At 42.3% G+C, this 144179-nt stretch overlaps 1 protein-coding gene and 1 long non-coding RNA gene across 2 annotated transcripts; both read right to left on the bottom strand.

Annotated features, from left to right (window-relative positions):
* Nucleotides 1–10469: 10469 nt before the first annotated feature.
* On the bottom strand, nt 10470–12022 carry LOC130362492 (uncharacterized). The gene is made up of 4 exons (XM_056567063.1): nt 11727–12022; nt 11025–11436; nt 10569–10672; nt 10470–10480 (listed from the first exon to the last, which is right to left on the bottom strand). The coding sequence occupies exons 1-3, from the start codon at nt 11820–11822 to the stop codon at nt 10575–10577; spliced, it is 606 nt and encodes a 201-aa protein (XP_056423038.1). The 5' UTR covers nt 11823–12022; the 3' UTR covers nt 10470–10480; nt 10569–10574.
* A 73877-nt stretch (nt 12023–85899) lies between these two features.
* LOC130362494 (uncharacterized) lies at nt 85900–135339 on the bottom strand. Its single transcript, XR_008891446.1, has 3 exons — nt 135218–135339; nt 90451–90608; nt 85900–86058 (listed from the first exon to the last, which is right to left on the bottom strand). It is a non-coding gene; the product is annotated as an uncharacterized LOC130362494 (long non-coding RNA).
* Nucleotides 135340–144179: the final 8840 nt, after the last annotated feature.

Genomic DNA, 144179 nt, shown 5'->3' with positions numbered 1-144179 from the left:
CTGCAAAAAAAAAAGTGACCAAAACATCACATATACGCAAAAGTTCTACCGCTAAAAACTAGAGATCATGGCACAAACAAAATGAGCACTCATACAGCCCAATGTATGGAAAAATAAGAAAGTTATAGGGGTCAGCAGAGGGTCAACAATACAATACAGCAACATTCTGACAGACATTTTCGCAATTGACTGTGCTCAGGTAACTTCTCCTAGCGGTGTATTGCACAGACAAATTTATCATATGCTCTGTGCTATGTCATAAATATGACATATGTCGGCACTTTCACAGCTAAAAATGATTGGCTGTAAAACATGTCTACCACAGACAACAATGGTAAATTCCCCCCTAAATCTTCTTTTTCCAATAGGGATGTGTAAAGAAAAAAAAAGATAGGGCCCAAGACTGATTCCTGAGAATCTTGACAGCAAAAAAAAGAGGAGAAGAAGGAGGAATCCGCAAAAGGAGACACTAAAGGAGCGGTCAGAGAGGTAGGAGAAAACCTGGAGACAGTTACTTGATACACCTTTCCTTTCCTAAGATTTGTGAGTTTATAGTTTTCTTTACAATACAGGGAATTAGTCAGATAGGCATGAACTTAATTATAGTAATGGGAGTGAAAATAAGTGATAGGTGAGATTATACCATCAGGGCTTATATATTAGGCAGATATGCTCCTCAATGTACACCATACACACCCTTACTGTATAATCCTGCCCATTCAATGTTGTACATCTTGGCAAAACATTAACCTTTCTAATATACTTCATAAGAAAATGTTATTTCCTTTTTATAGAAATCATGGAGAGCACAGACGATTACTATCAGACAGGAGGGAGCACAGAGGAGCACTATCAAACAGGGGAGAGCACAGAGGAGTACTATCAGACAGGAGGGAGCACAGAGGAGTACTATCAGACATCAGGGAGCACAGAGGAGTACTATCAGACAGGAGAGAGCCCAGAGGAGTGCTACCAGACAGGAGAGAGCACAGAGGAGTCCTATCAGACAGGAGAGAGCACAGAGGAGTCCTATCAGACAAGAGAGAGCACAGAGGAGAACTATCAGACAGGAGAGAGCACAGAGGAGTCCTATCAGACAGGAGAGAGCACAGTGGAGTACTATTAGACAGGAGCGAGCACAGAGGAGTCCTATCAGACAGGAGAGAGCACAGAGGAGTCCTATCAGACAGGAGAGAGCACAGTGGAGTACTATCAGACAGGAGAGAGCACAGAGGAGACCTATCAGACAGGAGAGAGCACAGAGTACTATCAGACAGTAGAGAGCACAGAGGAGTACTATCTGACAGAAGAGAGCACAGAGGAGTCCTATCAGACAGAAGAGAGCACAGAGGAGTCCTATCTGACAGAAGAGAGCACAGTGGAGTCCTATCAGACCGGAGAGAGCATAGAGGAGTCCTATAAGACAGCAGAGAGCACAAAGGAGTCTTGTCAGACAGGAGAGAGCACAGAGGAGTCTTGTCAGACAGGAGAGAGCACAGAGGAGTCTTGTCAGACAGGAGATAGCACAGAGGAGTCCTATCAAACAGAAGAGAGCACAGTGGAGTCCTATCAGACAGAAGAGATCCCAGATGAGTCCTACCAGACAGGAGAGAGCACAGAGGAGTCCTATCAAACAGAAGAGAGCACAGTGGAGTCTTATTAGACAGAAGAGAGCACAGGGAGTCCTATCAAACAGAAGAGAGCCCAGATAAGTCCTATCAGACAGAAGAGAGCCCAGATGAGTCCTATCAGACCGGAGAGAGCACAGAGGAGTACAATCAGACAGGAGAGAGCAAAGAGGAGTGCTATCAGACAGGAGAGCGCACAGAGGATAGCTATCAGCCAGAAGAGAGCAAAGAGGAGTGCTACTAGACAGGAGAGAGCACAGAGGAGTCCTATCAGACAGGAGAGAGCACAGAGGAGTACTATCAGACAGGAGGTAGCACAGAGGAGTACTATCAAACAGGATAGAGCACAGACTAGTACTATCAGACAGGAGGGAGCACAGAGGAGTACTATCAGACAGGAGAGAGCACAGAGGAGTACTACCAGACAGGAGAGAGCAAAGATGAGTCCTATCAGACAGGAGAGAGCACAGAGGAGTGATATCAGACAGAAGAGAGTACAGAGGAGTCCTATCAGGCATGAGAGATCACAGAGTCGTATTATCTGACAGGAGAGAGCACAGAGGAGTGCTAGCCCACCCTCACTTACTGGACTTTGTCCATGTCTGTGCTTCAGCTTGGAAAAAGCCATGATTTCATAAGTCATGATGTCTATAAAAGGAAAAAAAATTCTTGTGAAGGATATTAAGAAGGTTAATGTTTTTCCAAGATGTACAATCCTCCATGTCTCGGAAAAGAAAGGGCATATCAAGAATCTGTGAAAGAGTAGGTCATCAGAGCACCCTAAACTATTTACTGATAATACAATATTATTTTGGGAGGGGGTTGGCCACAGGTCCTCTTTCAGCACAGATTCATGCAGCATCAGATATATGTTGAATTCAATGTTAAATAGTTCTGTTTGCTTTTATGCTACATTTAACCAGTATGTCAACATGAAAATACAAAAAAAATTTAGGAAAACAGTATATATTACCTGACAAGAATTGAGCTGAAACAATTCAAGTAAGAACTATAATTTATGAATTAATATATTATTATATATTATATGATAGCCATATACTGTATATCTTATTTGATTGCCTTAAAGAGGTACTCCACTGAAAAACATTTTTTTGAATTGAATCAACTGGTGCCAGAAAGTTAAACAGATTTGTAAATTACTTCTATTTAAAAACCTTAATCCTTCCAGGATTTTCTCAGCTGCTGTATGCTCCAGAGGAAGATATGTCTCTCTCTCTCTCTGTCTCTCTCTCTCTCTCTCTCTCTCTCTCTCTCTCTCTCTCTCTCTCTCTCTCTCTCTCCCTCTCTCCCTCTCTCTCTCCCTCTCTCCCTCTCTCCCTCTCTCTCTCTCTCTCTCTCTGCTGACACCTGCTGGCTCCATTTTAGGAGCTGTCCATAGTAGGAGCAAATCCCCATAGCAAACCCCTCCTGCTCTGGACAGTTCCTGACATGGACAGAGGTGTCAGCAGAGAGTACTGTGGTCAAACTAGAAATGAAATTCAAAAAGAAAAGAACTTCCTGTGGTGCATACAGCAGCTGAGAAGTACTGGAAGGATTGAGATTTTTAAATAGAAGTAATTTACAAACCTAAAAGAAAAAGGAAGGTTATGTGCAGCTCACAATTAAATATTCCCCAAGGTCAAAGGGACAAGCAGCTATACCCAAGCTGCAATATACAAATGTAGAAAAAGGAAGGTTTTTTTGTCCAGACCTCCAGGAGAATAAATGCTATAATTAATGCAGTAATAAAATATCGTACTTCAATTATAATTAACTAAAATGTATTTTATTAAAAATTCTGATATATATATATATATATATATATATATACATATATATATATATGTATAGATAATTGTATTTTCCCCCACAGAGGGCCCTTGTGGAGGAGATAAACAGTATATATCATGCATAAACTGTTTTGAATGGGTTAAGTCCTTTTGTGCAATCCTGCTATTTAATATTATCTGCTGCTATGAACTGCCTAGAACTTTTGTTTTAAGCAGGATGCACAAAAGGACTTAACCCATTCAATACAGTTTATGCATCAGTGATGAATTTCATTCATTTTTTAACTCTTAATACTCATTATTTTCTTATTTTATTGTAAGATATATACTGTTTATCTCCTCCACAAGGGCCCTCTGTGGGGGAAAATACAATTATCTATACATATATATGTCAGAATTTTTTATAAAATACATTTTAGTTAATTATAATTGAAGCACAATCTTTTATTACTGCATTAATTATAGCATTTATTCTCCTGGAGGTCTGGACAAAAAAAACCTTCCTTTTTCTAATTTACAAACCTGTTTAACTTTCTGGAACCGTTGATTTAGAAGAAAATGTTTTTTTAGTGGAGTACCCCTTTAACCACTTAAGGTTTACCCATATGTCCTGAGTCCTGCTAACAGGGTTTAAACCGTTCTCATGAGCGGAGAACAGGTTAAACCCCATGGATCCCGGTTGCTATGGGCAGCCAGGACCCACGGCTAATGCTGGGCACTGCCAATCGGGCCGATGCCCGGCATTAACCCTTTAGACACAGCAATCAAGCGGTGTCTAAAGTCAAAGTAAAACTATCCTGGCAGTTCAGCGGAGCTGAACGGGACTATCGCGACAGAATCGCGATAACCCGATCAGCTTACTGGACGACGGGAGGGTCCTCACCTGCCTCCTCATTGGCGATCTACTGCTCCATGCCTGCTCAGCATGATGGAGCAGCAGAGCGTTGATAACACTGATCAATGCTATGCTATGGCAGAGCATTGATCAGTGTATGCAATCAAAAGATGGCATGGTATAGCCCTCTAAGGTTGTAAAAAAAAAAAAAGTAAAAAGTAGTAAAAAGATAAGAGAATAAATGTGAATAAGCCCCCCCTAATAAAAGTTTGAATCACCCCCCTTTTCCTATTTTTTTAAATAAAATAATGTAATAAAAAAAAAATCATATGTGGTACTGCCGAGTGGGTAAATGTCCGATCTATTAAAATATGCGGTTAGCTAAACCGCACTGTCGATGGTGTACACATAAAAAAATACCAAAGTCCAAAATTGTGACAAAGTCCCATCAAAACAAATGGTACCGATAAAAACTACAGACCACAGCACAAAAAATTAAGCCTCATACTGCCCCTTATATAAAAAAATTTAAAAGTTATTGGGGTTAGAAGATGACAATTTTAAACATACTAATTTTGGTGCATGCAGTTATAATTTTTTTAAAGTAGTAAAATAAATAAAACCTACATAAATTGAGTATCCCTGTAACCGTATGGACCTACAGAATAAAGATAATGGCCCAGATTGATCAAACTGTGTTAGAGAAAAAGGGGAGAGTTTTTCCCACAGCAACCAACCACAGCCTAGCTAATGAGCTCTGGTAAAGTGAAAGCTGAGCTGTAATTGGTTGTGTGGGAAAATCACTCCACTTTTTCTCTCACACAGATTGATAAATCTGGGCTAATAAGTCATTTTTATAAAAAATTGCACATCATCGAAACAGAAGCCCTAAAAAGTAGCAAAATTGTGGTATTTTTTTGTTTTTGTTTTTTTCCATTTCACCCCACAAATATTTTTTTGTTTTTGTTTCGGCGCAGATTATGTTATAAAATAAGTAATAAAAGAAGAAAGAGATGAGGGGGGGATCAACCTAATAATATAGGGTGCTACTCAGTGATAACAAAAGACACTCCAAGTAGTAGACAAAGACCTCACTGAATTACAGTAGCACACCAAAGAATGATCAATTATCAATTTTATTAGCACAAATGAAGTAGCAAAAACACAGACAAATTGCATACACAATAATTCATCAGTAAATGACAAACCACATTAAAACCATTTAAAATCTGGTTAACTAAAACCAGTGCACAACCTGGGGGAGGGGGCATGAACCCCCTCACCTAACCTGATACCCGTCCTCAATTATTGTAAATGCTACCAGCATAGACCCCGTCTGAGTGTGCAGTAAATAGGTCCTATAGTGATACATAAAGCAAAAGACCCATCACAATAAACATTATAATTAGTGTTGCTCGCGAATATTCGCAATTCGAATATTATTCGCGAATATCGCATATTCGTGAATTCGCGAATTTCGCGAATATAGCGCTATATATTCGTAATTACGAATATTCGTTTTTTTTTGTTTTTTTTTCTTCACAGTACACATCACAGTGATCACCCCTCTCTGCTTCCAGCTTGTGTGGTGTAAAGAAGGCTCTAATACTACTGTGTGAGACTGGCGTGCGGAAATTCGCATATGCGAAAATTAGCATATGCGAATTTTCGCGTATGCTAATTTTGTGTATGCTAATATTGACATATGTTAATTTTCGCATACGCGAATTTCGCATATGCGAAAATAAAACGGGAATATAACGAATATGCGAATATTCGCGAATATATGACGAATATTCGTCCATATATTCGCGAATATTCGTGAATTCGAATATGGCCTATGCCGCTCAACACTAATTATAATACTGAACGTCTATGTAAAAGACAATCTATAAAGTGCAGGAGCTTACACAATATTAAGATGCCTACCAATAAAATGATAAGATATGTGGTGAATCACAACCAAAGAATAAATTATTCTAGAGGCAAAGGACTAATACTTGCACATCCTAAAATACCATAATACTTGCTGCGGGGATCCGATCATTCATAACATCGCACGGAGGTCCCCTCTCCTTCCTCCGTGCGGCTCCCGGCGTCTCCTGCTCTGGTCTGTGATCGAGCAGACCAGAGCAGGAGATGACCGATAATACTGATCTGTTCTATGTCCTATACATAGAACAGATCAGTATTAGCAATCATGGTATTGCTATGAATAGTCCCCTATGGGGACTATTCAAGTGTAAAAAAAAATGTAAAAAAATGTAAAAGTAAAAGTAAAAAAAAAGTGAAAAATCCCCTCCCCCAATAAAAAAGTAAAACGTCCGTTTTTTCCTATTTTACCCCCAAAAAGCGTAAAAAACATTTTCTATAGACATATTTGGTATCGCCGCATGCGTAAATGTCCGAACTATTAAAATAAAATGTTAATGATCCCGTACGGTGAACGGCGTGAACGAAAAAAAATTTAAAAAGTCCAAAATTCCTACTTTTTTAATACATTTTATTAAAAAAAAAATTATAAAAAATGTATTAAAAGTTTTTTTTATGCAAATGTGGTATCAAAAAAAAGTACAGATCATGGCGCAAAAAATGAGCCCCCATACCGCCGCTTATACGGAAAAATAAAAAAGTTATAGGTCATCAAAATAAAGGGATTATAAACGTACTAATTTGGTTAAAAAGTTTGTGATTTTTTTTAAGCGCAACAATAATATAAAAGTATATAATAATGGGTATCATTTTAATCGTATTGACCCTCAGAATAAAGAACACACGTCATTTTTACCAGAAATTGTACGGCGTGAAAACAAAACCTTCCAAAATTAGCAAAATTGCGTTTTTCGTTTTAATTTCCCCACAAAAATAGTGTTTTTTGGTTGCGCCATACATTTTATGATATAATGAGTGATGTCATTACAAAGGACAACTGGTCGCGCAAAAAACAAGCCCTCATACTAGTCTGTGGATGAAAATATAAAAGAGTTATGATTTTTAGAAGGCGAGGAGGAAAAAATGAAAACGTAAAAATTAAATTGTCTGAGTCCTTAAGGCCAAAATGGGCTGAGTCCTTAAGGGGTTAAGAGGTTAAAGGGGATTTCTCATAATCAAAAACTTATCACCAATCCACAGAACAGACATGTGTCTGGTTAATGGAAGGGGCAAACACTGGGTATCTTTGGCATTGTCCCAGAGTTTCAATAGACTGGCAGTTCATAAGCTTCACCACTACTCCATTCGAATGAGGGACATGGGAGCCTTATTTTTGCGATAGATGGGGATCCATTGATCAAATGCCCACCAAACAGACTCTTACCAACTTCTCCGTGGTGATTTTTGAGGAAACTTAATTTAATATGTATGTGTTCTTCCTTAATTATGGGTTTCCAGATTTATTTTTTCTGACATTCTTTTATCTTCTTACCATTTCTTCTGCCAATCTTCTTATGTTATCTGCCCTAAAATTCATAATTTCCTTGAATGTCAAAAAATTTGTTATTTATTCTTTAGAAAAGAAGAAGATACCAGTATACTGATTTAGATACAAAAATAGTGGATAAACTTTATTCAAGTGCATTATAAAATCATACATAAAATACAAGGTACTATACAGATGAAAGCTACAGAAAAAGGTAGTGATACTAAATCCACAATGGTAGACAATACAGACGGCAGGGATACAGTCCAGAGATGTCAAATTGCAACATGCCCATAAATAGTAGAAATAAATAATACGACATACATATAATGAGTGTATAAAGCTGGTATATGTCCTCAAAGGGGCTATGGGTAAAGTGCAAGTATCCAATTGTATGGCACCTAGCCCTGTTCAGAGGTCAGTCAGCAGCATTAGATAACAACGAAGATAAGAGCATGAAAGACAGCATAAAGTAACAAATACCTGCCATACACCAAAAGGGGAGATCACTACCTGTACCCCAACGCGCGTTTCGCGTATGGGCTTCGTCAGGGGGCGTGTCTAGTGCTAAAGAGCATCCCTATTTATAGTGGTCCTCCAAACATAATTGGTTAGGGTAAGGTTGAGGGGCAGCTATTACAGCCAATGGCGGTGGGTGTATTACAAAATCACCTACTTGTAGATGCGCATCAGTTCCAACAGCCTAAGTAATAGGACAGAGACCGCATGTGGCGCTGGTGCCCGCTATCTCGGCGGGTGACGTCACTTCCTCCAGCGCCACATCCGGTCTGGCTCCCGATCACCTGACCCACACGTCATCGAGCCGAGATCACATGACCGATGCACCACAGCGTCCCATGGCGCATCATACCCATGAGATCCCGCTACAGCTCGACGACAAATGAGTCCGCCGATCACGTGATGTGCACAACTCACGCGATCGTTGTCGGCGCCAGCCATACTACCAGGGAAGAGATAGCTAATACGGTCACATGATAATAGTCACATGACTAATGTAGCCAAACGATGTAAATAAAAGTAGTAATAACAAGTAAATAGATAGTAAATTAATAGTAATAAGAAAAAGGAGAGAGAAAGCATCACCAGTAAGTGAAAAAATCAGTGAAAGGTGCTCAAGGTGCAAAAAACCAAACGTGATGGTAGTGCTAAATCGATGAAAGTATATACTTACCAAATAGGATAATAGTAGTAAATATAAAATTAGTCCCATGAAAAATAAATAAATAAAAACACAGCTCATAGAAACATATATGAACCCACAAATACAAACCACAAAGTGATTAGAATAAAGATCAAAATACATCATTACAGTGGAGAGATTATATATAAACAAAGAATAAATAAATAAAATAAGAATATATCTATATGTATATACACATATACATATATATATAAATATACATATACATATATATATGTATAACTCCTGTGAGGGTGTATATAAGACAGTAGATAATGTGTAGTGGTGAACTTATGCAAAAATTCATATTATGGTGCGTCAAAAGAAACATCATATATTAAAAATTAAAAATTAAATTAAAACCCATGATAAGAGTACATCAAACTCGATAAAGTGAAACAACTACTAAATCAGAATAATCCATAAAAGAAATTCAATAATTATATGATAGTACAATCACTACATAATTGTGAATAAATAAAGTAACCAGTTTTAAGTTAATAATAATCATGATCTATTAATACAAAAAACTCCCCGGTGTATGGCAGGAATTAAAAATTGCTTATTCATTCAAGTCTCAGTCACAGATGAGCAACGAGAGGTGACGATATGGCCATCCACACAGAAGTATTCAGCCCCTCAAACCACAAGACAAAACATCCTAAAAGTAAAGAGAATAGAAAAGAAAAGAAGGGAGAAAGGGATGAATAAGATTAAAATAATATTAAAATCCAAAGACAATAAAAAACTCCAATCAAGGAGTAGACTAGACACAAAATGAAACGGAGTCAACTTATAAATATAACTAGCTACAGAAATGGCACAAAGCTAGCATGATCATTAAGACCATCGGGGCGCAAAGTTTTCAACTTATATATCCATCTAGTCTCCATGCGGGCAAGCTGTATTTTCCAATCACCACCTCTAGTACCAATAAAGATACGATCAATCCCTCTTACCGAGAATCCGTGTGGGTCACTATCATGATATTGTTTAAAATGCCGTGGGATTGTTGTTAATTTTGTGGTATCCATTTCTTCTTTGGCTGCCAAGATACCAAGTACGTGTTCTCGTGTACGTCTTCGAAGCTCTCTAGTCGTCATCCCGATGTATATGAGGCCGCAGGGGCATGTTGCATGATATATCACCCCTATGGTATCGCATGAAATCCTGTGGGTAATGGTAAAAATGCGTGAGCCATTTGAATTAGAAAATACAGTATCAGTGCAAATATTGACACAGGCCTTGCATTTTCCACAGGGGGCAGATCCCCATCTGGGTTTAGGTCTCTCAAAAGCAGGTTTCTGAGCTGTGGCTCGGTGATGACTTTGGACCAACATGTCCTGTAAGTTCGGTGACCGTCGGAAGGTGATCGATGGTCTTGGAGGTAAGTATAACTTGAGAATTGGATCTACCAGGAGGACCTCCCAGTATTTAGATAGAATATTCCGAAACTCAGGGACTTGTGCATGGTACCTGGAAATAAGTCTCACCTGGTTATCCCGTTTCTCATGAGGCTTCGGTTGCAAAAGGGCATCTCTCTTGGTGTGTTTCGCTCTCAAATATGCTCTCCTGAGCCATTGTTCCTTATATCCTCGTTCTCTGAATCTGTTAAACAGATCAAGGGCACATTTCTCAAAATCAGCTTCAGTGGAACATACTCTTCTCAACCTCAGGAATTGACCAATAGGTATACCTTTAATTAGGCTCGGTGGATGTGCTGATTGTGCATGCAGCAGAGAATTGGTTGCGGTTGGTTTTCGAAACAGATTGGATTGGACATATCCCTGATCGTCCACACTGAAAGAGACATCAAGGAAATCCATATTACTACGGCCTGCCTTATAGGTCAGTTTTATGTTAAGACTATTATTATTCAAGATCTGGATGAACGTTTCCAATTCTGCCACACTTCCTTTCCAGATAAAAATTATATCATCGATATAACGTGCCCACAATTGTACTCGATCGATGAATTCAGGGGATTCGGTGAGGAAAATAGACCGCTCCCAAAATCCCAAGAAGAGATTGGCATAAGCTGGGGCGCAAGCCGCGCCCATAGCGGTCCCCCGCAATTGAAGATAAAAAACTTCTTTAAAAATAAAGAAGTTATGTGTCAGGGTAAAACTAAGAAGATCTGTGATGAACCTACTCAGATTATCATCCACTTCAGACATCATCAGGAAAGCTTGGACTGCTCTTAGACCATCAACGTGATGAATAGAAGTATAGAGTGACTCTACATCGCATGTTACAATAAGCATATCGCTGTCCATATGGATGTGTTCCATTCGTCTCAAAACATCCGTCGTATCCCTAAGATAGGACGGTAGTGTTTCAACAATTTTTCTTAATACATGGTCTATTAATTTGCAGATTCTATCACAAAAATTGTTACATCCTGACACGATGGGCCTACCTGGTGGTGTAGTGGCATGCTTATGGATCTTTGGCAGTAAATAGAAGGTGGCAATCATCGGGTTGTCAATCCACAGAGAATCGTATTGTTTAGAGGTGATGATGTCCTCATCTTTCGCTTGATTCAAAATTTGTCGTAACTCAGCCTGAAATTTGGAAAGAGGATTATATGTCAGTCGTTTATAGCATGATGTGTCTTTCAGTTGTTTAAACACTTCTTTTTCATATAGTTTGACAGGCCACAGTACAATGTTACCCCCCTTATCGGATGGTTTGATTGTGATATCCTTCATATCTTTTAACTCTTGAATGGCCTGTCTCTCATCATGAGAACAATTATTGAAAGGAGCTATAAATGATAGCTTTTCAATTTCCTTTGAAACCAATTGTACAAAAGTATCTACATTAGGGTAAGTAGCCAACAGAGGGAACTTACTTGATCTAGGATACAGTTGCGTGGGGAACCAGTCATCATTCTGTATTTCATTTTCACCCGATAAGTCCTCAAGAGCTTGAAGTGCAAGTAATTCATCACGCGTGTCACAAATAGAGGCAGAGGTGGAGTTATGGAACATCTTTTTAAAAATCAGTTTTCGTGCAAAGAGCTGTACATCTTTAAGAGCCTCAAACCTATCAACGCTGGTAGTAGGGGAAAAGGATAAACCATGATTTAGGACCACCATTTGAGCCTCCGACAGCACCTGATCAGATAAATTTATTACCTTCATGGAATGTCGCTGATTATCATGGTGAGTATTTCGTTCGTATCGTCTGCGAGAGGATGACCCAGAGGAGGTGTTCTTTTTACTTCTATGTGGTTGGACCCGTGATGATGTGGATGCAATAGATGAAATGTCTGAGACTGTATCCCGGGAGGCCCGTGAGGAGACAGATTCACTCCTGGTTCTAGTATGAAATTTCCACTTATACACCTTTTGGTTCTGGTAATCATTCACATCTCGTTGGAACTTACTCGACTTTTGGGATTGGATCTGTTTTTCCCAGAGCACAAAGGATTCCTCCATTTCTTTCACGAATGTATCATATTCCTGCGATGATGTTATCTCCTGTATCTGCTTCATGGCTGAATCAATTTCACCCGACAGGGCATCCAAGGTCCTTGTGTTAAGATCAACAATCAGCTGGATAAAAGTCATTGCACTCTTATGACATACCTCCTCCCAAGCTTTCGAAAAGACCTCATCCTCTTTACCATATGCGGGGAAGGTTTGGATACGCAGCCCCCGGGGAATAAGACCCCTGGATTTATACTGCTCAAGCGAAGTCCTATTCCACCATATCTTTGTGCGCCGATGTATTAAATTACGTAAGGAATTCTTTAAAACACGAGTGGACTCCGAATCAGATCCACCTGTAGCCATCATAGTACCAAAAAAGATTCTCTGCCTGGGAGCGCCATGCGGTTTCCCTTGCCGTAAAATCCATTTAAAATCTGCTTCATAACCAGATTTTAAATGGTTTTAATGTGGTTTGTCATTTACTGATGAATTATTGTGTGTACAATTTGTCTGTGTTTTTGCTACTTCATTTGTGCTAATAAAATTGATAATTGATCATTCTTTGGTGTGCTACTGTAATTCAGTGAGGTCTTTGTCTACTACTTGGAATAAAATAAGTAATTTCATTACAAAGTACAATTGGTGACACAAAAAACAAACCCTTATATGGGTCTGTAGGTGCAAAATTGAACTTGTTATGAGTTTTAGAAGGTGGAAAAAACTAAAGTGCAAAAATGAAGATTGTTTTGAGTCCTTAAGGTGAAAATGGGCTGAGTCCTTAACCCCTTAAGGACGCAGGACGTAAATGTACGTCCTGGTGAGGTGGTACTTAACGCACCAGGACGTACATTTACGTCCTAAGCATAACCGCAGGCATCGGAGCGATGCCCGTGTCATGCGCGGCTGATCCCGGCTGCTAATCGCAGCCAGGGACCCGCCGGCAATGGCCGACGCCCGCGATCTTGCGGGCGTCCGCCATTAACCCCTCAGGTGCCGGGATCAATACAGATCCCGGCATCTGCGGCAGTTCGCGATTAAAATGAACGATCGGATCGCCCGCAGCGCTGCTGCGGGGATCCGATCATTCATAACGCCGCGCGGAGGTCCCCTCTCCTTCCTCCGTGCGGCTCCCGGCGTCTCCTGCTCTGGTCTGTGATCGAGCAGACCAGAGCAGGAGATGACCGATAATACTGATCTGTTCTATGTCCTATACATAGAACAGATCAGTATTAGCAATCATGGTATTGCTATGAATAGTCCCCTATGGGGACTATTCAAGTGTAAAAAAAAATGTAAAAAAATGTAAAAGTAAAAGTAAAAAAAAAGTGAAAAATCCCCTCCCCCAATAAAAAAGTAAAACGTCCGTTTTTTCCTATTTTACCCCCAAAAAGCGTAAAAAACATTTTCTATAGACATATTTGGTATCGCCGCATGCGTAAATGTCCGAACTATTAAAATAAAATGTTAATGATCCCGTACGGTGAACGGCGTGAACGAAAAAAAATTAAAAAAGTCCAAAATTCCTACTTTTTTAATACATTTTATTAAAAAAAAATTATAAAAAATGTATTAAAAGTTTTTTTTATGCAAATGTGGTATCAAAAAAAAGTACAGATCATGGCGCAAAAAATGAGCCCCCATACCGCCGCTTATACGAAAAAATAAAAAAGTTATAGGTCATCAAAATAAAGGGATTATAAACGTACTAATTTGGTTAAAAAGTTTGTGATTTTTTTTAAGCGCAACAATAATATAAAAGTATATAATAATGGGTATCATTTTAATCGTATTGACCCTCAGAATAAAGAACACATGTCATTTTTACCAGAAATTGTACGGCGTGAAAACAAAACCTTCCAAAATTAGCAAAATTGCGTTTTTCGTTTTAATTTCCCCACAAAAATAGTGTTTTTTGGTTGCGCCATACATTTTATGATATAATGAGTGATGTCATTACAAAGGACAACTGGTCGCGCAAAAAACAAGCCCTCATACTAGTCTGTGGATGAAAATATAAAAGAGTTATGATTTTTAGAAGGCGAGGAGGAAAAAATGAAAACGTAAAAATTAAATTGTCTGAGTCCTTAAGGCCAAAATGGGCTGAGTCCTTAAGGGGTTAAGAGGTTAAAGGGGATTTCTCATAATCAAAAACTTATCACCAATCCACAGAACAGACATGTGTCTGGTTAATGGAAGGGGCAAACACTGGGTATCTTTGGCATTGTCCCAGAGTTTCAATAGACTGGCAGTTCATAAGCTTCACCACTACTCCATTCGAATGAGGGACATGGGAGCCTTATTTTTGCGATAGATGGGGATCCATTGATCAAATGCCCACCAAACAGACTCTTACCAACTTCTCCGTGGTGATTTTTGAGGAAACTTAATTTAATATGTATGTGTTCTTCCTTAATTATGGGTTTCCAGATTTATTTTTTCTGCCATTCTTTTATCTTCTTACCATTTCTTCTGCCAATCTTCTTATGTTATCTGCCCTAAAATTCATAATTTCCTTGAATGTCAAAAAATTTGTTATTTATTCTTTAGACTTTAGATTATACAGTGTCCATCTTTCTATTCAACTCCTTTCCCTTCCTTTCATCTTTTACTGTTTTTGCAGACTCTCTGGCACAAGACATGCTTTACAGTGTCATGGTGCCCTGTTCTTTTCCTGATAAGACACAGTTCTTTCATGACTCCTTTACTTTTTCATATCCACTATAGCACTATGGCCTTTTGAATTTCTTCATCCTCTTACTATTTCTCTCGTGATGGCTAGCTACATACTACATATATAAAATAACCCGCAACCCATGACAACAATAGTCAACGATGCAAAGCCACACTATGATACAATTCCACCAAAAACCCAAATCCGTAAAAAGGCCAACCTACATTTTTAAAATGCAAACACTCATCCTTCGATATTAAACACTTTGAAATATATATTCCACGGGGGAGATTTATCAAAACCTGTCCAGAGGAAAAACTACTGAGTTGCCCATAGCAACCAATCAGATTGCTTCTTTCATTTTTCAGAGGCCTTTTCAAAAATGAAAGAAGCGATCTGATTGGTTGTTATGGGCAACTCAGCAACTTTTCCTCTGGACAGGTTTTGATAAATATGTTTCATATCTTTCAAACTAAATCAATTTTCACTTTGAACCCCACATTTTGATCTACAATAAACCCTTGCTGAAAGACTACCAGCAATAACAGCATTATTAGTACTAGAATAGATTAAACACTGTGTAAAAGACAGTCAAATAAATTATAGTTCAATGAGTGGAAGTGGAATTTTTAATAATTCTCAGTTATTGAGAGAATGACTAGAAACTGTGGCTGTAATAACCAAGCACTCCATCAACACAGGTCTCAGTGACACCTAGAAATATCAGATGCCGTTTTCAGTAGATTATTGTAGCAGTTAGAACATTCATCATTTGCCATATTATGCGTCTTTCAGGGCTGAAAGAAATTGCAAATGTTCTACTGCTACATAATGATAATGATGATGAACCCATTGGCGCTACTACATTCATTTTAAGAGCAAGAGACCTTGGGCTGACAAGTGATGTGCTGGTGTTAGCAAAGTTAAATGGAAGTAATATTTTGTAAAGGAAATCATACTTTTCACAAGTATGGGCAACACATAATTCTGCACATTCATAAATTAAACCTTCAACTTGTTTATATATTTGAGACACAAAGAAAGAATGGATTCAACGTTTGAATTAGAAATGTTTAAATATTTTTGGATTGTTAAAGCCATTATAATTTAGCCATTATAATGTGGGAGGGGATATAAGAATGAAATAAAGATGATAACATCAATATGTATCTAAGCTATGTAATGAGCACTAAATGAAGACACATTGGTTGTTTAATGATTTTTTTTTTATTACATACATTATAGAACACTGCCATTTCTTCTTTTATACTCATCATGATACCTCTGTGTTAAGAAGTATTCATTGTATTCCATTGTACATATCAGGGTTGATCAAAACAGTATGGGGGAGATTCATCAAAACCTGTCCAGAGCAAAATTTGTTGAGTTGCCCATGGCAACCAATCAGATCACGTATCCATTTGTGAAAAGACCTGTTTAAAACTATATAAGTCATCTGATTGGTTGGTATGGGCAACTTAGCAACTTTTCCTCTGGACAGGTTTTGATAAATTGCCTTAAAGGGGTACTCTGGTGGAAAACAAATGTTTTCAAATCAACTGGTGCCAAAAAAACAGATTTACATAAAAAAATTTAACCCTTCCAGTACTTATCAGCTGCTTTATACTACAGAAAAGGTTGTGTACTTTTTTCCAGTCTGACCACAGTGCTCTCTTTTGACAAGAACTGTCCAGAGTAGAAGAGATTTGCTATAAGGATTTGCACCTACTCTGGACACTTCCTGACACAGACAGAGGTGTCAGCAGAGAGCACTGTGGTCAGACTGGAAAGAACTACACAACTTCCTCTGTAGTATACAGAAGCTGGAAAGATTAAGCTGCTGTAATGGAAGGAAAAGTCCTGGAAGGATTAAGATTTTGAAATAGAAGTACTTCACAAATCTGTTTAACCTATTCATTTGAAAACATTTGTTTTCCACTGGAGTGCCCCTTTAATATTAAATAACAGAACAAATGAAAGACTTCAAACATATGTTGCTTCAGGGTGTGTTTACATGTGATAGCTTTGTTGTAAAAATTTCTCCAGCTCAAAATCTGTTTCATTCATTTAAATAGTGGTTAACCATTTCTGCGTGCCACAGAGATTTTCACTACAAGTCTGTCAAGTGTGAATATATCCTTAATATGTTTGTCTGATGTGAAATCCTTTTTACATTACAATAGCTACAGAAGCTATTCTACTGTGATCCATATGATTAATAATGTTTATTGGGACCATAAAAGGACCTTGCACTTAATTTTATGGTTGTAAAATTTAACTTAAAGGGGTTGTCCAGATATTTAAAATGTAATGGGGATTTGTCTGATTGCAGGGGATCCTCGAAATTTTACCTTACAATAGCTACAGCAGCTATTCTACTGTCACCCAAACGGTAGACATGGCAATGCATGTTGATGTGACTTGCAAATTATTAGTTCCCTCCAGTGGCAATATAGGGATAATATAAAGCTATAAAGACTTTTATGCAAAAAAAATGGCTGAATATTGAATATTTTTTTAATATTTATTTCTCAGCTATTGATAAAGGGTTCCCCCCGAAATGTGTCTAGCACTCTACCCTACCATATTGACCACCTATAGCATCCATCTCCAGCCATCCTTACTTACAGCAGCTGGAACCCCCTGTAATAGGGACCACTGTTTGAGACCAACTAGGATGTACACGCTCTGCCACGAGAACGCGGTCCACACACATCTTTTGGATCACCATTGCCTGCGCTCACTCACCGCAGTTACTTGCCGCAACATTCTCCATACAGCCGGACATTCCCTGTGTCCCTGTACTCCATCGAAAGGACCCTGAGGTCTTTCAGATGCACTGAGCCGGCCGCAGAGCCAGTCTGTGTCACGGAGCCCAGCACACCAGGGGCTGCCATCCCAGGATCCCCCTACTACAGGAGCAGTTAATGGTGCAGAAGCACCAACAAACTAATATCTACAACTACCTACTACTGTTGCAACTTATGAACAAAGACTCATTACCATTTGTTACTAGTATCGCTAACAGAGAACTTATGACTATTACTAGCTACTATCAAAAGCTATGGCCAAGGATTGCTGATATACGGGCAGCACTATACTAATACTCATATCATACTTATTAGGTGGCTGCTATATGGACTCATTTATTTTTATCTTTTTATCTATTTAATCTATTTTATCTATTTAATAATTATTATCATTATCTATGTTTTATTATTATCATTGCAATATACTGTTTGTCATCTAGTCCACAGCAAGGGCCCTGCTTGGACTATTCTGTGCAAATTAGTTTAATAAAGTTTTATATATACAACTAGTCCTAATTCATACTTTACATATATACATCCATTATACATCCTCACATCTATATACTTAGAGGTCTGTATCATTCTTTTTAATATTTACTACCACTTAGTTGTTTTTCGAGCCGTGTTGGCATTTTAAAAATATTTTTCAAAAGTAATTTTTCATCCATTCTTTGTGTTATTGTGACATTTTCAAAGCAGCCTTTCAAATGGCCCCCCAAAAAGTTTCAAACAAACAATCCAAAAAGTAATGTTTATCGGGGCCATAAAAGGACCTTGGACTTAAATTTATGGCTGTAAAATTTAACTGAAAGGGAAGTACCAGCCAATAGAACTTAAAAGGGTTGTTCGGGTATTAAAAACTTAATGGGGATTTGTCTGATTGCAGGGGACCATCTCCAGAACGGGGCCCATTTCTTACTTCTGAGCACTCTGGCAACCAACTGGTCTCAGGATACCATCAGCCACAGTGTTCATAGGTAAGAAAGGGGCCCCATTCTAGTGACAATTATCCCTTATCCTGTGGATAGGGAATGAGTTTTTAATATCCTGACAATCCCTTTTCCAATTAAAAAATTACAGTGTTTTGTTTTTTTAAATGTTTTAAGTTGTGAAAATAGCCTGAGATTGTGCTTATGCCAATAATAGATGCCAGCGGAGTCTATGTGAATACAACTGTTGACATTACTCTGTCTGTCCAGACGATCCATTCTAAAGTCAAAGGAGGCAGAGAAAAGAGGTCAGTATTTATATTTCCCAACCCTTACCAGTGCTATTATACCTTATGGATAGCTTTATAAGTGAGTATTCTGTCTAAAGACCTTTATATCTCAAGTCCAATGGCTTGAACATGTTTGATCTATTGTACTATCTTGTTTATTCTACATATTAAAAAAAAACATCATAGCATGTCAACATTATTTTCATTTCATATGAACTGTATATCATTTGTACGCAGTACAAAGTATAATGATAATATAATATATTTTACAAAACATAATTTGCATGCAAACACAAATCAAGAAAATAGAAGATTACATTTGTAAAGCTATACATGCTTTCTGTGTTCAGATTCAACAGAATGGTCCTGATTGCAAAAGGTATGGACTATTCACAGCAATGTGATATAATATTTGCAGACTAGTACTTTTCCTACCCTTGTTAAAAAAAAAAAATAATAACTATTCTATCTTGTTCTGAATGTTACACTGTAAAGAAAGCTATTACACCTACAGTACATCCATGCACTATATTAATGATGGTGATGGATGGAGATGCTAATTCCTTGTTAGCACGAAAAATGCTTTTTCATTTGTTACCTAGTCATGATATTTGTACTAAAACATACAGTAAGTTAATTTCCCATATATGCAAGCTAATTTTCTCACTTTAATAAGTAAGTGGTTCATTCACACATGGTGAATGGTTTTGCTATTTTTTTTCTCCTATTCTTCTGTTAAATGTATCTGCCTTCTTATTACCAGATGAATGTAAATAAATATTTATATGAAGTTAGGGTTAGACTAACAATTGTATACGACATGAGTATTAAAAGCAAAATTAACTGAATCACTTCTCCTCCTCTGTTCACATCACAAAATATGAATATGTCTGAAGTTTTCCTCATCGTAAACCCGACACATGCCATAGCCTCACAGTGGTATATGTTGGCCACAATCATGTGGTACTAATTTTTCTTTAGTGGTCCACTTCATAGGAAAGCAATTTTTTTGCTATAAAACAAAAATTTGATATGCCAGCACATACCACCCCAAAAAGGACATTAGTTTGGCCTCTGTCGCCTCAACTGGCTATGATTGGCCAAAGAAGCAAAGCAAATGCTTAGATTATTTTTAAATTTAGGTTTAGAAAGTTTAGTCTGTTACTGGATTGAAAATTGGCTTAAGGACTGGTGGTGATCAATGATTCCTATTTTGAATGGACCTCTGTTATAAGTGAACCCCATGGTTCAGTACTGGGTCTGCTTTTTTTTTTTAAGCAAAATGCTAATTAAAGCGTGCCTGCCAGATCCCACACAAAATAATAATAATAATAATAATGTTACCTAACCCTGACCATGTACATCTAATTTTTAAGCTGTTATCACCTATATGTATTACAAAAATAATGATTTTCATTAGCTCACACAGTGTTAGAAATCCTCTTAGGGAAAGGTGCTGTGTCCCTCCCTTGTGGTGAAGGGAGGTGATTGGTGAGTCTGCTCATGCAGTCTTGTCCTTAAGTTATCTCTTGTCCATGACTCATGGACAAGCGTGATGCTGCTGTAGGACTGGTTAGTGTCCAAGTAGGTATGGGGACCCCTAGTGGTGGGATTTTCCAGAGCCATTTTCTTTATTAAATATTCCCCCCAAAAAATGTAAACAACCATATTACAAAATGTCTTTACTTTTCATTAGTAACAACATATAAAAGTTTTGGATCTGACAGTGTCCATTTAACCCCTTCCTGCTACAGGACGTATGCATACGGGGTCATGCTCTGACCTCGCATCATATTGCATCATTCCTGGCGGCCATCAACGGCCGGGACGCGCGGCTAATATCGGACATCACCGAACGCGGTGATGCCTTGTATTAACCCTTCAGACACGACAATAAACTTTGATAAACAATAAAAAGTGAAAGTAAACATTGCCGGTTAGCTCAGTGGTGCTGTTCAGGACTACCATGGTAAAATCGCGGTGTCTCGAACAGCTTGCAGGACAGCAGGAGGATCCCTACCTGCCTCCTCACTGTCCGATTGCCGAATGACTGCTAAGTGCCTGAGATCCAGGCAGGAGCATTCGCATGGCGATAACACTGATCAATGCCAGGCTATTGCCTGGTAGTGATCAGTGTAGGAAATCAGTGTGTGCAATGTTATAAATAAAGTGTTAATAAATGTGATTTAACCCCTTCCCTAATAAAAGTCAGAATCCCCTCCCTTTTACCATAAAAAAACTATGTAAATAAAAATAAATATAAACATATGTGGTATCACCGCGTGCGTAAATGTCTGACACATAAATTATCGTACACATAAAAAATTCTAAATTCCAAAATAGTGTATTTTTGGTCACTTTTTATACCATAAAAAATGAATAAAAAGTGATCAAAAAGTCTAATGAAAACAAAAATGGTACCGATAAAAACTTTATGGCGCAAAAATGAGCCCTCATACATCCCCATATGCGGAAAAATAAAAAAGTTATAGGAGTCAGTAGAGGATATTTATAAACATATACATTTTCCTGCACATAGTTATAAAACCTATATAAGTAGGGTATCATTTTAACCATATGGACCTACAGAATAAAGATAAGTTTTCAATTTTGTTGCATAAGGATTTTTTTTTCTGTTTCGCAGTGGAATTTTCGGTAAAATGACTAATGTCACTGCAAAGTAGAATTGGTGGTGCAAAAAATAGGCCATTTTATGGATTTTTAGGTGGAAAATAGAAAAGATTAGGATTTTTAAAAAGTAAGGTGGAAAAAAATAAAGTGCAAAAACTGAAAAATGCTATGTCCTTAAGGGTTAAAGGGGTGATCCAGGAATAGAAAAAACACATGTAATTTCTTCCCAAAACTGCTCTCTGTCTGTCTCCAGGTTGGGTGTGGTATTACAACTTGGCTCCATTCACCTCAATGGAACTAAGCTCCAGAACCACACTCAACCTGGAGACAGACAGGGAGCGGTTAGAGATAGAAATTGCCTGTGTTTTTCCATTCCTGGATAACCTCTTTAAGTTAGTGTTTATGGAAGGGGTACTCAACCATGGTCCTGTCACTCACGGCGGTCGATGTTTTCCTGCTTGAGGTATCACCCTCTTTCAGTTGACAGTCTCAGCAGGTGCTTCAGCGATTCAGCAGCGTTACATGACACTACACTGTGATTCCAGTCTTTTGTTCGAATAAGCAGAGGCCCTGGGCAAGATAACACGCCTGGAATAATTGACTTGCTTGCTATTGAAAAGTTGGGGTATAAAGAAAAGGGTGGACCTCTGGCTGTTCTGGAAACCCGCGGTGGAGTGGTGCGGCCTCGACATCTCATGCAGTCTCACTGGTTACCTCATGGCGTGTTGTTTCAGCCTGTAACAGCACGTATGGGGCAGGACCCAGATCTCCTCAGCTGGGGTAAGCAGCATAGCTGTAGCAATACCACTGTGATTCCTGATGTCCGCGCAGACAGTGTGCAAGTGAGGATCAGGCTGGTCATTTGGGCATCATCTGTAGATAGATGTATCATGCTGGCATATCTTTGATATTTCCTGAGGACTGATATTACATATGTACAGCTGATATAAGTAATAGATCTTTCTGGTATTGTGATATGGACCATGCTGCTCCCTTTTGTGCTGTTTGCGATCCTTATGGAATAAAGTCCTGAAAAGTTTTTTAGCTGCAGTTACATGAGTACCATGTTTTTCTTGTCTGGACCATACTGATGTTTAGTTTTGGGGACCGGTACATAGAAAGGATGTCCTGGAGTTGGAAAAGGTACACAAGCATGTAACTAAACTAATAAGGGGCATGAAAAAATAATGACATTTGTTTAATCTTAAGAAGAGACGCATAAGGGGAAATATGATCAACCTATTTAAGTATTTTAGATGAATCATACAAAAATATGGGGAAAAACTTTTCCAGATAAGCCCTCAAAAAAAGATAAAAAACAACATTAAAGCATATGTAGACATTTGATATCACATATCCTCCCCTTCATCCTCTCATACCCCTTCTCCCCAACCATCTTCTCCTCTTCTTGGTAAAACTTTGATGGTCTTTTTTTTAACTGTACTAGCTTTGTGTAACTTTGTGACAGCTGCCAGTTTAGGTCATGAGATAGTCAAAGCCAGGACTTGGGGCCATAATACATATTGTGACATTCCATCTCAGGGATTATCTCTGGGACCGTCCTGGTCACTTGCCACGGGACACGTTTTCTCTCAATAAACCCGCAGACAAAGGTTATTCATGCAAGTCTGGCACCTTGCCAGCTTTATTTAGACAGGTTGCAGGGGAAAAACAAACATACCACAGGAACAAAATAAAATCCTAGACCGTCTGGTCCATCACCGCTATGCTCCATCTGCTTAGTGAGCAGAGCGATAGCGCAAGCCGTCAATCAAGCCTTCAGGGTGGGCCATGGCCGGAGCTGGTAAGTAAAAGTCCCTGTCCAGGGGACTACTTGCGGGGTGGCCAGGGGGCGGACTTTATAGCTCAATATCTCAGTAATGGTGATGATTTTAGCACATATAACGCATTGTCAAGCGTTTTATATGCTAAAATTTGCTGATTGGTTAAGTCTACACACACATTCTTTTCTGCCTTTATATGTCTAGCTATACTCACACATATTTAGTTATTCATACATATAACATGATAAACAATAGTTTAATATAAGATAAGACAGCCATTTCAATGAAAGCATTAGAGCAGTAATTAACTTCTATTGACATGTACATGTTATTGTTTGGCTTCTTTGATTTTCCTGATGATAATCTTGTAAGAAATCTCATAAAATCTCTCAATAATCGAGTTCTGTAACCTATATAAGAGGTATTTATAGAAAACTGTTAGTCTCATTTCTCATTCATTTTTAATTGACCCAATTATCCTACTTGTTTTAAATGTGCAAAAATGAAATCATGAAGCTGGGTATGCACTAATCAGCCGATAATGAGAACAGTGTAACCTTGGCATGCGTTACTGTATAGGCTCTGTGTGTCTAGAACACAGGAACATAAATAACATTGCTTAATACACAGTGACATGAGCAATTATTCCCATTTGACGGTAGATAATATCTTATTAGGTTAGAAAAAATATAACTTTACATTATTTTTACATTCTATTAAATTAGTAATCTATAAAAAAAAATAGAAGATATCTACATGGCATGACCTCCATCATAAATCTACACAAACCATAGGCAAAAACATACAATTCATTCCAACAGTGATTTTCTTGTAAACTTGGCTATTTATACTGAAGATCTAACGCGTTCAGTTTCTAAATCAAGGCAAAGCTACTTCCTCTCATCAAATTTGAAAGCCGCATCACAACTACAAGCAGGGGCGGATCCAGAGTCTAGTCTCGGGAGGGGCACTATTAGACTATTTGGCGTACAGAAAATAAGTTGTTGCTTAAGGTATTTACAATATTAAATGTATCAAACAGTCCTAACCTTGTTTAAGATCCATAGGCCATGTTCACACATCAGAATTTCCAATGCGGAATTCGGCACCGGCATTCTGCTGTAGCAGAGTCCCATTTAATTCAACAGGATTCTGCTGCGCTGTGCTCACTGCAGATTATCCATGCCATATGTTTCCAGCACGGAAATTCCATTTACTGTATCCGCAGAAAGAATGAACACGTTCATTCTTTCTGCAGACACCGCATGGAATGCTTAGACATCTAGGAGACGGCTGTCCGCACAGAGATTTTCCCTGCGGACAGATAGGATATGTGTAAACAGATACATCAATGTTACAAAGATCATAAGACATTTTAAGCAGTTTAGGTATATTAGAATTAGAGATGAGCGAACTTTTGAAAAATTCGATTCGGCCGATTCGCCGAATTTTCCGGAAAAGTTTGTTTTGATCCGAAATTTTTTGTGGCAAATCTATAATAAAAAAGGCTATTTCTAGCCTACATACAGCCTCTATAGGGATATAGAACACTTTGCTGTGTTCTAAAATGCATATGGAGTGTGCTGGGGTAGTGAAATAATACTGTTATTCAGAATAACATGCAGATTACCAGTATCACTTTTAGAATCACTGCCGCACAGCAGCCCAATGACAGAGCCTGGTGGTGGCATCAGTGTCAGGAGACCATATAGTGGCTAAATGGCACAGCGTGGAGGTGTTGGCAGCATGAGGAGACCATATAGTGGCTGAATGGCACAGCGTGGAGGTGTTGGCAGCATGAGTACACCATATAGTGGCTGAATGACACAGCTTGGATGAGGCTGAAGCATGAGAACACCATATAGTAGCTGAATGACACAGCTTGGATGAAGCTGCAGCATGAGGACATCATATAGAGGCTGAATGACACAGCGTGGAGGTGTTGGCAGCATGAGGAGACGATATAGTGGATGAATGGCACAGCCCGGAGTTGCCAGCAGCATGAGTAACTTTCTCAATTTAGACCAATATATGGAGGGTTAACTTCAATATATTAACCTATAGATTCCCCTAGGGGAATCCAAAAATTACCCTATTTTCCCATATATACATATACTTTATGGTGATCCCACAAGCTTTATTAAATAATAATTAAAGGTGTGCTAAATGAACAAAACTACACACAGTTAAAAAGTTAAGCAAAAGAGGCTCTGCAGGCACGTTCAGCTCAATTAATAGTAACCACTGATAGTAGCAGAGAATCTTCTGCCAATCCATATAATCAATATCAATATATATTATACATATCGAGCTGCCTCTTTTGCTTAACTTTTAACTGTGTGTAGTTTTGTTCATTTAGCACACCTTTAATTATTATTTAATAAAGCTTGTGGGATCACCATAAAGTATATGTATATATGGGAAAATAGGGTAATTTTTGGATTCCCCTAGGGGAATCTATAGGTCAGCAGCATGAGTAGGCACAATCCCAAAGATTAAAAGATGAATTTAGAAATTTAAACCAAAGATTTTGGATAGTGGGTGCTACCTATGAGAAAATTTGAATTTCCCAGACCCAGGCCCAGCAGCGGCATCAGTAAACCATATATTGCCTGAATAACACAGCCTGGAGTTGGCTGATGCATGAGTACACAACAGGGCTTCACAATCCCTCCCCCCCCCCCCCCCCCCAAAAAAAAAAAACACAACAATTTTAGAAACTTATGAAGAAGATTTTGGATAACGGGTGCTACCTATGAGAAAATTTGAAATTTCCAGACCCAGGCCGAACAGCGTCATCAGTAAACCATATATTGCCTGAATTACACAGCCTGGAGTTGGCTGATGCATGAGTACACAACAGGGCTTTACAATCCCCCCCAAAAAAAGACAACAATTTTAGAAATTTATGAAGAAGATTTTGGACAGCAGTTGCTATCTTAGAGAAAATTTGAAATTCCCAGACCCAGGCCCAGCAGCGCCATCAGTAAACCATATATTGCCTGAATTACACAGCCTGGAGTTGGCTGAAGCATGAGTACACCACAGGGCTTCACAATCCCCCCCCCCCCCCCCCCAAAAAAAAACACAACAATTTTAGAAATTTATGAAGAAGATTTTGGATAGCAGTTGCTATCTTAGAGAAAATTTGAAATTCCCAGACCCAGGCCCAGCAGCGCCATCAGTAAACCATATATTGCCTGAATTACACAGCCTGGAGTTGGCTGATGCAGGAGTACACAACAGGGCTTCACAATCCCCCCCCCCCCCAAAAAAAAAAAAAACACAACAATTTTAGAAATTTATGAAGAAGATTTTGGATAGCAGTTGCTATCTTAGAGAAAATTTTAAATTCCCAGACCCAGGCCCATCAGCGCCATCAGTAAACCATATATTGCCTGAATTACACAGCCTGGAGTTGGCTGTTGCATGAGTACACAGCAGGGATTCACAATCCCCCTAAAAAAAACACAACAATTGTAGAAATTTATCAAGAAGACTTTTGGATAGCGGGTGCTACCTATGAGAAAATTTGAAATTCCTAGACCCAGGCCCAGTAGCACCATCAATAAACCATATATTGAGTAAATGACACAGCCTGGAGTTGGCTGATGCATGAGGAGACCATTGAAATGTCTGACGGCTCATGAGTCCGTGAGATGTAGGCGCAACGTCTCCATTGCCCTGACTGGCCATTTTTTGTTTTTTCTGTACTATTGTTTAAGAAGAAGCGCATATCCAAGAGTCCAGAAGACTCTATAATGCAGGACGGTGGACCACAAAAAGACATTCTTCTCTAAAGTAATGTTTTCTGAAATAAAGAAACAGAGTTCATCCATCTCCGTATTATTTTTGACAATTTTAATTAAAGAATCACACACAACAAGCGTTCAGTGGTGTAATGGTTATTATTCTTGAAAATTCAAAGTTTATTACTGAGAAAATTATCATAAAATTTGAAAAAATATTTACCCAAGAGGGTTTAATAACCCCATACATTGCACCATATATGTTGAAATTTTAATTAAGCATGTATGTATCTATTTCACCAATAGTAAAATTAAAGGCCCAAGCCCAAAAGCATCATGAAGGCAAGTAGTTCCTGAAAGACACAGGAGCAGTCAGGAGTAGGCATTAGCAGTACCGAAGAGGTTTTAATAACCCCTTACATTGTACGTTCACTCACAAGATCGAGCAATAACAGGTGTGTGATGCCCTCAGATGTCCAGGGCTGCACGCGCGCTACACTGAACGGACCAGCGTGTGTCTATCCTTCACCGACAAGTGCGGGTAACCCGCTCAACCCCGTTCGTGATAGGGATTGCAATTATTTGCCATGAAAGAAGAATTCCAACTAAGTGCGGGTCATAAGCTCGGATTCATTAAGTCCCTGACCTTTGTACACACTGCCTGTCTCGGCTGGAAAACCTGGCTGATCCACCCCTGATTCATCTTGTTTATGTTTATGGATGGTTTAGTGAGGTGCTCGGATCAGCCCCGGCGGGGCAGAGCGCCGATAATTTAAAGATCATTGTTGAAATTAGCATTAAGCATGTATTAGCTACTGCTAAACTTCCAAAAAATAAAGGCCCAAGGCCTGAAGCATCAGTGAGGCAAGTAATTCCTGAAAGACCCAGGATGAGCCAGGAGCAGGCATTCGCAGTACCCAAGAGGGTTTCATAACCCCTTACATTTAAAGATCAATGTTGAAATTTGCATTAAGCATGTATTTAGCTACTACTAAACATCCAAAAATTAAAGGGCCAAGGCCCGAAGCATCTGTGAGGCAAGTAGTTCCTGAAAGACACAGGATGAGCCAGGAGCAGGCAATTGCAGTACCAAAGAGGGTTTCATAACCCTAATTGATAACCCAAGAGGGTTTCATAACCATAATTGGGAAGTGTTGGTGTAGCAGCATGGTCAATCTACTCTGAGGCATCTGGCATTGGTGGCTGGAAAACCTGGCTGATCCATCCCTGATTCATCTTGACAGACGTCAGTCTCTCCACATTTTTAGTGGACAGACAAGTTCGCCTTGGGTTGACTATGGCCCCGGCTGCACTAAACACCCACTCTGATGGCACACTACTGGCCGGGCAGGACAGCTTTTCCAGGGCAAACTCTGCTAGTTGCGGCCATAAATCAAGTTTGGCTGCCCAGAAGTCCAGCGGATCTTCAATGGTTGTTGGCATGGTCATGTCAAGGTATGCCACCACCTGCTGGTTCAGGTCCTGCTCCATGTCTACCTGCTGCTGATGAGTTGTTTCACTATTCGGGTGAAGAAAGCTACTCATCAGCGACTGTAGACTCAGGCTGCTGCTGATTGAGCTGGTACTGCTCCTGCCACCCCTCCCCTCCCCAGCAGCCATGGCAGTGGAAGGTGAGCACAGAGGGCCCGCTGAGTCAGACCTGCGAGTGGATGGACCATGTGGCCGATAGGCATCGGCCAACTGACTACATAGAATCTCTCTGTAGTAGGTCAGTTTGTCCTCCCTCTCAGTGGGTGTAAAAAAGGCCCCCATTCTGGGACGGTAGCGAGGGTCTAATAAGGTGGAGATCCAGAAGTCATCCTGCCGACGAATTTTGACAATTCGGGGGTCACTACGCAAGCAACTGAGTATGCATCGTGCCATTTGCGCCAGTGACTCGAAGGGACTACCTGCCTCCATCTCCACTGCATACTGCCACGGTGTGTCTGGGTCCTCTGTCTCGCCTTCCTCATAACCCTCAGCTCCTCTGGCTGCTCCTGCTCCTCCTCTCCTGTCCAATGACTAGAAACATCGGCCATCTCATCCAACCTAAACTGTGCTCCGCTCTGCCCCTCATCCTCCTCCTCCAGTTCAGCCCCCACAGGGCTTATGTAGTCTTGAGATGTAGGCGCAACGTCTCCATTGCCGTGACCAGCCATCGTTTCAATCATTCGTTGTTGGAAATGTAGGAGTGGAATTACGTCGTTCATGGTGTAATCCAGGCGATTTACAAATAATGTGGCTTCCTCAAAGGGCCTCAGCAAACGGCAGGTGTCACGTATGAGCTGCCACTGGTTCACATTGAAGTTACACAGTGGAGTAGTCCTATCTGCTTGGATCATCAAGAAATCAGTGATGGCTTTTCTTTGTTCGTATAGTCTGTCCAACATATGGAGAGTGGAATTCCAACGTGTGGCAACGTCACAAATAAGACTATGTTGTGGGATACCGTTCTGATGCTGCAGCTCAAGAAAGGTGTGCTTGGCAGTGTACGAGCGGCTGAAGTGCATGCACAGTTTCCTTGACATTTTCAGGATGTTTTGCAAATGGTGTGAATACTTGAGGACGTGCTTGACAACCAGATTCAACACGTGTGCCATGCAGAGCACATGTTTCACACTTCCTTGTCACAGCGCGGACACAATGTTCTTCCCGTTGTCAGTCACCATGGTTCCCATTTACAGATTTCGTGGAGTAAGCCATACTCGGATTTCTTTACGAATTAATTTTAGCAGTTCCTCCCCTGTGTGACTCCGTTTGCCAAGGCAAACCATGTGAAGAACAGCTTGACACCGCCCTACACACATGGTACGATGAAGGGCCTCCGAGATTTGGGCGTGCAGTGGAGGCCGAGGACATGGTGGAGGATGAGGAGGTGGTGTTGCACACTGTAACAGGACCAACTGCCTGAGAGTTAGAGCGTGGAGGAGGACAGGAACTGCTCCCGGGCCATGCCAACTGAGGGTTGTGTCTGGAGAACCCACCGACTGTTGACTGGGGGTGTCAGATGTCACTTGTGATGATGTGGATGAGCGTGTTAAGCAATCGACGACGGCAGATGGGTTGCTGGTGGAGACACGACCGCTGGCTGATAACGGGAGCTCTGGCCTCTCTCTGCGACTCCTGCTGCCACTCGCCCATAGTCTGCTGCCAACTCTGCCTGAAGTATTTAGGCCTCTGCCACTCCTCTGTGCATGTCCTGGCACTTCTCTGCCTGACAAACTTAGTGCGTATATGAGGGTATTACAATACGCTACACTACTCTTTAAACAGTATTTGTCTAGAACAGCAGCAGGTGATTACTTATGGCTGTCCTTTCACAGTATGTAGGCCTTTGAAAGATTAACAGGTACAAGATGGTACACTACCTGGATGTACGTATGCGGTATGCACTGATGAGTGCAGAAATATGCGCAACAATACACAGAAAAAAATCTGTATTTTTCTAAAGCACCAGCCAGTGAATACTATTGTTTGGACTTTGACAGTATGTAGCCCCTTGACAGATTAACAGGTACAAAATGGTAAAATACCTGGATGTACGTATGCGGTATGCACTGACCAGGGCAATAATATGCAGAAAGCAGAAAAAACTCAGTTTATTTTTTTTAAAACACCAGCTGGTGAATACTATTGTTTGGACTTTGACAAAATGGTACAATACTTGGATGTACCTATGCGGTATGCACTGATGAGGGCAGTAATATGTGCAATAATACGCAGAAAAAACTCTGCTTTAAAAAAAAAAAAAAAAAACACCAGCCGGTGAATACTATTGTTTGGACTTTGACAGTATGTAGCCCCTTGACAGATTAACAGGTACAAAATGGTACAATACTTGGATGTACCTATGCGGTATGCACTGATGAGGGCAATAATATGCGCTACTACACGCAGAAAAAATAAGTAATTTTTAAAAACACCAGCAGGTGATTACTTTTGCCAGAAGTCAGGACTTTCCCTGTATCTAGAATTGTTACAGATACAGAATAGTAGACTGCTTTGATGTAGGCATGTGTTATGCATGCATGAGGGTAGACAAATGCACTACAGTCCACCGAACAATCACGTATTTGTGACCAGCAGCAGGACCCAACAGTGCAGCACCACAAAAAATAAATAAATACAGGGATTAAACCCTAAATTGCACTCTGTCACACAATTCTGATCAGCAGATGATTTGTGGAGCAAAAAAAACACTGAATTGCGCTGAAAAATGAGGAGATAAGATGGTTGATAAAGTTCAGGCAGCTTGTTGATCTGTATGAGGCAGCTAACAGTTATCTGCCGCTTAATAACGTGAACGTTTAGCTATCAATGATCCTTCTCAGTGAGAACAGCAAAGCAATCTGCACTCCTGTCTTTCCCCAATGCTGATGTGACTAGCAGTTGCAGTGTAACTGTCACGATGCCGGCTGGCAGGTAGTGGATCCTCTGTGCCAGAGAGGGATTGGCGTGGACCGTGCTAGTGGACCGGTTCTAAGCCACTACTGGTATTCACCAGAGCCCGCCGCAAAGCGGGATGGTCTTGCTGCGGCGGTAGTGACCAGGTCGTATCCACTAGCAACGGCTCACCTCTCTGGCTGCTGAAGATAGGCGCGGTACAAGGGAGTAGGCAGAAGCAAGGTCGGACGTAGCAGAAGGTCGGGGCAGGCAGCAAGGATCGTAGTCAGGGGCAACGGCAGAAGGTCTGGAAACACAGGCAAGGAACACACAAGGAACGCTTTCACTGGCACTAAGGCAACAAGATCCGGCGAGGGAGTGAAGGGGAAGTGAGGTGATATAGGGAAGTGCACAGGTGTAAACACTAATTGGAACCACTGCGCCAATCAGCGGCGCAGTGGCCCCTTAAATCGCAAAGACCCGGCGCGCGCGCGCCCTAGGGAGCGGGGCCGCGCGCGCCGGGACAGGACTGACGGAGAGCGAGTCAGGTACGGGAGCCGGGGTGCGCATCGCGAGCGGGCGCTACCCGCATCGCGAATCGCATCCCGGCCAGAGGCGGTATCGCAGCGCCCCGGGTCCGTGGAACCGACCGGAGCGCTGCAGTGAGAGGAGTGTAGCGAGCGCTCCGGGGAGGAGCGGGGACCCGGAGCGCTCGGCGTAACAGTACCCCCCCCCTTGGGTCTCCCCCTCTTCTTGGAGCCTGAGAACCTGAGGACCAGACTTTTGTCCAGGATATTGTCCTCAGGTTCCCAGGACCTCTCTTCTGGACCACAACCCTCCCAATCCACTAAAAAGAAGGTTTTCCCTCTGACCTTTTTTGATGCTAAAATTTCTTTAACGGAGAAGATGTCCGAGGAGCCGGAGACAGGAGTGGGGGAAACAGATTTGGGAGAGAAACGGTTAATGATAAGTGGTTTAAGAAGAGAAACATGAAAGGCATTAGGAATACGAAGAGAAGGAGGAAGAAGAAGTTTGTAAGAGACAGGATTAATCTGGCGCAAAACCTTAAAAGGACCAAGATAGCGTGGTCCCAACTTATAGCTAGGGACACGGAAGCGGACATATTTGGCGGAGAGCCATACCTTGTCTCCAGGGGAAAAAATGGGAGGAGCTCTTCTTTTCTTATCCGCGAATCTCTTCATGCGTGAAGAAGCCTGTAAGAGAGAATCTTGGGTCTCTCTCCATATGATGGAGAGATCACGAGAAATTTCATCCACAGCGGGCAGACCAGAGGGCAAGGGGGTAGGGAGGGGGGGAAGAGGGTGACGGCCGTACACCACGAAAAACGGGGATTTGGAGGAAGATTCAGAGATTCTGAAATTATACGAGAATTCGGCCCAAGGTAGAAGATCTGCCCAGTCATCCTGGCGGGAGGAAACAAAATGTCGTAAATAGTCACCCAAGATCTGGTTAATTCTTTCTACTTGTCCATTGGATTGAGGATGGTATGCAGAAGAAAAATTTAATTTAATCTTGAGTTGTTTACAGAGAGCCCTCCAGAATTTAGACACAAATTGGACGCCTCTATCCGAGACGATCTGCGTAGGCAACCCGTGAAGACGAAAAATGTGTACAAAAAATTGTTTAGCCAACTGAGGCGCTGAAGGAAGACCAGGAAGAGGGATGAAATGTGCCATTTTGGAGAATCGATCAACGACCACCCAAATAACAGTGTTGCCATGGGATGGGGGTAAGTCAGTAATAAAATCCATACCAATCAGAGACCAAGGTTGTTCGGGAACAGGCAAAGGAAGAAGAAAACCAGCGGGCTTCTGGCGAGGAGTTTGCCTGATGGAGGCTGGAGAAGTGGAAATCAGGCAGTCAGGAGGAATGATGTGTTGAGGAGAGAGTTCAATTTCAGAAGCATCTGAGGAACGAGAGAGAGCATCGGCCCTAATGTTCTTATCAGCAGGTCGAAAGTGAATTTCAAAATTAAATCGGGCAAAGAACAGAGACCACCTGGCCTGACGAGGATTCAGCCGTTGGGCAGACTCGAGGTATGAGAGGTTCTTGTGATCGGTGTAAATAATAACTGGAAATCTCGATCCCTCCAGCAGATGCCTCCATTCCTCAAGTGCTAATTTAATGGCTAGAAGCTCTCGATCCCCGATGGAGTAGTTCCTCTCCGCCGGAGAGAAGGTCCTAGAAAAAAAACCACAAGTAACAGCATGCCCGGAAGAGTTTTTTTGTAGAAGGACAGCTCCAGCTCCCACTGAGGAGGCATCAACCTCCAATAGGAAGGGTTTAGATGGGTCAGGTCTGGAGAGCACGGGAGCCGAAGAGAAGGCAGACTTGAGTCGTTTAAAGGCGTCTTCCGCTTGAGGAGGCCAAGACTTGGGATCGGCATTTTTTTTGGTTAAAGCCACAATAGGAGCCACAATGGTAGAAAAATGTGGAATAAATTGCCTGTAATAATTGGCGAACCCCAAAAAACGTTGGATGGCACGGAGTCCGGAGGGGCGTGGCCAATCTAAGACGGCAGAGAGTTTATCTGGATCCATTTGTAGTCCCTGGCCAGAGACCAAGTATCCTAGAAAAGGAAGAGATTGGCATTCAAACAGACATTTCTCAATTTTAGCATAGAGTTGATTGTCACGAAGTCTCTGAAGAACCATACGGACATGCTGGCGGTGTTCTTCTAGATTGGCCGAAAAAATTAGGATATCATCAAGATATACAACAACACAGGAGTATAACAGATCACGAAAAATTTCATTAACAAAGTCTTGGAAGACAGCAGGGGCGTTGCACAGGCCAAAGGGCATGACCAAATACTCAAAGTGTCCATCTCTGGTGTTAAATGCTGTTTTCCACTCATCCCCCTCTCTGATGCGGATGAGGTTATAGGCGCCTCTTAAGTCCAATTTAGTAAAGATGTGGGCACCTTGGAGGCGATCAAAGAGTTCAGAGATGAGGGGTAAGGGGTAGCGGTTCTTAACCGTGATTTTATTAAGTCCGCGGTAGTCAATGCAAGGACGTAGAGAGCCATCTTTTTTGGATACAAAGAAAAATCCGGCTCCGGCAGGAGAGGAGGATTTACGGATAAAGCCCTTTTTTAGATTCTCCTGGACGTATTCAGACATGGCAAGAGTCTCTGGGGCAGAGAGAGGATAAATTCTGCCCCGGGGTGGAGTAGTGCCCGGGAGGAGGTCGATAGGACAATCATAAGGCCTGTGAGGAGGTAGAGTCTCCGCTTGTTTTTTGCAGAAAACATCCGCGAAGTCCATATAGGCCTTAGGGAGACCGGTTACTGGAGGAAGCACAGAGTTACGGCAAGGGTTACTGGGAACCGGTTTTAGACAGTTCTTGGAACAAGAGGGCCCCCAACTCTTGATCTCCCCAGTGGACCAATCCAGGGTTGGGGCATGAAGTTGAAGCCAGGGAAGTCCAAGGAGAATTTCCGAGGTGCAATTGGGGAGGACCAAAAGTTCAATCCTCTCGTGATGAGATCCGATGCTCATTAGAAGGGGCTCCGTGCGGAAACGTATGGAACAGTCCAATCTTTCATTGTTTATACAATTGATGTAAAGGGGTCTGGTGAGACTGGTCACTGGGATGTTGAACCTGTTGACGAGAGAGGCCAAAATAAAATTTCCTGCAGATCCAGAGTCCAAGAAGGCCACAGAAGAGAAGGAGAAGGCAGAGGCAGACATCCGCACAGGCACAGTAAGACGTGGAGAAGCAGAGTGGACATCAAGGATTGTCTCACCTTTGTGCGGAGTCAGGGTACGTCTTTCCAGGCGGGGAGGGCGGATAGGACAATCCCTCAGGAAGTGTTCGGTACTAGCACAGTACAGGCAGAGGTTCTCCATGCGGCGTCGTGTCCTCTCTTGAGATGTCAGGCGAGACCGGTCGACCTGCATAGCCTCCACGGCGGGAGGCACAGGAACAGATTGCAGGGAACCAGAGGAGAGAGGAGCCGAGGAGAAGAAACGCCTCGTGCGAACAGAGTCCATATCTTGGCGGAGCTCCTGACGCCTTTCGGAAAAACGCATGTCAATGCGAGTGGCTAGGTGAATAAGTTCATGAAGATTAGCAGGCATTTCTCGTGCGGCCAGAACATCTTTAATGTTGCTGGATAGGCCTTTTTTAAAGGTCGCGCAGAGGGCCTCATTGTTCCAGGATAATTCAGAAGCAAGAGTGCGGAATTGTACGGCATACTCGCCAACGGAAGAATTACCCTGGACCAGGTTCAACAGGGCAGTCTCAGCAGAAGAGGCTCGGGCAGGTTCCTCAAAGACACTTCGAATTTCCGAGAAGAAGGAGTGTACAGAGGCAGTGACGGGGTCATTGCGGTCCCAGAGCGGTGTGGCCCAAGCCAGGGCTTTTCCAGACAGCAGGCTGACTACGAAAGCCACCTTAGACCTTTCAGTGGGGAACTGGTCCGACATCATCTCCAAGTGTAATGAACATTGGGAAAGGAAGCCACGGCAAAGCTTAGAGTCCCCATCAAATTTATCCGGCAAGGATAGTCGTAGTCCAGAAGCGGCCACTCGCTGCGGAGGAGGTACAGGAGCTGGCGGAGGAGATGGTTGCTGGAGCTGTGGTAGTAACTGTTGTAGCATAACAGTCAGTTGAGACAGCTGTTGGCCTTGTTGCGCAATCTGTTGTGACTGCTGGGCGACCACCGTGGTGAGGTCAGCGACAACTGGCAGAGGAACTTCAGCGGGATCCATGGCCGGATCTACTGTCACGATGCCGGCTGGCAGGTAGTGGATCCTCTGTGCCAGAGAGGGATTGGCGTGGACCGTGCTAGTGGACCGGTTCTAAGCCACTACTGGTATTCACCAGAGCCCGCCGCAAAGCGGGATGGTCTTGCTGCGGCGGTAGTGACCAGGTCGTATCCACTAGCAACGGCTCACCTCTCTGGCTGCTGAAGATAGGCGCGGTACAAGGGAGTAGGCAGAAGCAAGGTCGGACGTAGCAGAAGGTCGGGGCAGGCAGCAAGGATCGTAGTCAGGGGCAACGGCAGAAGGTCTGGAAACACAGGCAAGGAACACACAAGGAACGCTTTCACTGGCACTAAGGCAACAAGATCCGGCGAGGGAGTGAAGGGGAAGTGAGGTGATATAGGGAAGTGCACAGGTGTAAACACTAATTGGAACCACTGCGCCAATCAGCGGCGCAGTGGCCCCTTAAATCGCAAAGACCCGGCGCGCGCGCGCCCTAGGGAGCGGGGCCGCGCGCGCCGGGACAGGACTGACGGAGAGCGAGTCAGGTACGGGAGCCGGGGTGCGCATCGCGAGCGGGCGCTACCCGCATCGCGAATCGCATCCCGGCCAGAGGCGGTATCGCAGCGCCCCGGGTCCGTGGAACCGACCGGAGCGCTGCAGTGAGAGGAGTGTAGCGAGCGCTCCGGGGAGGAGCGGGGACCCGGAGCGCTCGGCGTAACAGTAACGCTGTGGTATGAGCTATTCACACACACGCAGTCCCATTCTCTCTATCTCTGAGTGCATAGATGAAATGAAGAGAGGCAAGATGGCTGCCGATTATATAGGGCTGTGACATCACAGGGGTCAATGAATACTGATAGGCTGTATCTCACATGTGATTCAGGGTCATCCCGCCTACCTTCATTCCCGCCGCTGTTTCCCACCCTCCCATAATCCCCTGCCTCATGTACTCACATGTGGATCCGCCATTTTAGGTCTCCAAAGGCCTGGAACACTGTAAAATGAAGTTTAATGAGGCGATCCGCGCGATCGAATTGCGGCGATATTCGCATTCATTGCTAATCGAATATTTCATGAAATCCGTAACGAATTCGGGTTCGTCAGCTTCGATTCGCTCATCTCTAATAAAATGTTTACATAAACAGGACTACACATAGGACACGTGGTCACACATTAAGTGGGAGATTTGTCAAAACCTGTCCAGAGGAAAAGTTGACCAGTTGCCCATAGCAACCAAGTCCTTTTTACAAATGAAAGAAGTGATCTGATTGGTTGCTATGGGCAACTCAGCAACTTTTAGACTGGAAGAAAGGAGATTTTGTCTAAGGCAAAGGAAAGGGTTTTTTACACTAAAAACAATAAGGATGTGGAATCCTCTTCCTGCAGATGCGGTTTCATTAGTCTGTACAGACGTTTAAACAGCAACTGTGTGAATATTTGCAAAAACATAACATTAAGGGATATAGGCCCTGATTTGTTTAGCATGTTGTGATGCCCGCGGTGTAGCATGTTGCAGAAAATTATTTCCAGTATAATAATCAAATATACCAATTGCCACAGAATGAGAAAGTGCTAAAGAAGTTTTTACCATTTAAAACTACAGCTCCCAGTATGACCTTAAGCAGTGGTAAGGTTATGCTGGGAGTTGTTGTTTCCCCCATCATTACTGCATAACTTGCAAGTGACTCCAGCTCTGACAGGACATAATGAGGAGAATACACAATGATATCAGTGACTACAGGTGACGTCTTCTCTATAATGAGGAGAATACACAATTATATCAGTGACTACAGGTGACGTCTTCTCTATAATGAGGAGAATACACAATGATATCAGTGACTACAGGTGACGTCTTCTATAGTTAAGAGAATACACAATTATATCAGTGATTACAGGTGATGTCTTCTCTATAGTGAGGAGAATACCCAATGATATCAGTGACTACAGGTGACGTGTCTTCTCTATAGTGAGGAGAATACACAATGATATCAGTGACTACAGGTGACGTCTTCTCTGTAGTCTTTCCTTATCTAATTCAGCTGGTACATACCACTGGTTCCAGCTAAATGTGCACTAAGCAGAACTTGATACCCAGATGGTTCCTATGTCAGCGGATTCTGATCCTCTATATGAAAACAATAATTATTATAATACCACCAAATACTGTATCCTTTGAACATAATACCTCCACACACCGTACCCTCTGTATATAAAACCGCCACACACCGTAACCTCTGAATATATTACAACACACTGAACCCTCTGAATATAATACTACAACATACTGTGCTCTCTGAATATAACCTTGCCATGCACCCTCTGAATACCATACCGTAATGTATTGTGGCCCATAAAAACCATACTACCCCAAAAATTCCTTATAATATACACTATGGCCGACATGTATAATTGTCTTTAGACAGTTTTTTGTGGCTAAAAATGGTGCAAAAAAGGCGCAAGCAGGGTTTATTTGCGCCTTTTTTCCGCTTGAGTTGCAATCCACTGATTTTGGCAATACATATGATATGGACAGGTTTTAAGAACTGCACCTTTTTGTGAAAAGGTGCAAAAAAGGCGCAAAACCACTGAAAAGCCTCTAAAACTACTCCAGCCCAGACTTAGCTTTTTGGTGTATGTGAAGAGTGAAATTTTAAAAAATGTGACCTGCACAAAATTTATCAAATGCTCTGCTACCTTTTTATAAATGTGGCGCTCCTACACATTACAGCACACAAAAAAAGATGTAGAAAAATGTTTTACTTACACCTACAATGATAAATGCCGGCCTATACCTCTGATATGCAAAACACTCTGTGCCCCTAATATATAGTAATAATGCCCCGTCCTGTTCTCCCACATAATAATAATGCCCTCTGTCCTGTGCCCCTCACATATAATGCCCCTGTCATGTTCCCCTCACATGTAATGCCCCCTGTCCTGCCCCCTCAAGGGGCATTATATGTGAGGGGCACAGGACATTGGGCATTATATGTGGGGGCATAGGACAGCCCCCCCCCTGTCATGTGGCCATATAATGCACATATAATGCCCCCCTGACATATGTCCCTGACTTATAATGCCCCCTGTCATGTGCCCCTCACATATGATGCCCCATGTCTGGTGCCTCTCACATATAATGCCCCCTGAGGGGGCAGGATAGGGGGAATAATATGTGAGGGGCACAGGACATGGGGCATTATAAATGAGGTGCACATAACTGGGGGGCATTATATGTGAGGGAAACATGTCAGGGGGCATTATATGTGGGGGCACATGACAGGGGGGCATTATATGTGGGGGCACATGACAGGGCATTATATGTGGGGGCACATGACAGGGCATTATATATGAGGGGCACAGGACAGGGGGTATTATAAGTGATGGGCACATGACGGGGGGTATTATAAGTAAGCGGCAAATGTCAGGGGGCATTATATGTGCAGTATATGGGCACATAACAGGGGGGGCCCTGTCATGTGCCCCCACATATAATGCCCCCTGACATGTGCCCCTCACATATAATGCCCTCTGTCATGTGCCCCCAACATATAATGCCCCATTGACATGTGTCCCTGACTTATAATGCCCCCTGTCCTGTGCCCCTCATATATAATACCCCATGTCCTGTGCCCCTCACAAATAATGCCCCCCTGACATGTGCCCCTCACATATAATGCCCTCTGAGGGGGCAGGACAGGGGGCATTATATGTGAGGGGCACATGTCAGGGGGGCATTATTTGTGAGGGGCACAGAACATGGGGTATTATATATGAGGGGCACATGACAGGGTCCTGTCATTTGCCCCCACATATAATGTCCCCCTGAAATGTGCCCCTAACTCATCATTTGCCCCTCTCACTTATAATTTGCTTCCCCCCCCCCCTCCTCACACCCGTCACCTTTGTCAAACGCTGTCAAACGCTGCGGCTGCTCAGTTCTTGCAGCCAGTGAGAGCCGCATTAAGTCCCCTCTGTGGGTGTTTCAACAACAACAAAATTAAGCCCGCTGACACATGGGAAGGTTCTACAATATTACAACAGAAAACTACTTGAGGTTAGAGTGTACCTGTCATCAACAAAAACATTTTATATAATGTAGATAATACCATTTTATATATATATATATATATATATATATATATATATATATATATATTTGTAATATACATTGGTTAAAATTTTTTATTATTTTTATCCATGCAGCTATTGCCTGCGTGTCTCTATGAGGAGTCCAAATACAGGAAGTGAGGGTGGACAAGCAGGGCTCTGTGCACTATGAAAAAACAGGACAGTGTGCACTACGGCTCTATAAGATGCTCCTGGCTCATACATCAGGATGACTGACCATCCAGGGGTCTGCCTAGATCCCTGCTTGTCCCACCCTAACTTCCTTTTTTTGGACTCCTCATAGACACACACAGGCAATAGCTACAGGGACAGAATTTTTTCACCCAAAAATATACACTATTTTTAACCAATGTACAGTATATTACAAATATACATATACTGGTATTATCTACATTGTATTAAAAGGTTTTGTTGACGATAGGTACACTTTAATTATCCTTTCAATGTCATGTGTCATAAGATTAAATTTTATTGACAACTAAATAATAACATAGGAAGGTATAGAAAATGAAATGCACTCATCCCATTTCAATCTTCATGCTTTATTTCTTGCAAACCTGGACGTCCACCAAGCTCTTGGGGCAGAAATCCACAGATATGTAAGCGGTGTGGCTGGAGGAGTAGTGGTGTGCAGGGGGGGTAGTGGCATGCAAGGGGAGTGGAGACAATATGCTGTTTCACTGGCGCTTCTTCCGATCTCTGTTTAACACAGGTGCTCTGCATCTCTGATACATTATGTGCAAGAGGGGTGTGAACATATGCAAAATAGTAATAACAATTTAAATAATATAATATATTAAACCAAAAAAGAACAATCCTGGTCATGACCTGGATCTATAGGCAGGAAAAGAGATTGTTCAAGCCCAATGGCCCCAATGTGTTAAGTTGGTTAATCCAGACAACCTCTCTTCTCAGGAGGTTTGGGTCTCGATTAGAGAAGAGCTAATCGAAGCTGATGAACCCGAGTTCGTTACGAATTTCATGAAATATTCTATTTGCAACAAATGCGAATATTGCTGTGATTCTATCACGCGAATCGCTTCATTAAACTCCATTTACTACGGTCCAGGCTCCAAGGCCTCTAAAATGGCGGAACCACATGTCAATACATGGGGCAAGGAAAGCTGGGAAGGCGGGAAGGGAAGTAGGCGGGATGAACCTGAATCACATGCAGGATGCAGCCTATCAGCAGCCAGTCACCCCTGTGATGTCACAGCCCTATATATTCGGCAGCCATTTTGCGGCTCGTCATATCATTCATTTGACTGCATAGAGAAAGGACGGACATCGCTGTGTGTTACAGAATCAGCGTTCTGGTGGACAGAGAGCAGTGTTTTTTTTCCACTTAAAAGGATTTTTACTGCAGCCATTAACCTCCCAGTCACTTTCTTCAGCATTGTATTAAAGAGAGGGGCAGAGAGCTGTGTGTTGCCTCATACATTTCAACAAGCTGCCTCAACTTCATAAACCTTAGCAGCGGAGGCAAGAATAATTTTTTAGCGCAATTCAGTGTCTTTGTTCCACCACAAATCATCTGCTGGTTATACTAGTCTGTAGACGTTTTTTTAAGCATACTGTACCACATTTTTCTGCTCTCATGAGTGCATACCTCATACATACATCTAAGTAGTGTACTATTTTGTAAACTAAAAAAGGGTGATTAAGTACCGGAACCCACCGGCCAGAAAATATCAAAATAGAGTAAAGTATAATCACTCCTCAAAGATTTCACCTACAAAGGTGCATAATGATTCTTCAGAAATTCCAGATTATTAGTATATTTATTTTACATAAAATAACAGTAAAAAATAACAGTAAAAAAATATATCCTGGCACTAAATGTAGGAATGTACCACCACTGGGCCCTAGTGGGGGTATTCACACAATATCTACAAATTAAAACATCGATAGTGATTATAAAAAATACAAGAATAGCATCAATCCAATAATCCGGCAACCTAGTGGTTCAGCAACTGACAGTTCAGTATACCTGCAAACAATAGGTGGTATGTCCAGAAGAAATTTAATACAGATGTATAAATGGTCTGGTCTCAGCTGAAATCAAAAGACTGGTGTGATTCCAGTATGTGACAAAATATCAGTCTGTGTATCAAACTGTCGCTGATTTCAACAGATGTATCACTGACATTAATGTAGCGATCTCACCAAATCCTGGGACTGCCAGATGAATGCTGCTGTGATGGTTTGCTGTAATAGTGCCGGCAGCGATGTTAGGGCTGTCCCCCTTTCAGGGGTGCGCTTGGCATAGCGCTTTTGTGTACCAGCCGTACTCCCCTTCTGCTGTGAACAAGCAGATGCAGTGTTGATGTATCTTGGCGTGCCTCGTGGTGGATGAAATCCTGGCAGGGATAGTTCTCTCTCAGCAGGTCAGTAAAGCAGTTCAAAGACTCGGACCGGACCAATGGTACAAGAGGCAGGTGTCCAAGTTGATTTATCTGAACCAGCAAAAACTACTGTGCCGTATTCACATTAGGTGAAAGTCCAAATGATGCTATGGTGCCTTATAGGATTATAATCAATAGCCTAGACGCGTTTCAGGGTACTATAGCCAGTAATAGCTCGACCCTTTCTTCAGTAGGAATAAAAGATATATGATGTAAAACTTACTTTTCACTTTCTTAAATATGGTCATTCACATTTGTAGTTCATTAAGAGCAAAAAGAGAAAACAAAGACTTGGCATGGATCTTAGTCCTCAATAGATATTCAGTGCCCCTAGTCTAATATATCAACTTCTGGTTTCTATGGCCCTGTTCATACAGGGAGAGAGAGAACAGCCAAAAGATATGGATGAATGCAGAAGAAATGACTGGGTGTATTGAGAAATATAAACCCCTTTAGGACCAAGGACGTACCGGTACGTCCTTGGTCCTGCTCTCCCGATATAACGCGGGGTTACACGGTAACCCCGCGTCATATCACGGCGGGCCCAGCTTCATAGTGAAGCCGGGACCCACCTCTAATAGCGCGCATCGCTGATCGCGGCGCCGCGCGCTGTTAACCCTTTAGCCGCGCGCTCAGATCTGAGCCGCGTGGCTAAAAGTGAAAGTGAAAGTGGCCGGCTAGCTCAGTCGGGCTGTTTGGGATAGCCGCGGCTAATCGCGGCATCCCCAACAGCTGACAGGACAGCGGGAGGGCCCCTACCTGCCTCCTCGCTGTCCGATCGCCGAATGACTGCTCAGTGCCTGACATCCAGGCATGAGCAGTCATGCGGCAGAATCGTTGATCACTGGTTTCTTATGAGAAACCAGTGATCGGCATAGGAGATCAGTGTGTGCAGTGTTATAGGTCCCTATGGGACCTATAACACTGCAAAAAAAAAAGTAAAACTAAAAAGTGAATAAAGATCATTTAACTCCTCCCCTATTAAAAGTTTGAATCACCCCCCTTTTCCAATAAAAAAAAACACAGTATAAATAAAAATAAACATATATGGTATCACCGCATGTGGAAATGTCCGAATTATAAAAATATATCATTAATTAAACCGCTCAGTCAATGGCGTGCGCGCAAAAAAATTCCAAAGTCCAAAATAGTGCATTTTTGGTCACTTTTTATATAATTTAAAAATGAATAAAAAGCGATCAATAAGTCCTATCAATGCAAAAATGGTACCGTTAAAAACTTCAGATCACGGTGCAAAAAATGAGCCCTCATACCGCCCCATACACGTTATAGGGGTCAGAAGATGACAATTTTAAACATATTGTTACGCCGAGCGCTCCGGGTCCCTGCTCCTCCCCGGAGCGCTCACGGAGTCTCTCTCCCTGCAGCGTCCCGGTCAGACCCGCTGACCGGGAGCGCTGCACTGACATTGCCGGCGGGGATGCGATTCGCATAGCGGGACGCGCCCGCTCGCGAATCGCATCCCAAGTCACTTACCCGTCCCGGTCCCCGGCTGTCATGTGCTGGCGCACGCAGCTCCGCTCTCTAGGGCGCGCGCGCGCCAGCTCTCTGAGACTTAAAGGGCCAGTGCACCAATGATTGGTGCCTGGCCCAATTAGCTTAATTAGCTTCCACCTGCTCCCTGGCTATATCACGTCACTTCCCCTGCACTCCCTCGCCGGATCTTGTTGCCTTGTGCCAGTGAAAGCGTTTAGTGTTGTCCAAGCCTGTGTTACCTGATCTCCTGCTATCCATATTGACGACGAACCTTGCCGCCTGCCCCGACCTTCTGCTACGTCTGACCTTGCCTCTGCCTAGTCCTTCTGTCCCACGCCTTCTCAGCAGTCAGCGAGGTTGAGCCGTTGCTAGTGGATACGACCTGGTTGCTACCGCCGCAGCAAGACCATCCCGCTTTGCGGCGGGCTCTGGTGAACACCAGTAGCCACTTAGAACCGGTCCACCGGCATGGTCCACGCCAATCCCTCGCTGACACAGTGGATCCACAACCCGTAAGCCTAATCGTGACACATATTAATTTTCCTGCATGTAGTTATGATTTTTTCCAGAAGTCCGACAAAATCAAACCTATATAAGTAGGGTATCATTTTAATCGTATGGACCTACAGAATAAAGATAGGGTGTCATTTTTACCGAAAATCTACTACGTAGAAACGGAAGCCCCCAAAAGTTACAAAACAGTGTTTTTTTTTTTTCAATTTTGTCGCACAATGATTTTTTCTTCCGTTTCACCGTAGAATTTTGGGCAAAATGACTGACGTCATTACAAAGTAGAATTGGTGGCGCAAAAAATAAGCCATCACATGGATTTTTAGGTGCAAAATTGAAAGAGTTATGATTTTTTAAAGGCAAGGAGCAAAAAAACGAAAATGCAAAAACGGAAAAAAAACGTCCTTAAGGGGTTAAATATTTAAATATTAAATAACAAAGGCAGTTTGTGATTGCAGAAGTTGTATAATAGCAACTTATATCCCTAAATCCATCTATAGAGATGTTCACTATATTAACCCCTTAAGGACCAAGGACGTACCGGTACGTCCTTGGTCCTGCTCTTCTGATATAACGCGGGGTTACACAGTAATAGTGATGCCAGGACCCACCTCTAATAGCGCGCAGCGCCGATCGCGGCGCCGCGCGCTATTAACCCTTTAGCCGCGCGCTCAGAGCTGAGCCGCGCGGCTAAAAGTGAAAGTGAAAGTTCCCGACTAGCTCAGTCGGGCTATTCGGGATAGCCGCGGCTAATCGCGGCATCCCGAACAGCTGACAGGACAGCGGGAGGGCCCCTACCTGCCTCCTCGCTGTCCGATCGCCGAATGACTGCTCAGTGCCCGAGATCCAGGCATGAGCAGTCATGCGGCAGAATCGTTGATCACTGGTTTCTTATGAGAAACCAGTGATCAACATAGGAGATCAGTGTGTGCAGTGTTATAGGTCCCTATGGGACCTATAACACTGCAAAATAAAAGTGAAAAAAAAAAGTGAATAAAGATTTAACTCCTCCACTATTAAAAGTTTGAATCACCCCCCTTTTCCAATAAAAAAAAAAACACAGTGTAAATAAAAATAAAAATAAACATATATGGTATCACCGCGTGTGGAAATGTCCAAATTATAAAAATATATCATTAATTAAACCGCTCGGTCAATGGCGTGCGCGCAAAAAAATTCCAAAGTCCAAAATAGTGCATTTTTGGTCACTTTTTATATCATTTAAAAATGAATAAAAAGTGATCAATAAGTCCTATCAATGCAAAAATGGTACCGTTAAAAACTTCAGATCACGGCGCAAAAAATGAGCCCTCATACCGCCCCATACACGGAAAAATAAAAAAGTTATAGGGGTCGGAAGATGACAATTTTAAACGTATTAATTTTCCTGCATGTAGTTATGATTTTTACAGAAGTCCGACAAAATCAAACCTATATAAGTAGGGTATCATTTTAATTGTATGGACCTACAGAATACATATCAGGTGTCCTTTTTACCAAAAAATGTACTACGTAGAAACGGAAGCCCCCAAAAGTTACAAAACAGCGGGTTTTTTTCAATTTTGTCGCACAATGATTTTTTTTCCCGCTTCACCATAGATTTTTGGGCAAAATGACTGACGTCATTACAAAGTAGAATTGTTGGCGCAAAAAATAAGCCATCATATGGATTTTTAGGTGTAAATTTGAAAGAGTTATGATTTTTTAAAGGCAAGGAGCAAAAAACGAAAATGCAAAAACGGAAAAAACCCCGGTCCTTAAGGGGTTAAACCTGATCTGTGCGTGTGTTGTTAATTGTGTGTGAATAGGGACTACGAGTGTATAAAAATAATTCAAATGGTATGTGCAAAGACAAATGATTAAATCATAATGAAAATAGTAGTGATGATGTGTGTGAATGTAGGTTTGTATGAATATTGAAAAATCGCAAAAAATACAGCTAAAGATGAAATATTAATGAAAATAAAAATAATAATAATAAAGATGAATAATAGTAAAAATTTAAATAAAATATAAAAAATGTACCGTAGTAAAATAAAAAAACGGAAAAGAATAAATGCAGAAAATAATAAACTAAGAAAATAAATATATGTGGTGAATATTACTAGTAGTGAAAATAAATATAAAATGAAATGAAAAATGATAATACATGAGAAAAATTGGAAAAATAATGATAAGAAAATAAATATAAATAAAAATAATAATAATAGCTATAACAATAAAAATAATAAATGGAACAATAAATGGAATAAGAAGTACAAAATGAAATTAAAATGCAGGATAGCATAGAAAATGAGAATATGATTAGTCCAGAAAATATAATTGTGAATAAACGTGGTGTGTGAGAATGGAGGAATCTAGTACAGTATGTGCAAATTATAAATGGACCGAATATAATATCCTATACGAATAGGACTTGTACCATAAGTAGACAAATATAAACATAATGCATCTTCAAAACATGCATGTTTTGAAGATGCATTATGTTTATATTTGTCTACTTATTGTACAAGTCCTATTCATATAGGATATTATATTCGGTCTATTTATAATTTGCACATACTAGATTCCTCCATTCCCACACACCACGTTTATTCACAATTATATTTTCTGGACTAATCATATTCTCATTTTCTATGCTATTCTGCATTTTAATTTAATTTTGTACTTCTAATTCCATTTATTATTCCATTTATTATTTTTATTTTTATTATTGTTATTTTTATTGTTATATCTATTATTATTATTTTTTTTTTCTTATTATTATTTTTCCCATTTTTCTCAGAAGATAACCCTACTAAACGTGTACATTTTCCTGCATGTAGTTAAGATTTTTTACAGAAGTACGACAAACTCAAACCTATATATGTAGGGTGTCATTTTAATTGCATGGACCTACAGAATAATGATAAGGTGTCATTTTTACCGAAAAATGCACTGCTTAGAAATGGAAGCCCCCAAAATTTAGAAAATTGTGTTTTTTCTTCAAATTTGTCGCACAATAATTTTTTTCGGTTTCGTCATAGATTCTTGGGTAAAATGACTGATGTCTTTACAAAGTAGAAATGGTGTCGCAAAAAATAAGCCTTCATTTGGATTTTTAGGTGCAAAAGTTATGATTTTTTAAAGGTAAGGAGGAAAAAATGAAAGTGCAAAAGCGGAAAATCCCCTGGTCCTTAAGGGGTTAAGCATGGTGCATCTGACCAGTTCTTAGAAATCTTATCCTTTTAAAAATCAATCTTTTCGTTTTACCCACATAGAATCTTCCACACGGGCATGTCAAACAATATACCACGTGTAACAGTTAAAAGAAATAGGAGATGGGGAGCTGGGATCACACTGCTGGAGGAGGTCGGTACTTGGAACAAGCAAGGTATGAAACCAAAGGGTTTTCTTTTGTATATTTTATTCACACAACGCGTTTCTGGGTATAAATGACCCTTTGTCATGTGTGATATAAAAACAATGAGGTACAGAAGTTATATACATAGAAAAAAAGCCACCATGACATCATCACCGGAAGTGATGTATTGGAACAGGTAAAAAGCATCATATTACTTTATTAAAATATATAGTTAAATAACAAGAATAATTATAGTATATATCCAAAAATGAGGCCTTCTAAAAATAAACTATTTGTACCTGAAAGAATTATAAATATTATGAAAAATCTGTAAAAAAAAAAAAAAAAAAAAAAAAAAAAAAAAAACGAGAAATCAGTGCAAAAGGTTAGGAGTCAGTTCTTTCTATGCATTCATTAAGACCCTCCAGCTAGAGCGTGTTGAAGCGGAAAATCCAGAATGACTCTCTTTTAATAAGACGTTGGAATCGATTTGGTACATCTCTACCAATCGATTCCATAACACAGACACTAATGCAATCTGTTTGCAAGGTAATATGCCGGTAAACACTGTTGCATGAAACCAGTGTTAATGTTTTGGCAATGTTTGTTCATTCTTGCCCGCATACATTGTATAGTCCTACCTATATACTGAATTACGCATTTACATGACAGGACGTATATTACATAAGAAGAGTGTAAGGATTTCTCCCTGGGGATAGCTCTGGGATCGTCCTAGACACCACCACAGGACACGTTTCCACTTCAATCAGCAGGCAAACAACAGTACTTTATGCAAGTCCGGTCCCTCGCCAGCTTTATTAGATAAGTTGCAGGATAATTAAAAACATAACAGAGGAAACAACAAAATCCTAGACCATCTATTCACTAACTACACAATCCAGCATGCCCTGACTATCCGCTGGTGGGCTTTTTCCGGCCAGTTAAACTTATGCCTCCTGCAACCTTCTACTCACTGTTCACACACAGCGTTTGCAACCTCTTGCTGTGTGTCTTGTCCACACTTCACCATTGGTGCCACTCACAGCTCGGGCTGTGTGTTCCTCACCAGGACCCCTGCCTCCCCCGAAAGCCACCTTGCTGACTTCTGGGGAGAGCCCAGATTATTCTGTTTGACTTCCTTTTAAACACACTTCCCCTTTCTGCTACCTCATTAATTAGGCCACAGGTGGAGGTTTCTCCAGGGTTAGCTAAGATAATACACCCTTTCCTTGTCACACAGTCACAAGAGGAACAGTTGAAAAACTCTTTTGCTGTTATCTTTTCTCCAGTGGAATAAGAGGAGATACTGGAACTGCTACTTAATGGTATCCATTTACAGAACAAACACCTTTTGACTCCACAACGAAAAGTGCCAGTTCAGTAATTTGTTGAAGAGATGGTATTTTTTTGTTTGTTTGTTTTTTGTTTGCGAAGCCTGCTATGTGCCAAAAGAGTTTTGGCTCTCTGATACGTTATGGCTGGCTTCATTGGAAGCAATTTCTTTAAAATTGGATCAGCTAAAAGAGTGGACCAGTGTTTTTTTTTAAATTCCAATTATTTTATTAGGTGCGTTGTTAAAAGTGATAATAAAATTATATTTTCTTCTTATATTATTATCAGAATTAGTTTTCTTTTTTTGTTGTGTACCACTCTGTTCAACAAGATCCTTTTGTGATAATGTAATTACATTAACGTGAACTAAAGTGATAGAAGGTGCTCTACCCCGAGTGCAGTTGTGCACATATGTTGGAGGGGAGGACCTGCACTTATGGACCACAATATGGGTTCACTCCTGTGGTAAATGTAAACAATGACATTAGCTAACCCTCAAAACTGATATAAAATAGAGACATTAGCCAGTATATCCTTATATGAAAGACATACCTGAGCCCGCACACCACGCCAAGTTTTCTCAAGTGGTACGGGACTTAACACTAAACCTACCTGGTCACATAACTAAAACCAGGAACCAAAATTACAGCAGCCTTAGGTCTGACTTGCAGACTGCTCCCCAGTTACCTCCAGTGGGGACTAGGCGCACATACAATGGGAGGGGGGGAGACAGGCTACAAGCCTCACCCTGGTGGGTTCATTTATAGCCGGCCTCACAAGTGAAGCCTTAATGCTACCCAATAAGATAAAAGGGTGCATTAGTATAAGCCTTAAGCAAAGACATGTCGGCTTATAAATGCATGAACATGGTTATAGCAGGAAACTCTCAACTGCAAGTGCAGTTGTGCACCATCGCTGGGGTGGAGGTCCTGCACTTCTGATCTGTTGCTATGGGCAATCCCCAGCAAAAATTGCATACAATGGAGGATGCCTGTAGACAGATCACAAGTACCATAGTGGCATCCTACCACCAGATAAATGTGTATATGGATGCCTAGTAATGACTAACTTTAAACAATTACATTAACGTGATCTACCCCAGTTGTGCACATACGTTGGAGTGGAGGACCTGCACTTATGGACCACAATATGGGTTCACTCCTGTGGTAAATTTAAACAATGACATTAGCTAACCCTCAAAACTGATGTAAAATTGAGACATAAGCCAGTATATCCTTATATGAAAGACATACCTGAACCCGCACACCACACCAAGGTTTCTCAAGTGGTACAGGGACCACAGGGATTTTTTGAGGACAACCCTTTTCAGAAAATACTCCGTACAGTCAATACCAACGAATTAGAAAAAAATTGCAGCAAGAATGAGGACTTTATATTACAATCCAAGATATTACAAACGAGGTTTGCTGAAAAGGGCCTACAAAAATCCTAAGTACTGCTTTATAAAAAGTTAGCACATTATCACAAAAGGATCTTGTTGAACAGAGTGTTAAAAAAAAAAAAAAGATAACTAATTCCGATAATAATATAACAATAAAATATTATTTTATTACTACTTTTAACAACTCACCTAATAAAATACATCTTTTAGCTGATCCAATTCTATAGAAATTGCTTCCAATGAAGCCAGCCATAACGTATGGGAGAGCCAAAACTCTTTGAAACCATCTGGCACCTAGCAGGTATAGCAAACCAAACAAAATACGTACCACATCTCCAACAGATTCCTGCATTGGCACTTTTTGTTGTGGAGTCCAAAGGTGTCTGTGCTGTAAATGGATACCTGTAGGTGGCATTTCCAGTATCTCCTCTTATTCCACTGGAGAAAAGATAGCAGCAAAAGAGTTTTTCAACTGTTCCTCTTCTTATGTAATATACCTAATGTCATTTAAATGCAGAGCTCAGTATATAGGCAGGACTATGCATATGTATGCGAGCAAGAATGAACAAACACCGTCATAACATTAACACTGGTTTCATGCAACACAGTGTTTCCTGGCACATTGCCTTAAATCATACCATGTAAACAGATTGCATTAATGTCTGTTATGGAATCAATTGGTGCAGATGTGCCAAATCGATTCCAACGTCTTATGATAGACAGTCATTCTGAATTTTCTGCTTTAACATGCTCTAGCCGGAGGGTCTTAATGAATGCATAGAAAGAACTGACTCCTAACCTCTTGCACTGATTTCTTGTTTTTGTACAATTTTTTTAATTTTTTTTTATAATTCTTTAAGGTACAGCTAGTTTATTTTTATAACAAAAATAGAGAAACATAGCCGCACATCCACCATGGCATGGCATGGCAGGGAGCACATGGTAGGTTTCATACTGGTGTGGGGCTCTGTGGTGGCCATTGTTTCTGTAATGCTTTGTCTGTGGGGGGGGGGGGGGGGTCCCAGAGCCAGGGGCTTAGTCAGGAAGCAGTGGGGCTGCCTGGCCACTGGGTCATTCCCCCGGTGGGCTTGGTGTCTCGGAGGCAGTGATTGCCGCCCAGTGCTACGCCAATGTCAGGTTAGCGACCCACTCTGACTAGGTGGCCTTGACGTGGCAAGTGGGCTTGTACTTTTTGATCAAAATGTATACTAACAACATGTTAGTTTTTGAAATTATGTTGAGAAGCAAGTAGATCAAAATTAAAATGGTGGATGTGTGGCTATGTTTCTCTATTTTTGTTGTACATTTGTAGTCTCTGCTTTATTCCAGCACTCCACCCATTTAGCCCAGGCATTTTTAATTAGCAGGAAACTGCATAAAGGTTTCCTCCTAACATTCTCCCAGCTCTCTGGCAGGGAGCACTTGGTAGGTTAAACACTGGTGTAGGGCTTTGTGGCAGCCATTGTTTCTGTAATGCTTTGTCTGTGGGGTGGGGTGGCCCAGAGCCAGGGGCTTGGTCAGGCAGCAGTGGGGCTGCCAGGCCACTGGGTCATTCCCCCAGTGGGCTTGGTGTCTTGGAGGCAGTGGTCGCCGCCCGACACTACGCCAGTTTCAGGTTAGGTATCCACTCTGACTAGGTGGCCTTGACATGGTGAGTGGGCTTGTACTTTTTGGTCAAAATGTATACTAAAAACCTGTTATTTTTTTAAATTATGCTGAGAAGCAAGTAGATCAAAATACATATGGTGGACATGTGGCTGTTTCTCTATTTTTGTTGTACATTTTTGTAGTCTCTCCTTCCTTCCATGACCAGCACTCCACTCCACCCATACGGCCCAGGTATTTTTAATAAGCAGGAGACTGCATAAGGGTTTCCTCCTAACATTCTCCCAGCCCTCTGGCAGGGAGCACATGGTAGGTTTCACACTGGTGTGTGGCACTGTGGCAGCCATTGTTTCTGTAATGCTTTGCCTGTGGGGTGGTGTGGCCCAGTGCCAGGGGCTTGGTCGGGCAGCAGTGGTGCTGCCTGGCCACTTGGTCATTCCCCAGTGGGCTTGGAGTTTTGGAGGCAGTGCTCGCCGCCCAGCGCTACGCCAGTGTCAGGTTAGGGATCCACTCTGACTTGGTGGCCTTGACATGGCGAGTGGGCTTGTACTTTTTGATCAAAATGTATACTAACCACCTGTTAGTTTTTTCAATTATGCCGAGAAGCAAGTAGATCAAAATACAAATGGTGGATGTGCAGCTGTTTCTCTATTTTTGTTGTACATTTGTAGTCTCTCCTTCCTTCCATGGCCAGCACTCTACTCCACTCATTCAGCCCAGGAGTTTTTAATTAGCAGGAGACTGCATAAGGGTTTCCTCCTTACATTGTTCCAGCCATCTGGTAGGGAGCACATGGTTGGTTTCACACTGGTGTGGAGCTCTGTGGCGGCCATTGTTTCTGTAATGCTTTGTCTGTGGGGTGGTGTGGCCTAGAGCCAGGGGCTTGGTCGGGCCGCAGTGGGGCTGCCAGGCCACTGAGTCATTGCCCCGATGGGCTTGATGTCTCGGAGGCAGTGGTCGCTGCCCAGTGCTACACCAGTGTCAGGTTAGGGACCCACTCTGACTAGGTGGCCTTGACGTGGCAAGTGGGCTTGTACTTTTTGATCAAAATGTATACTAACAACCTGTTAGTTTTTGAAATTATGCTGAGAAGCAAGTAGATCAAAATTCAAATGGTGGATGTGCGGCTATGTTTCTCTATTTTTTTTTTTTTTAGTTTATTTTTATAAAGTCTCATTTTTGGCTATATACTATAATTATTCTTATTATTTAACAATATATTTTAATACAGTAATATGATGCTTTTTTACCTGTTCCGATACATGACTTCCGGAGGTTATGTCATGGTGTTTTTGTTTGCATGTATATAATCTCTGCACCTCATTGCTTTTATATCACGTTGGATGAAAGGGTCGTTTATACCCAGAAACGTGTTGTGTGAATAAAATATACAACAAAAAAAACCTTCGGTTTCCTACCTTGCTTGTTCCCAGCTTCCCATCTCCTGTTTCTTTTAACCGTTATGCAACACGTTGCTGATTTTCTTCAATGATATGCACTTGTAAGTGTTTTGCACCTCACCTATCTAGGTGAGCACCCTACCATTTCAAGTTTGACCACATCGCTTATTGGTGATCCCGCACAAGGAAGCGCTTTTTGTGTTTTTTCTTTATACCACGTGGGAAGTCCTACACGTAATCAACTGATGCATTTTAATTTTGTAGTCCGCTAATGTGAATTGTGCCTGAGCAAGTTATACTTGCAAAAAGAACAGTGTCTGCAAGGGTAATTACCTTTTGGAGCCACGCTTTCTAACCAGTTAGTGTGTTCTAGTTGTTTTCTTCATTTTTTGTTATTAACCCCTTAAGGACTCAGGGTTTTTCCGTTTTTGCACTTTCGTTTTTTCCTCCTTACCTTTTAAAAATCATAACCCTTTCAATTTTCCACCTAAAAATCCATATTATGGCTTATTTTTTGCGTCGCCAATTCTACTTTGCAGTGACATTAGTCATTTTACCCAAAAATGCACGGCGAAACGGAAAAAAAAATCATTGTGCGACAAAATCGAAAAAAAAACGCCATTTTGTAACTTTTGGGGGCTTTCGTTTCTACGCAGTGCATATTTCGGTAAAAATTACACCTTATCATTATTCTGTAGGTCCATACGGTTAAAATGATACCCTACTTATATAGGTTTGATTTTGTCGCACTTCTGGAAAAAATCATAACTACATGCAGGAAAATTTATACGTTTAAAAATGTCATCTTCTGACCCCTATAACTTTTTTATTTTTCCATGTATGGGGCGGTATGAGGACTCATTTTTTGCACCGTGATCTGAAGTTTTTATCGGTATGATTTTTGTTTTGATCGGACTTTTTGATCACTTTTTATTCATTTTTTAATGATGTAAAAAGTGACCAAAATACGCTTTTTTGGACTTTGGAATTTTTTTGCGCGTACGCCATTGACCGTACGGCTTAATTAATGATATATTTTTATAGTTCGGACATTTACGCACGCGGCGATACCACATATGTTTATTTTTTATTTTTTTTACACTGTTTTATTTTTTTTATGGGAAAAGGGGGGTGATTCAAGCTTTTATTAGGGAAGGGGTTAAATGACCTTTATTAACACTTTTTTTTTACATTTTTTTTGCAGTGTTATAGGTCCCATAGGGACCTATAACACTGCACACACTGATCTCTAATGCTGATCACTTGCGTGCATTAACACGCCTGTGATCAGCATTATCGGCGCTTGACTGCTCCTGCCTGGATCTCAGGCACGGAGCAGTCAATCGTCGATCGGACACCGGGGAGGCAGGTAAGAGCCCTCCCGGTGTCCGATCAGCTGTTCGGGACGCCGCGATTTCACCGCGGCGGTCCCGAACAGCCCGACTGAGCAGCCGGGTCACTTTCACTTTCACTTTAGAAGCGGCGGTCAGCTTTGACCGCCGCTTCTAAAGGGTTAATACCGCACATCGCCGCGATCGGCGATGTGTGGTATTAGCCGCGGGTCCCGGCCGTTGATTAGCGCCGGGACCCACGCGATATGATGCGGGATCGCGGCGCGATCCCGCTCCATATCGCGGGAGCCGGCGCAGGACGTAAATATACGTCCTGCGTCGTTAAGGGGTTAAAGGAGTACTCCGGTGAAAAACTTTTTTTTTTTTTAATCAACTGGTGCCAGAAAGTTAAACAGACTTGTAAATTACTTCTATTAAAACATCTTAATCCTTCCTGTACTTATTAGCTGCTGAATACTACAGTGGAAATTCTTTTCCGTTTGAAACACAGAGCTGTCTGCTGACATCATGAGCACAGTGCTCTCTGCTGACATCTCATTTTAGGAACTGTCCAGAGTAAAAGGAAATCCCCATAGCAAACATATGCTGTTCTGGACAGTTCCTAAAATGGACAGAGATGTCAGCAAAGAGCACTGTGCTCATGATGTCAGCAGACAGCTCTGTGTTTCAAAAAGAAAAGAATTTCCGCTGTAGTATTCAGCAGCTAATAAGTACAAGAAGGATTAAGATTTTTTAATAGAAGTAATTTACAAATCTGTTTAACTTTCTGGCACCAGTTGATTTAAAAAAAAAAAGTTTTTCACCGGAGTACCCCTTTAATGAACTTTCCATTTGTCATAGTTTTTTTTAATTGATGATGGGTCTTTTCATGGACACGTTACTAATATCTTTCTTGCTCTCCAGTAGAAACCAGTTTTTGTGAATGACTGACTTTATAATTTCATTCATAAGTGTGTTATCAAACGTAAAAACAAACCTCTTATTATCAGGATGTTCTAACTGTTTTCTCTTTTTATTTTTTAAACTGTTGCTGTTTTATATTTACTTTCTTGACTCTCTCTCTTGAGCAGTTTGTATAATTCTCTGAGAATAGCCTCGTTGTCTCAGCCTTACTGTTAATTTATCTGCCTGCTCTTCATAAATTGATTGTTCAGAATTTATTCTCTGAAGCCGTAAAAATCGGCTATATGGGATGCTGTCTTTTAGTTTTTTCAGGTGTGCACTTATTATATTATTATAATGTAATAATGAATTTCTCATTATGGGCTTTCTGTACCCTGACGTGCATATTTTTCCCTTCTTGTACAGTAATTTTTGCTTCTAGAAACTCTAAACTATTCCCTCCAAATTAATAAGTAAACATCAATCATATTTACCTGATTTTATTAATTGAGATACTGGACAAACTGTGCATAGGTTTTCTGTGTTCCTTCCCATATCATAAGCACGTTGTCCACCTATCTGATATAAAGCTGTATATGGCCAAAAAAGGGATTCTTGCTGGAAAAAAGTTTGCTGCTTTCATATTGAGCCAAAAATATATTAGCGTATGTGCCCATAGCAGTACCCCGGTTCTGCACATACCATTGTCTATCACAAGTGAAAGTATTATTAGTTAGTATAAATCTCAGTAAATCTGTCACAAAAGGTATTAACCCCTTAAGGACCAATCCCTTTATGGCCTTAAGGACCAGGCCAATTTTATTTTTGCGTTTTTGCTTTTTCCTCCTCGCATTCTAAAATCCATAACTCTTTTATATTTCCATCTACAGACCCATATAAGAGGTTTTTTTTTGCATAACCAATTGTACTGTAATGAAACCTCTCATTTCACCCCAAAAAATATGTATGGCGAACCCGAAGAATTATTTTTTTAGGGAGGAAATTTTTATGAAAAGCACAATTTTGCACATTTTAGAGGGTTTCATTTTCATACTGTACACTTTACGGTAAAAATGACATGTGTTCTTTATTCTGTGGGTCAATACAATTAAAATGATACCCATGACTAGATATTTTTCAATTTTTGTACTGCTTAAAAAAATCTTAAACTTTTTGTACAAAATCAGTAATCTAAAATCGCCCTATTTTGACCACCTATAACTTTTTAAATTTTCCGTATATGGGGTGGCATGAGGGCTCCTTTTTTGCACCATCATCTGTACTTTTTATTGATACCATATTTGCATATATAAAACTTTTAGATCACTTTTTATAACATTTTCTGGGAATCAAATGTGACAAGAAAGCATTTTTGGACTTTTTTATATATATATTTTTTTTACGTTTATGCCGTTCACCGTATGGAATCATTAACATTATATTTTGATAGTTTGGACATTTACACACCTGGTGATACCAAATATGTTTATTAAAAAAGTTACGCTTTTTGGGGGGTAAAATGGGAAAAAGGGACAATTTTTGTTTTTATTGGGGGAGGGGATTTTTAACTTTTTTTTACTTTTTATTTTTAAATTTTTCAACTTCTTTTTTACACTTTTTATGTCCCCATAGGGTCCTATCAATAGCAATCAGTTGATTGCTAATACTCTTCAGTGCTATGCATAAGGCATATGATGAGTATAATCAGCTATCTTCTGCTCTGGTCGGCTCGATCTCAGACCAGAGCAGAAGACTTGAAGAGACAGCCGGAGCCAGGTGAGGGGACCTCCGGCCGCCATTACAGATGAACGAATTCTTGCTGCAACACTGCGGGCAAACCGATCATCTATTTTTAACATGCAAATTGCCACTGATGTCGTGATCTGTATTAATCACGGCATCTGAGGGGTTAATGGCGGACATCCGTATGTATGATGCATACACTGCTCCGATGCTCGCAGTCATACACAGGACATAAATGTATGTCCTGGTGCGCTAAGTACCTCCACACCAGGACGTACATTTACGTCCGTGTTCGTTAAGAGTTTAAACAGGGGAGACTTGTCAGTGGTGGAGAGAAAACTCTCCATAGCCTGTATACCCCCATTGTGTATACAGGCTCTCGATATCCAAGGAAGAAGCGTCAATGAAATAGCCTGTTGTCTTCACTCCTCATGCACGCCACTACTCCCCCCGCTGCACTGCTTACATACCTGTGGATTTGTGCCCCAAGAGCTTGGTGGACATCCAGCTTTGCAAGAAATAGAGCATGAACATTAAAACTGGGTGAGTGCATTGCATTTTCTATACCTTCCTTCGTATCTACATATTGTGGACTGACATATACACAGTAGCACCCCAGTATAGGTATAGCGGTTGTACGGAATATTCACTTAAAGCATAATATCTTGCTGTGCCAAGTAGCTCACTATATTTTTTTAAATAATGATAACCAAGTGAGCATGAAATAAAGTGATTTGAAAACACAGCTCATACAATCTCAGATTTCATCTCGTGTGACACTATCCGCTACAAGGGTTCTATCGAACATCTAAGCACACACACACCTTGATGGTATCCACAGTGTATGCTGTCTACAGAAATCTGAGACTGTATGAGCTGTGTTTCTAATCCCTTTAATTCATACTCACTTGGTTATTATTATTTGGTTGTCAAAGGTTAAATTTCAATTTTATGACACAGGCCAATAGAAGGATTCACTACCCTCTGCGGGTGTTACATAGTTCTTAAGGTTGAAAAAAGGCAAAAACCCTTATGAGGCTGATACCAATCACCCCATACTAGAGGGGAAAAAAACTCCTTCCTGACTCCAAATATGACAATCAGAATAAATCCCTTGATCAACGTTCTGTCCCTATAAATCAATTATCCATAACCTGTAATGTTATTGCTCTCCAGAAACACATCCAGGTTTGACATAGGTTGGAATCAACATCATGAGAAATGTATCCCAAAACATCAGCAGTGCCGAAGATCACCTATGCCTGCACTATAGCATGACAAAGGGGACTAGATGCCGGGAATCCAGAAGCAGTCTTGGATTGTGCAGTACTTTCCACCTCAACAAAGACAGCAGAATCATATTTTTTAATAATTTTGTTGAAGTTCTGTGATTCTGAATGCTGTGGCACCTTCCATGGCTATACAGTTGGGGAAACTAGCCACAGACTAAAAGTCTACTTCCACCTACAAACAAATTGATTTCAATGGGATTCTGCTACGCTATTCCCATAGCAGAATTTACGCACTGGAAACATCTGGGCGGAAATTCTTATTTAGATGACGCCTTTCCGAGCGGTCCAAAGAAAAATAAAGAAAAAAAAGACTATAAAAGCAATGTTTAATGTTAAATTTACTCTTCCACATTTGCCTCAATAATGAATACATTAGTAAAGATAGTCAAGAAAGACAAACCTAAATGTAATAAGCTAAACTTTTTTTTGGATCAAAAGAAATTCCCTGAAACATGATAACCAGTCAAAGAAATTCTTTGGAAAGTATAATTATGATTGATCAACCACACATTATATTACATAGAGTTTTGGTAAAAAAAAAAAAAAAAAGCATGCTGATTATTGAAAGTCCTAATGCAGTCCTCTATAGTACAACCCATAAATACACAAGTTGTATAAAAACACAAGTTGAAATAATCCATTATATTATAGAAGTTTAAATGGAATAGTAAAAAAAAAACTGTTTTAGCTGTACATAACTGATGAATTCTACACCAATTAACAATGGTACCAATTTTTATGAGGAGGTCGCATCCTAATCTTCACTTGGCGCACAAATGTTTCTTGCACCTATGGCATACAGTCATTAATCTTTAAAATTGCATGTAACAAGGTGCTGAACTTTTCTCTATTAGGCTATGTTCACACCCAGTATTTTGGGCTGTCTTCTGAGGCATAAACCACCCATTTTATGGCTCAAAAAAAACAAAAATCTTCCCTTTTTGAATATTGAGTTAAAATAAACTCAATAGTGAAACAACATTCATGCACACATAAATTGTCCAATAATTTTGCAGTCATAATTTTTCACCTATAAAATGAAGTCCTTTTTTTTTTTAGCTGTTTAGCATTTGCAAAAAAAAAAAAGTTTCATGCAAAAATGACAAATAAAATGGGCAAAACAACATCTTTAGGCTATGTTTACACTTTTTTTTTATTTTTTGGCCATACTTTCAACCTTAACCCCTTGACGTATGCCTATGTCATGACACCCTGGTACTTAAGGACCCATGACATAGGCGTATGCCATGGAGAATTCCGGCACCCACCGCGTGCCTGGCGGGGATCGGACCGGGATGCCTGCTGACCTCATTCAGCAGGCATCCCATGCAAATGCATTAGACCCCCCATGTCGGCAATCGCGGCAAATCGCAAGTGAAATCACACTTGCGATTTGTGCGATTCCGGGTCATTACGGGTCTATGGTGACCCGGAATATAAGGGGGATCGCGGTTGTCTAAGACACCCACGAACCCCCTGAAGGGATAGGAGTGAGGTGGCAGGGGTGCCACCCCTCCTATCCCTGCTATTGGTGGTCTAGACACGACCACCAATAGCAGATCGGGGGCGGGGGGTTAACTTTCGTTTTCCCCGTGCTGCCCACCCACAATAGGCAGGGCAGAACGGGGAACGGATGGAGACCGGCGCCGAAGATCCACTTACCCATCCGGGCGGGCATCAGAGGCTGCGGGCGACAGATCGCCGGGCGGAGACGTCGTGTGGCTGGATCCTACGGAAGCCGGTGAGTTGCTTGGCAAAATCTGCAGGGTACAGTTTGAGACCTCTATACAGTGGTTTCTAACTGTAGCCCTCCAGATGTTGCAATACTACAACTCCCAGCATGCCCATACAGCTGTTTGGGCATGATGGAATATGTAGTTTTGCAACAGCTGGTGGGCTACAGTTAGAGACCACTATACATTGGTTTCTAACTGTATCCCTCCAGATCTTGCAAAACTACAACTCCTAGCATGCCCAAACAGCTGTTTTCTGTCTGGGCATGCTGGGATTTGTAGTTTTGAAACAGCTGGAGGACCACAGTTTGGATATCACTTTGCAGCGTTCTCTAAAACTGTAGCCCTCCAGATGTTGCAAAACTGCAAATCCCAGCATGCCCAAACAGCTGTCTCGGCATGCTGGGAGTTGTAGTTGTGTACCTCCAGCTATTGCATAACTACATCTCTCAGCATGCCCTTCGGTGATCAGTACATGCTGGGAGTTGTAGTTTTGCAACAGCTGGAGGCACACTGGTTGGAAATACTGAGTTAGGTAACAGAACCTAACTGAAGGTTTTCCAACCAGTGCGCATCCAGCTTTTGCAAAAGTACAACTCCCAGCATGCACGGTCTGTCAGTACATGTTGGGAGTTGTAGTTTTGAAACAGCTGGAAGTTTGCCCCCCCCCCCCCCATGTGAATGTACAAATTTTTCGCTGCAGCCCAAACTCCTAGCGGGAAACTCACAGTAACACGCCAGTGCGAATGTACCCTAAAAACACTACACTACACTAACACATAATAAAGGGTAAAACACTACATATATACCCCCTTACACTGTCGCCCCCCCCCCCCCCCAATAAAAATTAAAAACATATTGTATGGAAGTGTTTCCAAAACGGAGCCTCCAGCTGTTGAAAAACAACAACTCCCAGCATTTCCAGACAGCCACTGACTGTCCAGGCATGCTGGGAATTTAGCAACAGCTGGAGGCACCCTGTTTGGGAATCACTGGCGTAGAATACCCCTTAGTCCTAAAATGCACATGGCGCTCTCTCACTTCGGAGCCCTGTCGTATTTCAAAGAAACAGTTTAGGGCAACATATGGGGTATTTCTGTACTTGGGAAAAATTGCATTACAAATTTGGGGGGGCTTTTTCTCCTTTTACCCCTTATGCAAAGGAAAAGTTGGGGGCTACACCAGCTTGTTAGTGTAAAAAAATAAAAAAAAATTTACACTAACATGCTGGTGTTGCCCCATACTTTGTATTTTCACAAGCGTTAAAAGGAAAAAAAGACCTCCAAAATTTGTAACGCAATTTCTCCTGAATACGGAAATACCCCATATGTGGGCGTAAAATGCTCTGCGGACACACAACAAGGCTCAGGAGTGAGAGTGCACTATGTACATTTGAGGCCTAAATTGGTGATTTGCACAGGGGTGGCTGATTTTACAGCGGTTCTGCCATAAACGCAAAAAAAGAAATACCCACATGTGACCCCATTTTGTAAACTACACCCCTCACGTAATGTAATAAGGGGTACAGGGAGCATTTAGGCCCCACAGGTGTCTGACAGTTTTTTGGAACAGTGGTCCGTGAAAATGAAAAATGTTACTTTTCATTTGCACAGCCCAAAGATCTGTCAAACGCCAGTGGGGTGTAAATACTCACTGCACCCCTTATTAAATTCTGTGAGGGGTGTAGTTTCCAAAATGGGGTCACATGTGGGGGGGTCCACTGTTCTGGCACCACGGGGGGCTTTGTAAACGCACATGGCCCCTGACTTCCATTCAATTTTTTTCCCCCAAAAGCTCAATGGCGCTCCTTCTCTTCTGAGCATTGTAGTGCGCCAGCAGAGCACTTGATGTCCACACATGGGGGTATTTCCATACTCAAAGAAATGGGGTTACACATTTTGGGGGGCATTTTGTCCTATTATCCCTTGTAAAAAAATTTTTTATATGAGGGAAAACTAGCTTTTTAGTGAAAAAAATTAAAAATAATTTACACATCCAACTTTAACGAAAAGTTGTCAAACACCTGTGGGGTGTTAAGGCTCACTGGACACCTTGTTACGTGTCTTGAGGGGTGTATTCTCCAAAATAGTATGCCATGTGTTTTTTTTTGTTTTTTTTTTGCTGTTCTGGCACCATAGGGGCTTCCTAAATGTGACATGCCCCCCCAAAAACCATTTCAGAAAAACTCACTCTTCAAAATCCCACTGTTGCTCCTTCCCTTCTGAGCCCTCTACTGCGCCCGCCGAATACTTGACATACACATATGAGGTATTTTGTGTTACACATTTTAGGAAGATTTCTCTCCTTTTACCCTTTGTAAAAATTCAGTAACTGGGTCTACAAGAACATGCGAGTGTAAAAAATGAAGATTTTGAATTTTCTCCTTCAATTTGCTGCTATTCCTGTGAAACACCTAAAGGGTTAACAAACCTTTTGAATGTCATTTTGAATACTTTGAGGGGTGCAGTTTTTATAATGGGGTCATTTGTGGGGTATTTCTAATATGAAGGCCCTTCAAATCCACTTCAAAACAGAACTGGTCCCTGAAAAATTTCGATGTTGAAAATTTTGAGAAAAATTGAAAAATTGCTGCGATACTTTTAAGCCCTCTGGTATCTTCCAAAAGTAAAAACGTGTCAATTTTATGATGCAAACATAAAGTAGACATATTGTATATGTAAATCAATAAATAATTTATTTGGAATATTCATTTTCCTTATAAGCAGAGAGCTTCAAAGTTAAAAAAAAATGCAAAATTAAAAAAAATGTCATGTATGATGCAAGTATCGACAAAATTTTACCACTAACATAAAGTAGAATATGTCACAAAAAACAATCTCGGAATCAGAATGAAAGGTAACAGCATCCCAAGGTTATTAATGTTTAAAGTGACAGAGGTCAGATGTGCAAAATATGGCCGGGTCCTACAGTGAAAATTGGCTGGGTCCTTAAGGGGTTAAAGGAGTTATCCACCAGTATGTACCTGGGAGACAGTAAAGGACATGCTTAGGAAGAATCTGTGCTTTTCTTGGGCCTAAATGGTTGTGTTTTGAGATTACCATAACACTGTAGCTAGCTTTTTGGGAACTGGTATTTCCTGTTTGAGTTTTCTTCTCTGCCTACAGATCCCATCATTCCATTTTCCTCCGTCCCACACATCAGCCACCCCATCCATTGAAACATAAATGAGCTGCATCCACGCTCAATCACAGGGAAAGACACTATATTATGAACATGAACTACACTAACTTTATAGCCCATATAGCATAGTCAAATAAATAAAATAAAAAATCCTGGCATACCCCTTTAAAGTGGTTGTCCAGTAAAAAAAGTTATTTTATTTTTTTACCAAAGTTCCTAGGCTGTGAAATAAAAGAAAAAAAAGCTTTTACTCACCTCCCATGCTCCCTCATAGACTCCAGTATAGAAGCTGTAGATGTGATGTTGCATTGCCGATTCAGCAATTACTGACCGCAACAGTGTGCCACCTCACTGATTGGCCATGCAACAACAAGTCTGAAGCTTCGGGAAGGTGTCCCCAGGGTTCAGTGAAGATTGGGATGCTGACACCGATGGCTACAAGTGATCAAACCTGGGTACATTAAAAAAAATTACTGGACAACCCCTTTAAAGCTGAAATTTTGACAAAAAAAAAGTGTGAACATAGCCTAGGATTTCACACAGATGCTAGCTGGACATCAGCTATATGGTACTCCAACATTTCTGATGGCAGCCTTGCTTAGGGGAGCACTGCTTTCATCTGTGTGCATGTTTAAGATGCACACACATTTGAAGGATGACTCAACAAGCAACCGAGACCTATGGTGCAGGCAGCGTAGGACAGAGATGCTGCCTGCACTGGAGGTCCCAGCTGCCTCATCGCATTGTTCTTCAAAAGAAAATAGTCCGTGCTGGGAGAGGAGCTGCAGGGGAGCAGGGAGACAGATACTATATTGGGACATAATACTACAGGGTGGGCCATTTATATGGATACACCTTAATAAAATGGGAATGGTGGGTGATATTAACTTCCTGTTTGTGGCACATTAGTATATGTGAGGGGGGAAACTTTTCAAGATGGGTGGTGACCATGGCGGCCATTTTGAAGTCGGACATTTGAATCCAATTTTTGTTTTTTCAATAGGAAGCGGGTCATGTGACACATCAAACTTATTGGGAATTTCACAAGATAAACAATGATGGTTTTAATGTAACTTTATTCTTTCATGAGTTATTTACAAGTTTCTGACCACTTATAAAATGTGTTCAATGTGCTGCCCGTTGTGTTGGATTGTCAATGCAACCCTCTTCTCCCACTCTTCACACACTGATAACAACACCGCAGGAGAAATGCTAGCACAGGCTTCCAGTATCTGTAGTTTCAGGTGCTGCACATCTTGTATCTTCACAGCATAGACAATTGCCTTCAGATGACCCCAAAGATAAAAGTCTAAGGGGGTCAGATCGGGAGACCTTGGGGGACATTCAACTGGCACACGATGACCAATCCACTTTCCAGGAAACTGTTCATCTAGAAATGCTCGGACCTGACACCCATAATGTGGTGGTGCACCATCTTGCTGGAAAAACTCAGGGAACGTGCCAGCTTCAGTGCATAAAGAGGAAAACACATCATCATGTAGCCATTTTGCATATCCAGTGGCCTTGAGGTTTCCATTGATGAAGAATGGCTCCACTATCTTTGTACCCCATATACCACACCATACCATCAATTTTTGTGTTCCAACGGTCTTGGAGGGATCTATCCAATGTGGGTTAGTGTCAGACCAATAGTGGTGGTTTTGTTTGTTAACTTCACCATTCACATAAAAGTTTGCCTCATCACTGAACAAAATCTTCTGCGTAAACTGAAGGTCCTGTTCCAATTTTTGTTTTGCCCATTCTGCAGCACCTGAAACTACGGATACTGGAAGCCTATGCTAGCATTTCTCCTGCAGTGTTGCTATCAGTGTGTGAAGAGTGGGAGAAGAGGGTTGCATTGACAATCCAACACAATGGGCAGCACGTTGAACACATTTTATAAGTGGTCAGAAACTTGTAAATAACTAATGAAAGAATAAAGTTACGTTAAAACCAAGCACATCATTGTTTTTCTTGTGAAATTCCCAATAAATAACCTACTGAGAAAATTACACCCATAAGGCAAAAGATAAAACTTAACTTTTACTGAGATACTAATTAAACAACCAAAGATAGGGTACACATAATTAACATAACATGGAAGGGATGGGGATAAAGGGTACAGGTGATGCCCTAGCCAAAATCCCTAAACACATATAGTCTTCTAAATACTAAGTGTGGAATGGGGAAAAAGGTACAAAAGCAAAAAAAAAAATACAATACAGTGATTAGTGGCAAAACCTCTCTTGCCAACGAGATTAACCCCTCACGTTCTGGGGGCTCATCAGGGATAAGAGGAAACCACATTCATAAAGATAGAAATAAAGATAAATGAAGTGTACCGACAAATGCCATAAATTGATACCTTGTTTAAGATAAATAAGATGATATAAAAGAGTTTATATAGGCATCCACAGAGACAAATAGAGAGTCGGTGCCAGTCAGAGTCATCTGTATGTCAAAAAGATATCCCGATAATAGGATGGAAATATTAGATAGGAGTGTGAATATTAGTACAATGTTAATACCGTATATACTCGAGTATAAGCCGAGTTTTTCAGCACGATTTTTCGTGCTGAAAACACCCCCCTCGGCTTATACTCGAGTGAATTCTCCACCCGCAGTGGTCTTCAACCTGCGGACCTCCAGAGGTTTCAAAACTACAACTCCCAGCAAGCCTGGGCAGCCATCGGCTGTCCGGGCTTGCTGGGAGTTGTAGTTTTGAAACCTCCGGAGGTCCGCAGGTTGAAGACCACTGCGGCCTTCGACATCATCCAGCCCCCTCTCACCCCCTTTAGTTCTGTACAGTACTCGCCTCCGCTCGGCGCTGGTCCGGTGCTGCAGGACTGTCCGGAGAGGAGGTGGTCCGGTGGGATAGTGGTTCCGGGCTGCTATCTTCACCGGGGAGGCCTCTTCTAAGCGCTTCGGGCCCGGCCCCAGAATAGTCACGTTGCCTTGACAACGACGCAGAGGTACCTTCATTGCCAACGTACTTCTGCGTCATTGTCAAGGCAACGCCTCTATTCTGGGCCCGAAGCGCGGAGAAGAGGCGCCCCCGGTGAAGATAGCAGCCCGGAACCACTATCCCACCGGACGACCTCCCCACCGGACAGTCCTGCGGCACCGGACCAGCGCCGAGCGGAGGCGAGTACTGTACAGAACTAAAGGGGGGTAAGAGGGGGCTGTATGATGTCGAAGGCCGCAGTGGTCTTCAACCTGCGGACCTCCGGAGGTTTCAAAACTACAACTCCCAGCAAGCCAGGACAGCCGATGGCTGCCCGGGCTTGCTGGAAATTGTAGTTTTGAAACCTCTGGAGGTCCGCAGGTTGAAGACCACTGAGGGCGGATGATGACAAGAGGATGATGAAGGGGGGTGTGGGATGATGACAAGAGGATGATGAAGGGGGGGGTGGGGATGATGACAAGGGGATGATGAAGGGGGGGGTGTGGGATGATTACAAGGGGATGATGAAGGGGGGTGGGGATGATGACAAGGGGATGATGAAGGGGGGATGTGTGGGATGATGACAAGGGGATGATGACAGGTGATGATGATGAGGGTCTGGATGATGACAGGCGGTGATGATGATGAGGATGTTAATGACGGGTCTGGATGATGACAGGGGGGGATGATGTATTTCCCACCCTAGGCTTATACTCGAGTCAATAACTTTTCCTGGGATTTTGGGTTGAAATTAGGGGTCTCGGCTTATACTCGAGTCGGCTTATACTCGAGTATATACGGTATATGTTAGTAGAACATTAGTACAACTTTTGATGCAATAATATAATATCAGTGCCCAGTTTCATTTATAGATATAGGACCATAGGTGGGTAACCAAAAGAACATCAAACTGTAGATGTATCCAATCGATAAGGCCACACCCTATCCTATTCTGGTAATGAAGAGTGACTCAAGCATCAGATAATAGATGAAAGACACCAACTCCTAGTGAAATTGCACAAGGTAGATACACGGCGGATGACAAAATAAGGGTCTGTATAGATAGCTAGGCAGGGAGGCAAAACAAAAATTGAGCTAATAGGCCCTGTTCCAAAGTGATTCATAAATAAAAAGGACACATGTCAAATGTCCTAAAATCGAATTTATTAGCAATACAGCAACGCGTTTCTGGTCCGGACCGGACCCTTCGTCAGGATAGATGCATCTTATTGCTCAATTTTTGTTTTGCCTGCCTGCATTGTTTTCTGGACCAGCATTTCTCAAGTCCGACTGAGCTACGGCTGCGGATCCAAAACCAGCACGATCAATACCAGACGTCTACTGAGGTGTTGCGCGCTTAGCACAACCCCATAGGGTGAGTGCAATTCCACCTATTGTATGCTTGTGTGTATTTCACTAGGGGCGCATATCTCTCTTTTTTTCCTGTGTATAGATAGCTAAGCCTTGATAAGAAACAGACCCAATTACCTAGACAATCAGGCTGATATAGAGAGATAGGGTAAGGACCAGGTATGTCCTATATTAGAACCCTGTTAGGGAATCAATGTCCCCTCCAGGCACTCTGGTAGATGCCTTAAACCTGTGTAAGCCACTGCATCCTCGTCCTCGTGTCTTACACAGGTTCATCTTGACATCAAATAATGATATTGATATCTCATGTTAATCCCACATCTAGGATATCCTTTCTTATGATTCAATATGGTAATCAAATCACCCACTGTACTATATATCTGCTTCTGCTGTCAGCCCATAATGTCCACCATGGCAAACTCATTGATCACTTCCACCTCACCAGTCACCTCACTGGATAAATTGTACTAATTCTTGGATCAATTGGAAGATTTCACAGAAATGCAGCGTACGAAAAACCTTCATTTAGTCCACCAGGTGATAGACTCTTGAGTCTATATGTCCACCTGGCCTCCTCCTTCAGTAATGTCTTATCAATATCATCCTTTCTAGGGCCCAGTTTAAATTGGCATAGACCCCAAAATATTAGGTCACTCAGACATCCATCATGTTTGATGTTTATATTAGATTGCTGTGTCTGCTTTTGTCCTGATGTTACTTAGGTGTTGCGTTACCCGGCACCTGAATTCCTGAGTGGTTTAACCTACATAGATTTTGGGGCAATTGCAGCAGGAAATGTAAACTATATTCCTGGTAGTGCAATTAATTAAGTTTCTTATTTCACATGTTCTTGTATCCACTGGATTACTACATCTTTTTCTCCTTGGTAAATAAGGGCAAAAACTACAATGGCCACATGGGTATGACCCCACCAGTTTGTTCTGTAGCCATGTAGTATTTACTGGATCTTGTGATAAATGACTATGTACCAGTAAGCTTCTTCAATTAGGACCTTGGCGAAATATTTCCTGTGGTCTCTCTCCTACAACCGCTTGGAGGTCCGGGTTTCTTGATAGAATGTGCCAGTAGCAACACAATATGTTCATTATTTCATTTGTATATCCATCGTACGTTCCGAAACACCTTATGATTTTTGGTCACTTTTGATATCATGAAAAAATGAATAAAAAGTGATCAAAAAGTCTGATCAATACAAAAATGTTACCGATAAAAACTTCAAAACACTGAGCAAAAAATGAGTCCCATACCGGCACATACGTGGAAAAATAAAGTTATAGGGGTTAGAAGATGAGAATTTTTTACATATAAATTTTCCTGCGTGTAGTTATGATTTTTTTACAAAGTACAACAATATACAACCTATATAACTAGGGTATCATTTTAAAGGGGTACTCCGCCCCTAGACATCTTATCCCCTATCCAAAGGATAGGGGATAAGATGTCAGATTGCCGGGGTCCCGCTGCTGGGGACCCCGGGGATTGCTGCTGCAGCACCCCGCTATCATTACTGCGCAGAGCGAAATCGCTCTGCACGTAATGACGGGCTAATACAGGGGCTGGAGCATCGTTACGTCACCCATCACGGCCCACCCCTGTCAATACAAGTCTATGGGAGGGGGCGTGGCGGTCGTCACGCCCCCTGCCATAGACTTGCATTAAGGGGAAGGGCCGTGATGTCATGAGGGGCGGAGCCATGACGTCACGCTGCTCCGGCCCCTGTATCGCCCGTCATTATGCACAGAGCGAACTCGCTCTGTGCAGTAATGGCGGCGGGTTGCCGCAGCTGAGATCCCCGGGGTCCCAAACGCGGCGATCTAACATCTTATCCCCTATCCTTTGGATAGGGGATAAGATGCCAGGGGCGGAGTACCCCTTTAACTGTATGGATCTACAGAATAAAGATAAGGTGTTATTTTTACCGAAAAATGCACTGTGTAGAAACAGAAGCCCCCAAAAGTTACAAAATGAAATTTTTTCTTCAATTTTGTCACACAATTAATTTTTTTTCCATTTCGCCGTGGATTTTTTGGTAAAAGGACTAATATCACTGCAAAGTAGAATTGTTGGCGCAAAAAATAAGCCATCATGGAATTTTATGTGCAAAATTGAAAGCGTTATGATTTTTAGAAGGTGATGAGGAAAAAAATTAAAATGCAAAAACGGAAAAACCCTGTATCCTTAAGGGGGGTATGTGCCTATTTCTTTAAAAACGGATATGATACTGGGTTTATAGAGCACCCAGCATTGAAAGACAAATACTTATTTTACACCATAATTTGCAAATAAATTCTTTGAAAATCAGACAATGTGATTTTATGGATTTTTTTCTTATTATTATGTCTCTCATAGTTGAAGTATACCTATAATGAATATTACAGGCCTCTCTCATCTGTTTAAGTGGGAGAACTTGCACAATTGGTGGCTGACTAAAAACTTTTTTGCCCCACTGTATCTGTTGTATTGATGAAGCAAAGGATAACCTGTAAGGCTTAAATGTAAAGATGTCTGCAACAAAATGGCAAGGCATAAAATTCCATGCTGCTTGTATTGAGTTACAAGCTGAGTAGTATTTTTTTTTTTTTTTCAATAGTAAAGTTTATTAAAAATTTTAAACATACAAAGTAGTAAATGTGCAAGTGACCAAGGGGCCAAAATATGTGGTGCACATGCGCCTAAAAGAAATAGACAGGCAGTATGGCAAACAAGTCATATTAGGAGCAGTAACACTAGTCTTTTAGGACTCCAACATGACAACAATAAACACTTAGGCATACATGGCAGACAATAAAATATCAGCACCTAGTCTGGCACAAGTGTTCCTACAAGAAAAAGAGAAGAGAAATAATAAATGAGAAAGGGAGGAGGCTCCCAGGTAGACCAGAAGAAAGACAGGAGGAGTTGGAAGGAGCTGAGTAGTATTTTTTAACAAGGAAATATTTGGCTACATTTTGTACACTGTTCAGTGAATGCGTGCAGGGACACTTTCGAGTCAAATCTCCATTTGTATATTTCAAGATAACTTTTCTCTATGCCAAAGAAAGAAAATACTTAGAACCTTAATAATTTTCCTAAAAATGGCCAGAAAACAGTCCCCATTTAAATCTTATAGAAAACATTTGGAAGCAAATGGGCAGTCATTTGGCATATAAGAAGCCCCATACATGTAACCAGCTTATGGAAGAACACTCTTGTTCAAACTACCCTAGGGCAGTAAGAGGCCAATTGACCTGCAGTACCAAACCCCAGGGCCTTGGCCCAGGGTATAAACTGGTATTGTTAACTTAACTTTTACTGTTTTCAATTGAAATGGTAATCCCAACAAAATTAATGGTTAAAACTGATAACCAGGAGATCTTATGGTGAATGCAACATATTAGAGAGAATATGCTCTCCAAATATATGTTATGCAGCCCTGCAGAGGCCGCATAACATATGATCACTCTAGTATCACTTAAAATAGAACACTAATGCCGCATCTACATGTTTCGGAGTAAACCAACAGCTTTCTCAAGAAGCAATGATAGCTATGGCAATGGCTGCTCCAAAATGGCGATAAGGGTATTTATAAGCCATCCCTATGACATCATCATCCTTGGACCTTCATCTCTATCCAATCATAATATGCGTCACATACTTTGCTGACAGATCTGCCTAGCCTGTGTCATTCACAATCGTTCGCACACGCTGATACTTAGCCGAAAAGCCGCATCGGCAGAGAGACTGCGCATGTGTTGGTACTTAGAATAAAGCAGCATCAGCACCACTGTGTTTTCACTGTGTGTAGATCTTAGGGAGAGGTGTAACTATATAAACTAAAACTTGTCAACCACCAATGGTAGGAATGAAAGTTTCTAGGGCTCAGATGCTTAATGGAAGTGATATATAGTTATTATCTATGCTCAGGACTTATTATCCATTACATTGAAGTCATATGTTCAATCAGACATGATAAATATTTGTTAGGATTCGGCAGGCTGGATGTGGATCCTCTGTGTCAGCGAGGGATTGGCGTGGACCGTGTCGGTGGACCGGTTCTAGGTTGCTACTGGTCTTCACCAGAGCCCGCCGCAAAGCGGGATGGTCTTGCTGCGGCGGTAGCAACCAGGTCGTATCCACCGGCAACGGCTTAACCTCGCTGACTGCTGAGAAGGCGTGGGACAGAAGGACTAGACAGAGGTAAGGTCAGACGTAGCAGAAGGTCGTGGCAGGCGGCAAGGTTCGTAGTCAATGGAGATAGCAAGAGGTCAGGAACACAGTTATGGCAAACACAATAAACGCTTTCTCAAGGCACAATGGCAACAAGATCCGGCAAAGCAGTGAAGGGGAAGTGAGGTTATATGAGCAGGGAGCAGGTGGAGGCTAATTAGACTGAGTGGGCCAGGCACCAATCATTGGTGCACTGGCCCTTTAAATCTTAGAGAGCTGGCGCGCGTGCGCCCTAAGGAGCGGAGCCGCGCGCGCCAGGACGTGACAGCCGGGGACCGGGACAGGTGAGTGACTTGGGATGCGATTCGCGAGCGGGCGCGTCCCGCTATGCGAATCGCATCCCCGCCGGCAGTGTCAGTGCAGCGCTCCCGGTCAGCGGGTATGACCGGGGCGCTACAGAGAGAGGAACTTCACGAGTGCTCTGGGGAGGAGCAGGGACCCAGAGCGCTCGGCGTAACAATATTCTTACCCTCACACCCATGAGCAAAGACATTTCATGTCTATTAAATGGCATAACACAATTATTAATATCTGTATCTCAGATCCTCTCATATACTGTGTGAATAATAACTCAGACTATAGTCTTGTTAACTAACATGCAGGACCAGAGCAATAATTGTGTGCCTATAGCTGTCACTTGGAGGGTTACTATGATATTAAATACCCTCCACTGAATACTTCTCACTTGGCAGTAGTCATTCTCAATGATTTCATAAAGTTTCCATACCTCAATGAGCGCTTCGGTAACTAGCCATCTATAGGCGTGCGCACAGGGTGTGCCGGGTGTGCCCAGGCACACCCTAATCACCGCAGCTGTGGAGCAAAAGGGGCAGCTGCCCCAGGCCCTGTAATTCCTGGGGGCCCAAAAGCAGCTCGCCCCTTTTGCCCCATGGGCCCTGATAAAGGCTGGCGGGCCAGGCGTCAGGGGCCCGGCCAAAATGTTAGTGGGAGGGGGCCCAGGGGGGGGGGCGCGTCGTCGTCGTCGTCACTCATCCCCAGGCAGCCAGTACCGCAATGGCTGTCTGGGAGATGGTCACGTGACGTGACGTGCGACGTCACGGGCGGCATCATAGAGAGGAGCGGAGCAGAGAGAGTCTCCCGCTCCTCTCAGTCCCCACACGGCCGCTTCCAGGATCCAGGCCGCTGCAGGGGACCCATCGCCGGATATGTGAGTATGTATAATGTGTGTGTGGGGGGGGTATTTATTATATAGTGTGTGCGTGTGGGGGGAGGGTTTATTATATAATGTGAGGGGGGATTTATTATATAGTGTGGGGGGGATTTATTATATAGTGTGTGTGGGGGGGGGGGATTTATTATATAATGTGAGGGGGGATTTATTATATAATGTGAGGGGGGATTTATTATATAATGTGGGGGGGGGATTTATTATATAATGTGAGGGGGGATTTATTATATAATGTGAGGGGGGATTTATTATATAGTGTGGGGGGGATTTATTATATAATGTGAGGGGGGATTTATTATATAGTGTGGGGGTGGGGGGGATTTATTATATAATGTGAGGGGGGATTTATTATATAATGTGAGGGGGGATTTATTATATAATGTGAGGGGGGATTTATTATATAATGTGAGGGGAGATTTATTATATAGTGTGGGGGTGGGGGGGATTTATTATATAATGTGAGGGGGGATTTATTACATAGTGTGGGGGGGATTTATTATATAATGTGAGGGGGGATTTATTATATAGTGTGGGGGGGATTTATTATATAATGTGAGGGGGGATTTATTATATAGTGTGGGGGTGGGGGGGATGTATTATATAATGTGAGGGGGGATTTATTATATAGTGTGGGGGTGGGGGGGGATTTATTATATAGTGTGGGGGGGATTTATTATATAATGTGGGGGGGATTTATTATATAATGTGGGGGGGATTTATTATATAATGTGAGGGGGGATTTATTATATAATGTGAGGGGGGATTTATTATATAATGTGAGGGGGGATTTATTATATAATGTGGGGGGATTTATTATATAATGTGAGGGGGGATTTATTATATAATGTGAGGGGGGATTTATTATATAGTGTGGGGGTGGGGGGATTTATTATATAATGTGAGGGGGGATTTATTATATCATGTGAGGGGGGATTTATTATATAGTGTGGGGGGGATTTATTATATAATGTGAGGGGGGATTTATTATATAGTGTGGGGGGGATTTATTATATAGTGTGGGGGTGTGGGGGATTTATTATATAATGTGAGGGGGGATTTATTATATAGTGTGGGGGTGGGGGGGATTTATTATATAATGTGAGGGGGGATTTATTATATAGTGTGGGGGGGATTTATTATATAATGTGGGGGGGATTTATTATATAATGTGGGGGGGATTTATTATATAATGTGGGGGGGATTTATTATATAATGTGGGGGGATTTATTATATAATGTGAGTGGGGATTTATTATATAGTGTGGGGGTGGGGGGATTTATTATATAATGTGAGGGGGGATTTATTATATAGTGTGGGGGTGGGGGGGATTTATTATATAATGTGAGGGGGGATTTATTATATAGTGTGGGGGTGGGGGGATTTATTATATAATGTGAGGGGGGATTTATTATATAGTGTGGGGGGGATTTATTATATAATGTGAGGGGGGATTTATTATATAATGTGAGGGGGATTCATTATATAATGTGAGGGGGGATTCATTATATAATGTGAGGGGGGATTCATTATATAGTGTGGGGGGGATTTATTATATAATGTGAGGGGGGATTTATTATATAATGTGAGGGGGGATTTATTAAATAATGTGAGGGGGATTTATTATATAGTGTGGGGGGATTTATTATATAATGTGAGGGGGGATTTATTATATAATGTGAGGGGGGATTTATTATATAGTGTGAGGGGGGATTCATTATATAGTGTGGGGGGGGATTTATTATATCATGTGAGGGGGGATTTATTATATAATGTGAGGGGGGATTTATTATATAATGTGAGGGGGGATTTATTATATAATGTGAGGGGGGATTTATTATATCATATGAGGGGGGATTTATTATATAGTGTGGGGGTGGGGGGGATTTATTATATAATGTGAGGGGGGATTTATTAAATAATGTGAGAAGGGAGGAAATTATGCATGTGAGGGTAGGATAATAATGATTATTATAATCTCCCCCTCACATATATAATCTGATAATCCCCTCTTCACATTGATAATCCCTTCACATATAATCTGAGTATGATATTATATATGTGAGGGGATAATCAATGTGAGGAGGGGATTATCAGATTATACATGTGAGGGGGAGATGTTACATATATGTGAGGGGAGGATTATAATAATCACTATTATCCTCCCCTCACATGCATAATCTGATAATCCGCTCCCCCGTACGTATCCTGTACTGATCCTGAGTTATATCCTGTATTATACTCCAGAGCTCTACTCACTATTCTGCTGGTGAGGTCACTGTGTACATACATTACATTACTGATCCTGTACTGATCCCGAGTGTGTGTGGGATGGGGGTGGGGGACCGGGGGGACCAAAAAAAATTGCTTGCCCAGGGTCCAATCAAAATTAAAGACGGCCCTGTCCATTATACATACACTGTACAGCAATCATACCTCCATTATACATACACTGTACAGCAATCATACCTCCATTATACATACACTGTACAGCAAGCATACCTCCATTATACATACACTGTACAGCAAGCATACCTCCATTATACATACACTGTACAGCAAGCATACCACCATTATACACATACTGTACAGCAAGCATACCACCATTATACATACACTGTACAGCAATCATACCTCCATTATACATACACTGTACAGCAAGCATACATCTATTATACATACACTGTACAGCAATCATACATCCATTATACATACACTGTACAGCAATCATACATCCATTATACATACACTGCACAGCAAGCATACCGCCATTATACATACACTGTACAGCAAGCATACCGCCATTATACATACACTGTACAGCAATCATACCTCCATTATACATACACTGTACAGCAATCATACCTCCATTATACATACACTGTACAGCAATCATACCTCCATTATACATACACTGTACAGCAATCATACCACCATTATACATACACTGTACAGCAATCATACCACCATTATTCATACACTGTACAGCAATCATACCTCCATTATACATACACGGTACAGCAATCATACCTCCATTATACATACACGGTACAGCAAGCATACCGCCATTATACATACACTGTACAGCAATCATACATCCATTATACATACACTGTACAGCAATCATACCTCCATTATACATACACTGTACAGCAAGCATACCACCATTATACATACACTGTACAGCAAGCATACCGCCATTATACATACACTGTACAGCAAGCATACATCCATTATACATACACTGTACAGCAATCATACCACCATTATACATACACTGTACAGCAATCATACATTCATTATACATACACTGTACAGCAATCATACCTCCATTATACTTACACTGTACAGCAATCATACATCCATTATACATACACTGTACAGCAATCATCCATTATACATACACTGTACAGCAATCATACATCCATTATACATACAATGTATAGCAATCATACATCCATTATACATACACTGTACAGCAATCATACCTCCATTATACATACACTGTACAGCAAGCATACCACCATTATACATACACTGTACAGCAAGCATACCACCATTATACATATACTGTACAGCAATCATACATCCATTATACATACACTGTACAGCAAGCATACCACCATTATACATACACTGTACAGCAAGCATACCACCATTATACATACACTGTACAGCAATCATACATCCATTATACATACACTGTACAGCAAGCATACCACCATTATACATACACTGTACAGCAAGCATACCACCATTATACATACACTGTACAGCAAGCATACCACCATTATACATACACTGTACAGCAATCATACATCCATTATACATACACTGTACAGCAATCATACCTCCATTATACATACACTGTCTGTGACTGTACAGCAATCATACATCCAATCCATTATTAAGGGATTGAATGTATGATTGCTGTACAGTCACAGTGTATGTATAATGGAGGTATGATTGCTGTACAGTGTATGTATAATGGAGCGTCCAATCCAAAAAAAAAAGCCTCCAATCCAAAAAAAAGTTTTAATAAAGTTTTTCATTTTGTTTGTATTGATATTTATGAGTGTAGGTATGGTTATGTATGTGTGCATGCAAGCAAGAGTGTGTGTGTGTGTGTATATATATCACACACACGCGTGCGCTGCGTGAGTTTGTGCTTTAGGGTGCACACCCTAATGCAATAGGCTGCGCACGCCTATGTAGCCATCTATCGTGGTCCCATTGCTCCTCTAATGGTTGCTTCGCACATGACCCCAACATGATCAAGGGTCGATATAAAAATGAATAGTCTGAGCTAAAGATGACAGGGATTAATAGGCCCTTCATAATATATTATCTGTAGCAGTAAGCCTAAAAACACTAATTGGGAAAATAGACAAAGTAAAAATGTATATGTGTTATAGAAACAAAAAATTATAAAAAGGCTGCAAAAGAGAAGCCTTCATTTATGCCTAATGGTGCTTGACTGTGTAGTCGCCAGATCCACTTTGCTTCCTCTGGCAAAAGACGAGTATCAATATTCCCCTTCCGGGGACCAGGCTTTAGTTGACACAGTCCCATAAATTCCAGATCTTGTAACTTGCCATTGTGGAATGCGAGAATGTGCCTCGCTAAGGGGGTATCCTTATTTGTCCTAATATTGCTCAGGTGTTGCGAGATCCTTTGGCGGAGTAGTTTTCCGCACATAAATTTTGAGGCATGAACAGCGGGCAACATAGATGATATTCCGTGGTCCACAATTGATAAATTGTCTGATCTGATAAATCCGTAGGTCTACGGGATTCACAATTTCCTTTGTTTTCTTGACATATATCGGCAGAAACTGCAGTGGCCACATGAGTATGTGCCCACTGTTTCACTAAATAACCAAGTACCCGCACTGCTTTTAAGTGACTGTGCTCCAACTGGTCACACTAGGTGTGACCAGGTCACACCAGGTGTATCGCCAATGACCGGTAACAGATCCGTATCCCTTGACAGCAGGTGCCAGTGGCGTCTCAGAATGGACATCACTTGGTCTGTGTGGCCATCATATGTGCCAATACATCTCACCTTTTTCTATGTACTCGCCATTCGCAAACCTGTTAGTAAGATGTTTCTTTCGGAGTCACATGCTTTATGGTTTGCCCACTTCAGATGTTTCCGAGTGTAACCCCTCTGTCTGAATCTCTGAAATAAATTAGAACTTTCCCTTTGAAAGCTAACCTCTTCAGAGCAGTTCCTCCTTGCCCTGAGCTATTGCCCAACAGAGATACTCTTTTATACAGAACCCAGATGCCAACTGCCCCAGTGCAAGAGGGAATTGGTTTAGGTGGGCTTGCAATAGATGTCTGTCTGTACAGTGGTCCCTCAACATACGATGGTAATTCGTTCCAAACGACCCATCGTTTGTCGAATCCATCGTATGTTGAGGGATCCGTGCAATGTAAAGTATAGGAAGTTGTACTCACCTGTCCCCGCCACTCCGGACCAGGTCCTCACCGCTCCCGATGCTGTCCAAGGGGCTCCCGATGCTGTCCCGCTGCTCCGGTGTCTTCTTTGCGATCCTCTGGCTTCTTCCGCATCTTCTGCAGGGTCCGGGCCTCGCTTTCTGGTGACGTTATTACGCTGCTGCGCCGGCGTGGCGTGCGTAGTGATGTAATAACGACGCCAGAAAGCAAGGCCCGGACCCTGGAGAAGATGCAGAAGACGCCGGAGGATCGCAAAGTGGACCCGGAGCAGCGGGAATAGGTAGGCGAACCTGCCCGGGATGCTTACACTGCTATCCCACAGCAGCTTAAGCATTTTGCGCTATCAGATAGCAGTTAATGCGATGGCCCCGACATATAAAAGCATGTCAGTTTTTCAGTAAATTCTTGAAATAGATTAGATGGCCAGTCCCACAAAATTTGGACGTCATCTATATAGCGTCCATAAAACAAAATGTGCTCTGTGGACAAACTCAACTCATAAGAAAAAACAAACGTGCTCTCCCACCACCCCAAAAATAAATTAGCATAATTTGGTGCACAAGAAGCCCCCATAGCAGTGCCTTGTGTTTGATGATAGAAAGTGCAGTTAAAAAGAAAATAATTGTGCCCGTGAAATAATGTACTTTTAATGCTTAAATATCTTGAAACCACTTCTAGACCCAACTGATGTCGTATATTACTGTACAGACTCTCTACGTCTGGACTTGTTAGTATAGTGATGTCTGTTACCATGATATCTGTCAATTTCAGAACAGTATCTTTAGTGTCTCACAGTTGGGAAGGGAGTGAAGTGACGAATGGAGTAAGAATGTGATCTATGTAGAAACGACCACCCTGTGTAGGACAGTCATTACCCGAGACAATAGGTCTCCCCCCTATAGGCACCGTGGACTTGTGCATTTTGGGAAGTGCATAGAAAGTGGCTATGGTGGGACGGGGATTGTACATGGTTCTGAACTCATCCTCGGATATGAAACCATTCTCCTTGAAGGATGTTAACCGATTCTTGTATTCCTACAGGTAAGTTGTTGTAGGATTCGATGGTAGCCTTTCATATTTTGTTCAATCCAACAGTAAGGCCCTTACCATTTTAATATACTCCTCTCTATCCATAACAACCACATTGCCACCCTTCTCAATTGGCTTTATGACAATGGTATCCTTGTTCCTCAGAGTTGCCAATGCTACTTGTTCCTCCTTCTCCAAATTGGCACAATAGTTCATGAAGAGTATGTCTGACTGTCTCGTCCTGTTGTAGCTGTGCTCGTGATTCATGTTCTCTTTGTGCATGCCACTTATGCAACGCAAGTTTGCGCGCAAATAAATGAATGTCCTTCACCCAGGTAAAATGAGTACTGGGGTGAAGGACAACCCTTTGCTGAGTAACGATTTCTCAGCTTCCTTAAGGTTATATTTGGAGATGTTAAAAATCTGAAGTGCCCCGCTTGAATCCTAAGCATTGCCACCAACACCTATTTGAGTTAACAGTGAAGTGAGCATCCCTAAAAGAGGCTGTGAGGGCATGGCATTCATTTGTAAAACTGGCATTTGTGATGTCGTTGCCATTGTGCCCGCTGAATATTTGCAGGGCCCACACGTGTAGTAGCTATCCCCTGAGATGAATTGCCCATATACCCAGTTGTTGATTGGGTCGAATTGCTCTGACTGGGTGAGAGACCTGAAAATGAGGGTACAGAAGTTGATGATGTACCAGTATGGAATGAGTTTACTGTCTGAGGGCCACTGAAACCAATTTGTGGACATATTGTGGTGTTTTGTGGTACAGCTCTTACCTGTATTGTGGAATATTGTGAAGTAGGTTGTTTGGCTTGGGACGGTTTAAACCTATGAGTTTTAGTTTTTCTTTTTTGGTAAGGTCATTGTGTGCTATTGGTGTCAGACAAAAATCCCAAGGCACCTGAGGTTTCTGACTCAGAGATATCCATAGCTCTAATGCTTGTTTGTGCTGGATGATTTGATCTATTATGAGGGTACTAGTTGTCATATATGTATGAACCTGATCATGGGCAAAATCTGTAAAATCTCTGATGTATTTTTTATGTTTCTTGTCCTTGATCTCATTTTTAAACTGCTCCAGATGGTTCTGCAGCTTAGATTCTAAAACCCGGTATTCTGGATGAGCACTGAAACTCTGTATAGCCTTTAATTGTGTTTCTAACTCCTGACTGACATTAGCCAAATGCGTTTTCTCGTAGTCTAAAAGGTAATTAATCTTGCGTTTAATAAAGGTCTGGTCCTCCCTGTGTGAACTGGGGGTAATAGGGATATTAGTTTGATCAGTGATAAACACCTGTAAGGCTTCCGCAGCCAAGCTTTCCAAGTTCACTTGTTGTGACAGGAACCCGTCCATCCCAATGTGAGAGTATGTTTATGGGTATTAATGGAGAATTAAATCTCTATTGGCAAAACACTCTTGTACAAACTACCCTAGGGCAGTAAGGGGCCAATTTTGGTATGCCATTTAATAGACATGAAATGTCTTTGCTCATGTGTGTGAGGGTAAGAATATTTATCATGTCTGATTGGACATATGACTTCAATGTAATGGATAATTGCCCCCAGTCCTGAGCGTAGATAATAACTATATATCACTTATGTACATTGTGGGCAGCACATCCACTAAGCATCTGAGCCCTAGAAACATTCATTCCTAACATTGGTGGTTGACAAGTTTTAGTTTATATAGTTACATCTCTCCATAAGATCTACACACAGTGAAAACACAGTGGTGTTGATGTTGCTTTATTCTAAGTGCCAACACATGGGCAGTCTCTCTGCCGATGCAGCTTTTCAGCTAAGTACCAGCGTGTGCGCAGCAGCGGGCAATTTGACAGATGAAGGAGAAGTTTCCCATGCTGCGGAACTGACTTGCGCGGCGCACATAGATGATGCAGGCATCCGGGATCAGTGCATGTAATTGACAGAAAGCAATGACCGGACATCATCCTCTGATGTCAGCAACCTCTGATAATGTTATTGGTGAGTCTCGGACCGGTACAGGTGAGAGTGATTGTGAATGCTGCAGGATAGGCCGATCAGTCAGTAGAGTATGTGACGCATATTATGATTGGATAGAAATGAAAGTCCAAGGATGATGATGTCACAGGGATGAGTTATAAATACCCCCATTGCCATTTTGGAGCAGCCATTGCCATAGCCACCATTGCCTCTTGAGAAAGCCGTTGTTATGGCGAAACATGTAGAGGTGGCAATAGTGTTATATTTTAAGTGATACTAGAGTGATCAGGTTGTTTAGTGGCCACTGCAGGGCTGTATAACATTTATTTGCATTCACCATAAGATCACCTGGTTATGAGTTTTAACCATTAATTTTGTTAGAAGTACCATTTTATTTGTATACAGTAAAAGTTAAGTTTTAGAGGTTGCACAATAGGGATTTATACCCCGGGCCAAGGCCCTGGTGTTTGGCACTACAGCTTTTGGAAGCACACTGAATACCAGCTACTAGTATGTATCACTTAATTACATCAAAATCCTCATTTTGTCCATGTCGTCAATCAAAAAGGCCTAAATGGCTAAAAGGATCATTATAATAATTTGCTCTGTTTGTTATTAGACTGGTAACTAAATTCCATCAAAAATTATATTACAGAATTAATATAAAAATTTCAGAAGTTTATTTTGTAGTTTTTATTCCGTTAAAGCATACCTGTCATATCAAAATAATTGTATTTAATTATGTTTTTTTAAACCTGCATGATTTCATTAGATTAATCCTTAAGAGTGTGGGCAAGGGCCCCCTTAATTGTGCAAAGCTGTTTTTGTATTTTCTACATTTCAGGGGGTGGGACCAGGGCTCAATTGTTTGCCAATTGTATATATGCATAGTTACTTCTTCCCTTACTTATCTAGCAAATCACAGCACAACACATCATATACTCCTCTCATCTCTGCATGATATAGCACTTGGGAAATTGCAATGAAAATATTTGCACTATGCTGGGCTAATAATTTACAGAGTAAACTACTATATATGAAAATTAAGGAAATTAAGGAAAGAGATGAGTATTGGATAGCCACACTCTTAGGCTAGGTACAGACTACGGAATTTCCGCCTGCAATTCCGCTTTGAAATTGCAGGCAGAAATTCCTCTTGCTAAAATGTATAGTGTAGTGAATGGGTTTCCGTTCACAAATTCACACTTCGGAATTTGTGAAGCGGAATTTGTGAACGGAAAATCCGCTTGGAAATTTCGGCCTGAAGAATGGCGGTGCTCTTTCTTCAGGCGGAAATCTACGCGGAACACATTGCAGTCTATTGGAGACTGCAGTGTCCGCAAGGTCCTGGCGCTGACTGATTCAGTCAGCGCTGGCCACACTCGGAATCTCCGTAGTCTGAACCTAGCCTTAGACTCTTAGTATAAAGACTGAATGTGGGTTTTTTTTTTCACCTTCCAAGAAGGAGGCTAAAAGCTATACAGCCAGCTTGCCAAAAGCAAATACCTGCTAAATAGGTGTCCACTCTATGCTCCCTGCTGAGTCAATGCTTTACTCCCTCTGCCAGCACTACCCCTTTAAGAGGTTTCTTAGCGTTGGGGTTCATTATGATAATATTTTTACATCTGGTATTCCAACATGACATGATTGCCACCAAAAGGATGTACTGCTACTATGAGCCAGGTCTACACATACACAACCCACCATGATACCACAAAAGGGGTTAATTTTTTTTCAAAATTTCAAAATTTTTATGTTTAGGAAAGCCACATTTGTCATTATTTTGAGACACTTGCTCCCATAAAGGGAGAATTTATGATGATGTTTTCAACAAAATGTCAATGTTTACAAAAGTGATTTCTTCCTCAATTTTGGAAAAATACCAGCAAGCAACTAAACGAAAATGTAAAGTTAAAAAGCATACAAAACTAATAACTGTTAGTTTCCATGGGTTACTTTTGACATTAACTTAGCCTTAAAATAACTTTAAGGGTACATTCAGACAAGCGGATCAACATCGTATTGTATGCTGCTGTTCCGCTGCAGAAGGACCGCTACAAGGTGCTGTTAGATGTGCCTGTTCGGAGGAGCAGACACACTGCTGTGATGTGCGAGTCACCGCGCTTGCGCTGTGTACTCGCACACATCATGGCTGCTCCACCTGCTGCCTGAGCTAGGCCAAGAGCACGTGTGTTGAGTATACTGCACATGCTCGTGGCGACTCACACATCACAGTGTGTCTGCTCGTAGCGGCGTAGTGCCGCTCCGAGCAGGCACATCTAAAGTACACAGGGGATCCACTCGTATGAACGTACCCATAAAGGGTGTACTCCACTGGCCAGCATTCGGAAGTAAATGTTCCGAATGCTGTTTTTGCGCTGTGTGGGGTCAACCACGCCCCCTCAATGCAAGTCTATGGGAGAGGGTGTGGCGGCCATTATGACCCCTTCCATTGACTTGCATTGAGGGTGCATGACCATGACGTCAGGAGGGGTGTGGCCTACCCCCACAGCGCGAAAACAGTGTTTGGAACATTTAGTTCCGAATGCTGGCCAGTGGAGTACCTCTTTAAACTGTTCCTGCTGTTACTGTAGTTACTACAGATTCCACTCTTTGGCAAAGGATTATACAACACTTTAGAATGTGTCTCTGGGAATTGTTGTTCTTTCATCCCGAATAGCATTTTTTAAGTCAGACACTAGTAATGGATTAGAGGGCCTGGCTCTAAATATATGTTGAAGTTCATCCTAAAGGTGATCAATGAGGTTGAGGTTAGAGCTCTGTGCGGATTAGTCAAGCTCTTCCACACCAAATTGTCCCAAACATGATTTTATGGCCCCAGCTTGGTGCACTGGGGTACAGTCATGCTGGAGCAAGCCTCAACTTTATGCTGGCATAAAGCTGAATTTTCTAAGCAATAGCTGGCATTATCACTGCATGTCCTTAGCTGTTTTCTACTAACAATCCTTGGGAAAAAAAAGGTTGCTCAAGACTTCCCCTTACAAGGAGAGGGGCTCCTATTCGGGAGGGAGGCCAAACTACAATTGACATCCTTCCTCTCAGTAAAGAGACTAGACCAGGGCAAGCTCCTCCCCTCTGGAATGGCCTTAGCTATATGTTAAGGTTACCATTTTACACTCTCAGCCATATGTGGTACAATATGAACAATGTGAAAGGCAACCATACAGTGGCCTACCTTAATGAGGTATCAAAAAAAGTTATGTATTTTTAACAAATGGTAAAATAAAGATGTATTACAAGTCTATACATTTAACATAATGATATTCTTTTACTAATTATATAGCTCCCATTTAAAGCATATCTCTTCATCAACACTACTATAATATTTAAGACTGTAATTAAGTTACACTTTTATTTTAAATCTGCTTTCCCAAATGAGTCCAATATAAATTATCTTTAAATTGTTGGTGTTTCTTTATCAAAGAATACCTTCCTTCCTTAGAATACGGCAGCGTTATATCTCCATATCTACATAGAGATGACTGATTACTAGTTTTTAAAAGCTGAACACACCAATTAAATACATCTAAAATAGCAAAAAGCATGATTTGCCAAAGGACTTCTGCGAGAAAAACACTTTCGCTCTATTAAAAACAACATCACTTTTATTAAGAAAAATCCCTGCACATGAAAACAACAGCAAAAAGAAACTGATGAGCTTTCAGATTGTCCTCTTTTGCATGCAAATCATATCAGAGGTTCTCATTAGCATAAATGCATGAGAAATTCTAAATGCTTTTAATTTCCAATCTCAGCCAGCAGTCGAGTAATTTGTCACTGTCAGGGTGAAAATCTAAAAAGAAAAAAAAAAAGTAGAGCAAATGCAGAGCTCTGTGCTAAATTGGAATCATACCATTTTTTTGATCTACTAATTGACTAATGCTGCCGTTCAATCAACTGCCTTGAAGGTGTAAATAATTCAATGTACATTTGGAAATATAGTCGCTCTCTGCACATTGTATATCTATTATTTAGAAAATATATTTTCATTGCTTAAAAATAATAAGGGCCATACTCAATCTATGGTTTACCAATTATATAGACACAGAAATAATAGTGGCTGAAATCCAATGCATAAATTACTCTTCCACATAAATGATATTTTTAATATTGAGTAACTTCACTGTGGGCTTGTTGAAAAATCAGAACAAACTTCTGGAAATGAGCATAGTAAAGTAAAAATAAAGTAATATTTGTATTCTTTCTTTGCAAACTGTGGAGAATTACTTCAATGCCAAAGTGTTTTCATTGTAGTGAAAGGGATTTTATGGAATTACATTAATCCCTTACCGACCCAAGAAATTGACATGTTGGGGGAGATTTGTTGGGGGAGATCTGTGGGGTTTTAATGTGACATTGGGCAATTATTTTGTGCAATTTTCATTGTCTAGCTACTAGTCAGAATTTACTATGAGGGAAGAGTCTTGTAGTAAATATGAGTCAATTATGAATTGCAACTTTGCGTTGCTTTTTTAAAAAAATGAACCTACAAGCCCCACAAACCTGGGAAGGGGCCTGTCCAGTCAGAAATGGGGTAAAAGAGGAGTGGCTGGACAGAAGAGGGGCGTTTTCTCACAACTCGAACTATTTACTATTGAATTCAAAGAAAATCCTGTGAACAAATGTCTGGAAATTTCCGCCAAGAAAATGCTGGTCAGAAAAATTTCCCGACCTGTGAATCCCCATAATGAACAGAGTAGAATTCTGCAAGTCTAAAAGAACATACCCAGGGGTGGACTGACTGGCCCGATCGGACATCATCCGAGGGCCCGGCCGGGTTAAAGGGGCACTTCGGCGCTAAGACATCTTATCCCCTATCCAAAGGATAGGGGATAAGATGTCAGATCGCGGGGATCCCGCCGCTGGGGACCCCCGTGATCTTCCACGCCGCACCCCGTTAGCATCAGTCCCCGGAGTGTGTTGGCTCTGGGTCTGATTACTGGCGATCACGGGAACGGAGCATAGTGATGTCATGGCTCCACCCCCGTGTGAAATCATGCCCCGCCCCCTCAATGCAAGCCAATGGGAGGGGGCGTGACAGCTGTCACATCCCTCCAATAGACTTGCATTGAGGGGGCAGAGCATGACGTCACACGGGGGCGGGGCCGTGACATCACTATGCTCTGTCCTCGTGGTCGAGATGGACTCAGTCTGAGGACCTCCAGCGGTTCCGGAAGCTGCAAAAGGTGGGTGCTGCATGGTAAATCCCGGGGGTCCCCAGCGGCGGGACGCCCGCGATCTGACATCTTAGAGGCGGAGTACCCCTTTAAGGGCCCGCTGCCGCCACCACTGCTACTGAGGATCTGGGACACTTGTCCGAGATCTCCAGCAGAGAGCGCTGCCTTCTCCTGTATTTGTGATACACATACATACAGAAGAAGGCGTCCCCTCTGTCTGAGCCACATCTGCAGCTTACACAGAGAAGACGTTACCTCCGCCCCCACGCAGCACGCAATACAGGCGCCGATTATGTCGCTCATCGGTGCCTGTACTGTGGAGGGAGAAAACCCTGCTGCTGAGGAGATCGTTGGGACATCAGGTGAGCATCATTTTTTTTTATTTTTAACTCTGCCATTACCTATGGGGAAGAAGGGGGGGGGTAACTTTGCCAATACCTGAGGGGGGGGGTAACTCTGCCTATACCTATGGGGAAGAGGGGGGTTTACTCTGCCTATACCTATGGGGAAAGGGGAGGAAAGGGGGGTAATAGGGAAGAGGGAGGTTTACTCTGCCTATATCTATGGGGAAGAGGGGGATGGATAACTCTGCCTATACCTATGAGGAAAGGGGGGTAACTCTGCCTATACCTATGGGGAAGAGGGGGGTGGGTAACTCTGCCTACACTTATGTGGAAAGGGGGAGGGGGGTAACTCTGCCTATACCTATGGGGAAAGGGGGGTAACTGCCTATACCTATAGGGAAGAGGGGGGTGACTCTGCCTTTACCAATGGGGAAGAGGGGGGGGGGTAACTCTGCCTATACCTATGGGGAAAGGGGGGGAACTCTGCCTATACCTATGGGGAACGGGGGGTAACTCTGCCTATACCTTTGGGGAAGAGGGGTTTAACTCTGCCTTCACCTATGGGGAATGGGGGGTTTAACTCTGCCTATACCAATGGGGAAGAGGGGGGGGGGTAACTCTGCCTATACCTATGGGGAAAGGGGGGGGGAACTCTGCCTATACCTATGGGGAACGGGGGGGTAACTCTGCCTATATCTATGGGGAAAAGGGGTTTAACTCTGCCTTCACCTATGGGGAATGGGGGGTTTAACTCTGCCTATACCTACAGGGAAAGGGGGGGTGGGACTCTGCTGCCTATACCTAAGGAGAAAGGGGGGTTAACTCTGTTCCTATACCTATTGGGAAGGAGGGTTAAGTCTGTTGCCTATACCTATGGGGAAGGGTGGGGGGCTTATTCTGCTGCCTATACCTTTGGGGAAGTGGGGGTTAACTCTGCTGCCTATACCTACAGGAAAGGGGAGGGGGTTAACTCTGCTGTCTATATCTACAGGGAAGGAGGAGTTAACTCTGTTGCCTATGCCTGCAAGGAAGGGGGGTTAACTCTGCTGCCTATACCTACAGGGAAGGGGGGCTACCTAACTTTATACCTGGATGCCTAACTACTTACCTACATACCAGGCTATCTAACTACCTACATACCCAGCTACCTAACTATGTACATACCTGGCCTTCAAACATAGCTGCCTAACTACCTAGGTAGCCCTCTAACTACCGGGCTTGTCACCTACCTACATATCTGGCTTCCTGATCTACCTAACTAGTTACCTATTTACCTGGCTACCTACCTACCTGCCCTTTTATACTGTGCAGGACACCAAAGAGGGCATTATTACAGTTTGTGGGTCTATAGATGGAAAGATTGTGTAGAGGAGGGGAGGGCACTGGAAAAATGCAGAGTCTGAAATGTCTGTCCTGCAGATGTTAAGAGATCCACATGGCGGTCTAATCCGGACGGAGAAGAAAGGGAAAGCGGACGCCACTGATCAGAAAAGACTTAATTGTGAGTCCCAAAATGTAACTGTAATCACTTCTATAGTATACACATCCTGTGTACAGCTGACATATACCGCCATATGGTCCGTTATATAATCACTTATATTGTATACAGATCCTGTATAGTATACTGGTCTGTGTATAGTGGTTTTATTTAGTACAGTATGGCGGTATTATCCAGATATTGTGTGATGGTATGTTTATTCATTTTAATAGACACTAAGACAGGGGTGCTGAGCAGCGGTATTCTGCAGGCCCGCTGCGAAAGGTCATATGAGAGAGCAGGTTGTGCCTCATAAAAATATATAACACAATACTACTATCACCACCTGCTGGTGTCAATTTTAAATATTCTTTTTGGGGACATTTTATATGATACAATAAATAAAAGTGATTTTAGGGGTTGATTAATCAGGTTTTTTTTTACCCCGGGCCTTTGCCCAGGGTTTGATTAATAGTTGAGATTACCCCTGGCTACCCTGAGGGTTGTCAGTTAATAGTATGGTATATATTTACTCCTTGTATACCAGTATTATTGGTCATGGAAATTTACCTACGTTAGGGTGCGTTCACACACTAGTAACTAGCAGCGGGTTTCCAGCTGCGGGAAATTTGCTGCGAGTTATGCTACCATTCATTTGAATGGGTCCGCGGACAGTCTGCAAATCTGACACTATTGCGGACTGTCTGTGGACCCATTTAAATCAATGGTAGCGTAACTCGCAATGGGATTCCCGCAGCTGGAAACCCACTGCTAGTAATAGCATGTGAACGCACCCTTAAAGTGTTTCTTACATACATAAATTTTAGTTTATTGTGTGTGGGATTTGGGTGGAATAGGGGTGTGGCAGAAGATTGACGAGCTGCAGAGCCTAGCAGGGGCCCTTGCCTTTTTTTGGTCCAGGGGCCCCAAGTGTTGTCAGTCCGCCCCTGAACATACCACATTAGTAAAAACCCAACACTCTTCAGTGTCATCATGATATTGACTTATCTTATTATCATGTGGAAGGGTGACTAAACAGACACTTTACGGTTCATTAAACATCTGTTGATAGCAATTTCTCTTAAATTTTAAGAGCTTGGATTAAAGGAAATGGATTTGAATATTCCATAGCTGTATATATAAGAATTGTAAGTATAATAACGATTCTATTGAACAATTGAGACTACCTCAAAGCTACCTCAACCTCAAAGCTTGTTGATTTAGGCCTTTAGAAGTGCAATGCTGATGTTTGGCAACCATTCTGCCTGCCTGGCTTCTATTTGTGGCACAATGGGTCCACACCCATGGGGCGCTACAAGAAGGAATTTGGTTCTTGATAAAGACCCTGTTTGAAAGAAAAATGTATGTGAATAATAAATATATCAGGAGAACACTTGAGAAATACTGGAATCTGTTTCTACTAAGTTTTCCTATAAAACATCAGATTATGTTTTTCAGGGGTAGAACTATGAGGAATGTAATAGCCCGTGTCGATTAAGGAAACCACAAGTGCAGAGATGCATTAAATTATTGTAATGCTGTCAGTTGAAGTTCTCTGGCATGTACCGCTGCTTACCAATACTCTTCTGCACTGTCACATGCAGCAACAGCTTCTGGTGTTACATAGGGGCCAGGTGCTTGCACGGGCCTCCTCTTATAGAGCCAGTGTGCTCTCCTGGGGGGGATGATAGATGTGTGATTTGCATATGTATAATAGATGTATGCATTAATGACTGATGTATGTATATTAGATGTGTGTATGTATAATAAATATATGCATGAATGACAGATGTACGCATGATAGATGTGTTTATGTATGTTTGATAGATGTTTGTATGTAAAATAGATGTATGCATGCATATATGTATAATAAAGGTGTGTATGTATAATGTATGTATGTATGATGTATGCATGATAGATGTGTGTATGTATGATAGATCTTTGCATGTATGTATGATAGATGTTTGTATGATATATGAATGATAGATCCCCATTATATTATTGTAGTGCTAGCTGGGTGTGTGTTTACTATACTAGTGCTGGCTAGGTGTGTGCATATATATATATATATATATATATATATTTGTGTGTGTGTGTGTGTGTGTGTGTGTGTGTGAATATACATATACACATATTGTAAGGATTTTAGTCTGGGGTTAGCTTTGGGATCGTCCTTGATAAAGCGACAGGACACGTTTCTACTTCATTCAGCAGGCAAACAACAGTTCTTCATGCAAGTCTGGCTCCTTGCCAGCTTTATTAGACAGTTTGCCGGAAAAACTAAAATATAACAGACGAACAAAATCATAGACCATCCAGCCACCAACTACACATTAGACAAATCCCTCTCTATCAACTTGTAAACTAGTTTCCAACAGTTTAAAACACAAGTTTCCTGCAAACCTTTACTCACTATTCACACTCAGCGTTGGCAGGCTCTTGCCTTATGTACTAAGACTCCTTGTCTGTCCACTTCACTGTTAGTGGTCACTCACAGCACCTGGCTTTATGCTCCTCGTAAGGACCCCTGCTTCCTTCCTTTACAGCCACCTTGCTGTCTTCTGGGGAGAGCCCAGACTATTCTGTTTCCTTTCCTGATATGCAGACTTCCTACCCTTCTTCTGGCCTCATTAAGTAGGCACCTGATGAGCATCTCTGTTAGGTCACCTAGGATAAAGGTCTTGGAAAAACACCCTATCATTGCCCTCAAACCTTCCTCAATGCCACAATATATAGATGATATATAGATAATGGTGGTTGTTGTCAGTCTGTGAGTATACTAGGTCCTCTTAAGATCAGGTGACAGCCTGATAACGTTATTATTCCAAAAATTTAAAGTGTTGGTCGCGTATGTGCAGCGTACAGTAGTGGGAGAGTATTAAAGAAGGAGATTGGTGTGGTTAGAGGTGTGTTTGAGGGTGTATTTAGGGGGTGTGGTTAGGGGTGTGGCTGAGGGTGTGGTTAGGGGTGTGACTGGGCTGATGGCTCTAGCCCTGGGTCTTTGGAGACCTAGCAACGCCCCTGGAGACAGGTTTATGAGCTGAGCTGAATGAGCAAAAGTAGACATCATCATCTCCCTACTCTACAAAAGAGCTTTGCCTGAGCTAACTCCAAGCTAGTGGTTCTGAAACTGCTTACCTACACATATTAATGGCTGTTTTCATAGGCCTGTTCAGAATCTAGCTGCAGTACCACCTGAAGAACCTATGCAGGTGGAACCCTTGAAGCTCTCATATCTAGAAAGTCAGCTTCATCGCCCAAAGTACTTATGTCTCTACTGTGGCTGAAAAGGTCACACTGTCTGTACTTGTCCCCAAAAGGTGGAAAACTTCAGCATCTAGGGTCTTTGAGAGAAGTGACCTAAGCTAGGAAGACAATTCTGCCAAACTCCATGTACCCATGATCCGTACCACCGGAAAACTAGTATTTCTACTGTGGTGACTATTGTGTACAGACAATCTCTACTAAACCCTATTCAGCTTGATTCTGCCCCTGTCAAGCTCCAACTTGGTGGCCTTCACTCTAAGGAGATTGCCTTTATGTCCTGCAGGACACCACTGATCCAGTGCTTCTGGAATTGCCCTGGTTGCAACAACATTCTGCAATCATTGATTGGCATACAGGGAATATCCTCTGCTGGAGACATCATACCTCCAAATATACACACACCAAATGATCCTCCCCTATCGGCAGTCTGCCCAGCATCTGCACAGCATCTGAACTCTCGTCAGTGTCTGAATCCTTGCCAGGTTTAACTTCTCCTTACAATTCCATCCAGTGGATGAGAATGTGAAGGCAAATGCTTTCTCCCGTTTTTTTGACGTTCCCGTTCTTTTTGGCCTACCAGCTCAAAGAACTGTAACAAATAGTTGACCCCATTCATCTGGTTTCTCAGGTTTTATAAAAATATGCATATTTATTGGTTATAAGTAATAAAGCCAGTCTATTGCAAAACTAGCTTCCCAGCGTTATTGTCATCTAATCTCACATTATCAAAACGAGCTTAAAGGGGTTATCCAGGAAAAAAAAACTTTTATTTATATATAAATATATATATATATAAATATATATATATATATATATATATATACATATACACATATATATATATATATATATATATATATATATATATATAACAATTATCATATAAAGCAGCACCTCCTTGTATCCAGGTGATTGGGTGCAAGCCCTTGAACCTCGGTGCTCCGGTCCTCTTTAAGTATAAATGGATGTAGGCAGCACACCAAAATAGGTGAAAAAATAAGTGCTTTTATTCCAATTTTCCTTGGAATAAAAGCACTTATTTTTTCACCTATTTTGGTGTGCTGCCTACATCCATTTTTTTATATATATATATAATATATTTATATATTAACTTGCTCCAGAAAGTTAAACAGATTTGTAAATTATGGACAATAGGATGTGTAGCTCACTTAAAGATAAAGGTAAGGAGAGTGTTCGAGGTTAAAGGTTATGCCTTCACCCAATCAGGCCTAGTCAAAAAATGGGAAAATATATGTATATACCAGTCCTCAAGAACACTAGGGATGTGTAGAATAAAGAGGAAAGAAAATAGTGGATCTAATAAGGATTTATTAATATATGTATATATGTAAGTAAATGCAAATAAATCACCAATCACTCTGCAGGGCCCTTGCAGGAATGAATTGGTAAAAATCAATATATAAATAAAAATGCTAATGAAAATGCAGATAAAAATGCAGATAAAAATAATATAGCAGAAATGCACCAATGTCCACTACGGTGGTTAGCAACGTGTCTTTTTTGGTTAGTAGTCACTCTTGGTCACATTTAAGTCCAAGGATATCCAATTAAAAGAGTCACAGTTCAGTAATCAACTCCTATGATACTGTAGCCAAATATAGCAATAGTGGCGATAATAGCAACAGTTGTAGCAATTATGGCAATAGTTTGTAGAGTATCGGTGCACAGCACCACTCACCCTTCTTCTCGGCTGTTAGCGATCCCGGCAAGCAATGATGTTCACAGGTAGCGATTTCGGCAGACCGCGATGTCCTGTAGGTGATAAAAGCTGTTTGTATTGCCGGTCTGGATCGTAGCCTAGGTGAGTGGTTCTCCGGTAGGCTGTAAGTATCCTGGGCTGGCACGGGGAGGCATCCGGCCTAGGGAGAACGTGTCCAGGAACTCTGCCGTCCGGGGCTGTGAATGGAGATCTGGGAGCAGCTGCGTGTCTGAATGATGCGCTAGCAGCGCGCGTGTTGCAGTGGTCCCAGTTCTGTGAGCATCCAGCAGTTGCTAGCCAAAATGTGTGGATATAGTCTCTTTAGAAGTGGTATAAGGTGCTTTTGCAAGACAGACGCGTTTCAAGGCCTGCGGGCCTTTTCTTCAGTGACAGTAAGGTAAGATTTGTAAATTACTTCTATTAAAAAAATCTTAATCCTTTCAGTACTTATGAGCTGCTGAAGTTGAGTTGCTCCTTTCTGTCTAAGTGCTCTCTGATGACATCAGAAGAAAATCCCCATAGCAAACCTAAGCTGTGCAGTTCCCGAGACAAGCAGAGATGTCAACAGAGAGCATTGATGCCAGACAGAAAAGAACAACTCAACTTCAGCAGCTGATAATTATTGAAAGGATTGAGATTTTTTAATAGAAGTAATTTACTAATCTGTTTAACTTTCTGGAGCCAGTTGATATTAAAAAAAAAGTTTTTTCCTGGAATATCCCTTTAACATATCTGAGAAATAGTCGGCTGAGATATGAATTGTATCGCTAATGTGTAATTATGTGCCATTAAAATTTTCGACAATGCTCTTGCTTTAAATGTCAGCAAATGTTTTCATACATAGTTTGGCTGAATGTCTACAATGTCCGCTCCTGAAAGTAATTTCACCTTTTGCCGTTGTTCTCGCTGTTGAGTTCCCCATTTTGACCTAAAGTTGCTTGACCAGAGAGAGCCTTTTTGCTTTTTTTAGAATATTTTAATAGCATTCCCAAATGCTCCTGCGCTCACTTCATAGCCAGGATGGGAAGCAGGACATCATGGTGTACAGGTACATCCTGTGTCCCTAAGAGGTTAAAAGTTTGTTTGTTCTGTTTGAAACAAGGGACAAAATCAGAATATGGGTATGTTCACATGTACTGTATATGCGTCGGGGTACCTGCTGGTAATGGTGGACACCAGCGATCACGCTGATGCCGCCATTAATCCTTTAGATGCTGTGAACAATACTGATCACAGCATCTGAAGCATACACAGAGCACACAGCCACTCATCGGACCACCCGGGGCCCAATCAAGGTAGGGTTGCATGAGTAAAGATGGCTGCAGGAGCTGCTCACCTGCTCCCGGCTGGTTTTAATAAGTGTGAATAAGCACCACCCCATTTAAAAATTTAATTACCCTCTTTTCCGATTTAACCCATTAAGGACAAAGGACGTAAATGTACGTCCTGATGTACATTTACCTCCTGTAAATGATGCGAGCACCAGCTATGAGCAGCCAGTGACCCTCCGGTAATTATGGACATCAGCGATTGTGCTGGTGTCCGCCATTAACCCCTCAGGTGCTGTGATCAATACAGATCATGGCATCTGTGGCAATGCGGCACTTTGATTGGATGATCGGGATCCCATCATCCAACACTGTGGCCGGAGGTCCCCTTGCCTGCTCCAGCCATCATCTCGGGGTCTTTTTCTCTGCTCTAACATCGAGCAGACCTGGGAAGAAGATTATCAATAATAATCAGTGCTATGTAATCTATTGATTGCTATTAATAGTCCCCTATGGGGACGTAAAAAATTTTAAGAAAAGTTTTGTTTTTTTTTAAGTAAAAAAAGCCCCTCCTCCTTGCCCCTTTTCCAATTTTACACCCGAAAAGGTGAAAAAATATAGAAATAATAAACATATTTGTTATTGACGCGTTCATAAATGTCCGAACTATCAAAAAAAAAAAGTTCAAAATTGCTGTGTTTTGGTCACATCACATTCCCAAAAAAATAATAATATGCGATTAAATACTCAGATATACACAAAAGGGGTACAAAAAAAAATGCAGTTCATGGTGCAAAAAATTAGCCCTCATACAGCCCCGTATACAGAAAAATAAGAATGTTATAGGTGGTCAATTTAGCGCAATTATAAACATACTTATTTTGTGAAAAAAGATTGATTTTTTTTTAAAAGCATAGTATGTAGTCTATGTATGTAGAACAGTATGTAGTCATGGGTATCATTTTATTCATATTGACCCAGAGAATAAAGAAAACAGATACTTTTTACCATTAAGTGTACAGAGTAAAACCTAAACCCTCCAAAATGTGCAAAATTTCAGTTTTCTTTTTATTTTCCACAATTTTTTTGGTAAAATTAGTGGTCATTACGAAGTACAAAAAACAAGCCCTCACATGGATCTGTGGATGGAAATATAAAAGAGTTATTATTTTAAGAAGACGAGGAGGAAAAAACAAAAACGCAAAAAATAAAATTGGACCTGTCCTTATGGCCAAAATGGGATGTGTCCTTAAGGTGTTAAGAAAAAAAAAAGTTAAAGAAACATATTTGCTATTGCCGTGTGTGTATATTTCTGATTTATTCAATTATAATGTTTATGATCTTGTACAGTGAACCTTGGAAACTTAAAAAAAAATTAAAAATATTGTTGATTTTTCGGTCACCTTACATCCCAGAAAAAAGAAATAAAACATCACAGATACGCAAAAGTTATACTGATAAAAACTACAGATAGTAAAACAAAAAAAATGTACCATCATGTAGCCTTGTATATGGAAAAAAAGAAAGTTAGAGGGTCAGAATACCACAATTTTAAACATACTTCTTTTGTTAAAAAAGTTTTTTTTTTTAGTTTCCTTTATGCAGCACAATAATAAAAATTGTGTAAAGATGGGTATCATCACTTTAATCATATTAACATACAGAATAAAGAGAACATGTTCGTTTTACTGTAAAGTGCCCTGCAAAAGTTGCAAAAAGTGGTCTTGTTTTCAATTAACCACCGTATATATTTTTTTTGTTGCGATGTACATTTTACAGTAAAATGAAAGTTGTAATTACAAAGTACAATTGGCAAAAAACAAGCCCTCATATGACTCTGTGGATGGAACAATAAAATGAAAGCATTTACACTGCTAAAATCGGCTGTGTCCTTAAGGGGTTAATCCAATCATGCAACAAAGAACAATCTGATGCTAGTCATTTAATTCTCTGGATGCTGAGATCACTAGCAACTGCAGCATATCTGTCCCGTATGGGCAGGGAAGGAGTGCTCGCTAAGCTCACCCGAGCCCCTGTCCCTGCCTACTTGTCCGCCTATCCTAAATGATAGGCCGGCAACTGGTCGACAATCCCTTCCTAAATAAGTGAGGGGAGTCAAATGTCAATACAATAAAATACAATCCTGTCAGTTGTCAGGAGCAACAGGGAAACAAGCAACTAACAAAGACAAACTAAACATACACACATAAAGTCAATGTCAGTCAAACCGAGTCTAGCTAGGAGTGGGAAGAGGTGCCGAATCGCTATAACAAAAAGAAGTCAGATAGGAAGCCAGAAGTCAAGTTGCCGGGTATACAAGGGAATAAGGAAATGCTAGCTACTCAGGTAATGACCAGTTTCACAGGCATCTTCCCAGTGTCTGATGCCTGGTAATATAGGGAGCTGCACATGTGGTCAATCAGTAGCTAGCCACTCAGACAGCAGGGCGTAACCTGGCAACCTTGCAACAACACCTTGTCAGCACCTGTTTACCCTGCTGGTGCTGACAGTACGCCCCCCCCCCCCTTTTCAGAGGGGCAACCGGACCCTTAAAACTGGGTCTAGGTTTGTATGGGTGAGAATCGTGAAATTTCTTAATTAAAGTGGCCGCATGGACAAAAGAGGTCGGAACCCACAATCTCTCCTCCGGACCATAACCTTTCCAATGAACTAAGTACTGGACAGAATTCTGTACCCTTCTGCTATCCAGTATTCTAGCGACCTCATACTCAAGCTCTCCGTCAACCTCAACCGGAGGAGGCAGACTCGGGACTGGAAACTGAGTAGGAGCAGAACATTTTAACAAGGAGCAATGGAAAACATTATGAATCTTAAAAGAAGATGGTAATTTTAATCTGTAACTCACAGGATTAACCCCTTAAGGACGCAGCCCTTTTTCACCTTAAGGACTGAGCCCTTTTTCGCAATTATGACCACCGTCACTTTACGAATTAATAACGCGAAAACGCTTTTACCGAATATTCTGATTCTGAGATAGTTTTTTCGTGACATATTCTACTTTATTTTGGTGGTAAATTTTCGGCGTTAATTGCATCCTTTTTTGGTGAAAAATCCCAAAATTTCATGAAAATTTAGCATTTTTCTGACGTTGAAGCTCTCTAATTGTAAGGAAAATGAATATTCCAAATACATTTTATTTTTCTTCACAAATACAATATGTCCACTTTATGTTGGCATCATAAAATGGACATACTTTTGCTTTTTGAAAAAATTAGAGGGCTTCAAAGTAGAGCAGCAATTTTCAAAAATTTCATGAAAAATGCCATGGCAACCCCCTGTCCTGCGCTGCCATTGGTCAGAACTCCGTTCTGAGTAATGGCAGGGGATAGGAGTAGATCGCAGCTTTGCAACCTCACTTCTATCCTTTAGGCTGATCGGGGCTGTTTCTGACAACTCCGATCAGCCCTATTTTCCGGGTGATCGGGTCACCAGAGACCAGATCAGCCCGGAATTGGAGAAAATCGCATGTCTGAATTGACATGCGATTTCCTCCGATCGCCGACATGGGGGGCCTCAGGACCCCCCTGGGCAATGTGCCAGGGTGCGTGCTGAATGATTCAGCAGGCATCCGGCTACGGTCCCCAACCGGCTAGCGATGGGGACCGGATTTCCCATACGCCCTGTGTCCTGAAGAGGTTAATAACTTCAATTACCTCATAAGGTCCAATGAACCTAGATGCCAGTTTCTTAGACGGAACCTTGAGACGAAGATTTTTTGTAGATAACCACACTTTATCACCAACTTAAAATTTTATGCCGCAAGTACGTCTCTTGTCGGCCGATTTCTTTTGTATTACTTGGGCGTTTTCCAGGTTCTTCTGAACCTGAGCCCAAACTGTGCACAGTTTACTCATAGTGGTGTTGACCTCAGGGTTATCCCTATCAGTATAGGTACAGAGTAACTTAGGAATAGATAATGGACACAGCTCCCCTGCAGGACGAATCCAAGGAGTCTTAGCTCGAGCACACACATCACAAGAAGCAACAAAAGCTTTCACATCCCTGTTCAGGGTTGACCACCAAAATCTCTTTTGAAGCAATCTCCTTGTACCATGGACACCAGGATGACCTGCTAACGGCGAACAATGAGATACCTCGATTATACGGAGGCAAAACTGATTAGGTACAAAGATTTTGCCTCTAGGAATCTCTGGAGGAACCAGACCTTGATTACTCAAAATTTCCGATGTTAAATCGGCAGATACTGCAGAGATAACCACACCTTCTGGAAGAATAGTCTCAGGATTAGAGCCTATAGGCTGAGAAGTGCTGAAACTTCGAGAAAAGGCATCAGGTGAAAGTTCAATAGCACAGACATAATCTCGTGTGGGGCAAAGCAGAGGAGGCCTCCTCAGAAAAAACGTCACAAAAATCTGAAATAAATTCGGGTAGAATACTTTTACCCACACCGAGAGTAGCAAGAGAGATGGTAATGCATTTGTTAGAACGCTCAGATCCCCACTTGATAAGTTCCCCTGAGGTCCAATCAGACACAGGGTTATGATTTCTTAACCAGAGTAAACCCCAAATCCCATTTACAGTCAAATTTTTAAGAACAAAAAAGGTGATTTTTTAAAAATGTACAGAACCGACCAATAATCCCACTTCGGGAGTGGAAAAACTGACACAACCCCCTGACACGGGTGTATAATCCACTCCAGAAATGGGAATCGGGTCCTCCAACCGTCTCAAAGGTAAATTTAAAGACTTAATAAACTTTAGATCCACAAAATTAGCAGCGGAGCCAGAATCAACAAAAGCTTTACCAAATATTTTTATTTTTTGAAAACATATTTGCACTGGTAACAAAATCTTTGAAGATAACTTCGAAGGAATCTGTGCACCTAAATGACCTCCCTGATTGTCATTTAGTCGATGACGTCTCCCGGCTACTGGTGTTTGGCGCAATTCTGGACCTGAAGACCCTTCTCTCCACCAGTCTTTCTTCCGAAAGGATTTTCTTTGCTAAGGGGAAAATTTCCCTATCTGCATGGGTTCCTCGGAAGAGAAATGAGAGACAGGAGAAGAAGAAACATGGAGGAAGGAGAGTGAGGAATAAAATTAAAAGTCCGCTCTCGCATTCTTTCTTTCATACGTTTGTCAAGTCGTATAGCTAATGTCATGGCTTGTTCTAATGAGTCAGGTGATGGATAATTTACTAAAAACATCCTTAATAGCGTCAGATAATCCTAGTCTGAACTGACACCTAAGGGCTGGATCATTCCAACCCGAAGCCGTGCACCACTTCCGAAAATTCGCACAGTACTCCTCTGCTGTTCTCTTTCCCTGCTTAAGATTGACTAGCTGCCATTCTGCAAAGGCTGTATGGTCTGGCTCATCATAAAGAAGGCCCAAAGCAGAAAAGAAAGCCTCCACTGAACTTAATTCAGGAGCTGAGGAAGGTAAGGAGAAAGCCCACTCTTGAGGGTCTCCTTGCAACAAAGACAATATAAGTCCTACTCTCTGATCCTCTGTGCTAGTAGGCTGTGGTCTCATGCGAAAATATAGCTTACAACTCTCTCTGAAGACAACAAATTTCTTTTGGTCAATTGAAAAACGGTCAGGAAGATTAATTTTAGGGTCACTTGAAACAGCTGGAGGACAGACCACTGACCATTAGCTGTCTCCTGAGCCTGAACCCTCTCAGCAAGAGAATGCACTAACTGGGTTAATTTGCTCTACTAAAGCAGTCATTGCTTCCATCATAGCAGATGCAGGTAGTGGTTTGGGCCTGTGAAAATGTCACGTATGGGCAGGGAAGGAGTGCTCGCTAAGCTCACCCGAGCCCCTGTCCCTGTCTACTTTTCTGCCTATCCTAAATGATAGGCCGGCAACTGGTTGACAATCCCTTCCTAAATAAGTGAGGGGAGTCAAATGTCAATACAATAAAATACAATCCTGTCAGTTGTCAGGAGCAACAGGGAAACAAGCAACTAACAAAGACAAACTAAACATACACACATAAAGTCAATGTCAGTCAAACCGAGTCTAGCTAGGAGTGGGAAGGGGTGCCGAATTGCTATAACAAAAGAGAAGTCAGATAGGAAGCCAGAAGTCAAGTTTCTGGGTGTACAAGGGAATAAGGAAATGCTAGCTACTCAGGTAATGACCAGTTTCACAGGTATCTTCCCAGTGTCTGATGCCTGGTAATATAGGGAGATGAACATGTGGTCAATCAGTAGCTAGCCACTCAGACAGCAGGGCGTAACCCGGCAACCTTGCAACAACACCTTGTCAGCACCTGTTAACCCTGCTGGTGCTGACAATATCTATGATTACTATACAGATGTTGCCCCTGTCAGGATCAGCACCGCCACAACACAATCGTAGGGTGCCATTTGGTTGACATAGCAGCCTGAGGAGGCCTTCAGCCAAGGCCTCTATGGCTAAAATGTCAGATCTGCTAAATTTGAGTTGAGTTTGACAGATCACTGATTTGACTTTCTACAATAAAATAGCATAACAATGAAATGTATAAGCAATCAAATATTGCACGTACAAGGTCCCTAGGGGACAAACATAGTGTAAAACTAAAACTAGAAACCATTTTAAACATATAAAAAATACCTTTTGTAAAAATGTAATTTCACTTTTTTCACATTTTCTTAAATTAAAAAAAGTTTAAACGCTGAAAAAATTACATAAAATTGCTATCGCCAAATGTGGATATGCCTGAACTATTAAAATATAATGTTATTAATCCCACATGGTGAATGACATAAAGAAAAAAATGCCTCAGAAGTGCAAAAAAATGTGCCCTCATACAGCCATGTATACGGGAAAATAAGTTGTTAAAAAAATTATCATTTTTAAAACTAGTAAACTAAGGCAAAACCTATATATATTGAATGTCATTGTGATCGTATTGACCTACAAAATAAATATACGGTAGCATTTCAGTTTTACTGTAAAGTGCACTGCATAAAAACACCCCCAAAAGTATGCTAAATATCTGTTTTATTATTTTACAATTTAACCCTACAAAAAACATTTTTTATCATACATTTTGAGATAAAATGAGTGATGCCATTTCAAAGTACAACTGATACTTACATAAAACAAGGCTCTGTAAATAAAAAATAAAAAAAAAATTATGGATATGAGAAGGTGAGGAGAAAACAAAAATGCAAGAATGAAAATTGGCCATTAACCCCTTAAGGACTCAGGGTTTTTCCGTTTTTGCACTTTCGTTTTTTCCTCCTTACCTTTTGAAAATCATAACCCTTTCAATTTTCCACCTAAAAATCCATATTATGGCTTATTTTTTGCGTCACCAATTCTACTTTGCAGTGACAGTAGTCATTTTACCCAAAAATGCACGGCGAAACAGAAAAAAAAATCATTGTGCGACAAAATCGAAAAAAACTCATTTTGTAACTTTTGGGGGCTTCCGTTTCTACGCAGTGCATATTTCGGTAAAAATTACACCTCATGATTATTCTGTAGGTCCATGCGGTTAAAATGATACCCTACTTATATAGGTTTGATTTTGTCGCACTTCTGGAAAAAATCATAACTACATGCAGGAAAATTTATACGTTTAAAAATGTCATCTTCTGACCCCTATAACTTTTTTATTTTTCCACAAACAGGGCGGTATGAGGACTCATTTTTTGCGCCGTGATCTGAAGTTTTTATCGGTATGATGTTTGTTTTGATCGGACTTTTTGATCACTTTTTATTCATTTTTTAATGTTATAAAAAGTTACCAAAATACTCTTTTTTGGACTTTGGAATTTTTTTGCGCGTACGCCATTGACCGTACGGCTTAATTAATTATATATTTTTATAGTTCGGACATTTACGCACGCGGCGATACCGCATATGTTTATTTTATTTTTTTTACACTGTTTTTTTTTTTTTATGGGAAAAGGGGGGTGATTCAAACTTTTATTAGGGAAGGGGTTAAATGACCTTTATTAACACTTTTTTTTTTAAAAAAATTTTTTCCAGTGTTATAGGTCCCATAGGGACCTATAACACTGCACACACTGATCTCTCATCCTGATCACAGGCGTGTATTAACACGCCTGTGATCAGCATTATCGGCGCTTGACTGCTCCTGCCTGGATCTCAGGTACGGAGCAGTCATTCGTCGATCGGACACCGAGGAGGCAGGTAAGAGCCCTCCCGGTGTCCGATCAGCTGTTCGGGACGCCGCGATTTCACCGCGGCGGTCCCGAACAGCCCGACTGAGCAGCCGGGATACTTTCAGCTTCACTTTAGAAGCGGCGGTCAGCTTTGACCGCCGCTTCTAAAGGGTTAATACCGCACATCGCCGCGATCGGCGATGTGTGGTATTAGCCGCGGGTCCCGGCCGTTGATTAGCGCCGGGACCGACGCGATATGATGCGGGATCGCGGCGCGATCCCGCTTCATATCGCGGGAGCCGGCGCAGGATGTAAATATACGTCCTGCGTCGTTAAGGGGTTAAAGGGGTACTCCGGTGAAAAAATGTTTTTTTCAAATCAACTGGTGCCAGAAAATGAAACAGATTTGTAAATGACTTCTATTTAAAAATCTTAATCCTTCAGCTGCTGTATACTACAGTGGAAGTTCTTTTCTTTTTGAATTTCTTTTCTGTGTGGCCACAGTGCTCTCTGCTGATACCTCTAGCCATGTCAGGAACCGTCCAAAGTAGAAGCAAATCTCCATAGCAAACCTATGCTGCTCTGGGCAGTTCCTGACATGGACAGAGGTGTCAGCAGAGAGCACTGTGGTCAGACAGAAAAAAATTCAAAAAGAAAAGAACTTCCTGTGGAGCATACAGCAGCTGATAAGTACCGGAAGGATTAAGATTTTTAAATAGGAGTATAGGAGAATATACAAATCTGTTTAACTTTCTGCCACCAGTTGATTAAAAAAAAAAAAGTTTTCCACCGGAGTACCCCTTTAAGGGGTTAAGGGTGCCAATAATGTTGATCACAATTGTATACATTGTACAGTATATACAACTATATATATTGTATACTGTAAATTACACAATAGTAAGCATGTGAAACCAACTTAGACCATTTTATTTTGGTTTTCAAAAGAATCTATCACTATGGCTTATCTCCTTTAATTTAGGAATCTTTATAAGAAGGGACACATATAAGTATAACAACTTCCTGCAAAGGGGACCACACAGACTTATGTATAGAAACATAATGGCCCTCATTTACTATTCTAAACCCGACTTCTTTTGTCGGGTTTTTTTGGCGCATCTTTGCCTGTGACATGTTGCAGACATCGTGCGCCAGTCTGTGACACGATGCAACATTTTTTCCCGACGGACCCGATGTGGATTCTCCCAAACCCAAAAAAGGGGCGTAACCCGCCATTTCTGAGCTTTCCCACGTATTTATAAAGCTTTCCAACCCGAATTTGTTCAATTGTTGTGGATTTTTTCCCGACAACTCAGAGGAGTTGGAAACCAAGCCAAAAAGACGCACATGCGACAAACAGGATGCGACATAATAATAAATACCAGTGGAAAAAAGCAGTCGGGTAAGAAAGCAAGATAGACTTACAACCCGATTTTCTAAGTAAATGAGGGCCAATATGTCATGTTTTATATATTTAGGTAGGTCTGTGCAATCCCCTACAACAGCTAACCCGCAGTCTTTGTTGGGAGACCCTGTTAGACCATGAAAGAGAAGAGACTGGGCCCAACTGGGACTTTTCTAAGCCAAGAAGAATGCAGGTTCTGAAACTGAAGCTCCAATCATAATCAGACCAGACCCCTATAAAATGCAGTCCACACATCATACCCTCTAGATACAGGCTATACAACAGCCCCCTAAACAAAACAAAACAAAAAAAAAAACACCATGCAGCAGACCCTATAGACAAATACAGACTACATAGCACAACAGATGTAAATAAAAAAACAAACAGGCTAGAAATCACTTGAATATGGTGGCTGTAATGGCGTGGGCTTACTTATAATTGTCCTCATATAAATACATAGAAATACAGACCCAGATAAGGCCAGCTTAATATAGACACCAGACCCCCTTAACAAATACATAGCTACTCAGACATGATAAATAAATACAGACTCGCAAATAAAGAGATTCCCCTCAAGCAGTCCTAAGCAGATAAGCTAAACAGTGTCCAGTCATCTCCTGAAAGTCCTAACATCCACCATGGAGTAAAGTGTGTTATACACCATACAATATTTTAGTATTTGTTGACTTGTTGCAGAAGCTACAGCATTGGTGTAAGGCTTTCTGCAAAAAGAAAATTATGGTAATAGAAATTAAAACAGGGAAAAACAAAACACCAAGCTGGCGATAACAATGTTGTGACGTCAGTAATTCTTAAATGTTTTATAAAGTTAGTTCTAAGCTGCTAGACATGATCCTTTAAAAAATGAGACCAGTTCTTGTATCAGTTAAAGTGGTTTCATGTATTGATGCTGGCATGGTTACTTTATTTATGCACTTGTACACTTACACATCAACTCGAATATAGATGCCATTTGATAAGCATTTATTTACTATATTTTTTTTCCTATGTTATACTGCCATCTAGTGAACTGCTTAGTTAATAAAACAGCATTATATGTATTGGCACTGAGGATTTATTCCTAGAGACAATAAAGAATTAGTAAAACCAAAATATGTTATACAATGTTATGCTTATCCTTTATATACAACAATATACTCTATAATATATAGTAATATTATATAATTTTAGTAATGTAATATTTTCATTATAAGTTTTTATGTGTGAACTAAGCAGTATATAAAATATAGATCTTTGGGCAAGATGTTAGACCCCTGTGTGTGTATTTTAAATTCCCATACAGATTTTGAGGTTGCATTGATGTGTAATGTCCCACAACATGTAGTCCTGGGTGGCGGATGAACACCTTTCTTAATCTTTAAGAACCTTTAAGAATCTTTAATCTTAAGAACATGTCTTTATGTTATATGTATAGCTGTCTTTACAAAGTAAAACAAGTTGTAATGCACCACCATTCACATGTGTTGCAAAAGGTACACTCGTTAGTGTTAGGTCCCCTTTAAATCCTTAAAGACTTCACAATCACAATATTCATTTTACCATAAAAAAAAAATTCCAAAGTCCAAAATAGTGTAATTTTAGTCACTTTTTATATCATGAAAAAATTTATAAAAAGCAATCAAAAAGTCTGATCAATACAAAAATGGTATCGATAAAAACTTCAGAATACGGCGCAAAAAATGAGTCCTCATACCAGCCCATACGCAGAAAAATAAAAAAGTTATAGCGGTTAGAAGATGAGAATTTTTAACATTTCTTACATTTTGTTGCACAATGAATTTTTTTTCCGTTTCACGTGTATTTTTGTGTAAAATGACTAATGTCACTGCAAAGAATTGGTGGTGCAAAGTGCAAAAATAAGCCATCATATAGAATTTTATGTGCAAAATTGAAAGCATTATAATTTTTAGAAGGTGATGAGGAAAAAATGAAAATGCAAAAATGGAAAAACCCTGCATCCTTAAGGGGTTAAGGACCTGGGCATTTTTTGCACATCTGACCACTGTCACTTTAAGCATTAAGCATTAAGCATAACTCTAAGATGCTTTTACTTTTCATTCTGATTCCGAGATTGTTTTTTGTGACATATTGAGGGGCATTTACTAAGGGGTTTAATCATTTTTTTCTGACTATTTTTGGCACTAAATTGTCGCAATTGCGCCTACCCTATTTTTCGTGCGACTTTCTCTAGCAAGAGCTAGAAAGTAAAAAAAAAAATTTCCCGCTTGATTTACACTAGTTTGCATTTTTGACTTGCAGTAGTCAGGTATTTATTAACTGCGACAGTCGCAGCTGCGCAATAAACAGTCACGACGGCCATAAAAATTTACAAAATTTACTCCAGCTCCAACATGGAGAAGGAAAAGCTACTGCCGCCCGGGCTCCGACATACTTTCTCCCTGCTATCCTCACTTCGCTACAGGGACACTGCAGTGATTTACATCCCCCCCCCCCCCCTCACCTGCCAGCGCCACACAACTCCCATCTGTCTGCTAACTGTTGCAAGACTACAAGTCCCAGCATGCCCTTACAGTGAGGGCACGCTGGGAGTTGTAGTCTTGTAGCAGCGGGAGCTGAGCGGCGTGGGCGGGAGACAAGGGGGGATGTGTATCAGTGTCCCCATAAGTGAGGGTAGCGGGGAGGCAGTATGAGGAGCCCGGGCGGCTGCACTGTAATGTCAGACCGGGCTCCTGCCCTGACAGCCAAAGGCTTTGGCTGTCAGGGCACGCTGGGTGTTGTAGTTTTGCAACAGCTGGAGAGCCACAGTTTGCAGACCACTGAAGGGGACCGGCGAAGACGTTCACTTACCCTTCCGAGGCTCCAGCGACGATCGGTGACGGAGATCGTCGGGCGGCACTGTCGCGCGGAAGTGTCTTGCGGCAATGTCGTGCGGCGCTGGATCCTACGGAAGTCGGTAAGTTGCCTAAGCCCTAAAACAGTGTTTCCCAACCAGAGTGCCTCCAGATGTTGCAAAACTACAACTCCCAGCATGCCTGGACAGCCTTTGGCTGTCCATGCATCCTGTGAGTTGTAGTTTTGCAACATCTGGAGGCACCCTGGTTGGGAAGCACTGGCCTAAAACAGTGTTTCCCAACCAGGGTGCCTCCAGATGTTGCAAGACTACAACTCCCAGGATGCCTGGACAGCCTTTGGCTGTCCAGGCATCCTGGGAGTTGTAGTTTTGCCACATCTGGAGGCACCCTGGTTGGGAAACACTGGCCTAAAACAGTGTTTCCCAACCAGGGTGCCTCCAAATGTTGCAAAACTACAACTCCCAGGTTGGGAAACACTGTGCCCGGCCTCCGCCTCACCTTACTATAAGGGCATGCTGGGAGTTGTAGTCCTGTAGCTGGGGGCAGGGGACAAGCTTGTCACTTGCCCACACATCTCCTGCACCACACAACTACAACTCCCAGCATGTCCTTACTGTAAGGGAATGCTGGCAGTTACAGTAGTGCGGGGCGGGAGATGTGTGAGCAGGTGATAATAAATATACTAACCCATTTTTTTTTCTCATTTCAGATCCGTGTATCCTGTGGACTCCTTCGGATTCGGTGGACTACTTCGATGACCAGCGTTTTCCTTTGTTTGATTGTAATAAAATGGTTAACGAGGGCTTGTTGGGGAGGTTTTTTTTGTAATAAAAAATTTTTAAAACCTGTTGTGTTTTTTCCTTACTTTACTTGACAGGCTTAGTAGTGGAAGCTGTCTTATAGACGGAGTCCATTACTAAGCAGGGCTTAGCGTTAGCCACAAAAACAGCTAGCGCTAACCCCCAATTATTACCCCGGTACCAAACGCCACAGGGGTGCCGGGAAGAGCCGGTACCAACAGGCCCGGAGCGTCAAAAATGGCGCTCCTGGGCCTAGGCGGTAACAGGCATGCATTATTTATGCTGGGGAGGGCCAGTAACAATGGTCCTTGCCCACCCTGGTAACGTCAGGCTGTTACTGTTTGGTTGGTATTTGGCTGAGAATAAAAATAGGGGGACCCTATGCATTTTTTTTTTAAATAAATAATTAAATATAAAAAAAAACACATGGGGTCCCCCCTATTTTTATTCTCAGCCAAATACCAACCAAACAGTAACAGCCTGACGTTACCAGGGTGGGCGAGGACCATTGTTACTGGCCCTCCCCGGCCTAAATAACGCCAGCCTTTTACCGCCTAGGCCCAGGAGCGCCATTTTTGATGCTCCGGGCCTGTTGGTACCGGCTCTTTGATGCTCCGGCCCTGTGGCATTGGGTACCGGGGTAATAATTGGGGCTTAGCGCTAGCTGTTTTTGCGGCTAACACTAAGCCCGGCTTAGTAATGGACTCTGTCTGTAAGACAGCTTCCACTACTAAGCCTGTCCAGTAAAGTAAAAAAACTGGTTTAAAAAAAAAAATTATTACAAAAAAACATTTCCCCACAAGCCCTCGTTAACCATTTTATTAACATCAAGCAAAGAAAAACGCTGGTCGTCGAAGTAGTCCACCGAATCCGAAGGAGTCCACAGGATACACGGATCTGCAGAAGAAGTAACAAAAAAAAAAGAGTAAGTACATTTAGGGAGAAAAAACAGTGTTAAAAAAAATGTAATAAACACACACACACTAAACGCTGTTTACCACTATTCTGAGCCATGACTACAATTTAGTTATTGAATTATTTAGATGTGGTGAAAAAGCTAAAAAGAAATTAAAACTCTAAAACAAAAGATCCAGAAGGAAACCTAGCAGCCAAACCTATTCAGACAGCAGGAAAAAGGAACAGACTATTTTTTCAACTACATGAAGTAAATTTCCCACTTTTGCCTACATGTGCCAAATTTATTACCGGCATGCAACTATTTAGTAAATTTGTCGCACATAGTCAAAAATGAAGTAGAAAAAAACAGGGTAAAACCAGACTACATAGTAAAAGATTAGCAAATGCCCCTCATTGTACTTTATATCAGTGGTGAATTTTTGACGATACTTGCATCATTTCTTGGTGAAAAATTTTATGACAAATTAAAAAATGTGGAATTTTTTTTACTTTAAAACTCTCTGCTTATAAGGAAAATAGACATAACAAATAAATTATATATTAATTCACATATACAATAAGTCTACTTTATATTTTCATCATAAAGTTGACATGTTTTTACTTTTGGAAAACATCTGAGGGCTTTAAAGTTCAGTAGAAATTTTCCAATTTTCTCAAAATTTTCTAAATCAGAATTTTTCAGGGACCAGTTCAGTTTTGAAGTGGATTTGAATGGCCTTCATTTTAAAAACTGCACCACTCAAAGTATTCAAAATGACATTCAGTAAGTGTGTTAACCCTTTAGGTGTTTCACAGGGATAGCAGCAAAGTGAAGGAGAAAATTCAAAATCTTCATTTTTTACACTTGCATGTTCTTGTAGACCCAGTTTTTGAAATTTTACAAGGGGTAAAAGGAGAAAAGCCCCCCAAAATTTGTAAAATAATTTATCTCGAGTAAGGAAATATCTCATATGTTCGGCGGGCGCAGTAAAGGCCTCAGAAGGGAAGGAGCGACAATGGGATTTTGGAGAGTGAGTTTTTCTGAAATGGTTTTTGGGGGGCATGTCGCATTTAGGAAGCCCCTATGGTGCCATAACTGCAAAAAAAAAACAACATGGCACTATTTTGGAAACTACACCCCTCAAGGAACATAACAAGGGGTACAGTGAGCCTTAACACCCCACAGGTGTTTGAAGACTTTTCGTCAAATTCGGATGTGTAAATGAATTTTTTGTCACTAAAATGCTGGTTTCCCCCCAAATTTTACATTTTTTACAAGGGGTAATAGGAGAAAATGCCCCCCAAAATGTGTAACCCCATCTCTTGTGAGTATGGAAATACCCCATGTGTGGACATCAAGTGCACTACGGGCGCACTACAATGGTCAGAAGAGAAGGAGTCACATTTGGCTTTTGGAAAGCAAATTTTGGCATAAACACATGGCATACTATTTTGGAAACTACGCCCCTCAAGGAATGTAACAAGGGGTACAGTGAGCCTTAACATCCCACAGGTGTTTGACAAATTTCCACTAAAGTTGGATGTGAAAATGAAAAAAAAATCACAAAAATGCTGATGTTACCCCAAATTTTTCATTTTCACAAGGTGTAATAGGAGAAAAAGCCTCCCAGAATTTGTAACCCCATTTCTTCTGAGTATGGAAATACCCCAAATGTAGATGTAAAGTGCTCTGCGGGCGAACTACAACGCTCAGAAGAGAAGGAGCGCCATTGAGCTTTTGGAGAGGGAATTTGGTTGGAATGGAAATGGGGGGCCATGTGTGTCTACAAAGCCCCCCGTGGTGCCAGACCAGTGGACCCCCACATGTGACCCCATTTTGGAAACTACACCCCTCAAAGAATTTTATAAGGGGTGCAGTGAGCATTTACACCCCACTGGCATTTGACAGATATTTGGAACAGTGGGCTGAGCAACTTAAAAATTTAATTTTTCATTTTCACGGAGCACTGTTCCAAAAATATTTCAGACACCTGTGTGTTGTAAATGCTCACTGCATGTGGGGGGGGGTCCACTGTACTGGCAATATGGGGGCTTTGTAAACACACATGGCCTTCAATTTCGGACACATTCTCTCTCCAAAAGCCCAATAGCGCTCCCTGTTCTTCTGAGCATTGTAGTTTGCCCACAGAGAACATATGGGGTATGTTCTTACACAAAAGAAATGGGGCTAAACATTTTGGGGGGCTTTTTTCCCATTCTCCCCTTAAAAAATGAAAAAAGTAGTGAAACAAAAAATATTTTTTTCATTTTCACATACAACTTTAACGAAAATTTGTCAAACACCTGTGGGGTGTTAAGGCTCATTATACCCCTTTGTTTCATTCCTTGAGGGGTGTAGTTTCCAAAATGGGCTCACATGTGGGTATTTATTGTTTTGCGTTTATGTCAGAACCGCTGTGAAATCAGCCACCCCTGTGTAAATCACCAATTTAGACCTCAAATGTACATAGTGCGCTCTCACTCCAGAGCCTTGTTGTGCGCAAGCAGAGCACTTTACGCCACATATGGGGTATATCCGTCCTCAGGAGAAATTGCATTACAAATTATGGGGGTCTTTTGTCCTTTTACCGATTGTGAAAATTAAAAGTATGTGGCAACACTAGCATGTTAGTGTAAAAAATTATTCAGCTGTTGCAAAACTTCAACTCCCAGCATGCCTGTTACGCTGAGCGCTCCGGGTCCCTGCTCCTCCCCGGAGCGCTCGCGGCGTTCCTCTCTCTGCAGTGCCCCAGTCAGACCCGCTGACCGGGAACGCTGCGCCCGCTCGCGAATCGCATCCCAAGTCACTCACCTGTCCCGGTCCCCGGCTGTCTCGTCCTGGCCCTAAGGAGCGGAGCCGCGCGCGCGCCAGCTCTCTCAGATTTAAAGGGCCAGTGCACCAATGATTGGTGCCTGGCCCAATCTCTCTAATTAGCCTCCACCTGCTCCCTGTCTATTTTACCTCACTTCCCCTTCACTTCCTTGCCGGATCTTGTTGCCATTGTGCCTGGAGAAAGCGTTTATTGTGTTTGCCATTACTGTGTTCCTGACCTCTTGCTATATCCATTGACTACGAACCTTGCCGCCTGCCCCGACCTTCTGCTACGTCTGACCTTGCCTCTGTCTAGTCCTTCTGTCCCACGCCTTCTCACCAGTCAGCGAGGTTGAGCCGTTGCCGGTGGATACGACCTGGTTGCTACCGCCGCAGCAAGACCATCCCGCTTTGCGGCGGGCTCTGGTGAATATCAGTAGCAACCTAGAACCGGTCCACCGACACGGTCCACGCCAATCCCTCGCTGACACAGAGGATCCACATCCAGCCTGCCGAATCCTAACAATGCCCTTTGCCTTTGCCTGCTGAGAGATGTTGCTAAGCAACAGCAGGAGGTGAACAGGCCTCACCTCCTGCTGTATCCTGCCACCGGGACCGCTGTCAGTGCTGCCACCGCTCTTGCCGCCGGGACTGCTGCTGCTGCTCCTGAGGGGAACCCCAGCGACCTCCGGACAGGTAAGGGACCTCAGTCTGCCCTGATCGCCGCCCCGATCACCGCCCAGCAGGGCAGTGATTGGTCGGTCGTTCCAACCGATCAAACACATGATCATGAGGTGGCACCCGTGCCATCTCACTCCTTCTAAGTAAGTCTCAGACAGCCCCATTCACCCTCTTTTCCAGGTCACTGGGTCTGAATTGACCGGCCATTTGCAGAGATCGCCAACATGGGGGCCTCAGGATATCAGCAGTCATAGATATCAGCAGTCATCCCCATCCGGTTCCCGCCCGGTGCGTGGCGGGGACCAAAATTCCAACGGGCGTACAGGAACGCCCTGGATCCTTTAGTACCAGGGCGTACCTGTACACCCTGTGTCCCTAAGTGGTTAATAAGCCTGTATCGCCGGGCCATTTTTATCATCTGTTGTTTGGACTGAAGCTAAAAACAGTGGCATATGATGTAATAGAACTAGAGACGAGCGAATCGAAGCTGACGAACGCGAATTCGTTACGAATTTCACGAAATATTCGATTCTATCGCGCGAATCGCTTCATAAAATTCCATTTTACAGCGTTCTCGGCTAAAGGAGAACTAAAATGGCAGATCCACATGTGAGTACATGGGGCAGGGGATTATGGGAGGGCGGGAAAGTACGGCGGAAATGGAGGTAGGCGGGATGACCCTGAATCACATGCTTGATGCAGCCTATCAGCATTCATTGACCCCTGTGATGTCACAGCCCTATATAATCGGCAACCATCTTGCCTCTCTTCATTTCATCCATGCACTCAGAGAGAGAAGATGGGCTGTGTGAATGTTGCTTATACCCCAGTGTACCACTGGCAACTGCCAGTCACATCAGCATTGCGGACAGACAGAAGTGCTGTGCTTTGGTGTTCTCATTGAGAAGGATCTTACGATATATAAACCTCCTATTCACGTTATTGAGCATTTCATCATAGATTTTGGTTGCCTCATACATATCAACAAGCTGCCTGAACTTTATGAACCATCTTATCACCTTATTTTTCAGCGCAATTCTGTGCTTTTTTTGCTCCAGAAATTATCTGCTGCTTAGAATTGTGTGTAGACTGTATAAAAACCAGTGCAGACAATTCTTAGCACTTTGTGACAGAGTGCAATTTAGGGTTTAATTCCTGTTTTTGTTTGTGGTGCTGCACTGTTGTGTCCTGCTGCTGTTCACAAATAAGTTTTTTCAGCGGACTGTAGTGGATTTGTCTGCCCTCATACGTGCATAACACATACCTACATCAAAAGCAGTCTACTGTTTTGTATCTGTAACAAGTCTAGATACAGGGAAAGTCCTGGCAAAAGTAATCACCTACTGGTGCTTTACAAAAATACTGAGTTTTTACGCGTATTGTTGTGCATTTTTCTGCCCTCATCAGTGCATACCGCATACGTACATCCAAGTAGTGTACCATTTTGTACCTGTTAATCTGTCAAGGGCCTATATTCTGTGAAAGTCCAAACAATAGTACTCACCGGCTGGTGTTTTACAAAAATTACAGAGTTGTTAGGCTCAATGTAGCGCATTTTACTGCCCTCATCAGTGCATACCTTATACATACATCCAAGTAGTGTACCATTTTGTTCGTGTTAATCTGTCAAGGGCCTACATACTGTGAAAGTCCAAACAATAGTACTCACCGGCTGGTGTTTTACAAAAATTACAGAGTTGTTCTGCGTATTGTTGCCATTTTTCTGCCCTCATCAGTGCATACCGCATACGTACATCCAAGTAGTGTACCATTTTTTACCTGTTAATCTGTCAAGGGCCTACATACTTTGAAAGTCCAAACAACAGTACTCAACGGCTGGTGTTTTACAAAAATGACAGAGTTGTTAGGCTAATTATAGCACATTTGTGTGCCCTCATCAGTGCATACCGCATACATACATCCAAGTAGTGTACCATTTTTTACATGTTAATCTGTCAAGGGCCTACATACTGTGAAAGTCCAAACAATAGTACTCACCGGCTGGTGTTTTACTTAGTTTTTCTGCGTATTGTTGCGCATTTTTCTGCCCTCATCAGTGCATACAGCATATGTATATCTAATTAGTGTACCTTATTGTACCTGTCAATCTGTTAAGGGCCTACATACTGTGAAAGGACAGCCAAAAGTAATCACCTCCTGCTGTTCTAGACAAATACTGTTTAAAGAGTAGTGAAGCGTATTGTAGTACTCTCATATACGCACTAAGTATGTCAGGCAGAGAAGTGCCAGGACATGCACAGAGGAGTGGCAGAGGCCTAAATACTTCAGGCAGAGGTGGCAGCAGACTAGGGGCGAGTGGCAGCAGGAGTCGCATCAAGAAGCCTGAGCTCCCGTTATCAGCCAGCGGTCGTGTCTCGACCAGCAACCCATCTGCCGTCGTCGATTGGTTAACTTCATCACAAGTGACATCTGACAACCCCAGTCAACAGTCGGTGGGTTCCTCATACACAACCCTCAGTTGGCATGGCCGGGAAGCAGTCCCTGTCCTCTATTTGCCTTTGTCCTATGTTTTTCCCACTCCTAGAGAAGTATTTTATGCTATGGGTTCAGCTCCACTATTCCCTGAGGAAGATCTAATAGAGGACAGTCAGCAGCTACTGCCCAGGCAAGCAAGGGAGGAGAAATGCGCCGCTTGCTCCGCTAGGCAGCCAAGTAGAGATGCGGAGAGGGACGTGGGAGGCGGTGTTGCAAGGGTTCAGGGTCCTGAAGCAGACACTGTTGGGGAACCTGAGGAGGACATCAGTGATGTGCAGACACCTGTTGATGATGATGAAGCCAATCGCAATTGGGAGCCGGGTGCAGAAGGGGCTTCTTCATCATCAGGAGAAGAGAGTTGCAGGTTGCCCGTGAGGCAGCAGCTGAGCCAGCAAGGCAGTAGCATGGTTGGCAGTCAGCATGGTGGCAGAAGTGGAAATTCTGGAGCCAAAGGTGCCCGGGGGAAACCACCTGCTTCGCGGCAGCTGATCTTCCAGGGAGGTAGTGGAACAGAGGTTCCTGGGGACAGCGGCAGTAGCAGTCAATTAGTGCGGACTGTTGGTGGAAAAATCAGCTACTCGGCGGTGTGGTAGTTTTTCATCAAGCATCCGAAGGAGGTTCACATAGCCACATGCAAGATATGTCGGCAGAAGGTAAAGCGTGGCCAGGGTCCCAATGTTGGCACCATGGCCCTGCATCAACATATGTTTCGCCTCCATAAAGCGGCCTGGGAGAATCATGGCTCCAATGTAGTGGTCCAGCCTGCTGCATCACCCAGTGGCACGCCGCTCCCTCTATCAGCCAGCCAAGGCTCCACCACCTCAGCCGAAGGGAACTGTGTGTCATACCCTCCTTCTGTCGCTCCAGATGCTCCTGCTCCTCTTTTAGTCAGCCATTCTGCCAACAATCCATCGGCAAAGCCATGTCCAATAGACAACAGTATATGCCCACTCATCCAACGGCGCAGAAGCTGAATGTGCTCCTGTCTAAGTTGTTGGTGCTGCAGTACCTCCCTTTTCAAGTGGTGGACTCTGCACCTTTCAGAGAACTGATGGCTTGTGCCCAGCCGAGGTGGAGAGTGCCAAGCCGTCATTTCTTTGCAAAAAAGGCAGTACCAGCAGGTGGTGGCATACCTTGACATACCCATGCCAACACACCTTGAAGATTCGCTGGACTTCTGGGCTGCCAAACTTGATTTGTGGCTGCAACTAGCAGAGTTTGCCCTGGAAAAGCTGTCCTGCCGGGCCAGTAGTGTGCCATCAGAGCGAGTGTTTAGTGCGGCGGGGGCCATAGTCATCCCAAGGAGAACTCCTCTGTCGATGAAAAATGTGGAGAGACTGACCTTTGTGAAGATGAATCAGGCATGGATCAGCCAGGATTTCCAACGATCAATGCCTGATGCATGAGAGTAGATTAACCGTGGTGCCACACAACACTTCACAAATATGGATAGTGCCAAACAGATTTAAGGCGCTGCTCCCCAGTTACAAATATTCCTCCGCAACCTTTATTCACTCACCTTCATCACCGGGTACTGGTATGGCCACTCAACGCACCACCCTGTCACCAGGTCACTTTCAGGACTCCTAATGCTGCTGCTGCCACCTCCAGGCTGTCTCATTCAGCCACTATATGGTCTCTTGTCATGCTTCAGCCAACTCCAGGCTGTGTCATTCAGCCACTACATGGTTTAGTGATGCTACTGGGCCTAGGACATTAACTCTATATATATATATATATATATATATATATATATATATATGTTTATGGCCGCACTAGGTACCATACATCTTCAATGAAAATGTCTAAATTCATCTTTTATTCTTAGAGATTGTGAGGCCCTATTGTCTTCTCATCTGCCACCAACTCCAGGCTGTGCCATTCAGTCACTATATGGTCTCCCCATGATGCCACAAACTCCAGGCAGTCATTCAGTCACTATATGGTTTCCTCCTACTGATGCCACCTCCAGGCTCTGTCATTGTGCTGCCATGTGACATGTGACCCCTTGTTAGATTTGGTCCTTTGTACCCACACGCCTGGCCCCGGGACACTAAAACTTGGGAATTAAAAGTTAAATTTCAAAACCCTCCAAGCTGTGCCATTCAGACACTATATGGTCTCCTCATGCTTCCGCCAAATCCAGGCTGTGTCATTCAGGCAATATATGGTTTACTGATGCTGCTGGGCATGGGTCTGGGAATAAAAATGTTGTTATGGTAGCACTAGCTACCCAAAATCTTCAGTTTAAATTTCAGAATTCATATTTTAATCTTAGGGATTGTGAAGCTCTAGTGTCTTCTCATGCTGCTGCCAACTCATGGCTGTGCCATTCCGACACTATATGGTCTCCTCATGCTTCAGCCAACTCCAGGCTGTGTCATTCAGGCAATATATGGTTTACTGATGCTGCTGGGCCTGGGTCTGGGAATAAAAATGGTTATGGTCTCTGAATAACAGTATAATTTCACTACCCAGCACACTCCATATGCGTGTTAGAACATAGCAAAAGTGTTCTACACCCCTGTTGAGGCTCTCTGTAGGCCAGAAATAGCCATTTTTAATATAGATTCGCCACAAATAAATTTGGATCAAACTAAATTTTTTCCGAATAATTCGGCGAATCGGCCGAATCAAATTGTTCTAAAGTTTGCTCATTTCTACTGACAAGACCATAGGGCCTCACAATTGAAAAGATTAAATATATTTTTTTTAAATGTAAATTGAAGATTTTAAATAAATGATGAACATTTAAATTTTAATTAATGTGCCAGTAGCATGAGGAGACCACATGGCAGCAGAAGTACACAGCCTGGAGGTGGCGGCAGCATTAGGAGACCATATAGTGGCTGAATGACACAGCCTGGAGGTGGCTGCAGCATGAGGAGACCATATAGTGACAGAATAACACAGCCTGAAGGTGACGGCAGCATGAGGTGACCATATAGTGGCAGAATGACACAGCCTAGATGTGGAGGAAGCATGAGGAGACCAAATGTTAGCAGAATGACACAGCCTGGAGGTGGTGGAAGCACGAGGAGACCATATGGTGGCAGAATGATACAGCCTGGAGATGGCAGCATCAGGAGTGCTGAAAGTGACCCAGTGACAGAGTGGGGAAGTGGGTGGAAATACCAGTATCTGCCGACGAAGGTCGGTGAAAGAAGGAGCACTTGGCATCAGACAGTGTGTGGCATCAGGCGAGTGGCAGGAGCAGAATTGTAGATGAGGCAGGCAGGCAGAAGAAACCGGTCTCTCTTGTCAAAGTGTTAGTGTGCACAAGTAATTATTGAGGAAATGCATTAGCTAAAATTTAAGTTTTAATAATATTTTTAGGATCAATATATGGAACCAAAAATTTTTTGAAATCAGGGTTTTAAGGTGGAAGTAGGGAGAGGTTCCTGTGCAGGGCCACCATTTTTAGGGCGAGTAACACTTGCCTCCAAAAGGTGGGAGGGAACAACGTATGGTCCATTGTAAAAGGTGGGGGTAAAAACTGACACTATAAGGCCCTACTCTCACCCTATTAATTTCCTTCTTGGCAAGTCTTACTCGCCCTTAAAAGGCGGCCCCACACAGGAACCTCTCCCTATTTCCACCTAAAAACCCAGCAAAATAGCATTTTTTTTTGTGGTGGAAATAGGGAGAGGTTCCTGTGTGAGGCCACCCTTTTTGCCAAGAAGGGAATTAATATGGCGAGAGTAGGTCCTTACAGGGTCAGTTTTTACCCCCACCTGTTACAATGGACTATACGTTGTTCCCTTCTACCTTAAAGGTTTTTGCATCACATCAATACTTGGTGGTGTAGTGGCACATGGTGTTTTTTGCACACTTTTCCTTTTGTTTAATTTAATCCCTTCCCGCTATGGGACGTATGCATACGTCCAATCATCCGACATGTTCGTGCATTTGGACTTATGCATACGTCCTAGCGATCTCTGGCACTGCCGCGGGCAGCGCAGGAGATCGGGGACGGAACCCGGCTATTAATCACAGCCGGAGTCCTGCCGTAGCTGCCGGAGCCACGATCGCACCAGTCCCGGCAGCGTTAACCCCCAGGATGCCCTGATCAATCCTGATCACGGCATCTATGGTGTTGACAGGGGGAGCGCTCTCCCTCTGTTCTCCATAGCGGCGCCGTGATACAATCGTGGGTCGCCGTTAGTTGCTTTGGCAGCAGGAGGTCAGATCATGACCTCCTGTATGCCTGCTACGGAAGCCTGTGAGATCCAGCCAGGCTGTAGTGTCTGAAGCTCATCAGGTTATACTGTGCTGCAGTACAAATGTATTACAGCATAGTATAACTTGTAAAAAGTGTAAAAAATAAAATAAAAAGTTCTTCAATAAAAGTATGAAGTGTAGAAAAAAAAATGCCCCTTTCCCAATAAAAGCCCTGTATTATAATCCAAAAAAGATCAAAAACACAAATCATATACATGATAGGTATTGCCACGTCCATAATGACGTGTACTACAAAACTATAATGTAAATTATCCGGCACGGTGAACGATGTAAAAAAAAAAAAAACATTTAAAAAAGTGCAAAATTGCTTCACTGTGTGGGTGCTTCACTATGTGGGTGAAGAAAGATACTCATCAATTACTGTAGACACAGGCTGCTGCTGATGGAGCTGGTATTGCTCCTGCCACCCCACCCCTCCCCAGCAGCCATGGCAGTGGAACGTGAGCGTAGAGGGCCCCCCGAGTCAGACCTGCTAAAGGATGGACGATGGTACAGATAGGCATCGGCCAACTGACTAAGTAGGATGTCTCTGTAGTAGGTAAGTTTATCCTCCCTCTCAGTGGGTCTAAAAAGGCCCCCTAGGTGAAAAGCCAGAAGTCATCCCACTGCCGAATGGTGATAATTTGGCCGTCACTACGCAAGCAACTGAGCATGCATCGTGCCATTTGTGCAAGTGACTTGGAAGGACTCCCTGCCTCCATTTCCACTGCATACTGCCATGGTGTGTATGGGTCCTCTGCCTCGTCTTCCTCATCACCCTGTAGCTCCTCTGGCTGCTCCTCCTCTCCTGTCAGATGACTATAAAAACCACCCATTTCGCTACACATGCCCTGTGCTCTACTGTCCCCTCCTCCTCTTCCAGTTCAGCCCCCACAGGGCTCATGGGGCCGTGAGATGTAGGCGCCACGTCCCCAGTGCCATGACCAGCCATCGTTTCCACCATCTGTGTTAGGAAATGAATAGGTAAAATAATGCTGTTGATCCCGTAATACTGGTGACTGACTAATAATGTGGCTTCCTCAAAGGGCCTGAGGAAATGGCAGGTGTCACGTATAAGCTGCCAGTGGTTGACATTGAAGTTACCCAGGGGAGTACCCCTATCTGCTTGGATCATCAAGAAATTGTTGGCCTTTCTCTGTTCGTATAGTTGGTCCAACATATGGAGGATAGAATTCCAAAGGGTGGAAACATTGCATATCAGACTATGTTTGGGGATGCCGTTCTGATGCTGCAGCTCAAGGAGGGTGTGCTTTGAGGTGTATGAGTGGCTGAAGTGCATGCAAAGTTTCCTTTTCATTGTTAGGATGTCTTGCAGATGGGGGGAACACTTCAGGAACCGCTTGACAACTAGATTGAACATGTGTGCCATGCAGGCTTCCTTGACACAGCGCAGACAAGATGTTCTTCCCGTTGTCGGTCACCATGGTTCTCATTTCCAGTTTTCGTGGAGAAAGCCATGATTCTATTTCTTGACAAATTACTTTTAGCAGTTCCTCCCCTGTGTTTGAAAAGGCAAAGTATGTGAAGAACAGCGTGACACTGCCATGCCCTGCACACATTGTATGCCGGAGGGGCACTAAGACTTGTCCGTGCAGTGGAGGATGAGGAGGCATAGTCGGACACTGTCACAAGACCAATGGACTGAGAGCGTGGAGACAAAATCGGCATGACCTGGCCAAGTTGCTGGTGTGGCTGTCCAGGAACAACATTCACCCAGTGGGCCGTAAAGGACATGTATTATCCCTGAATGTAGCTACAGCTCCAGATGTCAGCGCTGCTGTGCACTTTTGTACACACCGACTGGCCGACCTTCTGTACCACATAATTGTGCAGGGCTGGTACTGCCTTTTTCTCAAAGAAATGATGGCTTGGGACACTCCACCTCGGCTCGGCACAAGCCATCAGTTCTCTGAAAGGTGCAGAGTCCACCACTTTAAAAGGGAGGGACTGCAGCGACAGCAACTTGGACAGGAGCACATTCAGCTTCTACGCCATTGGATGAGTGGGCGCATATTGCTGTCTTTTGGACATCGCTTCGCTGATGGATTGCTGCCGGAATGATCGGCTCGAAGTAGGAGGAGCAGGAGAATCTAGACCGACAGAAGATGGGTATGACAAACAGCTCCCTTTGGCTGAGGTGACAGAGCCTTGGCTGTCTGAACAGGGAGCAGCGTGCCACTGGGTGATGCAGCAGGCTGGACCACCGCATCAGAGCCATGGTTCTCCCAGGCCCTTTTTGGTGAGGCTGCATATGTTAATGCATGGCCGTGGTGCAAAAATTGGGACCCTGGCCACGCTTCGCCTTCTGTGACACATCTTGTATGTGGCCATGTTTACATCCACCGGATGCTTGATGAAAAACTGCCACACCACTGAGTAGCTGATTTTCCCCCCAACAGTCCGCACTGACTGACTGCTACTGTTGCCGACTCCAAAAACCCCTGTTTCACTACCTCCCAGGCAGGTAGGCTGCCACAAAGCAGGTGGTCTACCCCGGGCACATTTGGCTCCAGACTTCCCACTGCTGCCACCATGCTGACTGCCAACCATGCTACCACCTTGCTGGCTCAGCTGCTGCCTCACGGGCAACCTGCAACCCTCTTCTCCTGATGATGATGAAGCCCCTACTGCACCCAGCTCCCAAGTGCGATTGGCTTCATCTTCATCGAGTTGTGTCTGCACGTCACTGATGTCCTCCTCAGGCTCCTCAACAATGTCTGTTTCAGGAGCCTGAATGCTCGCAACACCACCTCCCACGCCACTTTCCTCTTCACTACTTGCCTGCCTAGTGAAGGAAGCGGCGGATGTCTCCTCCAATTCTTGGCTAGGCAGTAGCTGCTGACTGTCCTCTAGTAGATCGTCCTCACTAAATAGTGGAGGTGAATCCACAGCATACGATACTTCTGTGGGGGAGGGTACAGCATAGGACAGAGGCAATGAGACAGGGCCTGCTCCAAGGCCATGCCAACCCCCACTGTTGACTGGGGGTGCCAGATGTCACTTGGAATGAAGTGGATGACAAAGTTAACCAATCAATGAAAGCAGATGGGTTGCTGGTCGAGACACAACCGCTAGCTGATACCGTGAACTCAGGCTTCTCGCTGCGACTCCTGCTTCCACGTGCCCCCAGTCTGCTGCGACCTCTGCCTGCGCCTGATGACTTTACGCCTCTGCTACTCCTTTGTGCACATCCTGGCACCTCTCTGTCTGACATACTTATATACCAGCTGAGTGCGTATATGTTGCACTCAAGAGAGGACTATACGCTCCACTATGCTTACAACTGTATTAGGCTACAAAACCAGGTGTGTAGGTTTGGCTGGCCTTTCAGAGTAACTGGCCCAAATGAGTTTAACAGGAAAAACATCGTACACCACTTATGTACGTACAGGTTACACTTATGAGAGGAGGACAATACTCTCCGCTATGCTTACAACTGTATTAAGCTATAAAAAAAAAGGTGTGTAGTTTTGACTGGCCTTTCAGAGTAACTGGCCCAAATGAGTTCAACAGGAAAAAAATTGTACATCACCTATGTAAGTACAGGTTACACTTATGAGGAGGACAATATGCTCCACTATGCTTACAACTGTATCAGGCAACAAAACCAGGTTTGTAGGTTTGGCTGGCCTTTCAGAGTAACTGGCTCAAATGAGTTCAACAGGAAAAAAATAACGTACACCACCTATGTACTGTGAGAAGGTGAAAGGTATCGTGGTGGATGGGCGATATGTGTAACCAAGGCTCCTGGCTTTGGTGAAGTAAGAGCTGGTATTTATTCAGTGTCTGTGCTGTGATGCAGACTGACACTATGGACATAGTATGGCTGGAAGGCAAACCCATGATGGCTCTTACTGGAAAGACCAAGTGCAGGGAGGGGGTTATTCCCCACAATCCAGGCCGCCTTTCGTTGGCCTTAAAGGCAACCTGTTTCATCAGCTGAGGGGGATTTTTGCAAGTTGTAGCTCACTCTGCCAGAGAGAGCTGAGAGTGGAGTTCTTCCCTACATTTGCTCCAAGGTTGGAAGCTGGTGAGCAGCCTGCCTGGAGGCCTGGAAAAGACTTGCTTGATGCCGCATGGCATGGTCTGAGGTGTGAACAAATACCTAACAAATACAGGTGTACTTTTTGTAACGTTTTCCTTTGTTCCACATTTAAAGACTGTTTGCTGTGTGACAAGTGTGAATAGAACACTGAACTTTGATTTTGAAAATACTGATTCCTTGCCTCTATACTGCAACCACACCTATTTGCAAGAGCGAGTCATCACAGTATGTACAGGTTACACTTATGAGAGGAGGAAAATATGCTCCACTACGCTTACAACTGTATTAGGCTATAAAAGCAGGTGTGCAGTTTTGGCTGGCCTTTCAGAGTAACTGGGCCAAATGAGTTTAACAGGAAAAAAAATCATACACCACCTATGTACAAACAGGTTACACTTATGAGAGGAGGAAAATATGCTTCACTATGCTTACAACTGTATTAGGCTACAAAACCAGGTGAGTAGTTTTGGCTGGCCAAAATGTACTCCGCCTGTCACAATCGGGACATCCCTGTGTTTTGTAAGATCTTTTTGGGACACAAGGCTGTCCCAGTTACCTTTCTGCGGCCCCACGTTAACTTTAAAAATGCAGGGGCCGCCGGGAAGTAGTGCACGCAGGGACGTAACTGACATCCCATGTGTGCACCCATATCAACAGCAGAGCAGAGCGGAGCGGAGCAGCGAGGACGCGTGGGCATGGTGGGTTACCAACACGTGATCTTCGGTGCAACAACCCCAACTCCTCCGGTCCCGGGACCTACTGCTGTGGCCTATACTATACTGCCAACCTAATGTGGGGGAACTATACTGCCAACCTAATGTGGGGGAAATACAACCTAATGTGGGGGAATTATACTGCCAACATAATGTGGGGGAACTACAACCTAATGTGGGGGAACTATACTGTCAACCTAATGTGGGGGAACTATGCTGACAACCTAATGTGGGGGAAACTCTACTGCCAACCTAATGTGGGGGAACTACAACCTAATATGGGGAAACTATACTGCCAACCTAATGTAGGGGAACTACAACCTAATGAGGGGGAACTACAACCTAATGGGGGGGAATTATACTGCCAGCCTAATGTGGGGGGGAACTATACTCCCAACCTAATGTGGGGGAACTACAACCTAATGTGGGGGAATTATACTGCCAACATAATGTGGGGAAACTACAACCTAATGTGGGGGAACTATACTGCCAACCTAATGTGGGGGAACTATGCTGACAACCTAATGTGGGGGGGGACAATAGTGCCAAACTAATGTGGGGGAACTACGCTGACAACCTAATGTGGGGGAACTATGCTGACAACCTAATGTGGGTGGAACTATGCTGCTTACCTAGTGTGGGGGAACTATGCTGACGAACTAGTGTGGGGGAATAATGGTAAAGTACCGTATCATGGTAGAGTGGTAGTCTTATACGGCGATTATATCCCAAACTCTATATTTTAACTGTAAAAGTTGTGGGTCGTCTTATACGCCCAGTTGTCTTATACGCTGGAAAATACAGTAAGCCTAAAGTGTCAATAGTTTGTGTGGCCACAATTTTTTCCAGCAATGCCTTAAGCCTCTTGGGCATGGACTTCACAGATTGAAGTTCTCTTCCACTCCTCCATGACGACATCACAGAGCTAGTGGATGTTAGATACATTCCATTGAGAATGCTCTACAGATGCTCAATAGGGTCTGGGTCTGGAAACATGCCTGATCAGTCCATTACCTTTACCCTTAGCTTCTTTGGCAAGGCAGTGTATTTGGTGTCATTATCATGTTGGAATACTGCCCTGCGGCCCATGCTCTATTTTAGTATATCACAGCACATGTTGTCATTCATGGTTTCCCCAATAAACTGTAGCTCCCAATCCCAGCAGCACTAATGCAAAACCAGACCATGGCACTCCTACCACCATGTTTGTCTGTAAGCAAGACACGTATCTTTGTACTCCTCACCTGGTTGCTGCTACACAAGCTTAACACCATCTGAACCAAATACATTTATTTTGGTCTTATCAGATCACAGGGGACGGTTCCAATAATTCATGTCCTTAATCTGCTTGTCTTCAGCAAACTGTTTGTGGGCTTTCTTGGGCATCCTCTTTAAAAGAGGCTTTCTTCTGGGATGACCAATTTGATGTAGTGTGCAGCATATTGCTTGTTCTGAGTGGAACCTGTCCTGTGAAATTGCTGTATGGTCTTAACAATCTCTGTATAGCCAAGGCAATCTTCATGTAGAGCAAAAATTCTTTTTTTCAGTTCCTCAAAGAGTTCTTTGCCATGAGGTGCCGTGTTGAACTTCCAGTGACCAGTATTAGAGAGTTACCTATTCACGCCTGAGATCTTGTAACACTAACGTGTCACATGACACTGGGAGGGAAAATGACTAATTGGGTCCAATTTGGACATTTATACTTAGGGATGTACACATTTTTGTTGCAATGGTTTCACATTAATAACTGTGAGTTGAGTGATTTTTGAGGGGACTCAGTATTAAAACCCTGTTATACTGACCATGCACTCACTACTTTACAGTGTAGCACAATGTCATTTCTTTAGTGTTTCACATGAAAATATACAAAGAAAGGTAAATAAAGTGTTGTAATTTGGCAACATGCCCAAGAAACCCCTGTTGGGTAAGGATGAGTATTTTCCTTCTACAAATTGCCAGATGGAAGTTCTGCATGAGAGGCAACACATGTGACTGCAGGATGTCCTCAACATATCACTTAGCTGTTAGTGTACTTTTTATGACTACTTGAAGTGTCCAATGGTCCCCCAGATCATACCAGCAGATAGGGCAGTGTGTTGCCCCACAACAAAAGCAGGATTAAAGAGCCCACCACTAGGCCTCCCTACTAAACCCCAACAGTTGTTATATCCCTAACAGAGCCTGAATTCATTGCTAAAGATTATATAGTTTTAGTCTGTCCAAGTTTCTCGCTCTTGTAAATAAAGGTTATGGTGGCTGGGTGTCAATGGCAGGACACATAATGGGCACTGTGACATCAAATTTCCTTCTGCTTAGCAACTGAAAATGATCCAGGCAGAGAGAGGGGAGCGTAATGAAATGTCTGGATGGTTGGCAAGAACACTGTGGGAGCTGCTCATGCCTAGTGAATCAAATGATCTTCTCCACTGATGATCTGTCTGGGCCATCCAGAGCCTGTTTGCGCCCTAATGTAATCATTGCTTGCATCAAATCCCTTACAACTTGGGCAGAACGGCCTAGATGGCAGGCAATCCATAACAACAACCATTCTCATTTAAATGTATAGTAGAGGCATGTCAAGTAAACAACGATCCCTCACCAAGAGCCTTTTTATAGGACAGTGAGAGAAGTACTTTTAGGCCCTCAGTCTAATCAGTTCACACCTGTAATAATTTACACATCTGCCTGACATATAACTAGTTTTGAAGCAATCACACATTTCTATTTTGGTGCTTAATGTATTTTTTGTCAATAGGTGTATATTGGCACCTTACCCTAGGCACAGGGCATTCCACCTGCATCTTGCCTTAATACGAGATCCTATTGGCTTTGTGGTGTCCTGGTACCGTATTGCATCCAGTACTTAGTGCAGAGGTCCCCAAAGTCAGAGTAACTACGTTCAGGTAGGGTTCCTCAGGTGGGACAGTCCCTAGTCGCCTCTCCTTAAGTCTAACTTTAATGTTAATAAATGTATATATTAATAATTATAGCTGTATTTTATAGGAATTATAGTAATAGTACTTACCTTGTTCAGCATTGCAGGACTTTCGGTGATGTGACCATGCTAGTAACCTCTATGGTATGTAGCAGGACCTTAGGAGGTCCTTGGGTCACGTGTTACCCACAAATCTCTGTAATGGTGATTGACAACCATTTGGACCAATTAGCGTTAGTCCAGCCCCTGCCCATATAAGGGAGCTGCGTCCAATTATCGCTCTCTTGGGTTGCTGCTCTCATGGATGCCTAACAGGACGGTGTGCTACGCAACTTTCAAAGACACGCTAGGCCTCAAAACCTACGGCCTCAGTAGAACCAAAAATCGTGAGTTTTACTCTAATTCCCACTAATGCTAGCGTGACTACTGGACCGCAACTAATTCCCCTAAATCCAGTGAAACAATAGACTAAAAGACTTCTAAAGCTAAAGTCCCAACCATTGCCAATCTGCAAAGGAAGCTGTTGTTATGATAAGAGACTGTTATGTTAATGAAGTGTACAGAAAATCTTCAGTAAAGTTAACGCAGTTTACAGAAGCTTTCCGGTTGTGGACAATCCATTATTATCTCCCTCAAACCTATCATCATCTACCTCCCTATTGTTCCTGTGAAGGGCAGCGGTAGGAAAAGCTTTACAGAGGAGCCCTCACCCTGGCGTCACGAATAGCAAGGGTTAACAAGCACCCTTTGATACCCGCACAGCTACACTCCCCATACCTTACACCCCTTAGGCTATCACAGCTTGATCTATTATGTCCTGGGAAATTCTACTGGTGCCATAAGAAACATTGATATAGAAAGGGACAGCAGTAACAACCAATGAACTTACAGTTAGGACAGAAGCTTACAGCAGGCTCAAATGAGCTCCAAACAATACAACACATACAATACATCACTTTTGACATTTTAAAGTGACAGTAGTCCAACACCCCATAATGTTAAAGGGTAACTCCGGTGGAGAAAAAAAATTTTCAAATCAACTAGTGCAAGAAAGTTAAACAGATTTGTATATCCCTTCTATTTAAAAATCTTAACCCTTCTAGTACTTATCAGCTGCTGTATACTACAGATATACTACGGAGAAATTTGTGAATTTCTTTTCTGTCTGACAACAGTGATCTCTCCTGATCTCTCAGGAACTGTCCAGAACAGGAGAGGATTTTTTATGGGGATATGATTCTAATCTGGACAGTTCCAGACACAGACAGGAGTGTCAGCAGAGAGCACTGTTGTCAGACAGAAAAGAAATTTGCAAATTTCTTTGTTTTATACAGCAGCTAATAAGTACTGGAAGAATTAAGATTTTTTTAATAGAAGTCGTTTACAAATCTGTTTAACTTTTAGGCACCAGTTGATTTGAAAACATTTGTTTTCTACTTGTTTCCACCTGAGTTCCCCTTTAATGTTAATTCAGCACAACTCCTATATGGGCCATTTTCGTACTCTAACAGGATTTCCCTATCTTTAACCCAGTCAAAGGCACCTCCAAAGCAATAAACATAGCATTAATACAAACAAAATGCTTAACCTCTATTTAGGCCTCGGCAATCTAACCCTTTTTTTTTTTTTTAAGAAAACACATACAACCCCTTTCAATAAAAGAGTTTTTTATTTCTTTAATCCTAGATCAGAAAAATGAAGAGCTCGTGGAGACCAGTATATTCTGAAATATGAAGAAAAGCATTAAAGTATTCCATGCTCATTTGTGCTCATAAATGCAAGATAATAACATTTTCTTTTGAGTTGTATGAAGTGGATGAAACATTCTCTGCCAGCCGGACAGTTTTGAAGCAGATGTTCACTCCCTTCTTATTAATTCCTTGAAGATCAAAGAGTCTTCTTAGATCAACAGAGTCATCAAATATGAGAGGAATGGTTCAATGAACCTTAGAAATTGTTCTAACTAAGGCCTTTGTTTTGTATATGACACAGAGAAATAAGTGGTGTCAGCTATATCATTTAGATTACTCCAAAGGAAATAACATTCAGCGTGTCAAAGAAACATTGTGAATTGTTTTGCAAGCCTTAGCCTGACATAGAGGACAACTAATTCCCTTATTCTTAACTGCATTGTTGGCATTGCATGCATTAATAAAGGAAGTTAAATCAGGTCACAATAAATGGTTGGGTATTTTTAACAGTTTTTTTTTTTTTTTTCAAAACTGCAGCATGGTTCAAGTATGCTTTTTGAGGTGCTTTTCTACTAGCTCTATGGGAAAAAATTTCTAAAAACACATCTCAAAAATGTCTTTTAAAAAAAAAGCCCAAAAAATACTTAAAAAAATGGGGGTGACTTACTAAGAATGGCGTTTTACATGGGTCTCTTAATGATTCAGGCATTTCTGTTCCTGCCCCCAACTACACAGCTCAAAAAAATAAAGCGAGCACTTAACCACTTAAGGACCAAGCCCATTTTCACCTTAAAGAGGCACTGTCATTGTTAAAAACTTTTCATATATTGCAGGACTCATTATAATATGACATTTCACAATATACACCTGTTAAAAAAAAAATTTCACCTGAAATTCAAGCTCAAAATAGCCACCACTAGGGGTCGCCTGTCTTTTAGCCAGACAGACTAGTCTAGATTTTACAGCATACTGGATACCGGCCGTAAAGCATACTTGTATCCAGTATAGGAGATTTCTATTTTTGTACAGCCTAAAAAAATCTCTAACTTTTTGTACAAAATCAGTAATATAAAATCGCCCTATTTTGACCACCTATAACTTTTTCATTTTTCCGTCTATAGGGCGGTATGAGGGCTCCTTTTTTGCGTCGTCATCTGTACATTTTATTGATACCACATTTACATATATAAAACTTTGAGATCACTTTAAAAAATTTTGGGGGGGAATATAATGTGACAAAAAAGCAGCATGTTTGGGCTTTTTTATTTATTTATTTATTTTTTTTACATTTACGCCGTTCACTGTACGGGATCATTAACATTATATTTTGATAGTTCGGATATTTACGCACGCGGCAATACCAAATATTTATATTAAAAAGTTTACACTTTTTGGGGGTAAAATGGGAAAAAGGGACAATTTTTGTTTTTATTGGGGGAGGGGATTTTCACTTTTTTTTCTTTTTACATTTTTAAACTTTTTTTTTTTTTTTTTACACTTTTTGTGTCCCCATAGGGGGACTATCAATAGCAATCAGCTATTCATAGGGCATAGCACTGATCAGTATTATCGGCTATCTTCTGCTCTGGTCTGCTCGATCTCAGACCAGAGCAGAATACCCAAGGAGACGGTGAGGGGATCTCCAGCTGCCAGTACAGATAATCGGATCCCCGTAGCAGCGCTATTTTAACATACGTATTGCCACAGATGCTGTGATCTGTATTGCAGATGTGCATGTGTCCAACCAAACGGTCAGAAACAGACTCAATAAGGGTGGTATGAGGGCCCACAGGTGGGGGTTGTGCTTACAGCCCAACACCGTGTAGGATGTTTGACATTTGCCAGAGAACACCAAGATTGGCAAATTTGCCACTGGCTCCCTGTGCTCTTCACAGATGAAAGCAGGTTCACACTGAGTACATGTGACAGACGTGACAAAGTCTGGAGACGCTGTGGAGAATGTTCTGCTGCCTGCAACATCCTCGAGCATGACCGGTTTGGCTATGGGTCAGTAATGGTGTGGGGTGGCATTTCTTTGGGGGGCCGCACAGCTCTCCATGTGCTTGCCAGAGGTAGCCTGACTGCCATTAGGTACCGGGATGAGATCCTCAGACCCCTTGTGAAACCTTATGCTGGTGCCGTTGGCTCTCGGTTCCTTCCTAATGCAAGACAATGCTAGACCTCATGTGGCTGGAGTGTGTCAGCAGTTCCTGCAAGAGGAAGGCTTTGATGCTATTGACTGGCCCACAAGTTTCCCAGACCTGAATCCCATTGAGCACATCTGGGACATCATGTCTCGCTGCATCCACCAATGCCACGTTGCACCACAGACTGTCCAGGAGTTGGCGGAAGCTTTAGTCCAGGTCTGGGAGTACATCCCTCAGGAGTCCATCCCCACCTCATTAGAAGCATGCCCAGGCGTTGTAGAGAGGTCAAACGAGCACGTGGAGTCCACACACACTATTGAGCCTCATTTTGACTTGTTTTAAGGACATTACATCAAAGTTGGATCAGCCTGTAGTGTGGTTTTCCACTTTAATTTTGAGTGTGACTCCATATCCAGAACTCCATGGGTTGATCAATTTGATTTCCATTGATAATTTTTGTGTGATTTTGTTGTCAACATATTCAACTATGTAAAGACGAAAGTATTTCATACGATTAGTTACATAGTAACATAGTTCATAAGGTTGAAAAAAGACCAGAGTCCATCTCGTTCAACCTATATCCCTAATGAGTCCCTGCTTCCAGAGGAAGGCAAAAAAAACTCATACTAGAGGTAAAAAATTCCTTCCTGACTCCAAATATGGCAGTCAGAATAAATCCCTGGATCAACGTTTTGTCCCTATAATTCTAATTTACATAACCAATAACGTTCTTACTCTCCAAAAATGAATCCAGACCCCTTTTAAATTCTTTTACAGAGTTCCCCATGACCACCTCCTCCAGGAGAGTCTCACTGCTCTTACAGTAAAGAACCCCCGTCTGTGCTGGTGTAGAAACCTACTTTCCTCTAAACGGAGAGGATGCCCCCTTGTTAAAGATACATTCCTGGGTATAAATAGATCATGGGAAAGATCTCTGTACTGTCCCCTGATATATTTATACATAGTTATTAGGTCTCCCCTAAGCCTTCTTTTTCTAAGCTAAATAACTCTAATTCTAATAATCTTTCTGGGTACTGTAGTCCTAGTTATTAGGTCTCCCCTAAGCCTTCTTTTTTCTAAGCTAAATAACCCTAATTCTGATAATCTTTCTGGGTACTGTAGTCCTCCCATTCCCCGTATTACCCTGGTTGCCCGTCTTTGAACCCTCTCCAGCTCAACTGTATCTTTCTTGTACACTGGTGCCCAGTACTATACACAGTATTCTATGTGTGGTCTGACTAGTGATTTGTACAGCGGTAGAATTATTTCCTTGTCGTGGGCATCTATGCCCCTATTGATGCACCCCATGATTTTATTTGCCTTGGCAGCAGCTGCCCGACACTGGTCACTACAGCTAAATTTACTGTTAACTAAAACTCCCAAGTCCTTTTCCACATCAGTCGTCCCAATTTTTCCTCCCCATGTGCATTACCTTACATTTATCAGTGTTGAACCTCATGTGCCACTTCCCAGCCCAAGCCTCCAACCTATCCAGATCCATTTGTAACAGTGCCCTGTCCTCTATTGTGTTTACCGCTTTACAGAGTTTAGTATCATCTACAAAGATTGCTACTTTACTATTCAACTCCTCTACAAGGTCATTAATGAATATATTAAATAGGACAGGACCCAATACTGACCCCTGTGGTACCCCACTAGTTACAGTCACCCAATCAGAATAAGTACCATTAATTACCACCCTTTGTTTCCTATTACTGAGCAAGTTACTTACCCACTTACACACATTCTCCCCCAGCCCCATCCTTCTCATTTTATGCACCAACCGTTTATGTGGAACCGTATCAAATGCTTTGGAAAAATCCAGATATACGACATCCAGCGATTGCCCATGATCCAGTCTGGAGCTCACCTCCTCATAAAAGCTGATCAGGTTAGTTTGACAAGACCGATCCCTCATAAACCCATGCTGATATGGAGTCATACATTTATTTGTATCAAGATATTGCAAAATAACATCTCTTAGAAAACCCTCAAACAATTTACATACAACAGAGGTTAAACTAACAGGCCTATAATTAGTTCATTCATTCAGCTCTAGGATGTGTTATCTTAGTGTTCCCTTAATATTTTTGAGCAGTGTATGTGTACAGAAATCTACACTAGCTCTGAACAGTCAATTTACACCACAATATACCCCAACTTTATTGTGATAAATTTGATGTGGAGTTAGGTGACACACCTTTTACACCACTTTTTGAAAACATGAAGCTGTGTAATAGGGCATAAAGTCACAAATTTTTGTCTAAACATGGGCTTGCACAAAAATACAGGGTGGGCCATTTATATGGATGCACCTTAATAAAATGGGAATGGTTGGTGATATTAACTTCCTGTTTGTGGCACATTAGTATATGTGAGGGAGGAAACTTTTCAAGATGGGTGGTGACCATGGCGGCCATTTTGAAGTTGGCCATTTTTAATCCAACTTTTGTTTTTTCAATAGGAAGAGGGTCATGTGAAACATCAAACGTATTGGGAATTTCACAAGAAAAACTATGATGTGCTTGTTTTTAACGTAACTTTATTCTTTCATTAGTTATTTCCAAGTTTCTGACCACTTATAAAATGTGTTCAATGTGCTACCCATTGTGTTGGATTGTCAATGCAACCCTCTTCTCCCGTTCTTCACACACTGATAGCAACACTGCAGGAGAAATACTAGCACAGGCTTCCAGTAGCCGTAGTTTCAGGTGCTGCACATCTCGTATCTTCACAGCATAGACAATTGCCTTCAGATGACCCCAAAGATAAAAGTCTAAAGGAGTCAGATCAGGAGACCTTGGGGGCCATTCAAATGGCCCACGACGACCAATCCACTTTCCAGGAAACTGTTCATCTAGGAATGCTCAGACCTGACACCCATAATGTGGTGGTGCACCATCTTGCTGGAAAAACTCAGGGGACGTGCCAGCTTCAGTGCATAAAGAGGGAAACACATCGTCAAGTAGCAATTTCGCATATCCAGTGGCCTACTTGATGATGTGTTTCCCTCTTTATGCACTGAAGCTGGCACGTTCCCTGAGTTTTTCCAGCAAGATGGTGCACCACCACATTTTGGGTGTCAGGTCCGTGCATTCCTAGATGAACAGTTTCCTGGAAAGTGGATTGGTCGTGTTGAATGGCCCCCAAGGTCTCCCGATCTGACCCCCTTAGACTTTTATCTTTGGGGTCATCTGAAGGTAATTGTCTATGCTGTGAAGATATGAGAAGTGCAGCACCTGAAACTACGGATACTGGAAGCCTGTGCGAGCATTTCTCCTGCGGTGTTGCTATCAGTGTGTGGAGAGTGGGAGAAGAGGGTTGCATTGACAATCCAACACAATGGGCAGCACATTGTAAATAACTCATGAAAGAATAAAGTTATGTTAAAACCAAGCACATCATTGTTTTTCTTGTGAAATTCCCAATAAGTTTCATGTGTCACATGACCCTCTTCCTATTGCAAAAACAAAAGTTGGATTAAAAATGGCCAACTTCAAAATAGCCGCCATGGTCTCCACCCATCTTGAAAAGTTTCCTCCCTCACATATACTAATGTGCCACAAACAGGAAGTTAATATCACCAACCATTACCATTTTATTAAGGTGTATCCATATAAATGGTCCACTCTGTATATGACTTTTCTAAGGTTTAAAAGCATCCCTTATGACTTATTTTTGCAAGCTAAAAATAATATTTTTTTTTTTTTAAAGCTACAGAAAAAGTGTGGGTGAAGGAAGTTGTAGGGTACCAAAAAGCGTTATTTTTTTTTTTTTTTTTTTTTTTTTAATCATTGTAGATTTTGTAGCAATTTTTACTTATTTATGTATTTACCAAAGCCAGAGATAGATTTGAGAGCAATAGGAATGGGAAATATAAAGGAAATACTTACATTTCCGCTTCTTGCTGGATCCACTTCTGACCTTGGCTCCAAACACTAAAGTTTCATTTTTCTTGAAAAAAACAGGTCACATTCAACATGAAACATTGCAACAGTATGGTGGTAATATTTTGTTACTGTGGGGGAGATTTATCAAAACCTGTGCAGAGGAAAACTTGCCCAGTGGCCCATAGCAACCAATCAGATTGCTTCTTTCATTTTTCACAGGCCTTCATAAAAATGAAAGAAGCAAGCTGATTGGTTGCTATGGGCAACTGGGCAAGTTTTCCTCTGCACTGGTTTTGATAAATCTCCCCCTGTATGACAATTTTTGGGGTATATAATCCACTTTGCTGGTACTATTATAAACAGCATGTCATGGAGCTGTCTGCTGTTTTGCGGTTTCTGAATATATTAATTAATTAATAAAAAAATCATTTAAAAAATGTATCCTCCACCAATCCAGCACAGATGTCCTATTGACATCCTGCCAGTCTTTGCTTAACCCCTTAAGGACTCAGGGTTTTTCCGTTTTTGCACTTTCGTTTTTTCCTCCTTACCTTTTAAAAATCATAACCCTTTCAATTGTCCACCTAAAAATCCATATTATGGCTTATTTTTTGCATCGCCAATTCTACTTTGCAGTGACATTAGTCATTTTACCCAAAAATGCACGGCGTAACGGAAAAAAAAATCATTGTGCGACAAAATCGAAAAAAAAACGCCATTTTGTAACTTTTGGGGGCTTCCGTTTCTACGCAGTGCATATTTCGGTAAAAATTACACCTTATCATTATTCTGTGGGTCCATACGGTTAAAATGATACCCTACTTTATATAGGTTTGATTTTGTCGTACTTCTGGAAAAAATCATAACTACATGCAGGAAAATGTATACGTTTAAAAATGTCATCTTCTGACCCCTATAACTTTTTTATTTTTCAACGTACAGGGCGGTATGAGGACTCAATTTTTGCGCCGTGATCTGAAGTTTTTATTGGTATGATTTTTGTTTTGATCGGACTTTTTGATCACTTTTTATTCATTTTTTTAATGGTATAAAAAGTGAGCAAAATACGCTTTTTTGGACTTTGGAATTTTTTTGCGCGTAGGCCATTGACCGTGCGGTTTAATTAATGATATATTTTTATAGTTCGGACATTTATGCATGCGGCGATACCACATATGTATTTTTTTTTTTTTTTACACTTACAAAGGGGGGTGATTCAAACTTTTATTAGGGAAGGGGTTAAATGACCTTTATTAACACTTTTTTTTTACATTTTTTTTGCAGTGTTATAGGTCCCATAGGGACCTATAACACTGCACACACTGATCTTCTATGCTGATCACTGGCGTGTATTAACACGCCTGTGATCAGCATTATCGGCGCTTGACTGCTCCTGCCTGGATCTCAGGCACGGAGCAGTCATTCGTCGATCGGACACCGAGGAGGCAGGTAAGGGCCCTCCCGGTGTCCGATCAGCTGTTCGGGACGCCGCGATTTCACCGCGGCGGTCCCGAACAGCCCGACTGAGCAGCCGGGAAACTTTCAGTTTCACTTTAGAAGCGGCGGTCAGCTTTGACCGCCGCTTCTAAAGGGTTAATAGCGCACATCGCCGCGATCGGCGATGTGTGGTCTTAGCCGCGGGTCCCGGCCGTTGATGAAGGCCGGGACCGAAGCGATATGATGCAGGATCGCGGCGCGATCCCGCTTCATATCGCGGGAGCCGGCGCAGGACGTAAATATACGTCCTGCGTCGTTAAGGGGTTAAAGGTGTGTTGGCAATAATATGTCCAAATTACACAAAAACTGTACTGACACTCAGTGATCATATGCCTTAGCAGTAATTTTAGTAAGAACAGCAGATGACTAGGGATGAGCGAATCAAATCTGAAGAATCCGATTTCGCTACAAATTTCATGGAAAAATTTGATTTGAAATGAATGCGAATATTGCCGCAATTCGATCGCGAATGCTTCATTAAACTCCATTCAGTGCGGTCCAGGCTCCATGGCATCTAAAATGGCAGATGCACATGTGAGGACATGGGGCAAGGAATCCTGGGAAGGAGGGAAGAAGGGTAGGCGGGATGACCCTGAAGCACATGCAGCATGCATTCTATCAGCAGCAAGTGACCCCCTGTGATGTCACAGCCCTATATAATCGGCAGCCATATTGCGGCCAGTCACTTCAGCCTTTCACTGCAGAGAGACAGACAGGGACAGATAGTGCTGTGTACAGAAAAGCTTTTTTCCAGCTGCGATTCACCTCCTAGTCAATTCAGTGTTCTGTTGCACAGAGAGAGGGACAGAGAGCAGTGTGTGTTGCACAGAAAAGCATTCTTACTCCAGCGATTCAATTCCCAGTCACTGTCTACAGCATTCTATTACAGAGAGGGACAGAGAGCAGTGTGTTGTACACAACAGCACTGATTCAGCTCAAGCCCAATTCCTAGGGAATGGAGTGAGATTGAGAGAGAAAGTGCAGTTTTGGATGTAGTTCACAGTGACTGTGTGCTGCAGCAGTGGTGTGTACTGCTGGTGTTGTGCACAAATACTTTTTTTAAGCGTACTGTAGCTCATTGTCCTCCCCTCATAAGTGCATCCCACATACGTACATCTAAGTGGTGTACTATTTTGTTCTTGTTAAAGTCTCAAGGGCCTAGATACTGAGAAAGGCCAGGCAAAAGTACTCACCGGCTGGTGTTGTACACAAATACGTTTTTTAAGCGTAGTGGAGCAAATTTTACTCCCCTCATATACACACTAATTATGTCACGCAGAGAAGTGCCAGGATGTGCACAGAGGAGTGGTAGAGGCCTAGATTCTTCAGGCAGAGGTCACAGTAGATTAGGGGCGAGTGACAGCAGGAGTCGCTGCAAGAGGCCTGAGCTCCCGGTATCAGTTAGTGGTCGTGTCTCGACCAGCAACCCATCTGCCGTTATTGATTGGTTAATACGGTCATCCACTACATCACAATTGACATCTGACACCCCCAGCCAACAGTCGGTGGGTTCCTCAGACACAACCCTCAGTTGCCATGGCCCACGAGCAGTCCCTGTCCTCCAATTGCCTCTGTCCTATGCTTTTCCATCCCCCACAGAAGTATCTTATGCTGTGGGTTCAGCTCCACTATTTAGTAAGGACGATCTAGAGGACAGTCAGCAGTTACTGCCCATCCAAGAATTGGAGGAGACATCCGCCGCTTCCTACACTAGGCGGGTAAGTAGTGATGAGGAGAGTGCCATGGGAGGGGGTGTTGCGAGCATTCAGGCTCTTGAAGCAGACACTATTGAAGAACCTGAGGACATCAGTGACATGCAGACACAACTCGAGGATGATGATGAAGCCGATTGCACTTGGGAGCCGGGTGCAGAAGGGGCTTCATCATCATCAGGAGAAGAGGGTTGCAGGTTGCCCGAGAGGCAGCAGCTGAGCCAGCAAGGTGGTAGCATGGTTGGCAGTGAGCATGGTGGCAGAAGTGGAAATTCTGGAGCCAAACGTGCCCAGGGTAGACCACCTGCTTTGTGGAGCCTACCTTCCAGGGAAGTAGTGAAACAGGGGTTCCTGGAGTTGGCAGGTCCAGCCTGCTGCATCACCCAGTGGCACACCGCTCCCTGTTTTAGCCAGCCAAGGCTCCACCACCTCAGCTGAAGGGAGCTGTGTGTCATATCCATCTTCCGTCAGTCTAGATGCTCCTGCTCCTCCTACTTCGAGTCAGTCACTCCAGCAGCAACCCATCAGCGAAGCAATGTCCAAGAGAGAGCAGTATGTGCCCACAAATCCAACGACGCAGAATCTGAATGTGCTCCTGTCCAAGTTGCTGTCACTGCAGTCCCTCCCTTTTCAAGTGGTGGACTCTGCACCTTTCAGAGAACTGATGGCTTGTGCCAAGGCGAGGTGGTGAGTGCCAAGCCGTCATTTCTTTGCGAAGAAGGCAGTGCCAGCCCTGCACAATTTTGTGGAACAGAAGGTGGGCCAGTCCTTGAGCCTGTCGGTGTGTACCAAAGTGCACGGCAATGCCGACGTGTGGAGCTGTAACTACTGTCAGGGACAATACATGTTCTTTACGGCCCACTTTGTGAATGTGGTTCCTGCACAGCCATAATAGCAACTTGGTCACGTCACGCTGATTACGCCTCAACGTTCTCAGGCCATTGGTCCTGTGTTTAGTGTGGAGCGGGCCATAGTAGCCCCAAGGAGAACTCGTCTGTCCACAAAAAATGTGGAGAGACTGACCTTTGTGAAGATGAATCAGGCACGGATCAGCCAGGATTTCCAACCACCAATGCCAGATGCATGAGAGCAGATTGACAATGGTGCCAAACCAACACTTCACAAATATGGATAGTGCAAAACATGTTTAAGGTGCTGCTCCCCAGTTACAGACATTCCTCGCCATCAGACCACAAGTAAGTATTGAGGATATGAATTAACTCAAACTTAACTTTTCCCAGGATAAAATATACGTACTGAAATTTTTTTTTCAATCAAACAAAAGGAAAGGTGTGCAAAAAACACCATGTGCCACCTACACCACCAAGTATTTATGTGATGCAAAGACCTCTACAGCTGATACAGCTGTGAAGATCACCGTAAAGTGATCTTCACTGCTGTATCTAGGAGTTTCAAAACTACAACTCCCAGCATGCCCAAAATCTGATTAAGGGTATTCCCATTGGACAGTTTCTACGTTTACAACGTATCTGCTCCACAGATGATATTTGTGAGAGACGCGCCATTGAACTCTGGAACAGGTTCTCTGAACGAGGATACAAGGACAACTGGATTCGGGGAGCATATTTAACCTGTTGGGGACCACGGGTGTATGGTTACGCCCTTGCGTCCTGACACTTAACCTCTTGGGGACGCAGGGCATATGCATACGCCCTGCATCCCCGATCCTTAAAGACTCAGGGCGTACCTGTACGCCCTGAGCCCGGTCCCAGTATTTAAAACTGGGTCACGCCGTGACCCTGCATCACACCGGGTCGGTCCCAGCTGCTAGTCATAGCCGGGACCCTGGGCTAACAACGCGCGGCACCGATAGTTGTGCCGCGCGCTATTAACCCTTCATGAAAGTAAAAGCTTCTCGGCAACTCAGTCAGGCTTATCGGGACATCGCAATAAAATCGCCATGTTCCGATCAGCTGGGACGCAGGCGGAGGTCTCCTTACCTCTCTCCGCGGCGTCCGATCGGGGTTTGATTGCTCCAAGCCTGAGCTACAGGCTTGAGCAATCGAGCCCCTATCTCACTGATCCGTGCAAAGCTATGGCTCTGCAGGGATCAACATAGGAGATCAGTGTGTGCAGTGATATAGGTCCCTAAGGGAGCTATAGCACTGCAAAAAAAAAGTGAAAAAAAAAGAATCACCCCCCTTTTCCCATAAAAAAAAGAAAATTAAAAATAAAAATAAACATATGTGGTATCGCCACGTGCGGAAATGTCCGAACTATAAACATATACTGTTAATTAAATTGCACGGTCAGTGGTGTATGCGCAAAAAAATTCCAAAGTCCAAAATAGCGTATTTTTGGTGTGCCACCTCCTCCTATCCCCCTGTTTGGCCGATGCGGCCAATCGGCGAATCGCAGGGCAGGGGCGGGGGGGATCGCTCATTTCCCCCACTCTGAATGTCCCTGGATGTCGTGGCAGAGCTGGGGAAGATGGCGGCGATGTGCGGGGGCCGTCGCAGGGACCACCAGCGTCGGTTACCTGTGTTCCGGTGGACCAAGTCCCTGATACAGCTGTGAAGATCGCCGTAAAGTGATCTTCACTGCTGTATCTAGGAGTTTCAAAACTACAACTCCAAAACTTCAAAACTACAACTCCCAGCATGCCCATACAGCCTTTGGCCCTCTGGCCCTTCATATGTTGCAGAACTACAACTCCCAGCATGCTTGGACAGTCTCAGCATGCTGGGAGTTGAAGTTTTGCAACCTCAGGATGGGCACAGTTTGGAGACCACTATACAGTGGTGTCCAAACTGTAGCACTCCAAATGTCAATTTAAAGCATGCCGAGACTGTCCAGGCATGCTGAGAGTTGTAGTTCGGTAACATCTGGCCATTCAGATGTTGCCGAACTACAACTCCCAGCATGCCTGGGAAGTCTGGGAATGCTTGGAGTTGAATTCTTGCAACATCTGGAGGGCTACAGTTTGGAGACCACTACACAGTGGTCTCCAAACTGTTCTCATCCAGTTGTTGCATAACTACAACTCCCAACATGCCCTTCGGCTGTCTGGGCATGCTGGGAGTTGTAGTATTGCAACAACTGGAGGCACACTGTTGGGAAACATTGTCTGTTTCCTAACTCAGTGTTTCCCAACCAGTGTGCCTCCTGCTGTTGCAAAACTATAACTCCCATGCTGGGAGTTGTAGTTTTGCAAGAGCTGGAGGCACATGGGTTGGCAAACACTGAATTAGGAAACAGACAGTGGTGCGGAAACACTGAGGTAGTCTGTTACCTAACTCAGTGTTTCCCAATCTCAACCAGTGCGCCTCCAGCTGTTGCATAACTACAACTCTCAGTATGCTGGGAGTTGTATTTTTGACACCCCCCACTCCCTCCCCCAAATTTTCCATTGCAGCGGGAAACTCACTGTAAATCTCCGCCCCTGTGAATGTACCCTAAAAACACTACACTACACTAACCCTAAATAAACAGTAAAACACTACATATACTCTACACCCTAACAGTGTGCCCACCCCCCCCCCCCCCAATAAAAAAAAAAGTCTTGTATGCCAGTTTTTCCAAAACGGAGCCTACAGCAGTTGCAAAATAACAACGCCCAGTATTGCCGGATAGCCATGGACTGTCCAGGTATGTTGGGAATTTTGCAACAGCTGGAAACACCCTGTTTGGGGAAAACTGATGTACAGTATTTTTTGGTGGAGGAGGCAAGTGTAATGCTTGCATCCGGGTTCACCCCTATGAAAATCCCTAATTTAGGCCTCAAATGCGCATGGCGCTCTCTCACTTCAGAGCCCTGTCGTATTTCAAGTCAACAGTTTAGGGCTACACATGGGGAATATCTGTACTTGGGAGAAATTGCGCTACAAATTTTGGGGGGCTTTTTCTCCTTTTAACCCTTATGAAAAGGTAAAGAGCGGGTCTACACCAGCATGTTAGTGTAAAAAAAAAAATTTCTTACTCTAACATGCTGGTGTTGCCCCATTCTTTTCATTTTCATAAGAGGTAAAAGGAAATAAAGACCCTCAAAATCTGTAACACAATTTCTCCCAAGTACGGAAATACCCCATATGTGGACGTAAAATGCTCTGCGGGCGCACAACAAGGTTCAGGAGTGAGAGAGCGCCATGTACATTTGAGGCCCAAACTGGTGATTTGCACAGGGGTGGCTGCTGGTTACAGCGGTTCTGACATAAACGCAAAATAAATAAATACCCACATGTGACCCCATTTTGGAAACTACACCCCTCACGAAACGTAACAAGGGGTATAGTGAGCCTAACACCCCACAGGTGACTGATGATTTTTAACCCCTTAACGACGCAGGACGTATATTTACGTCCTGCGCCGGCTCCCGCGATATGAAGCGGGATCGCGCCGCGATCCCGCATCATATCGCGTCGGTCCCGGCGCTAATCAACGGCCGGGACCCGCGGCTAATACCACACATCGCCGATCGCGGCGATGTGCGGTATTAACCGTTTAGAAGCGGCGGTCAAAGCTGACCGCCGCTTCTAAAGTGAAAGTGAAAGTGACCCGGCTGCTCAGTCGGGCTGTTCGGGACCGCCGCGGTGAAATCGCGGCGTCCCGAACAGCTGATCGGACACCGGGAGGGCTCTTACCTGCCTCCCCGGTGTCCGATCGACGAATGACTGCTCCGTGCCTGAGATCCAGGCAGGAGCAGTCAAGCGCCGATAATGCTGATCACAGGCGTGTTAATGCACGCCAGTGATCAGCATTAGAGATCAGTGTGTGCAGTGTTATAGGTCCCTATGGGACCTATAACACTGCAAAAAAAATGTAAAAAAAAAGTGTTAATAAAGGTCATTTAACCCCTTCCCTAATAAAAGTTTGAATCACCCCCCTTTTCCCATAAAAAAAATAAAACAGTGTAAAAAAAATAAAAAATAAACATATGTGGTATCGCCGCGTGCGTAAATGTCCGAACTATAAAAATATATCATTAATTAAGCCGTACGGTCAATGGCGTACGCGCCAAAAAATTCCAAAGTCCAAAAAAGCGTATTTTGGTCACTTTTTATATCATTAAAAAATGAATAAAAAGTGATCAAAAAGTCCGATCAAAACAAAAATCATACCAATAAAAACTTCAGATCACGGCGCAAAAAATGAGTCCTCATACCACCCCATACGTGGAAAAATAAAAAAGTTATAGGGGTCAGAAGATGACATTTTTAAACGTATAAATTTTCCTGCATGTAGTTATGATTTTTTCCAGAAGTGCGACAAAATCAAACCTATATAAGTAGGGTATCATTTTAACCGTATGGACCTACAGAATAATGATAAGGTGTAATTTTTACCGAAATATGCACTGCGTAGAAACGGAAGCCCCCAAAAGTTACAAAATGGCGTGTTTTTTTCGATTTTGTCGCACAATGATTTTTTTTTCCGTTTCGCCATGCATTTTTGGGTAAAATGACTAATGTCACTGCAAAGTAGAATTGCCGACGCAAAAAATAAGCCATAATATGGATTTTTAGGTGGAAAATTGAAAGGGTTATGATTTTTAAAAGGTAAGGAGGAAAAAACGAAAGTGCAAAAACGGAAAAACCCTGAGTCCTTAAGGGGTTAAAAACAGTGGTTCGTGAAAATGAAAAATTTTATTTTTCATTTGCATAGCCCATTGTTACAAAGATCTGTCAAACGCTAGTGAGGTGTAAATGCTCACGTCACCCCTTGTTACATTCCTTGAGGGGTGTTGTTTCCCAAATAGTGTGCCATGTGGGGTGTTTTTCGCTGTTCTGGCACATGGG

The sequence above is a fragment of the Hyla sarda genome, chromosome 3, assembly GCF_029499605.1.
Source record: "Hyla sarda isolate aHylSar1 chromosome 3, aHylSar1.hap1, whole genome shotgun sequence".
Lineage (NCBI taxonomy): Eukaryota > Metazoa > Chordata > Amphibia > Anura > Hylidae > Hyla > Hyla sarda.
The sequence above is the reverse complement of the archived record's forward strand: the minus strand, read 5'-3'. Positions and strand labels throughout refer to the sequence as shown.

Coding starts and splice junctions, on each gene's coding strand:
- LOC130362492 (XM_056567063.1), bottom strand. CDS start 11,822: ATGAATTACTTGCACTTCAAGCTCTTGAGGACTTATCGGGTGAAAATG. Junction 11,437..11,726: donor GCAACTGTATCCTAGATCAA/GTAAGTTCCCTC, acceptor TCCAAATTTCAG/GCTGAGTTACGACAAATTTT. Junction 10,673..11,024: donor TGAAGTGGATGATAATCTGA/GTAGGTTCATCA, acceptor TGTCTCTTTCAG/TGTGGACGATCAGGGATATG.